Below are 144,179 nucleotides of genomic sequence, written 5' to 3' on the forward strand. Positions count from 1 at the left end.
TATACACCGAATAATTTTGACACGTATACATGCAAAATAATTTTTATCTTTTGACACTTTGTAAAATTTATTTATTCTAACTTGGACAAACAATTGGTGAGTTTAATTTAATTATGTAGACAATACCCACATTATATTTAATATTTAAAAAATTTTTAAATTTAAGTTTTATATTATGTTTATAGCGTCTGTATATTGCGGCTGAAGAAGTCTTGTAAAAGTACGAAACGTTCCGCTTCTAATAAATGTTACATTTTATATTTTGTCTTTTTTATTTTATTTTATTCTAACTTCGTGCTCAAAAAAAGCCTAATAAAAATTAAATCTTATATTTTTAACTATTGAGCTTGTCAATTAATTTTTGTTATAAAATCTGTTAACATAATTTTGCAACAAGTTAGTTGCAGAAATTAAGCAGGATTTGTATAGAATTATCATAAGATGGGCGGCAGAAACCGAGCAGGATCTGTGCAACGTAGTTTGATGTCGGATTGCGGCAGAAATCAAGCAAGATTTGCGCAGACACAATCTGATGGCAAATTGACAACATGGATCTGCATTTTGTAGCTATTTAATAGTTCCTTCGCTATGCGATGTATTTTCTCGCAGTTAAATTTCTAGACATAGATGTAAAGTCTGCAAGTCGTGGCTATAAATAAAAGATCTAAAGTATATATTTTTCTTTTCTGATATCTGACAAGTCTAATATAAGAATATTAAACTAATTAAAATCAATAGGATTTATATCCTATAAATGAAAAATTATCCATTTATTTCCCATTTAAAGCGTAAAACAAGAGAGAATTTAATTCTTATAAATTATATCTTGAATTTTATAAATTATAAATTTAATTATTTTTAAAATTTATTTTATTAATTAAATTAAATTAAAACATTTCATTGCTATGTAAGATATAATTACAATATATAATATATGTTATACATTAAACTTCATATTTATGAAAAAAAATTATAATTAACGGATGATACATCTTATGTACATATTTACGGAAAAATATTCAATTCTATCATATATTCAAATAACAAGGAATTGGGTAGATCGTGCTCGATTTCTGTCGCCAATCTGTTATCAGATTGTGTTTGACAAATCCGCTCGGTTTCTGCCGCCAATTTGCTATATCAACTATATTGTGCAGATCTCGGTTTTTGCCGCTAATCTGCTGTCAAATTTTGCTTACTGTTTATGCTTGCAGAATGTCATCAATTGCGGAAACAGTGGACAGGAATCTGCTTCAAAATCATGATTAAATTTGCTGTCATACTGCCGACATTCTGCTAACATTTTGCTAACTGAGTAAATATATATATATATATATATATATATATATATATATATATACAGGGTGTTCGGCAACAGGTGGGCCAAAATGTAAGGAGTGATTCTACATGATAAAATAAGACGAAAATCAAGAATGACAAAATTGCGTTCGAGACTTTGTTTATTAATTATAAATATTTTACACTTTGCGTTAAGGACGCCTGACGCACGGCAATCTGCCGATATCTGGCGTGCGAAAGGTACATCGGTGGAGTCGCCGTCAAAATACACTGTGACGCATAAGTACACAGATACTTACATCGTAAAAATATTAATAATTTAAAATATTTATAATTAATAAACGAAGTCTCGGACGCAATTTTGTCATTCTTGATTTTCGTCTTATTTTATCATGTAGAACCACTCCTTACATTTTGGCCCACCTGTTGCCGAACACCCTGTATATATATATATATATATATATATATATATATAGGGTGTTCCGGAAAAACCTTCCGTCCTTAAAATGACAGATTCCTGACGCAATTCTGAGACGATTTTTCTTTTACCATTTTTTTTATTTGAAGTATAGTTTTTGAGTTATAAGCAAAAATAGTTAGCCAATCACGCGTCGAGTACAGAAAGCAGGCAGGAGCGGCGCGCCGTGGAGACTGCGCGATCACGAGAGCTATTGAGCTATTGATAATCGCTCCTGCCTCGTCTTCTGTACTCGACGCGTGATTGGCTAACTATTTTTGCTTATAATTCAAAAACTACGCTTCAAATAAAAAAATGGTAAAGAAAAAATCATCTCAGAGTTGTGTCAGGAATCTGTCATTTTAAGAACGGAAGGTTTTTCCGGAACACCCTGTATATATATATATATGCAGACGCAAAGACATCGCGTTACAGCCTATATATATTGGCGACGCAAAGATTTCCCGAGCGCTCGTGGCGGCCAGATCTCGAAGTAGTGTAAATGAGACAGATGTGAGACAGTGGAGCTTATTGTTAGTAAAAAAGCAATCAATTGCCAAATCTAATAAGCGCCCGTGTTTTACATTCTGAACATTAGTTTACTCTTTGCATTATTATTTTATTATTATTATGTATCATTGTACATTTTGGAAACATGTAATTTTTGATTTATTATTTGCATATATATATACACACATATATGCATAAGCATATATAAAATTTACAAAAAGTAGGTGCTTATTAGCCTTGCTACATTACTGCCTTCTGCTACGGAAAGCCAGAAAGCATTTTCAGGCCGCATCTCACGTATACCGGCACGGTAGAGGCACAGATTAATAGACAGATCGCCAAAGGCCTGTCTAAAGAGGAGACCATCATTTTTGCCCCTTACCGACACACTTTGCCCCTGGTTCGAGTTCAAGCTAATAAAATCCTTTAATTTTACCAAAAAACTTTGCCTCTAGTGCGAGTTCAGGCTAAAATCCTTTGATTATGACGTGTAAAATAAAAAGATTTTAGCCTGAACTCGCACCAAAGGCAAAGTTTTTTGGTAAAATCAAAGGATTTTATTAGCCTAGACTCGAACCAGGGGCAAAGTGTGCCGGTAAGGGGCAAAAACGACGGTTTCTTCTTTAGACAGGCCTTTGGCGATCTGTCTATTAATCTGTGGTAGAGGAACAAGGACAATACGTGACTATCGGTCCTTGTCTTTTTACGGTGCGTCCGCGTGAGCAATGCAATGGTGTATGTACGTGTACACATGGTGTCATGTGTGTACAGACATGCGCCACTACATAAAATCCGAGAATTGGTTTCGCAGCATTGGCAACACTGAAACCGGAGTTTCGCGTTGTCACCGCGTAAAGCCTCCAACATCAATTCGGAGTCTGGCCTCTTGCCGACTTTTAATATTATATATTTTTATATAATATTATATTATTATAATAAATTTTGTATGTCTGTGTTTTAAAAGGATGTGCAATAATAATATACAAATATGTTTTAAAAAGTATTTTATTCAGACCTTACAAACATTATTCCAACAGGTTGGTAAAAGAGCAAGTTAAGATAACTTAAGTAAAAAATAAGTGTTCTTTGTTTTTCCTTTTTATTAATATAAAAAAATTGTAATTATTTTACTGAAAGGAAATTACACAAAATTGATAAAACAATAAATTTGAAACATTATAATATCTGCACAGTTAAATTTCTGCTGTTCATCTCAAAGAGTTTACATTTTACATAAACTTATCTAATTGGGAGACGAAGATTAATTAAATTAGCTGCAATTATCAAAGTGTCGTCAAAATAGTGAGCCAGTGGCCAAAGTACTGGACCTTTTAATAATTCATATTCTCATAGCCTCTGAATAACTCTCTCCACATGAACTGTGGCTCTGACAATGTCTGCTATGTCCGATTAGTATCCAATTTGCTGCTTTTGATGCAGAAAAATAGTCTTAATCGTCGATTTCGCTGAAATAAAGAAAGTAAAAAAGTGTAAGTTAAGAAATCAGTACAGTATGAATATAGTACAAAATTGCAGACATTCACTTGCAAACATTCTGCTTCAATTCGAAATCCTTTATCAACTATAACACCATCATAAAAATCTAGTTTTTTAAGCACTCCTGTTCTATTAACAATAAATTTATCAGAGGCACGACCTCCAAATGTATAGCTGATCTTAATGATAAATCCAGATGGAGTTATCCCAACGTCAAATTTAACAGTGTGATTCTTCTTATACAGAGGATAAGTAAGTACTCTGCACTTGAGGCATTTGCATTTTTCTATTACTGTTTCAGTACAATCCAATATTATTCGAGTGCATTTGTATTTTTTGAAGGATAGTGACAAATTTTTCCTGATTATTTCTTGGTCAGGCCACGGTATCATTACCTTAAAAACTCTTGTTAACATAGGTATCATGTTCTTGAAATAATTAGAAAATAATAATAAAATATATATAATAATTATTATATTATACGTAATAATATATACATATATATAGAGGCTGTGCGATGTCTTTGCGTCTGTTATTATGAAAATTAATTTTTTGCAATGCCTGTTGCGAAAGTTCAATTTTCGATTGCTGTTTAGCGTGCGGAAAATGGCTTATTTTTCAACAATTCAATGTATTTACCTTACCGCACTAGTACGGAAAAAATCTACTTTCTTAATAGTTATTGGTTGATAGTTTTTGTTTTACGATTTCTGGATTGACATAACAAACTTGAACGTAACAAAATTCACGTGAGATAAAACGTCAATTTGTTATAACCTTCATTTATTCAAGAAGGATCAAATGGATAAAAGAAACGAGTGTTCAAGACCGTCCACGCCGTAGACGTAGCCGTATAATTAGAACTTATAGAAGCAGCTGAATCTGCCACGAAGATTTTATTACCAAAAAAATCAAGAGATAAGTACATGAGTAAAAACATCTCAAATCGAACTTTCGCGATAGGCATTACAAAAAATATTGTATGTAACATGTGCGGAGGACAACGAATACATCGCGCGTAAAGCGGGGAGCACACATTTTTCCATAAGGCATAATGCATAAGCATAAGAAATTGAATTGGTCCATGAACGTGCATAACGCATATGCATAAGAAATTCAATCAATCGAATTTCTTATGATTATGCGTTATGCGTTATGGAAAAGTGTGTGCTCCCCGCTTAAAGTTGCCGCATTCGTCTTAGCTTATGATGCATTCACACTCGTACTCCTGTAGTTACAGCACTCGCCTTCGGCTCGTGTTGCAAATTACATTTGTATTCGTGTGAATGCATCACAAGCCTTCGGCTCATGCGGCAACTTCACGCGCGATGTAATTCGTTATTTTCCGTACTTGTCACATAAGATATTATTTTCGTTAATTAGGAATAGTATCCTTAGTTTGGATCTCTAATTCCTGTATTCCCTTTTAACCCCCTTTTGCTAAGCAACAAAGCTATATATAGGCGAGAAAAATATCGGTCCGAACTGCTTAAATTCTATTATATAATTATTAAGTATTTTTATGTATTATGACTCTAAAGCAAATTTTCATCTAAGATGCAGTTATAGATAATATTTCTATTATTTATATGTATTTATATGTATAAAGATAAGATGTCAAAATTTCATCTAGATTATCATCTAATTTTATTTAGAGAACAGCAAACACTGATTACAACTGTTAATATCAAAGTGTATATTTCGAAAAATTTTATTTTGATTGTCAGGACACAAGATTTCAGCGTTACGCGTCGTTTATATAAAAGCAATGCAATTTGTAGAATGTAACATTAACATCTCAATGCTTTTTGCACGCCTAGCAATTGCGTAATTTTGGAATGTCTTTTTCGCTGCGCGCTTATACTCGCGCGGATTGGTTGATCTTTTTTAATTAATTTCTCGTTAATTATTGCGAAAATTGCAAAACAGAAGAGAACTTTCTCACTCGGTTTAACCTTCTCTAATACCTGTATATGAGAAATTTGGCGATTATTATCGGATCCTGTAAATATATCTATAACTATATATTGTGATTAAAAAAGTATGCAATTTGTAATGTACAATTATATACTGTTTTTAATAATTATATTATTTTATATTAACTGATTTTTATCTTATTATTATATGTAAAAAATTATTAAGGAAAAATTACCGAAAATATAAAACTATCGAGAAATAGTAACACATTATTTAAAATGGGACACCTTGTATGTACATATACATTACAAATATAAATTACCATAAGAATAATTAATAATATACATTACCACATATATATACAGTTAAAAAATAGAAAACACTTTTTAAAAATTACTTATTGCTACTTCCAGATCGCTTAAACTGCAAAAAATCATTGTGGACTAAAAATTAAAAAAATTATTTTAAAGCTTGCAATTTTTCAATTTTAACGCAGAATCAGTGATTTAAAAATAGTTTTATCTTTTCCTTCTGTGCTTTATAAAAAACATTTATAAAATGACATTATTGTTTTGTTCCTTATTATTATATAATTTTGACATTTTTCTTTGGACTTTTAGAAAATCGAGGTTTTTTCAATAATAATAAGATCTCAAAATTTTAAAAATGTTTTCTAAAATAAAATTATGTTAACACAAAACGTCCCCTTCCAAATTCTACAACTTTTGTATTTTTTAATGGAAGCCTTTTAGTTTTCGAGAAATTTCAATCCGAAAATTAAAATAGGACATCCTGTATATATAAAATTTATTTTACCTTAATATGTTAATTTGAACATATAATTTTTTTCTGTTATGATTTAAATCAACACTGTACAATAAAATGTGTAAAAGCATATTATATTACGTCTGTGCGCAAATTGTGTTCAATACGAATAACAATAATAATAACTTGTAGTATTTGTAATTACTTTATTGTTATAATTACTTATGCTATTAGAAGTTTGTATATGTCGTAGGCCAATGGTTATTTTTAGCAAATAGCTTTTGACTAATCAAATGCTATGTCTGCCATGTCAAATGGTTTTCGTCTCTTTTCAAATGCTACTTTCCTAGTCAAATGTTATTTTCCTAAGTCAAATATTATTTGACTGAACCGCTGTTAGGCAAATGGTATTTAACATATACTTTTCCACGCGAAGCGAGGTTTCCGCATGAGTTTGAAACTTTCCACGCGAAGCGAGGTTCAGCCCAAACCTATATGTGTCTAGTTTTTTTATAGTGGAGCCCTCCGCAAGAGAGCCCACTGTGTCCACGCATACACTTTTCCACACGAAGGCAAGGTTCCACATGGGTTTACAACATTTAATGGGATTGTAACATTGTATATTATATTGTTTTATCTATTTTCAGTACGCAAAAGGGCTGCTAAACTCAAAGTGTCCCATTCGGAACAATTTCCAAATTTATTTCCATTTTCCTAAAAAACATTCAGGTAAATACTATTTGCCTAGGAAAATAGCATTTGGACACAAATAAATGGGCGAAAGCCATTTGACATGGCAGATAGTATTAGACTAGTCAAAAACTATTTGCTGAAAATAACCATTGGCCTACGATCCGACATATATGTATATATATATATATATATATATATATATATGTATATATATTGTACATATATATATACAACAATTTTTAATATATTATTAATGCGTATTTTGTATCCAATCGAATTTGCTATAAATTAAAAGGATTATTTGATTTATTATTGCTTATTGATACTTTAACGCTTAATTGTCAGGACACAAGATTTGAAGATACTTTTGTTGTAAAAATAAAAAAACTATATATATATATATATATTGTATATTGTATCTTTTATGTTGTATTAAAGAAACTTTATTTTATTGCATTTAATATACATAAAAATATTCCAAAACTAACTTATACCACTGTCTTTAATTTACCTACTAAAAAACTATCACGCGTGTAGCTAAGAATAAATCCATATTGATGAATCGATAAATTCCTTATTTCTGATCTATAATTTACGAATGCAGTATAGACACGCATTAAACAACGATTCTACTTGCATCATATACCAAAAAATGAATGTAGCCATATAGTTCTAGCAGCTAAAATAGGTAGAAAAACACTATTATAAATATGAAAACAGATATGAAGTGTCGTACAAAAACAAGCGAGAATGACCGCTCTCAAGCTTCTCTCTATTGCAATGTTTTCAGAAACGTTTTCTCGTGCATGCGCAGTATAGTAACGATATGAAATCCAGCGATTGTGAATATATACAAAGTGACTCATATAAAATATTACAAACAAATAACTCTGAAAATATTTATATCGTTCAATCAAAAATTTGTTTATAAGAAAATTTTTCATAAAAGGCTCTTTCTATAATAATTACATAAACATCGCACCTATCCCCTTTTCAAGGAGAGCAAGGAACAACTTAATAATTTCAATTGAATTCCTTTTATATATATAAATGTACATTGGATTTTACGAAAAAAAAAAAAATAAATTTTATCTGAAATATTTCTTTGAAAAATATTTTTCTATTAAAAATTAAAACATTTAACTTTTAAAGTAAAGTGCATTCAAATTAATAATATTAAGAAAAAATAATAAATTGTACAAAGTAATACAAAATAAAAGATTTAAATTTTAATTTTCTATATAACTTTCAATTCTAATTTTTTTATAATAAAATATAATTTTTTTATTTTTCTGAAATAAATTTTATTTTATATTAAATATTAAGCTTTATAATAATTTTTTTTTATTGCTCGTTTCACATGGCCTCGCAATATTTAATAAATTATCATTGTGTTTGTTTACATACGAGCTTGAGCATTGCTATTAATTAGGTGATTTTGTATTATTTATTTATTGTGATTAAATATTATATTTTATTTTATTTTTCCTGAAAATAAATTTAATTTTTTTCATTTTCTTAAAAATTAATTTAATTTTACATTTTTTAGAAATAGTTTTAATTTCAAAAAATTTTTCAAAAACAAATTAAAAAATGTTATATTAATTTTTTCATTAAATAAAAAAATGTAATTAAGTAAAAAACAAAAATTATAAAGTTTTTCATTTAATTTATGATTTTATCATTAATTTGAATGTACTCTATATTATAAAGTTTAAATGCTTATAAGTTTTAATAGAAGCATTTTTTAAACAAATGTTTTACATAAAATGTTTACTTTCTCCATAGAATTTAAATATGTAACATTTTATATGGAGTTTTATTTGAAATTATGAAATTATCCCTCGTCTCCCTTGAAAGTGCTTTATATTATGTAGTTAAAAAGGCCCCTCAAAGACTTAAAACTTTCTCATGAACAACTTTTTGATTGGACAAATATTTTTAGAGTTATTAACTTTAACCCTAACACTCTTTTACCCTACACATACACACGAATGGACACGAAAGTCTCGAACTCCAGAGTAGATATATAGGTTAAGTATATTATAATAATTTTTTTCTTTGAGCTTTTCTCTCTTTTTTATATTAATATTTTATAAAAATTAATATTCTATAACTATATCTGCCTGCGTGTACATACATCGAGCAATATATTAAAAATTTGATTTGTTTTTACAAACAAACAATTAAAATTAAGTAATTCGTTTTATATAAAAATAATATATTTAATGCCAGAAATTTTCTTTAGCGAATACGTATATCGTTTTTTATTAATTTGCAAAACATTTCAGATTGATTATCAGAATATCTGATACGAATATCAGGTCTAAACAGAGCACCCTTTCTCTCACAAATTTAATACTTCATTAGATGTTCAACGCGCATGCGCGGAAAAGCGTCTTTGAGAAGAACACTCTGAATTTGCCCGTAACTCCTGTCGACATTTAATCGGAGTTCGGTCGAAGCGACCCTCGGATCGAGTCCTAATATTACAGACACGAGCTCCCAAAGGCCTACGATACACCGCGATATCTTTGTAGTGTCCGTAAGCTAGTAAATTACTAGAAATACATTCAATGGCATGCAGTATTTCTAGTAATTTACTAGTTCGCGTGTGATCTAATGAGAAAAATCACACGGAGACGATATTCGGAGTGAAGGCTGCTTATAATGAAGTTTGCCGTGTTTTCGATCAGTCTGGTACGGTTTGGTGTAATACGTGAAGTGCGCTGAATGACGAACGGTGAACGTGAATGAATACAGCTTAGAGCAGCGACGACCAGTTCAGCGATAACACGGTGCGGATATGGTCGTGTTGGCCGTATTGTATTTAGGTAATACGATTACGTATTTGTAGCACATATTTTCGTTTAGATAGGCAACGCATGACTTAGGCGCGAAGTTAGTCGAGAAGCCTTCTTTCTGTCAAGTGATTATATAGTATATTTTTCTACTTATCCCTTTCGCTTGTTTTCGCCCAAGCAGATAAAATATGATTTTTGCAAACGAGAGAGAAGAGTTTTTTTATATTTCTTTCTTTACATCAAATACTATCACATTACTATAGTATGATTCTATGAATTTTATTCTATATTCTTATTCCATTTAAAGCACTAATTCTTAGATGTATCGATCGGCTTCATCTCTCTCTCTCTCTCTCTCTCTCTCTCTCTCTCTCTCTCTCTCTCTCTCTCTCTCTCTCTCTCTCTCTCTCTCTCTCTCTTTCTCTCTCTCTCTCTCTCTCACTCATTCTGTTCTTCATACCAAACGTATATGCATGAGCTTACGTCAACTATTTGCAATTTCTATTATTTCTTCTTTAAGTATGACATATATTTAAAATTAATGTGAAACAGAAATAAAAAGATTTACATAAGGTAAAATGCATTACTCCAATTTAAATTGTGTGTTTCGTCTTAAAATTATTTTATATATTTTTCTTATAAAAAGTCATAATTATATTGGAACAAATGCTATTTTTTAACAAATTACTATTGGAACAAATTACTATTTATTAAAAAATTATTATTAACTATAAATTATTAACTAGAATTTTTTCCCATTTTATATAGTTAAGATGATAAAGATAGAAAGATATGCGGAATTACATTGAAAATAAGACAAGATTTATTGGAACAATTATTTATTGTATACTTCAGATTATGCAAGGATGACAATTTTATAAAAGGAAGGAATTTTATCGAAGGAAGAGAGATAATCTTATAATTATAAAAAATTTAAAAATTATGATAATTGACTACATTTTTTATCTTGCTTTTGTCTAATTATATTGGTTTGTTATTGTTACTAATTCAAATTCTATTAACACGTTTTTAACTGTATTGTAACTAATTTATTAGAAAAAAGTAGATTATAATATAAACATGTGTATATTTACACTTAAAAGTGCATTATATTGTACGTATTATAAAGCATAAAAATATATAAATATTATATATAAATATACCATTAAAAAATCTTCAAAGAAGAGAAATACGCGCCAACTATGTAAAAAATTTGACATTGTATGCAAATATGTCTTTGTAAAAATGTTTTAAGTTTGAAAATAAAATTAAAAAATAAATTTAGAGATGTACAGTTCAAAAATAAATAAAATCAAAGCTACTCAGTATATATAAATATATAAATATATAAATATATATAAATATATATATGAATATATAAACAGATAAATAAATAAAACAGAAAAATATATAGTTAAATATAATATAAATATATACTCATGCTCCCCCCCCCCCCTCACCCCAGAAATGATATCGAACCAACGTCGATTCGTCATTGAATCAACGTCGATTGAACGAATTGATATCAAATCGATTCGACGTCCATTTGTTCAATCATTTCTGATTGAGTGACAAAAAAATGGGCCACTAAATTTTAGCACAATTTTTTGACATCTTTGTATTGCGATAACTCAGTAAAAAAATCATCGTTAAGATAAACCAAAACTTAAATTAAAGTTTGAACATTTCTCTTAATAATATGAAAAACTAAAATTAAATTATAAAAAATGTTATACAAAATGCGAACGTTAAAGGTAAGTCGTTAAAAAATTGATAAACATAAAACAATGTCTTTTTAAAATTTTTTTAAATTTTAGCTAAGAAAAATTGGTTCCCCGGTACAAAAAAATATGAGTTTTTAAACTTATTAATTTCCTAACAAATCCATGTTTTAGAAAATTTTTCGATGATTTTTTAAAAAATAAAATTATACCGTTTTGAAAAAAGTTGCAAAATTTTTTCTTGTGAAATCTGTAATTTAAAAAGAAATTATCGTGAAAAACTTTTTGAAAAAGGAAATTAAAATGTACACTTTAAATCTCGAAACTTTTGTGCCGATAACAAACATAAATTTGCCGATAATAAATATTTGTTTAGACAAAATGTAAAGTTTAAATACATAATTCTACAAAGAAACGTATCATACATATTCTTTTCTTCAATTTCTTTTTCAAAACAATAATATTTTAAAGAATTATAAGAGTTATATATATCTTTACTTTAATAGATCCTAGAAGAGGTTTGGGGTTAAATCCCCTTTCCCTTCAAAATTAAAAGAAATAATATTGTAATCCAATTTGCAAAAATATTTTTTCTAGAAAATCAATAAATTTCGTAGAAACCATCCCCTATTATCGATTTGCTAGTGTGTGTGTGTGTATACACACATACATACTAATAATGTGTTTGCGTGCGCGCGCGTGGTATGGAAAAAAAAAATAAAAAAAGATAAAAGAAAAGAATTAAAAAAAAGGAAAGGTAGTAAGAAAGGGGGGGGGGTGAGAGGGAGGAATACGCAATAAAATATTGTATTATTAAATTTTTAAATAATTAATATTTAGAAATTTAATTAAAATCAGTTCATTAGATTGATGCGAATAAGATTTATTTCTAAAAATGTTGATATGTTGAAAATGTTATTATATACAATTAAAAGTGCAATTATATATGTCGCAGACAAATGGTCACTTTAAGCAAATAGCTAGTCAATTGCCGTATCAGTTGCTTTTGATCACACACAAACACACACACAGGTTGGGAGGGGAGGGCTTTGACACTCTCTCCCCCTCTCTCAACCATTCCGTCCATTTCTCTCTCTCTCTCTCTCTCTCTCTCTCTCTCTCGGTTTTAGAATACATATTTTCAAGTTTGTTGATTTCCTCGCGAAATTTTTGTTAATAATTTAAAATAAAGCAAAATTTTTCTCATTAATTACATAGAATATTATTTACATCTAAAATAAAAATTTTTTCACAATATAATCGAATCGAATAGATAGGTTATACATTTTATTCAGATACGTCACACCACTCTATTTATCAATTTAATTTTAATCAGTTATCAGAAATCGATATCTTTATTTAAAATAGGACAGACACGTGTACATGCGTATGTAAATAAAGTGGCATATATAAATATATTCAGAGCATATTAAAATCAATGAATAGAAAAAGTAGAATATGATTATTCCATTTATTCGCAATTTTATAACGCTGAAATCATGAACAAAATGCAAAATCATGAACATCATGAACAAATGCTCTAAAATATAAATTAATTTTTCTCTTTTTGCGTTTACGATTTTATTTTTCTTGGTAGTCAATTTTAACGTTGCTATGATTAGAGTCACATTTGTAATGGAATTTGGTTCTTTAAAATAATACTTTAATCCATTAAATAAAAATTGTAATTAGTTCTGTTAAACTTAATAATTGTAAACAAAGAAGGGCAATAAGAGCTATTAAACATAATACAGTTGTCAGATGATATTAATAAAATTTATTTAAACAAAATAATAAATACATAAGAAATAAACATTTATGCGAACGTTTCGGCTGACATTTCAAGCCTTCTTCAGCGCAATACAAATATTTGAATTATAAATTGAATTGTAATATTAAACATTAAAGACGGTAATTAACAATGTCAAGATAATACAGTCAGTTGTTAATTACCGTCTTTAATGTTTAATATTACAATTTAATTTATAATTAAAATATTTGTATTGCGCTGAAGAAGGCTTGAAATGTCAGCCGAAACGTTCGCATAAATGTTTATTTCTTATGTATTTATTATTTTGTTTAAATAAATTTTATTAATATCATCTGACAACTGTATTATGTTTAATAGCTCTTATAGCCCTTCTTTGTTTACAATTATTTAATCCATTAGTTTTCTTTAAACCCCATTAATTGGAATAATAATTATATAATAATTATATAATTAATACTCTTCATCCAATATAACACTAAAACAAATTTCATTATTGTACATATGTTTGTAGCAGGCGGAACGATAAGTTTATTCGCAAATTGCTGCATTAACAAATATACTCAAATGGCGAAATTATAGAAATAAGTACTTATTTTCCGAAAATAGTCGCCTCTATAAATCATTTGGTAATTAGTGTTATTTGAAACCTTTACCACACCTTTTTCCTTCCAATCTGACCTATATAGAATCTAAAAGGTAGGCGCGGTATCCCTTTATTTTGGACTATAAATAATCTCTATAATAACGAAGAAAACGATACAATTGAAAGATTAATCCGATACAACTTGCGGATCGTTTTGCGTCACGAAGCTTCTTTTTTCTTATTTGTAAAACATGTTTGTAAAAAAGCAGAAATTAATTTTGTTATAAACAAGCAAAGTATCATTTAGCGATAAAAATATATACTTCAGCATGATTCGGTTCTTCTCCTTTAGAATGAAAATTTTTTCCTGACTTTGGGAACAAAGTGCTCATAAGATTCTTATTTTTTCTAAAAAGAAAAGTGAAAGAAAAGATTAAGTCGCTCTCTCAACGTTTACGTTAATGCGCGGAATACGTACTGTATCGCGATCTCATTGCCAAATATGGCTAGCCGCGGTATTCTTAGCACTGCTCGAGCGCGAACGATACTCGACGGAGCTACCCGACAAGTGCATACTTCTTTTGTCATCTTTGTCTTCGTTTTTCTTTTTTCTTCATTTTTTTCTTATTTTTTTTATTATATTAAAAAAACTTGTGTCCTGACTTAACATAATATGTGATATCTAAAATGGAAGCTAAAATTTCGAAAAAATTAATTATCGCTTTAATAGTCATTAACCTAATTAAAAAGTGCAAAAACGGGCTCCAAAATGACGGAAAACATGAATGGGACGATCCTCAGTTTGATAAAAAATAATATTTAAAAAACATGTTTTCTGACTTAACATAATGATATCTAAAATGGGGCCTAAAATTTGGAAAAAATTATCGTTTTAATGATTGAACCTAAGTTTTTATTTTTTCAATTTCTACTTGTGTCATTATTATCGTCATTATCTTTATTATCGTTGTCATTGTCATTCTTTCGATTTTTATAGTGTCAAAAAATTTATAATAGAGAAAATTATTTTATGAAAAAATATATATACATACACTGAGAAAAATAAAATTACATGTACTCGTATATATTAGCATTATAAATCATATATAATATATAATGTAAATAGCGAAGCACATGTAAATTTAAAAACTAACAAAGTATAAAGTTACAATTAAATTTATAACAAAACATATTTTACATTTTATGTCAAAGATTGTTAACTTCAATTTTTAATAATTTAAAAAGAGAAAAATGCTTAAAGTGTCTTGGAAAGTTCTCGAGATAAACTACAAGAATATATGTAATGAATAATAGTAGGTTCCATTTAAGAAATTGAAGTTGACCTTCACGTGACCTTCAAATGATTAATAAGGTCAAATCAATGACACTACTATTTATGTTCCCCTCAAAGTCAAAAACCTTTTGTTTAAAACATTTTTTTGTATTTCTCATAATTTTCAAAATGTTTACCTAGGGCGATTAAAATGAATCATCCTATATAATATATATGTGAATATATTAATATAATTTAAATCGATATTTTAAACAATAAACATTTAGTAATGTTTATGTAAAACTCTATAAATCTTTTAGAATTTATAATGTAACATTATTAGAAAAATCTTGCAGAAGAAAGTGAAATGATGCATGAACTTAGTAATTTAATAATTTACCCTCAAGCCTAACCTTTACCCTTTAGTCTAAGAATCAGAATTATATTTATTTAAACTATCAAGACTTACAATAAATTTATAATAAAATTATAAGAAAATATATATTATAATAATAAAATCAAATTAAAAGTTTATTAATTAGGCTCATGTAAATTCAAAAATTAATAAGAAGATATAGGCCTAATCGAGCAAGGAAGTTTTGAATGTTGTGAATAATGTTTATTTTAATATATTATCATAATTATTTATATATATAAAAAATTATTATTATAAAAATAAAATAATTATTATAATAATAAAATAATAAATATACTAATAATAATAAATTATAAAAATCATTATTTATCCTTTTGTAAAAAAGGCATGTAAAGTCGATTTTTGCATGTATTGTTGCCGCTTTTCCGCGTTGCTGATTGGCTGTCTCGATTCGCATTGTGTGTTATATTCATATCAAACAACTGTCATTGCGAAGGTTAATAGTTTAACAGTTGTTCAAAATAATATCAAATCAAAGTACATAAAATCAATGGCGCGCGCGAAGCACGCGCTTGTCTTGTCTAGTCCTTTTGTAAAAAAGGTATGCAAAGTCGATTCTTGCATGTATTGTTGCCGCTTTTCCGCATTGCTGATTAGTTATCTCGATTCGCATAATGTGTTATATTCATATCATTGCGAAGGTTAATAGTTTGACAGTTGTTCTAAATAATATTAAATCAAAGCATATAAAATTAATGATGCGCGCGAAGTGTTGTCTAGTATTATAAAAAAATAGACGTTTCTCTCTCTCGACTATACTTACAGTCTTCTTCAATACAATAATATATCAACGTAAAGTTCTTATCGCAAGAAATGGTTATGACGAGCATATAAAAGCATACAAGCATATAAGAAATTTTTTTAATCCAAAAAAGATGGAATAAGAAATGCTATGACAAAATATGAGTTTGATAATCGATTGTAAAATGAAAAATTAAGATGAGTTATATATATTATAATATCCTTAAAATTAAGATGTCATAAATAAAAATAAAATGATAATAAAATAAAATTATAATAAAATAATATTACAAAATTATAATAAAAAAAAGTGAGGGCCCTTAAAATAATTTATAAATTTTTTTAATAACATTAAATTGACACATACGTATGCATGTAGAGAAAATAATAATTATATTATTTTTTTACTGAAAAAATAAAAGTAATCTTTTTGTAATAGTCATTGCTTATTAAAGCTTATTAAAGCAATGACTATTACAAAATAACGCACGTGGAATTTTTGTACTATAACAATTGACGATTTTTCTGTTTTTTTTTGTCTCGCGCGATATAATTATGGCTATTACTATAACAACCACTACTTAAGCAAGAAAACATATATTACAGCTGCTGGTTTATTGTCGTGATATCAGCCCTTTAGTGACAATTAGACCATAATTAATTGATCATAAAGAGCAGCCAACAACGTTATTAAGGTTAGTAACAGTAGTGGACTTGTAACATAAAACAGTTAATATGCAAATTTTCTATAAATATAATTCTTGCTTCATTGCGTACGGAAAATTATGAAAAGAACAGTTTGTATAGAAAACGCTTTTGAAAGCGCGAAAATGTGAAAAATAAAAAATGTCTTTATGCTTGAAATGGCTAAATTTTTTACTTTTTATTCCAAGCAGCAAACTGACGTCATTCAATGTTAAAATGACGTAAGCTTGCTACCTACGATATTTCTATCCTAAAGAAAAAATTACTTGCTCAATTTTGTGAGAATTGGTAGTATATAGTTTTTTAATTTAAAATTAAAAAAAATTAAAACAGTCACGAACAAAGATGTGCGTTATTTAAAAATATAGATGCATTTCAAATGGAAATACAAAATATAAAATCTTTATTTGCATTTTGCATTTCACATACATTTTTTTTAAACTATTGTACATATTATTTCTATTTAAATGATTTTTATTATCCATTTTCTATACTTTAAATGAGGGTTACCCTATACTTTAAATACATTTTTTTTGTAAACTAAAAATTAATCGAGATGATATGTACAATAATATATACATGCAATGCAATGATACCACCATATTTTCATTCTGTATTAGTTCTAATTTTAAAATCTTCAAGAAGGAAAATAGGGGACATTCCCTCTTTGAAAAACTTGTTTTTCTGAAGCACGTTCAACTTCTAAAGATCATTATATGTAAGCAAAATGTCATTTTAAAAGAATAAATGAATATCTGTAAACAATATAAAAAAATAGTATATTAGCTAACAAGTGCGGGGGATTGTAAATCGGCCGAGAGTGCGGAAGTTTGGCGCAAGAGGCGAAGCCGAGTATGACAATCCGCACGATCGGCCGATTTATGACCCGCACATGTTGGCTACGATATTTTGTGTGACCGATGCGTGGAAAGGGACCCCTTCCAAAAATCCCATTATGTGAGTAAAGAGCGACTTTTTGCGCGCCGGTTGCACAAAAATATTTTTATAATCTTATAATCCTATAATCCTATATATATATATATATATATACAGGGTTTGTCCGGAAAGTAATGCGTCGCATTTTTTTGTGACGCGACTATACATCGCAGAGCGATGGGACCGGTTGGGGAGGAAGGGGGGTACCCTTAGCTTTCCAACGGTAGGTCGCTCAATTGTTTCCATGCGCTTGGAGGGTTAGGACGGCTTATTCTGTGAACCTCTGCTTAGTGGTCGCGTCGAACTTGTGATGGAGAGAACGATAGAGCAACGCTATGCGATAAAGTTTTGCGTGAAGCTGGACAAGACGCCGCTGGAAACTTTTGAAATGCTCAAGAAAGTTTTCGGGGACGATTGCCTTTCCAAATCGCAGTCAAACAGATGGCACAAGATGTTTAGAGAAGGTCGGAAGGAGGTCGCCGACGAGGCCCGCGCAGGACGCCCGTCAACATCGCGAACGGACGACAATGTGACTCGTGTGCGCCAATTATTGAATTCAGACCGTCGAATGAATGTTCGCTTAATGTCGGAATTATTGAACTTGCCGAAAACGATTGTTCACGAGATTGTATCGGAAGACTTGGCCATGCGGAAGATTTGCGCAAAACTTGTGCCCAGAGTGTTGACCGATGCGCAAAAGCAACACCGAGTGGAAGTTTGTGAAGAACTCAAGCAACTCTGTGCAGATAATCCCAATTTCCGGCGGACTTTTTTTTATTTCCTCGGCTGAAAAGGGAGCTCAAAGGACAACAGCTCGAGTCGGTTGACAACGTACAAGCTACTTCGACGGCCTCCCTGAACAGCATCCCAGTCAAGGAGTTCCAGAAATCTTATGACGCATGGAAATCGCGTTGGCAAAAATGTATTGACGCAGAAGGGTCATACTTCGAACAATTTTAAGTTGTTTTACCTATGCGATCAATAAATTCTTTTTTAAAAAAATGCGACGCATTACTTTCCGGACAAACCCTGTATATATATATAAATTATTCATGTAATTCAATTTTTGTAATTCAAAGTTATATATATATATTAAAAGAAATAAAAAATTTAAAACACGATATACACCTCCTCCTTCTCGACCATAGAGCTAAACGCGATGTTATTGCGAAATTAAGTAAGAAAATTAAGGAATCTGGAAATTTGTATCCTATAGTTGGGATCTCAAAAATTTCCCTTGTTCCTTTTTTAAGGATCGACAGGAGGCTTGGTGGAGACGCCTGTCGGCCGGCCGGGAATTACAGATTCTTAATTTTCAGATTTTAGCCAAAATACTAAATAAATCTCATTAAATTTAGGATATTCTTAATCAGTAAGCTCATATGTAGTTCTCTAAAGAGCTATTTTATAAAAAAAGGTAAAAATAAAAATATTTAATAAACTTGGGGAAACGGACAGCAAGGAACGGGTAAGGTTGGGTTAGCTGCGAGTTCTTATTTAATTTATTATAAATTTTTAAGAGCAAAAATGTAAAATTCGGCTCTTTGGTGGACTGCTTTATTATATAAAGAATATATTAAAAAAAAATTTATGAAGTTATGTCACTTATTTTATGAAATATCTGGACGATAAGATTCTCATTAGATTCATAAGGAGCAAGAGAAATTTCTGTGGTAACATAAGGTTTGTTCGCGTCGCATGCTCCAACTTGCTCCTTTTTATTTCAATGCGCTCGTATTGGTCCAATTCGAGGAGCGCACCAATACGAGCGCATTGGAGTAAGAAGGAGCATGTTGGGGCATGCGACGCGAACAAACCTATACTGACTGCTTGACAAGGAGAGAGTATCATTCTGTCTTTGTCTCTCTTGCATCTGAAAACTCGAGTTCAAGTCTATCTGGTATAATAATTTTTTTTATAATATATTAGAATATATAAAAATTATTTTAAAAAAATATATTTTTAAAGACGATTTGTAAGAATTTTTTAATATTAAAAATATTTCAATAATTTCACACACATTGTATATAAATGCAAAAGAATTTCGTAAATAAATTAATCAAATATTTTCTATATTTTAAGAACTTTAGTTTTGTCTTTACAAAAAATATATTTTTAATAATTTTTATATATTCCAATAAAAAAAATGTTGATACCGATATATTGGAACCCGAGTTTTCACGGAGAGAGACTGAACACCTTTGCACTCACTATTATATATTTTTCTTTCATACTTATTTATGTAGCAGATATTATTAATATCAATATAATTGAAAAGTAATTAAGTAATAAATATTGTAAGCCAACTAAACGAGCAAAATTACATAAGATAAAAAGATTTATTAATAATTAAATTCTCATTCTATTAGAAAAACAATATACAACGTAAACGTTTCGACTGCTTTACAGTCTTCTTCAATACATAAAATTCAAATATTAAAATACAAAGTTAATGATTCTTCGCTGATGAACAATGAATGAGTAAGACGATTGGTCTGAGATTCCAAGTTTTCTCATTTTTTTCAAATCATCCGACTTGTCATAAATTAAGAACAATTTATAGCTTGGTAGATAGAGCTATATTGCTATCACATCCTCAATTTCACAAAAAAAATATAGAGAAAGCTATTAATATTTTGCTATCCAATGATTATCCTCTTGACTTAATTTTTATAGAAATAAAACGCAGATTGAAACATCTTTCAACGAAGAAATTTAGCAAGTCTAATACCAACAATATAATAGATACCAATACCACAAATACAAACATTAAATATTTTCAAAAATAAATATTTTTATCGGCTCTCAATATAAATAATATAAGTATGCTGTCTTCTAAGCTGGGCAATAGAGCCAAGGAAACGAAACGAAAAATTAATTAAACGGAACTGTATCTCAATTTGAGATCCCAAAGTTCCACATATAAATTAATTTCGAAACTTACATATGGAGAAATAAGCGAGAAAAATATAGGTCCGAAAAGTCGCTGAAGCGGGAATCGAACCCGCGTCTTTCACTTTCCGGGCGACTGCTCTTACCAACTAAGCTATTCAGACCCTTTCGATCCTATATTTTTCATTTGCCTTTTTAGTAGATGTTAGTAAATACCGCCATGATTAGCCCAAGGCGTGAATAAACTCAGAAATAAATATTTTTATCGGCTCTCAATATAAATAATATAAGTATGCTGTCTTCTAAGCTGGGCAATAGAGCCAAGGAAACGAAACGAAAAATTAATTAAACGGAACTGTATCTCAATTTGAGATCCCAAAGTTCCACATATAAATTAATTTCGAAACTTACATATGGAGAAATAAGCGAGAAAAATATAGGTCCGAAAAGTCGCTGAAGCGGGAATCGAACCCGCGTCTTTCACTTTCCGGGCGACTGCTCTTACCAACTAAGCTATTCAGACCCTTTCGATCCTATATTTTTCATTTGCCTTTTTAGTAGATGTTAGTAAATACCGCCGTGATTAGCCCAAGGCGTGAATAAACTCAGAAATAAATATTTTTATCGGCTCTCAATATAAATAATATAAGTATGCTGTCTTCTAAGCTGGGCAATAGAGCCAAGGAAACGAAACGAAAAATTAATTAAACGGAACTGTATCTCAATTTGAGATCCCAAAGTTCCACATATAAATTAATTTCGAAACTTACATATGGAGAAATAAGCGAGAAAAATATAGGTCCGAAAAGTCGCTGAAGCGGGAATCGAACCCGCGTCTTTCACTTTCCGGGCGACTGCTCTTACCAACTAAGCTATTCAGACCCTTTCGATCCTATATTTTTCATTTGCCTTTTTAGTAGATGTTAGTAAATACCGCCGTGATTAGCCCAAGGCGTGAATAAACTCAGAAATAAATATTTTTATCGGCTCTCAATATAAATAATATAAGTATGCTGTCTTCTAAGCTGGGCAATAGAGCCAAGGAAACGAAACGAAAAATTAATTAAACGAAACTGTATCTCAATTTGAGATCCCAAAGTTCCACATATAAATTAATTTCGAAACTTACATATGGAGAAATAAGCGAGAAAAATATAGGTCCGAAAAGTCGCTGAAGCGGGAATCGAACCCGCGTCTTTCACTTTCCGGGCGACTGCTCTTACCAACTAAGCTATTCAGATTAATTTTTCGTTTCGTTTCCTTGGCTCTATTGCCCAGCTTAGAAGACAGCATACTTATATTATTTATATTGAGAGCCGATAAAAATATTTATTTCTGAGTTTATTCACGCCTTGGGCTAATCACGGCGGTATTTACTAACATCTACTAAAAAGGCAAATGAAAAATATAGGATCGAAAGGGTCTGAATAGCTTAGTTGGTAAGAGCAGTCGCCCGGAAAGTGAAAGACGCGGGTTCGATTCCCGCTTCAGCGACTTTTCGGACCTATATTTTTCTCGCTTATTTCTCCATATGTAAGTTTCGAAATTAATTTATATGTGGAACTTTGGGATCTCAAATTGAGATACAGTTCCGTTTAATTAATTTTTCGTTTCGTTTCCTTGGCTCTATTGCCCAGCTTAGAAGACAGCATACTTATATTATTTATATTGAGAGCCGATAAAAATATTTATTTCTGAGTTTATTCACGCCTTGGGCTAATCACGGCGGTATTTACTAACATCTACTAAAAAGGCAAATGAAAAATATAGGATCGAAAGGGTCTGAATAGCTTAGTTGGTAAGAGCAGTCGCCCGGAAAGTGAAAGACGCGGGTTCGATTCCCGCTTCAGCGACTTTTCGGACCTATATTTTTCTCGCTTATTTCTCCATATGTAAGTTTCGAAATTAATTTATATGTGGAACTTTGGGATCTCAAATTGAGATACAGTTCCGTTTAATTAATTTTTCGTTTCGTTTCCTTGGCTCTATTGCCCAGCTTAGAAGACAGCATACTTATATTATTAAATATTTTGTCATACTATGTATAGAATCAATTTCTGATAAAGTCGCTTCAGCAATAAAAAGACCTGACATATTGGTGGGATATTGTTGCATTAAAAAATTGAATAACTTCATAAGGGTTCAAAAGGGCAGAAACGATTGTCCCAAGAATTCTAATGTTATTTATAGATTGAATTGCAATGATTGTGACGCCACATATGTCGGACAGACAAAAAGACAGTTAGGAACGAGACTTAAAGAACATAAAAATAATATTAAATTAGACTCTGCTAAGCATTCGGTTGTCACGGAACACATTCTAAATGAACAGCATACATTTGACTGGGATAACACTAAGATTATGAAAAGAATTACCATAAAAGGCTAATATCTGAAATGATCCATATTAAAGAACAGAAAAATGGAATTAATTTAACTAAAGACACTGAATTGCTAGACAGTAGTTATTTTGACATACTTAAAAAATTAGCTGAATTATAGTTTAGAAAAACATTGGTAATAAATATATACATCACGCTCTCTACCTTGACATTTGTTATTTAGACTTCGCAACACACACTTGAAATTTCGAGAAAAAGAACTTGTTAAAACGATAATGTAAGTTGAAAGATTTTTCAATTTTCTCTGATATTAATTAATTCGCGTAAAATCTCCACAGCATGATTAAATGTTGCAAAACTTGGAATCTCAGACCAATCGTCTTACTCATCCATTGTTCATCAGCGAAGAATCGTTAACTTTGTATTTTAATATTTGAGTTTTATGTATTGAAGAAGATTGTAGTGCAGTCGAAACGTTTATGTTGTATATTGTTTCTCTAATGGAATGAGAATTTAATTATTAATAAATCTTTATATCTTATGTAATTTTGCTCGTTTAGTTGGCCTACAATATTTATTTCTTTTAATTTCGTTAATTTATACGAGCCTTTCATCAATTAATTTTAATTAAGTAATATATATTTATTAATCTATAAATTTACGATATGTCCCAGCAAACACCGATATATATGGTAATTGTTACATTGCTACAATAAAACGGAATATAACAGGTAATATAACGTGTACGTTACATGTAACATCCATGTTAGTTGTAATTTTCCACTCATAGATGTAACATTTTAATATAACATATATTACGTTGTAGTTATATTGTAATTATATACCAAATAGCACATTGATGTATTGATAAGTCAGTGCTATCTTGGGATATAATGACAATATAACTACAATGTAATATATGTAATATTAAAAATGTTACATCTATGAGTGGGAAATTACAACTAACATATGGTATACGTTACATGTAACATGCTTGAGTATATAACATTTATATATTATGTTTGCTGGGGTTTTACATAATAGACTAAAATTGATAATCATTTTCTCCTTATTGTCTCTCTATCGCGCTGACGATATGTAAAATCAATGAAAAAATATAACGTAAAAAAAGCAATCAATTACCAATCCTAATAAGCGCCCGTGTCTTACATTCTGAACATTAGTTTACTCTTCGAATTATTATTTTATTATTATTATTATTACTGCACAATTTGGAAATATATATGTAATTTTTGATATTATTTGCATATATATACGCACATATGTGTATAAGCATATATAAAATTTACAAAAAGTAGGTGCTTATTAGCCTTGCTACATTACTGCTTTCTGCTACGGAAGGCTAGAAAGTATTTTCAGGCCGCATCTCGCGTATACCGATACGGTAGAGGAACAAAGACAACACGTGATTATCGTTCCTTGTCTCTCTACGGTGCGTCTGCGTGAGCAATGCAATGGTGTATGGTGTATGTACGTGTACAAACATGCACCGCTACATAAAACCCGAGAATTGGTTTCTCGGCGTTGGCAACACTGAAATCGGAGTTTTGCGTTGTCACCGCGCGAGGTCTCCAACATCAATTCGGAGTCTGGCCGGACGACCTGTCGACCCTTAATTTCGCAATAACATCGCGTTTGGTTCTATGGCCGAGAAGGAGGAGGTGTATATCGTGTTTTATATTAAAAGAGCCGATCTAATATTCTTATCATTGTAAAAATTTTAACACAAAGAATAATAGTAAGAAATATAAATAATAAAAAATAAAGAATTTAAATAGAAAAATAAATATAAAAATATAAACATTTAAACAAAAATATTTTTATTGTAAACAATTATTTTAAAAATGTTTATTGCTAAAAATGCTATTTCGTATTTTAAATGGGATCTAAAATTAATCTTAAAAAATTAGTATTTTGCATTTTTAAATGAAATAGTTTCAATTATCTTGCATTATCTATTTCAAAGGATTTATTAATTATTCATTTTGCGTATTTCTCATAACGAGAAACTATATAATATAATATAATAATTTGGTTAGGTTAGGTTATATAAAATTTATGTATCTATATATAGGGCGTCTATAAAGTCTGTCCTCAATCTCTATATTTCGGAAACTGCTCAAAATTATGAAAAATCACAGAATACAACAAATTCTCATTACTATTTGAAAAATAACTAAAAAAATATTCGAGGTACGAAAATGTTTGTTTTTTTAAGTATTTTCCATAAAAAATTCAGATTTGACCTTATATATAAGATTTTTTTTGAAGAAATTTTTAAGGTTCTTTTGGAAAAAAAATTCAAACAACTTGTTAAATTCACGTCTTACTAAAAAAAACTATATATGTTAATACTTAAAAATATTTATTTGAAACTAAATAATTAACAATGTTAAAATAATAGTTTAAAAATGTTAAAAATTTGAAATAATAACGCAGGCCTGCAAGATCTAGTCTTTTGAGAGGCAATAGTGCGCTGAATCAGTATCCGTCCGCAAAATCTGCCTAGCACGTCAGGATTTCAAAATGTTTTATTCTAACAATAAAAGTGTTAAAATAGTCACTTTTTGTCATTTTAAGGCTAGAGAAACTATAAATCCCGTATCTGTTCGTCAATTTGGTCAATGGATTCGAATGTATGAGAAAATTCACAGAAATGCATATAGTCTCCAGCACAGTTAACTGTACTCTACAACTCCACAACTCGATTATTTCAAATATTTAATTTTATACATGTATAATTGTCAAATCAAGTCAATTTTGTCAATAACTTTTTATTTTAAAAATTTCACCCTCTCCATCTCTTAAGGATGTATCTGAGGTACAATCGTTGACAAAAATGCTCTAAATCTGGAATACTTGCATATTTACACTTTACGTGTAAATCCAGTAATAACTAATATAAATGAGTAGCTAACATAATATATTTACTGTTAAAACATTATTTTTCACTTTGTCAACAGTTTTTTAACTTTATTTGCAATTTTTCAATCTTCCGTAATAAAACTTTTGGCAGTGAAAATGCCCTGAATTCAACTTTATAAAATAAATTTCTTGTTAATTTAACAACATTATTCATTAATGTAAAATAAAAAACTAATTAGAATATAGTTAAAAAAGAAATATATACTATTTAAACAATAACTATAATTATTATTTATTATTAATATTATGTTTGACACTTTACGTGTTTAACGCGACAACGTCATAACACGTTTGGCTTGTAAGTTGGTAGTAATTAACAATGCACTTTGTAGAGTACAGAGAAAATGTCAAAAAAAAGTATAGATTGATTTGAGGTTACACGCTGTCGAGATGTCAAAAGTCATGAAGACTTATCGATGGAAAGGTAAAATTGTGAGTGAAAGTACATATTGGAAGAGAGTTGCACAACACAAATGTGGACAATTAAGAAAAAAAGTTAAGAAAGGAGAAGAAGAAAAATTGAGTCCTTGACAATAAAGAAAATGTGAGTGAGAAATCAGAGCAAGAGCCAGATTTTATGACATGACTTTTTTACTCTCCCGTACCGTATAGAATTTAAAGACTAAGTTCACTTGACACGTTCAACTGATTGCGACGTTGCCGCACTTTCACGTTCAATAATTTAATCATTATAAAAATAATAAAATTTCACAGATAATAATTAATTTTTCTGAAACCGTGTTGTGAAAACTAGTCAACTTTTGCAAAAAATTTTGATAATTCAAGATTTATATGTATAAAAAAAATTAAATTACTGGTACTATTTTTTCAATATTTTTTTACCAATTATATTCGAGGAAATCGCATTTTTTCGTAAAAATACGTACAAAATTGACAATAATTAACATAATAATTATTTCTTTACTCATATCTTTTTATCTATTTACTATTTTATTTATTACATTCGAGAAAATCGCACTTCTTCGAAAGAACAGCTGTAAAATCAGTCTAAATTAAAATAATAATTACTCTTTAATGGTTTAGTGAATCCAATTAAATTTTTTTTAAATACATTAGAAATAATAAAAAAAGAGTTTCTCAAAGTTTCATCTACTTATTTGTACTATTTTTAGATAGCTTAGATACATCCTTAAAGCGCGATTCCTTTTTGTAAAAAAGGCATCCAAAGTCAATTCTCGCATGTATTGTTGCCGCTTTTCCGTGTTGCTTGGTTGTCTCGATTGGCGTTGTGTGTTATATTTGTAGCATTGAACGGCTGTCAACGCAAAGGTTAATAGTTTGACAGTTGTTCAAAATAATATTAAATTAAAGCACACAAAATCAATGGCGCGCGCGAAGCGCACGCTTGTGTTATCTAGTTTCGTAAATTTGCATAATTCGTTTTGATTAACAAGGGGACTGCACGGCCTTCCCCTCACCGATTTTAACGAAAATTTTTTTTATGATTAGTACTTAATTAGAAACAAATTCGGTTAAAGCGAGAGAATGCGCTTCTCAAGCGTTCGTCTAAAAAAAATGTTAAAGATTTGCCAGCATGTCTTAAGCCGTTACTATTTTTTTGTGTAATTTATTTCTTTTTGTTTCTAGGAATATTTGTTAACATTAATAAATAAATATAAAGTTTTTTTTTAAATTATTGGCATTTAATTTTTAACATGTTCCATATATTTAAAGAAAATTCGAATGGTTTCTGTCAAAAATATAATGTAAAGAAATATTTAATATTATACGAGAAATATATTACTATTAATTGAACACATAAATAAATTTACAATAATAATTTTTAATAATAATTATTAATTATTTACAATAATAATTTACAATAATAATTTACAATAATAATTTTTTAGACGAACGCTTGAGAAGCGCATTCTCTCGCTTTAACAGAATTTGTTTCTAATTAAGTACTACACATAAAAAAATTTTCGTTAAAATCGGTGAGGGAAAGGCCGTGCACTCCCCTTGTAAGAAACTGTTATACATTCACGTTGTTAAATATAAAATCAAACATCCTGTAGATAAATAGCTAGATTGTTTTGCCTTTCACAGACTTTTATATTATATACTTGATTGCTAACATAATAATTTCTTATATAATAATATATAAAATCAGGGCAGCTATTTACAATTGATTAAAATAGCATAACAGGTGCCACAAAATTCAATATGTATCATTCAACTGTCATTCAAAATAATAAATATTATAATAAATATATTATAATAAATAATAAATATTTGTATAATTAATTTGACTCGAAAATTAGAAGATTATTTATATTATATATATAAAATAAATAAAATACTTATATATATTTTAAAACAAATCTGAAGACAAATTGAAGACAAATTATCGATTTATGACACACAATATATATTAATTCAACCTACATATCGAGTGATTTATTTTAATCTTAACAGGTAAATATCTGGAAATCACAGAGGTTTAGATCATTTTTCAAGATTATTTGAAAGTCAATCTAGTTCTTTTTAATGGAATCACTCAATTTTTATATAAATTAAATCTTCGTAATATTCGACTTAAAAAGTTATAAGAATAACCAAAAAATGAATATTTTACAAAATATTTTATACTTAATATACTTATACTTTAACAATTTTACATATGAAATGCTATAAAGTATCTCGTAAAATATTCATTTTTCGATTATCTTATCTTAATACTTTTATACATAAAATAATGAAAGGAATCAATCAGTGTAAAGAAAATACATAGTTGTTTATAAGAAAAAAAATATATATTAATAAGAATATTTGTCAGTCAGCTCTCCTATTTTTTAAAAAACTCCATCTTCATCTCGACTAAGAGCCGAACGCGATGTTATTGCGACAAATTAATATTTAGAAATTTTTGGAAACTGAGGAATTTGAATCCTATGGTTGGGATCTCAGAAATTCCCCTTGTTCCTTCTCTTAACATCCCCTGTAAGAAAAAGACGAGAAAAAGTGAGTTTTTAAAAAAAAATATATATTTTTTGTACTAAAATTAAAATTATATTTCTATATATTACCTTTAAATTTATTTTATTTTCTCTCTAAATCTATTTTTTTTTAGATTTTCCTTGATTTTATTCCTTTATACTTACAATTTTCTTTATCCCATTGATTTTTTCTCCCTTCTTTCCCAATGTGCCTTTTATTTCTACGATATTCAATTTCTTGCTAAGTAATCAACTTTCTTCTGAAATATCCTTCACATTATCTTTTTCTATTCACGTTAAAATTTACGAAGTTCTTCATGTCTATATCTGAACTTTTCGAATCTAAAATTTTTGAAACTTGTAAAATATATTTGTCGATCTTTGATTGTTTTTAAAATAACAAGCGCATACATATATGCACAAAAATAGTCAAAAATATTTTTTTACTATTATCAGTTTAAGTTATACTTTTACTCAGTGCACATGTGTTAAATGATGACTGAATTGTTATTTATGTATGGTCATTTATTAGTGTTCACGTCTAATTTATTGAAATTAATTATCACATATATAACATCATCTATATATATATATAATTTGTAATTTTGTACATCAAATATCAGGTTTCTATTATTTTAATTTTATTGTATAATATTATAACTTCGAACGTATTGTCATAGTTATTTTTGTTATGTAATAATATCATATTGCCTTTGTTATGTAGCCTGAAGAGGACCCAATTCGGGGTCGAAACGTCACTGAATAAATAAAGTAATTTTCCATTATTAGCCAGTTTGGTCGTTTTAAAGAAAATATCAACCTTGATAATTATACAATCTACACTCCATTCCTCTCAGCCATAAAGCCACACGCGATGTTATTGCGATAATTAAGAAAGAAAATTTGGAAACTAAGGAATTTGTATCCTATGGTTGGGATCTCAGAAATTCTTCTTGTTCCTCTCTTAACTTTCCCTGTAAAGAAATAGGCGAGAAAAATATTGGTCCAAAAGTCGGCTGACTTTCTGAAGGGGAATTTATGAGATCCCAACCATAGCATACAAATTCTTTAGTTTCCAAATTTTCTTTCTTAATTATCGCAATAACAACGCGTGTGGCTCTATGGCTGAGAGGAATGGAGTGTAGATCGTGTTTTTAAAAATTAAGGAGCCGACTTAATATTCTTATTATTTACTTGATAATTATATAATATATCAATTATAAAGGTTCATATATAATCATGTCAAATTATATATATGAAACACATATATATTTATATATGTATATGAGGAAATACTTATTTATTATATATGTATATAAATTTATTTAATTATACAGGGTGTCCCAGAACTGGCGGAAAAGTTTTTAATGGCAGATTCCTGGTATCATTCAGAGACGATTTTTCCTCAGCGAAAATGTCGAGACACCAATAATTTTCAAATTATAAGCAATTGAAAATAAAGGCTGTTTTAGAAACTAAGCCTTGTGGAAATAAAATATTAATAGAATTACATTCTTCAGTTAATTTTAGATAGAGTTTACTTTAATAGAATTTTAATATAAGGCATAGTTATAAAGATACATAATAACAAAAATTAAGAAATGCTAAAAAATAATAGCTCCCCCTCGACATTTTCACTAAGGAAAAATCGTCTCCAAATGATACTAGGAATCTGCCATTAAAAATTTTTCCGCCAGTTCTGGGACACTCTGTATATAAAAAGTACTTTCATCTAATTATATATGAACATATATTTCATATATATGAAATAATTATATATGAACATATATTTCATATATAATTTTGCGATTATATGTATAATTTTTTATATTTCTATATAATTTTAGATTGTTATATATAAAACATTTTTTACCGAGTCCTCACGTCAAAATAAAGATAAATTAAGTTTGTATAGTCAAAAATTAATGTTTTTTTCCTAAGGAACTTCCGATGAGAAGCGTGCTTCTAATTTTTACGGCTATTCTTGCACATATACTATACTCCCTGTTTTTTTTAAGTTTTTTTTTCTTTAATTATTTGTTTATTTATTTTTATTTTTTTATTTATTTATTTTATTTTTTTAAATAAAAACGTAATTTTATAATTTACAGCTTCTGGACCCTGTTAAAAAGGTATGCATTAAGCACGATAAGATAGAAACTTACTAATATATCTTATATTATTTACCCGTCTTTGAAATAAAGTTCATTACAATTTTGAGAATGTTCATATCCTCCTGTTGTAGCCAATTTCATATACACCATGGACCATATGTCCCAATTTTTCTAAAATTTATGTATAGTTCTTGTCTAAGATCATCATATTTATTACATTGAAACAGTAGGTGATTGATGTCCTCCTGATAATAACCGCATTCACACTTAGATGAATTTATGTACCCGACTCTATTCAAAGATTCATTCAAATTATAGTGATTTGCCCTAATTCTATTTATGGTTGTTACGATTTTTTTATGCGCGTTTATACCCGCGAACCATGGTTTCCTGGAATCTATGTTGTAAAACTTATTATAATAGTTATTATAATAGTATAGTATAGGTTTTTATTTATCGGTTATTATAATAGTGTCTACCCTTAAATTCAAACTGATATTTTATTTCTTGATTCGTTCTTTGATCCATGTCTCTTCTAAAATATCCTCTGAGGTCCGTGATAGGTATTTCAAGTTGGTCTGTGTGTGGACTGACGCTTGCCTCTTTTGCTAGACCATCCGCAATTTCGTTATACCGTATATTCCTTTATGTGCTGAAATTCATGCTAATACTACTTTTCTCCCCTTTCTCATCAGTCACATCTGAGACACGATAAAAGTAACAAGCAATACAAACTGAGACCATTACCATACACAAAGCACAATATAAGTTTTTTTTTAATCTTTTTTTAAAAAAACAATTTTAACATCGTTTTAACATTGTTTAATTATTCTTACATAAGTTTAACCGAAAATCATAATCTAATAGAAAGAGAATATACTGATCACCATGGAATTCGATTTGATGGACAAAAAATATTTTCTCGCCTTCAAACGAAGAATTAGTTATACAAAAATCTACTAAAAACAAATGTTCCATAATTATATAAATATAATGAGTTCAAATTTGTAAAATCTCAAGTTAATGTTTTATTAATAAATTTAATTATTTGTTGACATCTAATATTGCTCGTAAGTTGGCTTTTATTTTATTTTATTTTAAGATTATTATCAATATTGCTGTAACGTTACACGAGCCTAATACTTTATATTTTTTTATATATTTCTCTCTTTTCTTGTAGCCATGTTATTGAGTTTATCTACAAATTGTCTGATCTCCGTGACATAAAGGTTAGTATAGGCGCTGATTACATTTTTTAAATTACATATAATGCTAAGCGAGTCCATAAGAATCATAATGTCCTCCGAGCATGCCTCCTCGTACATGCAATTCAATGACTTAGTTATGGCGCAAGCTTCCACTGTAAAGATAGACGTTAAGGTGTTAAGACCAAACATATAACCAATCTCTTGATTTTCAATGAAAAAAGCGCATCCGCTAGAAACGCCGTCCTTGGATTTAGATCCGTCTATGTAGATTATAACTGCGTCTCCCGATAACTCGTGTTTGTTTGTTAATGCCTTTAAGAATTCATCGCAACTACTATATTTGTTGAAATTGTTACTGAACGAGTCGACGTTAATAGCCCCTGTGAGGGACCAATAATTCGCCTCAAAAATTTTATACTACCTAGGCGGTCGTGGAGCTCCAAGTGGAGTCCCCCCCCCCCCCCCGCCCACACAACTTCTCCACGCATCCGAGATAATATAACTCGTTTTCTTAGGTGTCTCATTCTAAAAATGTCTTCCTGAATTACCATCTCCGCAACGGCTTCTCTTAGTTCGACGTTTTCATACACAATGATTTTAGTAATTGCATTTCTGGCCAAAAAACTTGCTCTGTCTCTGATAGATATCTATATATAGAGTCAATTTAGATTCTACCAACAGGATGTTTGTCGGTGTAGAGTTTTTATACCCTAGGCTGTTCTAATGCCTGCATACTGCGATCTTTTTAATTTGGTCCTGTTATTTCTAGATAACAGGGTTTAAATATAGGATCCGTAGTCTATCACGGATCTAACCAGACTCTTATACAATAATAAAGCGGTACCAACTTCCATAATCCGCGACACCCCGTTAATTGCAACATTGAGTTAACCTTAATTACCTTATCCTTGATTGCGTTGCACTGTTTGTCGAAATTGAGCTGCATGTCCAAGATAATGCCCAGAAATCTCACATGTGGTTCAGCCTTACAAACCGCCCTTCTCAAGCGAACTTTGAAGTTTCTGTCTAGAGTATTGATTTTGTAACTTTTTCTAAAGTAAAAACGTGAAAAGTGAAAAATTTCTATCAATTACACATTGATTTTAAAATAAAATCGATGTGCGGAAATTTTTCACTTTTCACGTTTTCACTTTAGAAAAAGTTACAGAATCGATACCCAGGTGTCCTGTCTTGTTAAAATCAATCACTACTGATTTAGTAGGTTGGAGGTCCAATCCAAGAGCAAAAAATCCCCGACTCAATCCAACTAAAGCTTTTTCTAATAGTCGTACCCTGGCCTCCTTGTTCTTGACGTCACTATATATAACCAAGTCATCAGCAAATTAAAGCTGCCCGACCTCCTCTGGAAGGGACTCGGAAAGCCCATTAATGTAGAGATCGTATAGTAATGGGCTCATTATTGCTCCCTGCGGTAGTCCTTTACCTGAAAGTCGAGCTATTTCAGTTTGAATCTACGATGAATTTAGATTTTCTGCTGTACATCCATTTTTCAATGAATTGCACTATTCTATAAGGACATTCCTCGGCTATGGACTATTAATCAAGACTGAATACAGTACGTTATCGTACAAAGGCAACATCCAAGAAGGTAGCAGTCGTGTATTTATTTTTAAAGAAATTGTTTCTAATAATAGAGGTAAGTTTTATAAGATTATCTCCGCACGATCGTCCACGTCTGAAATCATTCTGATTAGAGTCCAGTTTTTTTTATTTTCAGACCACCAGTACAAGCGTTCCGTTACAACTCGTTCCATTATTTTACCAAAGCAAGAGGACAAAAATATTAGCCTTACTTTATCTTTGTTTTTTTTATCTATGAATATTACCTGATATTCTTCCCACACTTCAGGCATAGGCCCGCCACAAAAGATACCGTTGAAGATTCGCGTGATGATTGGTAGTAAGAGGAAGCAATCGAATTATTCTATATTCAATGCCATCCATTTCAGGAGATGAATCTTCTCTTACGCAGTCCATTACTCGTTTTATTTCTTCGGATGTTATGCGTTTGTTTAGATAATTATAGACGTTGTCATAATTTGGTTTGACTAATATTCTAGGTTCCATTTTCCATGGTGGAGATATATTATTAATGGTATTCATAATTACTTGAGTTCGATCATTGTTTTGCCATTTATTCCAATGTATTCTACAGGAGGATCGTTTTAAAACCTTAATTTTTTTCCATACATAGTTAATGTTAGTGTATCTATTTATGGAAGCAATAAACTGTATAAAATGCTCTTTTTTAATATTATTTATTGTTTTTGTAGCTTGCGCTCTGGCCTTTTTGTATGATATAAAATCCTCCATGGAGCCTGTTTGCATAAAGATGTTTAGCTGAGAAGACCTGTTTCGCACTGCACATTCACTATTCCATCATTCTACAGGATTTTTACTTTTATTTTGTCTTCTATAAAGACCGCCTGAACGCGGATTACTAATATACGGGAAATTATATGTGTAGGTGTCCATGGACTTCCCCGAGGCTTGCCATACTGCCCTTCTCATGTCTTGGGTTAGGTCTTTATAAAGCAGTCTTCCAGGTCATTGTTTATTTCTTTGTAGTTAATACGTCCCATCGCTCCTTCATTATTTAAACGTACTCCTTTCAGACTATTTTCCTTGTTGATATGCTATTGGTTTTTTTTATATCCTAAAATAGTAGTCTTCAAAGGAAAAACTTATTGGAAAGTGGTCTGATCCCTATAACTTCGTATTTTGTTCATAATGTATTAAGCTAACTACGAGGGTGGTCCGATAAGTACTTAGCCTCACCGCCCGATGGTGCCAGTATCGCAAGAGAGATTTACTATCGTGTAGTACAATACATTCTCGTAGACGGCTACTGTCAAAATTTCAGCCGAATCGGACTCGTAGTTTTGTTTTGACCGCGTGTGGAAGCAGGCGTGTCCGCGGATTTTAGAAAAATGGAAAAAGAGCAATATCGGTCGGTGATTCGATTCTTGTTTTTGGAAGGGAAATCACGCAGCGAAATCAAAGAGCGCTTGGATGCTCTGTACGGTGACTCTTCTCCTTTGATGGCGACCGTCAAAAATTGGTTTAACGAGTTTCAACGTGGTCGCACGTCGGTTTTTGATAAGGCACGCCCAGGTACCCCGAAAATGGCTACCACGGAGGATAACGTGACAAAAATTCACGATCTCGTATTGGCAGACCGCCGATTGAAGGTGCGCGAGATAGCTGAAACAGTAGGCATCTCAAAAGACCGCGTGGGTCATATCCTGCATGAAATTTTGGGCATGAGAAAGCTGTCGGCGCGATGAGTGCCGCGTTTGCTCACTCCGGACAACAAGCGCAACCGCCGTCGCCACGGCCAAATTGGTCGAATTACACTACGAACTGCTGCCCCATCCACCGTATTCTCCAGATTTGGCCCCGTGCGACTTTTTTTTGTTTCCAAACTTGAAAAAGTCACTCGCCGGGCAGAAATTTGAGTCGAATGAGGATTTGAGTCATCGCCGCCACGGAGGCCTACTTTGCAGACCTCGAGAAAACGTATTTTTTAGATGGGTTAAAGAAGTTGGAGCATCGCTGGGTCAAGTGTATCGAACTAAAAGGAGACTATGTTGAGAAATAAATCGCCACTTTTCCAAAATTTTCGTTTTTCTTTTGTAGGCTAAGTACTTATCGGATCGCCCTCGTATATCTGGAATAGTCCAAATTAAATCAAGATTCGATGAGTCTCCTTCCATGATAGCGTATCATCGTTGATCAGATAGAAGTCAAGTTCCATACAAATCTTCGCCAAGTTTTCTCCATTCCTATCTGTGCTCTTGCAATTCCAACACGTATTGTGTGCGTTGAAATCTCCAAGAACAATGGTTTTATTTGGAGGAAATTGTTGAAAGAACTCTCTCCAATTCTCTCTCTTTTCTGATCCCCGGCCTTCTATATAGTACTGCAATTGTGTATTTTCCTCGTTGACTGTCTACTTTAATTCCCACACATTCCGCGCAAGACAATCGATACTTGGGACTTATGATCTTATGTTTGATGTTATTCCTGACAAGAATCATCACTCCACCAGATCTTTCTCCTCTCAATGTCGTGCCATCTTATCTGTATATAACGAAACTTGGAAGTCGACACCTGTCTTGGGTTTTTAATTTAGTCTCTGTTATGCATACGATATCATAATCACTAATATTTGGACTAATTTTCCATTTTTTGTTTCTAATACCTCTAGCATTCCAAATGATTTTCTTTATGTATTCTGAATTCCAAGGAAGGGATATTCCTGAGGGCTGAGTATTCCTTTATGTCCCTGTTTATAAGGTATTCTAGGCAGGAATATGAGTCCGCTCTGTGGTTTCCATCACAATGTGTGCATCTCACTTCCTCCGCAGGGCATCTCTCGATGTTGTGTGAAGTTTCTCCGCACTGAACACAACGAGGCTTGCTTCTGCATAAGGCTTTAATATGCCCGAATCTATAACAAGAATAGCATAGTTGTACTATCAAGATATATGGGGTAATTTAATATTTGACGTAGAATAGGTTTGCTTGTTTCGAGATTTTTTGTTCTTCAAATGTGATGGCGACGGTGAAAGTAGGAGTGTATTCTATTTGTGTTGATATGGGAGGATACTTTGCAGGATACTGTTTGTGGTTTTCAAAATTGCGACATCTATCTCATCTTCATACATCGAAAGATACGACGGACGAGTTATTTTGCGATATTGCTGCTGCTGGCGGTTGCAAGTTTTTTGGGGAAAACAGTGTTGCTGCGGTCGCTGGTACTTGGCTTTAGCGTCTTCGACATCGTGCTATAACCGGACGATTTGACGGATGAATCTGACTGCTTTTGTCTTGATATATTTGTTTGAGAAGGGCTGGTAATTCTGCGGTTAAGTCTTTTGACTGCGAAGACTTTAAGGGGGTTGATTATATTTTCCAGAATTTCTTTCTCGGAAAGCTCAAGGAAAATGCTTCTTATAATATCCTTACGTGAAGTATGAAAAAGTGATATGAATGAGATAAGATCTTCTTTTTGAGACACTGTTGGTCTACTATTCGATTTGCCGTTCCTCGGTCATTAAAGTAGGCCAAAACTTCGGACTAGCCTACTGCTTTAATCTCTAAGATGTCTGCATTAGTGTATTTTAAAACTCTACTCACCGAGATGCAATGAAGAATTTGGGTTTGAGATACGTTGAATGTGAATCTCATATGGACCATGGTTACCTTTTGTGTATCTGTTCTTTAAAATTGATTCTGAAATAGAAATAACACAGAACCGGAAATAGAGGAAGATTGCGATAGTGTCCGAGCCTCTTGTCTTCCTTCTTGGGGAAGTTTCCAGACCGTGATCCTGGGAGACTGGAGAGACGGGACGTTTGAGATTCCTGCTGTCTTTATGTTGGGGGTTATTAGTGATAGGGACCCCTGCTTCTTGTTGAAGCGAGTCGAAAGCTGAAGAAATGATAGGCCCAGATAGGCTCATGTTGTCGAAGGAGTTAGTGGTAAAGATGTTAGGACCTCCTTCTTCTTCAACTATGTCCATGTCATTGGGTTTCTTAATATCAATCATGAATATATTTGTGAAATATACTCACTGTTCTTAAATGTTCGTTCTCGCCTGTTCTTCGTGGGTTGAACAGGAAATGGGTGAATGGGTATGTGGGAATGTATCCGCGCGAGGCGACGAGGAAGACAAAGAAAGAGATGATGTGCGCGGCAAGCCGCACGAACAGAAAAGCTCGTCCTGAGATGTTCGGGTAGTTGGCCGCCTCTATTTCCTTGTCCAGATAAAGCACTCAATGCGAGAATTGTTTTCCAGTATTAAAACTGAATAAATAGTCCATAAATAGGCTGATTTTGCTATCACGCGGAAGCACTCGATAAAACGCGACTATCACGCAGTACGTTCAAGATAGCGGTCCAAATTTCGAATCAGATTCTATCTAAATTTTGTATAGACCTAGCTGATTCAATTCAGTCTTTATTATTATTAATTCTACATTCTTTACTTATAACAAAGTGTTCCTCTCTAACTTGATTGTCAGTTTCCATGTCATCTATGCTATCGTTGGACATATAATTATTTTGTCCTGAATCTACTTTAGTATTATTATTTTCCCGATTCAGCGACTTTCGGATCTATATTTTTCTCTTGCATTTATTTATTTTCGTAAGGGGATTAGGGGTTTTTGAAATTAAATCTCAAGTAAGAGATGATTTCAAATTAAAATTTCAAGTAAGAGATTATTTCAATTTTCAAGTCTTGGTTAGTACATCGAGAATAATACGTTGCCTTGTGCACGGTTTATTTTCAACATCCGCGTTTGGCTCTTTACGCCTTCTTGTGATTTAGGATTTATATTTATTATTATTTTTTTTGATACATTATTATTTTTTCTTTTGGTAATTTTATCTACTTTATTATTTTTTTTAAATGTTTTGTCATAGAAGGACTGTCCATGTAAATCTACGTTACTTTTATCTATTACTTTTGAACAAGGTCCGTAGATAAACAACGGGAGGGGAAGGAAGGTCCTAGCATGAACCGCCATTTTGGGGCCACGAAGTTATGTGTGTTGTATGTCGGTATGTGTCGTACGAGGTGTTAGTGAAAAAAACTGTAGTTGAACAGCTGTCCGGTGGCTGGATTGGCGGCGCCATTTTGGGGCCCAAATGCTTAAATATGAGTGCGATAACCTTACTTCCCCTCCCGTCATTTTTCTACGGACCTTGCTTTTGGATAATTATATTGGATGTTTTCTTAAAATAATAAGAAGTTTTTTGTTATCCCCTATATTAATAACATTTCTGAAACAGTAGCATCGACAATTAAGAAATCAGATTTTAGAGTGGGTTACCGTTGTCTTAATAATCTTAACAAATTCATTAGAGTTCACAAGGACAAAAACGTGTATAATAATAATAATAATGTCGTCTACAAAATTAATTGTAAAGACTGTGAAGTTTCGTATGTTGGGCAAACCAAAAGAAAATTACGTACTAGACTAAAGAAGCATATAAATAACATAAAATTTGATTCTTCCAAGCATTCGGTGGTCTCTGAACATATTGTAAATAAAAAACATACTTTTGATTGGAATAACGTTAAAATACTTGATATTGAATCGAACTACAATAAAAGACTTATCTCGGAGATGATACACATAAAGGAACAAAAGCATGGTATAAATAATAATACAGACACCGAATTGCTAAACAACGCTTATTTTGACATTCTAGAAGAAATAGCGAATTTTTAGACTTATTAAAATGTTTATGTTTTGTGACTTGACACCTATTTATTCAACTTTTTAAATGTCTAGACATCAGTCAAGTACTAAGTTCAACAACAATTAGAGGCATTGTCATCTCAATTTATTCGGAACAATTGTAAGCAACAAGTGACTAATTTTTAATTTTTACATATAAGTGGATTTCTATTTTATAATATAAAATTTCTTTTTAAATTCAGTTTATATTAACAAATATTAAATAACTTGGAGGAGATGGACACGATCATTGCCAAACTGATAGCCTTTCGCCGACCAACGATGAGTGATTGGTTTGGACGAATGTTTAAGTGCCACTCCGAGTTTTTAATAATTAAAAAATTTATTGATTAGCCGGATCAATTATTTTAATTCGATTTTTGCTTCTAATTGGGACTTTTCGCGTTGAACTATTTGTAATTATTTCAATTTATTGTTAACGTATTTCGCTTTTTAATTTTGACATAATTATCTAATTTATTTTGACTATTGTATTGCGAATTTTTATTAGAATATTTTTTATTTTTTATTATTTTTTATTATTTTTTTATTGCGCACTAAGGAAGACTAAGTATAGTTCGAAACGTTTGTAATTAAGAATATTAGAGTTTATATTGTAATTAGTTTTTTTAAATTAAAATTTTTCCAAGTTTAAAATAATTTTTTATTGCTCGTTTCACATGGCCTCGTAATATTTAGTAAGTTATAATTATGGATGTTTTCCATTTATGACGATTTGTGTCTACTTGAGTTAGCTCAAGTCAGCAGCGCCAATACGATAAATGGAAAGCATTTGCTGCGCAGAAGTTGATGCGCATAGGTCTGCCCTATGTAAGAAAATGACATGTCGGAAAGACGACTATAGACAGTTATGTCGTTTAAGATTGAAATTAATATATATTTAATTAAACTATTTTTCAACTTAAAAATTATCGAAAATTATGTTTCTATATTATATAAAACGTTTATTTGCAGATTTTGCAACTTCTGTATCATAATATGAAGCAGTTTAAAAATAAATAATAAATATCAAATTAATAGAATATAATATTTATCAAATAAGTTGCAAATCTTGCCAAATTGTAACATTATAGAAACATATTTCAATATATAATATTAATATTAATAATTAATATTAATAATTTAATTAATGTTAGTATATTAATATTAATAATTTTTGGAATTAATATATATATATATATATATATATATATATATTAAATATTATATATAGCGTTTTTTTGAATAAAACAAATAAAATAAATATGATAATATTTAAATATTAAAAAGAAAGTGAATTAATGTAAGAAATTCAGCTATAAAAAAATTAACTTATAATTGCAGTCAACCAAGTTCTTAGCCAAAATAAATCTTTTTACTTTTCTCTATTGTATGTACAATCTAATATACAAAAATAAAAAATCTTAGATTATTTTATATTAATAAACTAATAAACTAATTAAGATTTAACATTATATTTAATATTTTATTGAATATATTTTACTTACGTGTAAAGATATATAATTTTCTACGATAATCTCATCTCTCTTATTAGTACTAAATATAACAGAACCTATAGGTGTACGATCAAATAAATAGATAAATTTATTTTTCGACGTTGGTAAAACTATAAATGTCACACAACCTAACCTAATCTAACTCTCTACAAAAGCAGAGTTAGCAAAAGTTGACATTGCCGTAGAGTTAGCAGAGGAATTGAATATTTTTTAATTATTTTATATTATATAATTAGGGAATCGTTTGGCGAAGTTTAGAAAAACTATTTTAACATTTAGGAAATAATAGTTTTTTGTTAATAACAAAATTTTATCAACCGTCAAGTTAGCAGATAGTAATAATATTTAACATTAATTATAAATGAAATCGATTAGAAATAATTTGAGAATAACATATTCATTGTTATTTTTATGTGGCAAAAGTCCCTTTTTTAATTCAAATAAATTTGTATAATAACAAAATTTTATCGAGCGTCAAGTTAATAGATAGTAACATTTACTATTAATTATGAATAGAATCGATTAGAAATTATTTAGGAATAATATATTTATTGTTATTTTTATTTGAGAAACGACCCTTTCTTTAATTTAAATAAAGTAGATTATAAAAAATGCATTATACGTTATGCATAAAGCATAAGGAATTCAACCAATGAAAACCTTTCATTTCTATTCTAAGAATAAAATAAAAGACATATATATATTTCAATCATTTTACAGTTGTTGATTGATTATAAAGGGAATAGGTTAGTTTTCGGACAATTTTACAAGTGTGCCAAAGGCTTAGAGCATATATACCTGGAGAGGGAATTGCTTTGTCTGTCGTGCTAAAAATCTATGTCTAAATTTGGTGCAAGAGAGAAAGATAGCTTTTAACCTTTATCCGCAATGCGCAAACGTAGATGACGTCACGGTGACGTCACGCTCACCGCGCCGTTTGAAACTGGAAATGTAATTGGTGCTTTCGCTAATTCGCGTTTGCGCATTGCGAACGGAGGTAACAATCTACCCTTCTCTTTCCTTAAAAACGTGGTTCTCTCTCGCACCCAACTTGGACACAGTTTTGCGCTCCTATTCCCCTTCCATATCTATATGTTCTAAGGCCAAAGGATTTTGTAGTGTTGATTTATTGAAATATCGTTTTATCTAAGGCCGAATTCACACCTTGACAGAAAAGCAAAAACAGACAAATAGAAGCCAATCAGAACTCGCGCTGGTTAGTAAGTTTACTACCTAGTAAGCTTACTATCAGCGCGATTCTGATTGGCTTCTGCTTTTCTGTCAAGGTGTGAATTCAGTCTAAAAATATCTTAAATGTTTGCTTATAATTATTTAATAATAATGTTAATAATATAATTATTTATAATGATAATTAAATATATATATAATAATTATTTAATAATAATGTTAATATAAAACATTGTTTTACTATAACTTCACAACTATTTTTATTTTTTACTATAAGTATATATAAACTTTTGTCTTTATTTTGATATGAGAAATGTGTCCTAGAAGTTTGTTTAAGTATTTTGTAAACAAAACCTGCATATTGCAATAAATATATCAATTTCAAATATACATATAATTCTGATTTTAATTTTCAAGAGAAATTTTCTTCTTGTTAATAGATTTTTATTTATATTTTTTTCAGATTACTCATCCGCCAACTACAATTCGAATTTAGGCATCGTTCAATCATGTTATTGACTGTCAAACTATATTAATAATTTTTAAATAATAATATTAATAATTACATACGGTGACAAGAAAAAAAAGAAGACACTCTTCAAAGCAAAGTTGGGAAAAGAAGTGAAACAAAGAAGTGATGACGCATTATATGAAAGAAAATTATAGAATAACTTGGCAATTAAAGAAAACGGGAAGTTTAGGCCAACCGGCCTGAGATATGCCAGTAATAGCAGTGACACCTCAACAATCAGTAAGGACATCTTCGTTGCTGTTAGCTGATACAGCAGAACAGTGTCGATCATCATCATTGTCGTGGGGTTGCCGGGTCTACGCGACCCGACGCGATCTCTTTATACCAGCGATTGTCGACCCACGTCCGAGCAGAACGGTGCACTGTCCAGATTTAAATGCCTGTTTAGTGAACGAGTCGCGCTCGAAACACGATCGAGTGGACTGTCAAACAATCCACTTTGGTTACGCGATCCCAATTAATATCGTGTCGGTTCACGAGAGTCCTGAATTAGTCGAATTGGTATTAGACCAGTCTGCCGAATTTAGTATTCAGGCAATAAATTTTCTATTCGATCATCATCCGCAATTGCGTAAACAACAGCGTTCCCATGAAATGGCTGCCACAGCCAAGCATGATCTTCGTCGAAAATTCCCTGCGGATACGACCCCTTCTGGTGAAGAGGATATCGCCGCTATCGCTAAACAGATCAGTGATCATGCAGAAGCGATTTACCAGACGTGGAAGAGTCGTGGGTTAGCGCCTACGGAGATCTTAACTTGTCACAGTAACGAGATCGCTGTTGATAAGTTTGGTAGCGCATTAACACCTTGCAAATTATCAACTATTGAGAATAATGTTAGCGGTAAAACGTTGTCAGCGCCATTACTTGAACGTTCTTCCTCGACCACGGAAGATATATTAACTCAAACGCCAAATTTGGACAATGGAAACCTCGAAAAACTAGTCAATAATTTTGTAGTAGAGGATAAAGCTAGGATAGCCGCTTCCAAGCAGAAATCGTCGTCGAAGTCATTACCGTCTTCCATACAATTCGCATTACAAAAGTTCGAGAAAAATTCTGTGCAACAACAACAGACGACAGCAACTTCCACGAAAAATAATATAACTGATAACTCGAAGAAATTAACAAACGTCTTGTTATCTTCACCGTTTTTGAATAAACCATCGCAAATAGTAAAACCTCAAATTTTTACAAAAACTCTCGGCTCTCATCACTGCGAAGTTTTTCTAGAGACAATTGAAACTACTTTCCCAGTCGATCTGACATCTTCCAAAAAAGCGACACAGCAGAAGAGGCCCGCCAGTATATTAATTGCCTCATCGCCCACTAGTTCTTCATTAAATACTGATTCGATACACTCGAAAAGTTCGGGTTTGACAACATGGCCATTAAAAAATAAGTTAAATGATGCCAGAAGAATCGTAGATATATCAACCAAACCATCCCAACTAAAGGAAAATATTGAGAAAATATTACCAGCGAAAGAGGAGAAAAGACCAATCGTGATAGAAACAGATTCGCGATGTACGTACTTCGATGAAGTTGCACGGGAAGAGGAAAGGTTAATAAACGCTTTAAAAACAGGCGCCGTCATTACTGAAGAATCAGAAAGGACGATGATGTCTAAACGCACAAAGCCGGCTATTACGCGGGAAAAACCAAAAATTGAACCTATTAAACAAATTATTATCGGAAGCCATCATGGAGCTGGTTCAGCAGTACCCAATTCAGCAGCGTCTAGCTTGACAACATCTAGTTCAACAGCTACTGCGGCCAATATCGACAATGTTGCTGCTGTTGTCACCACTAGTCATATCCCATTAATCAACGAGTCAAAATCGCTTAACAAAGATGATTTGTCCGCTATGTCAGTGGTAGACTATGCTAAGATTAGATATAAGGCAGCTCAACAGAATTCGCCTACTCAACAACGGCTCGAAGAACAGCGAGCCTCCAGCCATCCATCTCATTCCACTACGGAACAATTGGTTTCTAACACAAGAACAAAATTCGAGATAGAGATGCGAAAAGATAAAGATGTTAAAGATGCTGAAAAGGATGTAGTGGCATCCAGATGGGGGCCGAGGATTTCTCCAACGCGATCTCGCCTAGAACAGACTGTACCTCATCCAGAATTGACTAATCAGCAAAAGCAACACATAAGAGCGGCCGCAGCAACTGGCGGAACAGGCAACAATCCCGTCAGACCGTTCCTTACCAGAGGTTCTGTAGCAGAACGTGTACTTATTTTTGAAAAATGTCCGAGTGAGCTACTATTGGACAAGCGTGGTCCACGACAACCAGCCATTAATACATGGAGAAGTGGTCATGAGGTGCAAAACAAAGCTCAGGTAAATCATATATTTCATATACATATATGTATAATAATTTATATAAGACGTCCCGAAAGTTACAAATTATTAGCAAGAAAGTTCTCTATAAAATTAATTAAAAAAATATTTCCCATTTTTCATTCTATAAACAATAGTTTTTGAGGTAAAAAAATGTAAAACTAGCCAATTACAGATTACGATTAAACAGACACTTGTCAGTGAGTTGCGCATCGCACACTTTACGTGCTTCGGGCATTTGTTTAATCGTAATCGATTGATCAGTTTTAAATATTTTTATTTCAAAAACTACTGTGGAATAAAAAATGACAAATATTTTTTGTTTTTTCAAGAACTTTCTTGCTATTTGTATTTGTAAATTTCAGGACGCACTTTATATATAATATATTCAGGTTGTATAAAAAATTCTGGAACAGTGAAATATCTTGAAAAATATAAATTTTATAAAAAAATATTTTAAACAAAAGTTATAGACAAGACGTGAAAAACAATACATATAATTTTTTAATATTTTTATTTATTAAAAATTGACTAATACAGTATAAAACTTTCAAGTATACATATATAAAACGTAATACGAAATTAATTATATGGTTTTGAGAAAAATTATTTTAAATACGTAATATAGAACAAAGATTTAAAAATAAAAATTAATTTTTTGTAAAATATGTATACATATTGTTTTTTTAACATGAAATTTACTTATCGATATTTAGCAGTGTAAAGGCTTCTCATGCAAACATGTAAGTGTTATGTAAATCGAATAAGAGCAGTCCTATAAAAACTGATGATGTAATTCACTACATGAGAGATGTGTTAATCATCTCTCTTTGAAATTTTCTTATGATGCGACGTAATCAGTATATTTTTTGATCAAATAAGTTCAAACAAGTTACAATAAATTCGCGAAATACAAAATTGCAATTTTTAACATGATAAACTTCATTCATTGACGTAATAATGCATTTTTTATAGATAAATGTATATTTCTTTCTTAAATAAAATGATTTTTTAAAAATTTCTCAAATATCTTTTTTCTAGATTTATACGAAAGAGAAAACTCAACAAAAGAGTTTGCCGCCACATACAACTTTGCAAAGACAGGTGAAAGCTAATAAGACCGTTTATATACCGAGGTTCGTATACAAATATGTATTCCAGAAAATATTGACAAGATCTATTCTTGCCAATATTTTGTGCACAAGCTAATCAGATTATAAATAGTATAAATATCCATTTAAGGCTTCTGGCTCGCCGACCATGTTGGAATTGTGACGTCAGAGGCAAGAAAACACACGCTGAAAATTCTTAGATGCCATTTAAAAATAAAAACATATTTCGATGAAACACAGCACTTCAGATAGCTTTGCACTTTTAAAATACTTCGAAAACTATTCTTTTCCCTTCATAATCATTCAACAGCTGTAAAATGACTGAGGCTCAGTCCGTCTGGTTTTTGCACATGTGCAGTCATTCCGCATGACAAAGTCTGATATCATGATCATTTTACAGTTGTTGATTGATTGTCAAAGGAAAAAGAATAGTTTTCGAGATATTTTAAAAGTATGCTAAGGCAATCTCAAAAAATGTTTTATCAAAATCTTTTCATTTGAAAATGACATAATAATCCTAAATGCCATCCTGTTTGATCGATAAAACATTATTTTTATGCACCCTTTTCTTTTTATTGGTTCAATAGAATAATAAATGCTTTTCCACGATTAAAGTACATATAGAAACAAAGCGCGAACTTACCGATTTTATATTAAAAACAAAAAATTTTTAATTTCTTAATTAAAAAAAATTTTTTTGTAATTTTTTTAAACATAAAATCGGTAACGATAAAATATTAAATTTCGTTTGCCAGGAATGAAATACTAAGGTAGTAGATATTAAACTGACTACACTGGCTGTCTATTAGATTTGTTAAACTATATTTATTGACGTTTCGACCATACGGGCTGTGGTCCTTTTCAAAATTACAATAGAATCATTTTGAAAAGGACCACAGCCCGTATAGTCGAAACGTCAATAAATATAGTTTAACAAATCTAATAGACAGCCAGTGTAGTCAGTTTAATATCTACTACCTTAATAAAATCGGTAAGTTCGCACTTTGTTTCTATATGTACTTTAATCGTGGAAAAGCATTTATTACTCTATTCAATCAATAAAAAGAGAAGAGTACACAAAAATGAAGTTTTATCGATAAAACAGGACGGCGTTTAGGATCCCCTTAAGAATATTCAGCGTGTGCTTTCTCGCCTCTAACGTCACAATTTAACATGGCCGTGGCGAGGATCCAGTAGAGTATCCTCTAGTAAGAGTTAAAACAATCCGCCATTAATAGCCAAATGATATCGTATACATACATTATATACTAATATCATTACATCACTACCGCATGTCTCGAATAACTTTGTCTTTTTCTTTTGTTTATTTTTGTCTCTTTCTTACTCACTCCTTGGCTGTAACTGACGAAACCAATCAGGAATCGACCCCCTGTTGTCTTAACTCTTACTCGAGGAACTCTAGGATCCAGGAGCTTTAATAGTGTAATTTTAAAATAGCACTATCTTTTTGTTTTAGATTTTACTTTCCAGGAGGAAAACCTGTTCCTCTTTCGCAATTGGAAACGATCGTCTCAAAAATTATTACAGCCTTTCAAAATTTACCGAATTGTTGCGCTTCTCGTGCGCAATTTCATACCATTACAAAGGTCAGAATTTATGCATCTTTTTTAATTAAAATAATTTAATTTCTCTTAGAATAAATAGAATAAATAGAAATAATTTAATAGTTCTCTTTAATATATGTACATATACATTAACAATAAGAATTTTATTTCCTTTTGTGTTTTATATATACATATATAAATATATATATATATATATATATATATATATATATATACACAGGGTAGGCCATTTTAATCTTTCCACTAAAATTTCTCAAAATCCAAAAATTTAAGACAAAAATGTTTCAGATAAAAGTTGTATGGTTTCAAGGGGGACATGAGATGGTGTCATTGATTTGACCTTGAATAGCCATTTGAAGGTTACGTGAAGGTCAACTTCAATTTCTTAAATGGAACACTATATTTTTTCTTGCATACTTTTGTAGCTGACTTCGAGATCTTTCCAAAACACTACAATAAAATATTTTTTCATGAAGTATTTTTCGAGTTATTAAGGCTGCAAATTTGCAGTATTTTGACATAAAATACAAAATATCTTGGGAAATATTCATTTTTCGATTATCATACCTTAATACTTTTATGCACAGAATAATGAGATAAATCAGTTGATGTAAAGAAAACACATAGTTACCTTTAAAAAAAATATGAAAATTGCAATAAGCAGTTAGATAATTTTTCTTTAAGACAACTATGTGTTTTCTTTACACCAATTGATTCGTCTCATTATTCTGTGCATAAAAGTATTGGTATGATAATCGAAAAATGAGTATTTCCCAAGATATTTTGTATTTTATGTCAAAATACTGCAAATTTGCAGCCTTAATAACTCGAAAAATACTTCATGAAAAAATATTTTATTGTAGTGTTTTGGAAAGATCTCGAAGTCAGCTACAAAAGTATGCAAGAAAAAATATAGTGTTCCATTTAAGAAATTGAAGTTGACCTTTACGTAACCTTCAAATGGCTATTCAAGGTCAAATCAATGACACCATCTCATGTCCCCCTTGAAACCATACAACTTTTATCTGAAACATTTTTGTCTTAAATTTTTGGATTTTGAGAAATTTTAGTGGAAAGATTAAAATGGCCTACCCTGTATATATATATAGAACGTCCAATAATAATTGTCGCATTTGTGTTTAGATAGAGTGGATTAAACTGAGTAGAAATGTACTCTATTATTTTGTGATTTTCGCAATAATTAATTAAAAATTAATTTAAAAATATTAGCCAATCCAGATATTATAAAAATCAAAAACTATATATATAAAACAATATATATTTTGTTTACATTATATACATATAATACACTTAATAAAATACACTCCTTTACCATAAGGAAATTTGATTTGTCAACTTAAATAAAAAAATATTTCATTACAAAAAAATAAATATTCCATATAATTAAATTTTTACAATAAATCAAAAAACAACATATGCATTATTATACTCCCAGAAAGCAAAGTCTGCCAATATCAGATACCAAGTGTTTGATATCAAATGTTGTCATAAAAAAGGTTTCAGATTTGTTGCAGAAGTAATTATTCCTGATATAATCAACAAAACTGGAGCAGAACTATGCTCACAGAATCTGACAGCAGATTGACGACAGAATCTAACATGACTTTAGGTCAGATTGTCAGCAGAAACCGCGAACAGGATCTGTGCGCACACAATTTGATTTCAAGATTTTTATCAGTTTCTGTCGTCAATCTGCTGTCAGATTCTGTAAGCAGGTTCTGCTAGTAAATCGTAAACAAATTGCGGAAATAACAGATGCTGACCTGTTAGCAACTTTTGTAGAAATTTGTCGCCAATCTGCTAACAATTTGCACGCATTTTGCTTTCCGGGCTGATATATTAAAAAATAAGATATTACGAAAATGATACATTTCTGGATATGCCAAGTTCAATTTTATTTTTGAAACTCATTTTATGCGATTAAAAATTGCATATCTTTCTTTTAAACTATATCACCATAATTTATTTAGAATTGACTAGAAATTGATTGTATAATCAACTACAAAATTAGATGATTTAAAGATAATAATTTTTTAACTATTTTTTAAAGAGATAATTTTTTAACTATTTTAATAATTTTTTATTTATTTTTATTTATTTCTACAATTATAAAGAATTTTTGTATATATTTGATATGTGATTTAAATTTTTTAATATTTTAAAATATAAGCTTTTTCTATAAATATAGGCATTTTTAATTTTATAACATATTTTTGTAGATATTTTATTATTTTTTATAAATAAAAATTGTTATATTATACGTATCTTTATTTAGTAGACAAATTCATAGGTGAGAAATATTTTTAACATTAAAAATCTATTAACAAATTTAATCAATTGAAGTCGCCAGTGATAATTAAAAAATAACTATAAATTTAACATATATAAGATAGGCAATAAGAGCCAAATCGCGGATGACAGTGCGTTATTCTAAACGAAACTAAATTTTTTCGTTAGAATTAAATACCTGTGCACAAGGCACCAAATTTTTACTTGGACACGGCCAAGATATAAAATTGGAATAATCTCTACAAGAGATTTTTAATTCCATGTATCCCCTATTCCCCCTAAAGAAATAAAGTGCGAGAGAAAAATATAGATCCGAAAGTCGCAGAATCGGGAATCGAACCCGAGACCTTTCGCTTGCCGGGCGACTGCTCTTCCAACTGAGCTATTCAGATCCTTTCGATTCTATACTTTTCTCTGTTATATATATTAATGTTGGTAAATAAACGCCTTTAAGCCAGCGTGTATAAATTAAGAGTTTAACTAGGCTCTGTAATATATAAATATAAATTTAACATATATAAGATAGGCAATAAGAGCCAAATCGCGGATGACAGTGCGTTATTCTAAACGAAACTAAATTTTTTCGTTAGAATTAAATACCTGTGCACAAGGCACCAAATTTTTACTTGGACACGGCCAAGATATAAAATTGGAATAATCTCTACAAGAGATTTTTAATTCCATGTATCTCCTATTCCCCCTAAAGAAATAAAGTGCGAGAGAAAAATATAGATCCGAAAGTCGCAGAATCGGGAATCGAACCCGAGACCTTTCGCTTGCCGGGCGACTGCTCTTCCAACTGAGCTATTCAGATCCTTTCGATTCTATACTTTTCTCTGTTATATATATTAATGTTGGTAAATAAACGCCTTTAAGCCAGCGTGTATAAATTAAGAGTTTAACTAGGCTCTGTAATATATAAATATAAATTTAACATATATAAGATAGGCAATAAGAGCCAAATCGCGGATGACAGTGCGTTATTCTAAACGAAACTAAATTTTTTCGTTAGAATTAAATACCTGTGCACAAGGCACCAAATTTTTACTTGGACACGGCCAAGATATAAAATTGGAATAATCTCTACAAGAGATTTTTAATTCCATGTATCCCCTATTCCCCCTAAAGAAATAAAGTGCGAGAGAAAAATATAGATCCGAAAGTCGCAGAATCGGGAATCGAACCCGAGACCTTTCGCTTGCCGTGCGACTGCTCTTCCAACTGAGCTATTCAGATCCTTTCGATTCTATACTTTTCTCTGTTATATATATTAATGTTGGTAAATAAACGCCTTTAAGCCAGCGTGTATAAATTAAGAGTTTAACTAGGCTCTGTAATATATAAATATAAATTTAACATATATAAGATAGGCAATAAGAGCCAAATCGCGGATGACAGTGCGTTATTCTAAACGAAACTAAATTTTTTCGTTAGAATTAAATACCTGTGCACAAGGCACCAAATTTTTACTTGGACACGGCCAAGATATAAAATTGGAATAATCTCTACAAGAGATTTTTAATTCCATGTATCCCCTATTCCCCCTAAAGAAATAAAGTGCGAGAGAAAAATATAGATCCGAAAGTCGCAGAATCGGGAATCGAACCCGAGACCTTTCGCTTGCCGGGCGACTGCTCTTCCAACTGAGCTATTCAGATCCTTTCGATTCTATACTTTTCTCTGTTATATATATTAATGTTGGTAAATAAACGCCTTTAAGCCAACGTGTATAAATTAAGAGTTTAACTAGGCTCTGTAATATATAAATATAAATTTAACATATATAAGATAGGCAATAAGAGCCAAATCGCGGATGACAGTGCGTTATTCTAAACGAAACTAAATTTTTTCGTTAGAATTAAATACCTGTGCACAAGGCACCAAATTTTTACTTGGACACGGCCAAGATATAAAATTGGAATAATCTCTACAAGAGATTTTTAATTCCATGTATCCCCTATTCCCCCTAAAGAAATAAAGTGCGAGAGAAAAATATAGATCCGAAAGTCGCAGAATCGGGAATCGAACCCGAGACCTTTCGCTTGCCGGGCGACTGCTCTTCCAACTGAGCTATTCAGATCCTTTCGATTCTATACTTTTCTCTGTTATATATATTAATGTTGGTAAATAAACGCCTTTAAGCCAGCGTGTATAAATTAAGAGTTTAACTAGGCTCTGTAATATATAAATATAAATTTAACATATATAAGATAGGCAATAAGAGCCAAATCGCGGATGACAGTGCGTTATTCTAAACGAAACTAAATTTTTTCGTTAGAATTAAATACCTGTGCACAAGGCACCAAATTTTTACTTGGACACGGCCAAGATATAAAATTGGAATAATCTCTACAAGAGATTTTTAATTCCATGTATCCCCTATTCCCCCTAAAGAAATAAAGTGCGAGAGAAAAATATAGATCCGAAAGTCGCAGAATCGGGAATCGAACCCGAGACCTTTCGCTTGCCGGGCGACTGCTCTTCCAACTGAGCTATTCAGATCCTTTCGATTCTATACTTTTCTCTGTTATATATATTAATGTTGGTAAATAAACGCCTTTAAGCCAGCGTGTATAAATTAAGAGTTTAACTAGGCTCTGTAATATATAAATATAAATTTAACATATATAAGATAGGCAATAAGAGCCAAATCGCGGATGACAGTGCGTTATTCTAAACGAAACTAAATTTTTTCGTTAGAATTAAATACCTGTGCACAAGGCACCAAATTTTTACTTGGACACGGCCAAGATATAAAATTGGAATAATCTCTACAAGAGATTTTTAATTCCATGTATCCCCTATTCCCCCTAAAGAAATAAAGTGCGAGAGAAAAATATAGATCCGAAAGTCGCAGAATCGGGAATCGAACCCGAGACCTTTCGCTTGCCGGGCGACTGCTCTTCCAACTGAGCTATTCAGATCCTTTCGATTCTATACTTTTCTCTGTTATATATATTAATGTTGGTAAATAAACGCCTTTAAGCCAGCGTGTATAAATTAAGAGTTTAACTAGGCTCTGTAATATATAAATATAAATTTAACATATATAAGATATTTTCTCTCGCACTTTATTTCTTTAGGGGGAATAGGGGATACATGGAATTAAAAATCTCTTGTAGAGATTATTCCAATTTTATATCTTGGCCGTGTCCAAGTAAAAATTTGGTGCCTTGTGCACAGGTATTTAATTCTAACGAAAAAATTTAGTTTCGTTTAGAATAACGCACTGTCATCCGCGATTTGGCTCTTATTGCCTATCTTATATATGTTAAATTTATATTTATATATTACAGAGCCTAGTTAAACTCTTAATTTATACACGCTGGCTTAAAGGCGTTTATTTACCAACATTAATATATATAACAGAGAAAAGTATAGAATCGAAAGGATCTGAATAGCTCAGTTGGAAGAGCAGTCGCCCGGCAAGCGAAAGGTCTCGGGTTCGATTCCCGATTCTGCGACTTTCGGATCTATATTTTTCTCTCGCACTTTATTTCTTTAGGGGGAATAGGGGATACATGGAATTAAAAATCTCTTGTAGACATTATTCCAATTTTATATCTTGGCCGTGTCCAAGTAAAAATTTGGTGCCTTGTGCACAGGTATTTAATTCTAACGAAAAAATTTAGTTTCGTTTAGAATAACGCACTGTCATCCGCGATTTGGCTCTTATTGCCTATCTTATATATGTTAAATTTATATTTATATATTACAGAGCCTAGTTAAACTCTTAATTTATACACGCTGGCTTAAAGGCGTTTATTTACCAACATTAATATATATAACAGAGAAAAGTATAGAATCGAAAGGATCTGAATAGCTCAGTTGGAAGAGCAGTCGCCCGGCAAGCGAAAGGTCTCGGGTTCGATTCCCGATTCTGCGACTTTCGGATCTATATTTTTCTCTCGCACTTTATTTCTTTAGGGGGAATAGGGGATACATGGAATTAAAAATCTCTTGTAGAGATTATTCCAATTTTATATCTTGGCCGTGTCCAAGTAAAAATTTGGTGCCTTGTGCACAGGTATTTAATTCTAACGAAAAAATTTAGTTTCGTTTAGAATAACGCACTGTCATCCGCGATTTGGCTCTTATTGCCTATCTTATATATGTTAAATTTATATTTATATATTACAGAGCCTAGTTAAACTCTTAATTTATACACGTTGGCTTAAAGGCGTTTATTTACCAACATTAATATATATAACAGAGAAAAGTATAGAATCGAAAGGATCTGAATAGCTCAGTTGGAAGAGCAGTCGCCCGGCAAGCGAAAGGTCTCGGGTTCGATTCCCGATTCTGCGACTTTCGGATCTATATTTTTCTCTCGCACTTTATTTCTTTAGGGGGAATAGGGGATACATGGAATTAAAAATCTCTTGTAGAGATTATTCCAATTTTATATCTTGGCCGTGTCCAAGTAAAAATTTGGTGCCTTGTGCACAGGTATTTAATTCTAACGAAAAAATTTAGTTTCGTTTAGAATAACGCACTGTCATCCGCGATTTGGCTCTTATTGCCTATCTTATATATGTTAAATTTATATTTATATATTACAGAGCCTAGTTAAACTCTTAATTTATACACGCTGGCTTAAAGGCGTTTATTTACCAACATTAATATATATAACAGAGAAAAGTATAGAATCGAAAGGATCTGAATAGCTCAGTTGGAAGAGCAGTCGCCCGGCAAGCGAAAGGTCTCGGGTTCGATTCCCGATTCTGCGACTTTCGGATCTATATTTTTCTCTCGCACTTTATTTCTTTAGGGGGAATAGGGGATACATGGAATTAAAAATCTCTTGTAGAGATTATTCCAATTTTATATCTTGGCCGTGTCCAAGTAAAAATTTGGTGCCTTGTGCACAGGTATTTAATTCTAACGAAAAAATTTAGTTTCGTTTAGAATAACGCACTGTCATCCGCGATTTGGCTCTTATTGCCTATCTTATATATGTTAAATTTATATTTATATATTACAGAGCCTAGTTAAACTCTTAATTTAAAAAATAACTATTAATTTATTTAATACGACCCAACTAGCACATTACAAAAATAAGAAATCACACGTTTCGACCAACAATTACTGACCTTTATCAAGTGTATCTAGTTATTGAAGTAAATTTACATATTAAATATAAACTATTATCCACGAGTACACCTTCCGATCTTAGCAAAGAAGACTACGTGAACATAATGAATCTTCTTCGCTAAGATCGGAAGGTGTACTTGCGGATAATAGTTTATATTATGTAAATTTACTTCAATAACTAGATACACTCGATAAGGGTCAGTAATTGTTGGCCGAAACGTTGTGTGATTTCTTATTTTTGTAATGTGCCAGTTGGGTCGTACTGAATAAATTAATAGTTATTTATTAAAAATCTATGTTCAATATTTTCATATATATTTTTCGTCTTATACATATGTATATACAATGCGAATATTAATAAAATTATAAATATATTAATTAATATTTAACCATCTTTAGTGACAAACTAAAATACAATAATTGATATTAACAAATAATCGGATAAATAAGAATAATTAATTTACCTTTAGAAGAGCAGTGATATCAGTTAAAAAACAACGATCTATGTCAACATATTAAACGGAATTAAAGTCACTCGGTGAAAACAATTGTATTTCGAGGCATCGACAAACCTAGAAGAGAGGGGAGTCAAAAGGGAGAGGAAAAGGAAAAAGAAAAAAGATAGAAGGAAAGCGGGTAATTACTGAGTCTAATTAGTAAAAAGCATGTTAATAATTGCCGAGCTAAAATGTGTGAAAACTACTTCACGTTTATTGGGGAAACTTTTGGACAATTTGCTTGTCGTTTAATAAAAGAGTTTATGAAATTTTCGACTTTACATATCAAATTAACGACGAGAATTAGATTCCTAAAGAAATGCTTAACACAAGATATTATTCCACCACATTTAATGTATTTGTTTAAAACGATGTCCTATTTTGTAAAAATCAGAAGGCCAAACTATATCGACATAACTATAATACGCAAAACGGATTATAAACGTTGAAATACGTGACGCTTATAAAGACTCACGATACATTATAAACAATATTTAGAAAACATACAAGACATTACACTCTGTGTTTCAGACTTATATTTTAAATCGATTCTTCCAATTACAGGAGAGATTTTACAATCGTCGTTTCGATAGCGAAATTAATAGGATTGAGAGGACATTAAGAAACCCAGTGAGAAATCACTAGTTAAAAAGACGTTGATTCGACGTCGTTTTAACTAGTGATTTCTCACTGGGAAGTGATTGATATTTAAAATTAAAACTTCACATATGAGTATAAAACCCATTGATTTTACGTGTAAACCCTATGCATTTGTCGGATCTAAATATAGCAAATAAGGGGAATAACAATGTTAAAGATTGGACATGCTTTCATGATTTGCCATCAAATAACAATGAGATACGAGTCAATGTATCACCGACTTCTTTTGAATTTCAGAAACCTTTAGATATTATTAAAGATAAATGATTTCTCAACTTTACTAATAAGGAGATTCCTGAAAAATTTATACTCTTACTACAATTAGGTGATCGTTTTGGCCCATTCTTAATAAAGATAAAGAAAAAATTGCGATTGAATTTATTAAATCGGTTGAGGAAAACGCTGCAAAAATTGATGTAAACACGCATAAATATTAGAAACCGAGTTATTCCTGTAATCGATGAGTTCCTGAAAAACAATACAAAACTAACCTACGAGAGAGATGTGGTAAATTGGAAAATTTAACTAATATCTTTACGAAAAAACATCCAGAGATTATTTTTACGCGAGAGGACAAAGGACATGTCACTGTTGCGCTACAAAAAACAGATTATGTTACCAAAATAAAAGGTTTACTTAATGACACTAGTACATACGAACAATTAAAAAAAATCCGACAAATTCTCTGATAAATTGTTTAAAGTTTCTCCTAACCTCTTGGAAGCAAGGGGGTTATCGACGATAACACATATAGATATTTAAATTGTAGCGAAGATAATTTACTTCGAACTTATGGTCTGCCGAAAGTGCATAAACCTGATGTGTGTGAAGTTAGCCCAGCACTTTTCGAATTTTGAATTTTTTTTGATTGTGCTGCATTGTGCTCCGTTCGTGCTGTATTGTGCCGCAAACGGCAACTCTCTAACATAAAGCACATTCAAGAAAAAATAAAAATAAAATTTTTTTGCTAGCCCAGCACTTTTTGAATTTTGAATTTTTTTTTATTGTGCTGCATTGTGCTCCGTTTGTGCTGTATTGTGCCGCAAACGGCAACTCTCTAACTCGAAGCATATTCAAGAAAAACAAAAATAAAATTTTTTTGCTAGCCCAGCACTTTTTGAATTTTGAATTGTTCTTGATTGTGCTGTATTGAGCTTCGTTTGTGCTGTATTGTGCTGCAAACGGCAACCCTCTAACTCAAAGCATATTCAAAAAAAAAAAAATTTTTTTTTGCTAGCTCCGCACTTTTCGAATTTTGAATTTTTCTTGATTGTGCTGCATTGTGCTACGTTTGTGCTAACTTGTGGCGCAAATGCAAGATCGATAACACCAACAATAAAAAAACTTGTGCCATATTGTGTCGTTGGAAAAATTTCAATATCTCATTTTATTTCGATAAAACAAATTCACAAAGATAGATTAAAAAAATATTACAAAGATTAAAAAAACATAAATCACACTGCAATGCAAATATAGAATTTCTGCAAGTTGTGCTGAGTTGTGCCACTCAAAATCTACAAGACACATGCATAAAAAGCAGGGATTAGCCTGAAGGGATAAAAAAATTAATAAAAAAGGGATGAGAATGAATAAAAAGACATTTCATACATCTAATTTTAATATGTATAAATATATGTGATAAATATATTTAATATGACACACACACACACACACACACACACACACACACCGCTTTTTGCGTTACCCCGAACCAACGACGTGGACGTAGCGGTATTCTGGTTCCATTTTGTTTTGTTTTATTTTTGTTTTTAATTTTTTTTGTTTTTTTAATTTTATTAATTTTTTATATATTTTTTGTGTTTTATATTTTTGATGTTATATTTTATATTTTTAATATCTTAGATGTACATATATATTATATTTGAAAATAAAACTAGACAAAATTGTGAAATTTTTCCAACGACACAATATGGCACAAATTAAGAGTTTAAACAAGGCTCTGTAGTATCAATATAAATTTAACATATAAGACAGGCAATAAGAGCCAAATCGCGGATGACAGTGCGTTATCCTAGACGAAACTAAATTTTATCGTTAGAATTATAAATACCCGTGCACAAGGCACCAAATTTTACTTGGACACGGTCAAGATATAAAATTGGAATAATCTCTACAAGAGATTTAATTCCATACATCCCCTGTTTCCCCCTAAGGAAATAAATGCGAGAGAAAAATATAGATCCGAAAATATGACACAAGTTTTTTTATTGTTGGTGTTATCGATCTTGCATTTGCGCCACAAGTTAGCACAAACGTAGCACAATGCAGCACAATCAAGAAAAATTCGAAAAGTGCGGGGCTAGCAAAAAAAAATTTTTTTTTTCTTGAATATACTTTGAGTTAGAGGGTTGCCGTTTGCAGCACAATACAGCACAAACGGAGCTCAATGCAGCACAATCAAGAAAAATTCAAAATTTGAAAAGTGCTGGACTAGCAAAAAAAATTTTTTTTTCGTTTTTCTTGATATGCTTCGAGTTAGAGAGTTGCCGTTTGCGGCACAATACAGCACAAACGTAGCACAATGCAGCACAATCAAGAAAAGTTCAAAATTCGAAAAGTGCGGGGCTAGCAAAAAAATTTTATTTTTGTTTTTCTTGAATATGCTTCGAGTTAGAGAGTTGCCGTTTGCGGCACAATACAGCACAAACGGAGCACAATGCAGCACAATCAAGAAAAATTCAAAATTTGAAAAGTGCTGGGCTAGCAAAAAAATTTTATTTTTGTTTTTTCTTGAATGTGCTTTATGTTAGAGAGTTGCCGTTTGCGGCACAATACAGCACAAACGGAGCACAATGCAGCCCAATCAAGAAAAATTCAACATTCGAAAAGTGCTGGGCTACCTTCACACACATATAAACCTGACTGTCTAGAATCATTATTTCCTCCATAAATAGCCCATTCTATAATTTAGTCAACTTTCTTCACGAGTTAATATATAATAATATTCCAAAACCTAATTCTTATGTTACCAATAGTTTTGAGTTAGTGAATAAATTGAATTGCATAAGATTGGAACCAAACTATAAATTGGTTTCACTTGATGTGATCTCTTTATTCACTAATATTACCAACAGACTTGGCCATTTCTAGTTTAACAAAAAGATGTGGGAGTATATAAGGTAAAAGACAACACCTGCATCACTCAAGAATCCTTTAACACACAAAAAGCATCATAATTAGTTTAGTAGATAAAGTTATCAAACTATCCCATTCTCGCTTTTATTAAGAAAAAGTCATACACATTTTATTGAATAACTGCTTTCCTTTAGATTTTATTTTTCAGGCAATTAAGGATAGACTTTTTTATTTATTCTATTTATCTGACAATAATAATGAGTTATCTGGTAATAATAATAAAGATTCACAAAAACCTTATTTCGTGTTTCCTCATGCTCACTCAGTGAAAAATAAATTTAATTTAATAACAAAAAGTTTCGGATATAGAGCTGCATTTTCGAAGGCCAATAATCTCAATAACATCATTAAAACACGAAGACAGGTTGAAACATACTAATACGTGTGATGTTGTTTATAGAATTTCTTGCGGAAATTGTAATGCTACTTATGTAGGCCAAATTAAGAGGAAACTTAAAACTAGAATCAAAGAACATCGGTCTGATATTCTTAGAAATGCAGCTCCTTCTGTAATATCTGCACACCGCATGAATAATCATAAATTTAATTGGGACGGTGTACAAATGTTGGATATTAAACACCGTTACAAAAAAAGACTGATTTCTGAGATGCTACACATTAAAGGACAAAAGAATAACTTAAATAAACAGAGTGACACTGAACTTTTCCCTGACGCCTACTCCTCAATTATCAATTCTTTATCCATCTTTTAATTTTACTCGCTTTTCTTCTCTCTTTTTTCTTTTTCCTTTCTCTCTCCCTTTTGATTCCCCTCTCTTCTAATTTTGTCGGTGCCTCGAAACACAATTGTTTTCACCGAGTGACTTTAATTCCGTTTAATATGTTGATAGATAGATGTTTTTTGACTGATATCACTGCTGTTCTAAAGGTAAATTAATTATTCATTTTTATCCGATTATTTGTTAATATTAATTATTATATTTTAGTTTGTCACTGAAGATGGTTAAATAATAACCGAATCGTTTGATAACTGATTGCTGTTATTGCTTTATTACAACTTAACACCAAGATCGTGTATGTGCTCTTTGCCTATTTGTTACTCTTTAATGATTATTTACTGAGCCTAACTAGTAAAAAGCGTATTAAATAATATACTAATTAATAAATATATTAATTTATGTATTTTCAAGAAAAATATCTATTTTAATGTACAAGGTGTCCCACTTTGAAAGTATTAAATTTTAATATCTAAAAAACTAAGTATATAAAAAATTGAATGATAATAATAGTAAGTATACTCTACACTTGACAAATTGTATGATTTACAAATCAAGACAAAAATCTTATTCAAAGAATTTTGGAACTTATTTGAATCCTTCGAATATTATTTTAGTAACCCTTAAATACTCGTCTACATAGCCAGTAAGCAATACAGAGTAAAGAGTAAAGACCTTCACACACGAATCTACTTAACACGTAATACGTAAACCGTAAGGAAATTCTCCAATCAGTGTCGATTATTTCCTTTTACAAGAGGGAAATAATATTCTGCTTAAGGCCTTCACACACGAATCTACTTAACACGTAATACGTAAAGGTGCGATCCCATGATACAGAAATCGACGTGCGGAACAGAGAATGCGTGAATTGAACAGCCAATCAGCGTTCTTCCGCATTATTCTATCCCGCATGTTTTTCTGTGCCCTGTGCACGGTGCGTGAAAGATATGAAAATGACGCGTTCCGGGAAATAAATACATAATTTAAAAACACGATCTACACTCCATTCCTCTCAGCCATAGAGCCACACGCGATGTTATTGCGATAATTAAGAAAGAAAATTTTGGAAACTAAGGAATTTGTATCCTATGGTTGGGATCTCAGAAATTCCCCTTGTTCCTCTCTTAACTTCCCCTGTAAAGAAATAGGCGAGAAAAATATTGGTCCGAAAGTCGGCTGAATCGGGAATCGAACCCGAGACCTTCCGCTTGCCGGGCGACTACTCTTCCAACTAAGCTATTCAGACACTTACGAATCAATATTTCTCTCAATATTTTTACCCTCAAAGCGTCGTAATTAGGCCCAGACGCGATGAAACAAATAATAAGAATATTAAGTCGGCTCCTTAATTTTTTAAAAACACGATCTACACTCCTCTCAGCCATAGAGCCACTTTCCCGATTCAGCCGATTTTCGGACCAATATTTTTCTCACCTATTTCTTTACAGGGGAAGTTAAGAGAGGAACAAGGGGAATTTCTGAGATCTCAACCATAGGATACAAATTCCTTAGTTTCCAAAATTTTCTTTCTTAATTGTCGCAATAACATAGCGTGTGACTCTATGGCTGAGAGGAATGGAGTGTAGATCGTGTTTTTAAAAAATTAAGGAGCCGACTTAATATTTTTATATAATTTAAAAAATTAGTATTTCATCGAAACAGTAATATTTGTTAATTTTATTTAAGTATAATATTTAAAATGTTGAAATAAATATTATTGCGACAGTATTAAATAAATTTAATTTAAAATTATATTATTACAAAAATTGTTTTTGAATCCTATGACGCATTTTTGGTAAATTTTTCGTATCATGTGCACAGAGCACATCAAATTATACGTCATTATTATTGATGTGTCTAGAGTTTTGAAGCAAAGATTAAAAATGGTTATAAATTATTAATGTTGCAAGAAGCTATTAAAACAAAGAAGTTGCAAGAAGTTCTAAATTTCCGTATAATGGAAGAAAGGAAAAAAATTTTTCAGACAAAACACGTCTGAACCCGTCAAAGGACACTTTCAATTCTAACTTTATAGGTTAGCTAGAGTAACGCAACGCATATACGCAAACGCATACGGAAAAGGTACAAAAAATGCGAAAGAGTGCTGATTGGCTGTTCAATTCACGCATTCTCCGTTCCGCACGTCGATTTCCGTATCATGGGATCCTACCCTAAACCGTAAGGAAATTCTCCAATCAAAGTTGACTATTTCCCTTTACAAGAGGGGCTATTCCCAGTTTACGTATTACGTGTTAAGTAGATTCGTGTGTGAAGGCCTTAAGTAGTACAAAATGGGATTTGTTCATTTTGTACTGCTTACTGCTTATTTTTTACCACAGTATAAAAATATACAGTAGGGACACACAGCGTCGGCACCTTTGATCTTTTTCAGCCGACTTTTCAGCGTCCGCCATGTTTCTGGTGGACAGTACCGTGCCAATAATTTTAAGAACCTGCATCATTTGTATATTTTAATTTTTATGAATATTAAATTTTGGTATAATATAGATAGAAATAAATATATAAAAAAATTTTTTAAGTTTAAATAAAAACTATTATGTGCATCTAAAATGTAAAAATTACAGATTTTAAAATTTTAATAAATTATATTAAATAATAAAAAAAATTGTTATCGCAAAATGTGATTGGAGGTTAAATATACAGATAAAAAATAATATAAAAAAAATAGATATAAATATAAATTTATAATAAAAGAAAAAAATAAAATACGAAAAAAAATAAAACAATAATAAAATAAATAAATTAGATAGTAATCAAATACACTTGTTTAAGGTAGAAATGAGTAAAGTTTATATTGTGTAAACAAAATGTTTATTAGTCTATAATGTCTTTTTACATTATATATATATCATTATACAGAGTGTCCGGTAATTGTCGCCTCAATCGTCGTGTGCAGGTAAAGTAAGTTAAACCGAATAGGAAAGTCCTCTACCGTTTTGCAATTTACGTAATAATTATTGAATTATTAAATAAGAAAGATCGGCCAATCCACGCGAATAGAAGCGCGCGACGAGACGTTTTACTGTAACATGATACACGAAGATTTTTCGAACACGATTCGTAGACAGTCATCATTCGCTCCTCCTTCCGCTTTGCGGCGCGCCGTGTATCGTATTACAGTAGGACGTCTCTTCTCGTCGCGCGCTTCTATTCGCGTGGATTGGCCGATCTTTTTTATTTAATAATTCAATAATTATTGCGAAAATCGCAAAACGGTAGAGGACTTTCCTATTCGGTTTAACTCACTTTACCTGCACACGATGGTTGAGGCGACAATTACCGGACACCCTGTATATATCTTTTAAAACAATTTTAAACAAAAAAATATCTCTTTATATTCTTTATAAAATAAATCATTTTAAACAAAACGCTTATTTTAAATATTTTCTTTCTAAAAACGCTTATCTTATTTTTTTCATAAAATAAATTTTTTTTAATAATAAAATATGACATTTATGAACAATTCTCTGCGGTGAACGGGATTGGTCCGCCAAAAAAATGGCTGCTTAAGATGCGCAGACAAATCTGCACGACTGACTCGAGAACAAAGTCGTACCGATTTTCGGTACTTTATACAACAAAATGTAACGAGTCCATACGCTCGGTATCGCGAGAAATCTTTGTTGACACACGGGTCCCGGCCGCGTCCGCGCTTACCGAGAGGTCGAGGGGGTGGCCTTACAAATTTTCGCTGCCGCCATAGGATGTGGGTCGCTGATCCTTGATCCTTTCGGGACACCGGCACGCCAAACAGTAAATCCGATTTGGGCCGGCGGAACGTCAGTGATTGTGCCGGGGGAGGGAGAGACAGTGCGCGCCATCCCGGCCCGGTTGCCACGTTTCGCGGCGGCGTTGCGCCCCGCGCCAGGCCCGTAATCGATCCTCACATCGATTTTCCCTTGCCGTGGTTGGTCGCGGATTTCCTGCCGCCAATTTTAAACCTTCGCCCTCGGGGGTCGCGATGTCGCAGCTCCGTTCGCTACCTCGCGCGGCCGCCGGATGATGTTCGGTGCTGTCTCGCCCTGCCAGGGAGACCGCCCTGGGGTGATCAGTCCCGGACGATCTACTGGTCTTTTCGGCCGGCGACCGCGGGCCTCGTAAGGATAGTCATCCTCGTGGAGGGATGTTGGCGCCTTTCCGTCCCTTATCCGGACTGCTTGTTTTTGACTCCCCGGGGCTGTAAAGATTGTTTCAGAAGTATCCCATCCTTGTGCGACTCGGTAACGTGTATAATCTTAATCTTTACCGGGCCGGGCGCTCCGCCTCCATTCTTCCCCCACCGGGGTCGTCCCTTCTTAATTCGTCGGGGTCCTCTTCTCCCTAAAACAATTAAATTCTCCTGGCCCACCACCTCGATTCTCGTTACCGAGTAGGGCGAGCCGGCGAAAAGTTCGCCGCTCGCCCGCAATATACGTAATGTTTGGGAGCGCTCTCCGACTCTTCCCAGCCGGGCGCATCCGTTCTTGTGACGGGCTCAAAAGGCCACGTCACAATATATATTATATATATATATATATATATATATATATATATATATATATATACTCGGTTTTTGTTTCGGTCCTGTAGATCATAATTGGGTAAAGATAGATTCTGGTTTTACACTTAAGGTACTTAAGTGCTTGTTCATTCAGACAACTTACTTCAAGTTATGATATTATGGCTGTCCTATTTATCTGCTGTTGAACCTCATTTTGAAAATCCCATAATTTAATATTTTTACGCCCAAATAGTCGAAGAATATCACTTATTCAATCGAAATATTATCGATTGCTAATTTGCAACGCAGGAGTTTTTTTAATATAATTATATATACATGATTTTTGCTGTGGAGATTAACATATGTTATATTTTCTCTGCAAATTTGAAAATGTGGAGACGTCATTGCGTGTTTTTTGATTCGGCTAATAGTATTGCGTTTGCATGGCAGAGAATATTTAGGTAGTGGGTGTTGAAGTCTGTATTCAAAGCTCTATGTTTTAGTGGCGTTTACTATCTTGTCCATAATAATGTTAAAAAGCAGTGGACTAATAAGTCTTTTTTTAATTAATCCCTGTACTTGTTTTTATCATTTTTGTTCATTAACCCTTATTTTTTAGCGCTGTTTATATTTAGATTTTTTATATTATAATTTGAATGTTGTTACGCTTTTTACGTTTAATTACGAATTACTTGTTCTGTTTGTTCGATTTGTCGCAAGATGAAGATACATAACATCTACATATAATAGAATTTTAACGGAAGATTTGTTGTTCTTTATTTATTGGAGTTGAATGATATCTTTATCATGAATACTCCCATACAGCACCGATAGATTGCAAAAACATTACAATCTTTCACCGCAATATTGCAATATTGCAAATTCACTGCAAAATGTTGCTACATCATTGCTGTTGAATTGCAGCAATGTTAAAATGTCCGCTTTTTGGAAGATTGCAACAAAATATTACAACAATATTGCAATATGTTATGAGTTTGCAATAATGCATTGTTATTGCAACCATAAACTAATGTTGCATATGCAGGTATATAAATGTAAATAAATCATTAATGAAAATACGTTGTAGTTAAAATTTATATATATTACAATATATAAATTATAGAATTTGGATTACATGCAATATTTCCGAAATATTAATGTCATGTTGCTACAAGTGTGCTGGAATTTTGTGCACTTATATCTCTGCAATGTCTTTATAATGTTGCATTGCAACTTGCAACATTGCAACGTTGCTGCAATATAATTGCAATTTCATTAAGAGTTTCATCACTGAATTTAAGAGGATAATACATCTGTAATTCGAGGATTGCTTTCTGTTTTTTTTTTAATTTCATGTTCTATTAGCATTAAATTTTTGTTAACACTCGTTATTTATTCGGATTCTTCTGTTCATCTGATTTCTTCCTAACGTATACCTCGGGTGTCTCTGCTGTTTAGCTATTTCTGAAGCTCAGATAAGCTTTCTTCTTCTCTTGAGTGATCTTCTTAAGCTCTAGAGTAAACCCAAGTTTATTATTTGGTTTTGCGTTTAAGTTAACTGATCTCCATCGCATCTTCAGCAGCTTTATGAATCTTATTTTTAATTTTGTTTCAACTATACTATCAACGTCGATGATGAAAGTCAAGGTCCGTAGATTGACGAGAGGGTAAGTAAGGTCTTCGCATTCATATTTCAGCATATAGCGCTGCCAATCCAGCCATCGGACAGCTATTCAACTAGATTTTCTTTTACTAATTACTTCGTACGACACACACCGACACACAATACACATAACTTCGTGGTCCCAAAATGGCGGTTCATGCGAACCTTCTTTCCCCTCCCGTCAATTTACGGATCTTGATAAAGGCTGCTAATCAGATTAATTACAATGTGCTACTGTAGGCAGATTGTGCGAATGCTTGGTTAAGCCAGTAATTGAATGAAATTAAATATTTTGACAACAAAGTTCCATTTTCGTTGGGATTCCGGTTATTCTCAATTTATCAAAAATCAAGCTTTTTTATGTGAGAACAATCTTCAATTAACCTTAATCCTGAAGAGGATCAAAGAGTATAAGGACATTTCGGCGCTTATGTAAGAAAATCTCCGGGAAACGCATCAACATTTCATCCGAATGATCAAGGATCAGGTTGTGATCGGATTTATGTTTACCGAGATTAGACTTTATCTAGAATGGCGTATAGCTCTTTTGGTAGTTTATTAATAACTTATGAATTTGTTCATGGTGTATGGCATTTGATGTAGTCTATTACTGACTTGTGCAATTATTCATGAAGGTATATACAATACTTGTATTGCCTTTTATGCTTGAAGAAGGTTATTATCGGTTCGTTGAGAGCACATAGGTCGACATCATCTCTCCTCGAGAATTTAATATTTCTTTGTTGAATGTCTATTTTATTATACTAGAGAACACAAGCGCGCGCGTCATTATCCGATTTTCTTCTTCTTCTTCCTTCCTTTATGGCAATGAAACGCACAGTTTTATGTTCGTGGTTTCAGGCTGCCAGATTATCTTCTAAGTTAGTATTGAGCTTTATTTGTTTGTTTTGAGCTTATGTAAGTGTAATGTGTGTAAGAGTGTCGGTGTAAATGTAAGTGTATCGGTCAAAATGGTCGTACAAAGAAAAAAATTTTTTCAAACGAAACACGTCCGAACACGTCAATGAACGCCAATGAACTCTATTATCCGATTTTATGTAGAGTATATGTGTGTGTGCGTGTGCGTGCGTGCATGTGCGTGTGCGTGCGTGCATGCGCGTATGCGTGTGTGTGCGTGTGTGTGTGTGTTAACTTTTTAATGTTTGTAATTTTATTTTATTTTATTTTGACAACTGTCAAACTGTTAACCTTCTCAACAACTGCTCGATACTATGAATATAACGCATAACAACCGCGAATTGAGACAGCCAATCAGCATCACGTAAAAGCGATAATATCAATAACAGCGCCTTTTTTAGAAAGGGATTCATCCGTCTATTATTTCATTACTTATTCTATATTCTATTATTTAACGATCTATAACCTATTTTGGCATTTACGTCAGATAACGATGGGGGAATGCGTTACAAAGTTGTAAGATGCGACTAATATTGCGATCCGGTATGTTGGTTCTCTTAGCGCCACAAAACGCTACAGCAAACCTTATGACATCACAAATTACGTCATATTCACTACCAAGACGCTTCAAGTGCCTCTTCTTACAAGATGGATTAGCTGTAACATAACAGAAATAGGACAATAGTACTACAACTTTCGTGTTTGATGTTAGAAGAGTTATAATACTATTAATAATGGAATTGCAACTGCACGATGAAAAAACTGATGACATATATATTTACATTAAATGTAACTGAAGAAGAATATATACTCGTGCTATAACAGGTGTATATTTCATAAGTATTATGTGTATTTACACTGAATACATATACAACCTGGTCCATTTGTGTAGTAACTGTAGCACTCATAGCGTTCATGAACCGTTTCTCTGATAATACTTGGAGCGTACAGGTCATAGCATTTCGTAGCGCTTTCCGGACCACACTATGAATCGACGCTTACAAATTATATGTACTTATAGTATTGTATTGATAATGGTCAATTTCGAATATTTATATATCACAAAAATTATTGTATTTTCTTAACAATCGTTATATTTGAAAGAATAATTATAAATATATAATATTTTATTTAATAAAACAAAAATGACTATATATATAGATTAATTTCAAAAGACTATACTTATAAAAAAATTGTAATTATTATACAGACTCATAATATTAAACGTCTCATAAAATATACATTATATAAAAATATGTTTTAGACGAAAGTTTCATGGTATCAAGGGGGACATATAGTACTATAATAATTTATTCATCAAACAAATCGAACAAGCAGAACAAGTAATTCGTAATTAAACGTAAAAAGCGTAACAACACATTCGAATTATAAAAAATCTAAATATAAACAACGCTAAAAAAATAAGGGTTAATTAATTACAAGGCTCGTAATTAAATCTACAATTATCCTCTATGTCTTCTATAATCAATGGTTAATAAAAAATTTGACCTTATAAAAAGGCGAGTTTTGATCTAATTAATAAAAAATAGACTATGTCACCAGAGAGTTTGATTGGAATCAAAGTCGGGTCAGAGTCGAGTTATAGTGAGCACTCTTACGGTGGAAACGAGTTAAATCCTACTTTAAAATTTTATTAAGTAGGATTATTAATGGTTCCACCGTGAAAAAACTTACCTCAACCTGACTCTGACTCAATTCAAAGCTACTGAAAATAATAAAGAATAAACATGTAATTATAGTTTTAAAATATAGTATCTCTAAATCTCTACATACTCTCTATTTATTAAGAGTTTAACAAGGCTCTGTAATATAAATATAAATTTAACGTATAAGACAGGCAATAAGAGCCAAATCGCGGATGACAGTGCGTTATCCTAACGAACTAAACTATTTTTTCGTTAGAATTAAATACCAGTGCACAAGGCACCAAATTTTACTTGGACACGGCCAAGATTTTTAAAATATGAAATAATCTCATATTTGAGATTTAATTTCAATACCCCTTTAACCCCCCTACGGAAAATAAATGAATGCAAGAGAAAAATATAGATCCGAAAGTCGCTGAATCGGGAATCGAACCCGAGACCTTTCGCTTGCCGGGCGACTGCTCTTCCAACTGAGCTATTCAGATCCCTTCGATTCTGTATTTTTCTCTGTTATATATATTAAATGTTGGTAAACAAAAAAAAATAGTTTAGTTCGTTAGGATAACGCACTGTCATCCGCGATTTGGCTCTTATTGCCTGTCTTATACGTTAAATTTATCTCTCTATTTATGTCTCTGATTCCCAGACAACACAGAATATTTATAAAATATTTATAGAATATTTATAATAATTATTTTAATATTTTATAAATATTTATATTTTAATAGATCATAAATATCAGAAAATATTTACGATAAATATTATGGTAAATATAAATATATTTATTAAATCATTATGATACAGATTTTTTAAAATTTATATTTTCTTTAATAAATACTTAGTAAGAAATCATGAGTTAAAAAGACATAATCAACAATTTTTTAATCAAAACGATCGGTTGATATAGTCTAATCTAAAATTTGGTCGATTAGATGTTTTTGTGTTTTTCAAGCTTTATTAGCCATTTATAAAAAGTTAAAAATGTGTAAAAAATGTTTATAAGTAACTTATTAGACATTTATTTTAAAATAGAATATAAAATTATAATATACACTAAATATATATTTAGGCAACAGAGTAGTTTAACAAATAAATTTGCGTACACATCGATATATACGTAAATTTATTTGTTAAAAGACATTCTGTTGCAGAATGTAGCTCCAAAATTAAAATAATTTTATGACATATTTAATTTTATTAATTTCCGTTCTTGCCAATCTATTATTTCGTTTCACGACAAATATCAAATACAAGAAAGATACGTCACATAGCGATAAATGAAAGAACTAACAATTTAGTTAAAAAATAATTACAAAATAATTACTATAAATATTTATCTTTACATACCATAAATATTATATGAAATATTTAATCTATGTTTTAATAATATGTTAAATAACAATTTTTATAAAACATATTCAAAATATTTACATAATATTTGAAAAAAATATGTATATATATATATATACCATATATATATATATACATATATATATATATATATATATATATATATATATTTATGTATTTGTATCATAAATATTGTGTGCTGTTTGCGTTCCAATGTTCATTTTTTTAAACATATATTTTATTAAAAGTTGATATTTTATTAGAAGTTAAACGAAATTTTTGTTAATTAATGAACCGTTCTTTTACATTTTGTATTCGCAATTAAGAAAGTTAAGATAAACATATATGTATACATGTATACAGTTAATATATAGTGCTGGCAAAAAGTTCGGAAAAACGGTTAAAAATCCTGAAAAATATTGATTTATTGGAAAAATGTTTCAAATAAAAGTTGTAGGGCTTAAAAAATCTATTAGCTGATAGTATTCATTTAACCTTAGGATGATCTTAAAAGACTTCTCGTCAATTAAAAATCTTAAATAGAAACCCCAAATTTTTATTACATATTATACTTTTGTAGCTTATCCCGAGCTTTCCAAAACACTATAATAAAAAATTTTTTTATTAAGTATTTTTTGAGTTATAAAGATTTAAAGTTAAAAATTATTTGACAAAATGTAAAATAATATACACCTCCATCTCGGTCAATAGAGCCAAACGCAATGTTATTGCGAAAATTAAGAAACTTAGGAATTCGTATCTTATGGTTGATATCTCAAAATTTTCCTGGTTCCTCTGTTAAGCCCGGCTGTAAAGAAATAGGCGAGAAAAATATTCGTCCGAAAGTTGGCTGAATAAGGAATCGAACCCGAGACCTTTCGCTTGTCGAGCGACTGCTTTTTCTGGTCTCGGGTTCGATTTCTGATTCAGCCGACACACACAGGCGAGTTATTACCAAATCGTGGCCAAAACCTATTTTTTTTCATTTTAAGATTAATTTCTGACACACATTATTATAAAATGACTGTACAAAAGTGAAAATTGATTTTTTCCATAAAATATTAATTAATTAACTTGTGAAAAAAATAATTTTTAAATATTATTTTTAAAAATAATCCTTTAAAAATTATTGTAATTTTGTTTTGTTATTATTTTATTTATCAAGTTTTTTAACATTTTTGATAACAATTAAAATATATAATACAATTTAAGACATTTAAATAAACATTTATACAATTTAAACAATTATACAATTTAAAACATTTAAAAACACATATACAATTTAAACATTAATACTTATTAATTTTAATAATTTTAGAAAACATGTAATTAATCTTATTCACTATCTTCATCAACTATTTCAGATACTCCGATATAAAACATTTCAAAAAATTGTAACACATCCTGAGGGTACTTTTTATTATTTTTTTTGCCCTAATTTTCTCATACTACTTATGTATGGATCTGATGTTACTAACAAGTTATGAAAAATATTTTGTTCTAGAAGTTCATAGTTTGTTCTAGAAAACTTTCTTGAATAACTTTCTCTGAATTTCTTTACATCTTTATTGTGTGATTCTTGAGCTTCTTCTGCTAATTGGAAGAATTGCGCAGTTAATTATTTTTGCACAATAAAATAATATTTTGTGTACTGTAGTCGGCATATTATACCACAGATACACAATTGAACGAATCGTTTTGCAGTCTCGTAGCAATAAATTTGGAAAAGATCTATTTTTATCTGATACGTACTTGAAATTGTTAATAACATAACGCAGAAATGCTCTATTATTTCTTCATCCAGCTGAGTTATTTGTGTTGAAATAACTGAATCCTCAAAAAATCTTCGAGCGGTATTACCATCATTGGTATTACCATATCCCGGTTTTGGTTTATCGACCAATAAGCTTATTTGATGTTTAAAAAATTCTTATATTTGTTTTTTATTTTCTACTAATTTTTTTTATCTTTATTTCCACGAACTTGCCGTTTACAAATACTTAATTGATATGATAAATAAAGTAAGCATTCAAAGAAATGTATCCAGGCATGTAACGGTGATATTCCGAAACGTAATTTATATTTGTCTTTAATTTTTCAGCTAATGCAAAGATCAATTTTGTTAAAATCTTTGCAAGTTAGTCCACATAAATAACATCTTTGTGTTTCGAAGAATTTTCAGCAACTGCGTTGCATACCTTACCATCAATCATGGTAAATAATAATGTGTATTGAATCAATACGTTAACGTTTCTAATCTTAACTGTTGTTGGATACAAGCATGCTATTTCATTCTTGATGCATTTTACTTTCTCTACTATAATATGTGCTGTTTCATATACAAATTTAATTCAAAAAAGCAAAATCTAATAGACGAAGGTCTAGAATTCTATCATAAAATAATTTTATTTTCTTTAAATTTCGGATCACCTTGTATAAGCTGAATAGGAACAAGAGAAGTAACAAATCTATTTGCATTAGAATCATTAGGATTTGTAAACTTTTGTTTGTATTCGCTCATACCAGAACTGTTTGATCGCACAGCCCCATTTTGTAATTAAATAAAGATTATTCCATTGATCAGGAGTCAAAGTGTTGAAAACTTCTTCTTGAACTTTACATAACCAGATAACTGTGTAGTCTAATAAATTTTGTAAAGGAACTTCTGTAATTAACTCGTTCATAACTAGATTCTCTGGATAACATCTTTTTCTGGCTGCAGTAATGGTTTCGTAAATAGGGTAAATATTACTATTATGCTCTTTGGCTGCACTCCTGATTACATTATATTGGTATTTAGTTAGTCTTGCTTCTATTACGATCAATAACGCTTGATCAGGCGAATATGGTGTAATTAATTGATATGATTTTATATATGCATCTTTATACTTTGTAGCTCAAGTTGGAGATGAAAATACAACATCTTTTATTACAATAGCAGCATCTGATTTATAATCGCTTCTAAGTTTCATTTAAGCGTAACTCAACTCTTCGGAACTAAAATTTGATCGCAAATCTTCGGTTTTTCTGCTTTTCGATCTTCTTGATTAAAATCAATTGAAGACCTTCCATCTCGATTATTTAATTTAATTAGCAAATTTATTTTAATTTTTAACCATGATTGATTTTTATTGCAAAATTGGTTGTAATTTCTAGATGATTCTTCCCATTTAGATTGAAATTTTATAACAAACTGATTTAAAGCTTCTTTTGATTTTATTGATAAATTACTTCCAGTAGCTTTCTTTACTTTTTCGTAAAGATGGTTACACAAGTCTTTATAGCCCAGTGATGAAAAGTTTCGTTGACGTAAAAAATCAACCAACTCATTTCTAGAGAATGTAGCATAAGTTGATTTTGAATTTCCAATTACGGATTGTGCATTAAACTAGAAAAAAATAAAAATATTTGCAAAAATTTTTATTTAGTCAGGTCCTATTTAATATAATAAATAATTATATTATTATGTTAAATAATTTGTATTTATACACGTACCAACATAAATGCTTAAATTTAATATCCCTCGACTAAGTTAGATATATGTATATGTATCTTCCACTGATTATTTTTTTAATTGTTAATGTGCTACAAATGTTTTAGGCGGGAATACAGAATTCTTTTCTTTTATAAGTAAAAAGTTATTTGTTTTACAAGATTTCGCTGTAATTCTTTTTTTATTGAAGCTCAACTATTTAACTATTGTTTATTTGCAACACGCGAACAACTGTCGCGCTGCAATCGTTCTAGTATAAATATGCTAGAACGATTGCAGCGCTACAGTTGCTCGTGCTTCTATAACGTACTGAGATTGCGAGTTGATGCATTATAACCATGTTTAATGGGCTCCCATTAAAAGTGTCGCAGATTGTCGCAGTTAATTATAACAGAAACTGCTTAAGTTAAACTTAAGCTTTAATTATAAAAAAATCATAGCAAAATCTGGCGAAACAAATAATTTTTTATTTACAAAAAAAAAGAATTCTGTATTTCCACCTAAAAACATTTGGAGGATATTAATAATTAAAAATCAATTTAGACATAATATTCAAATACATTAATTAGATTTTTATTGATAAATTCACATTTTAATTAAATATAAAAATTAATTTAATTTTTAATTTTTTCAAACATGAATTCGTCAGATTCAGAATGTTTTTTCATATAAATTGCAGATTAATTTTTTTAATAACGCTAAATGAGTTTGGTTATCAATATATTATTCCATAAACAGATTTTAAAAGTATTACATTTTTTTTTAGTTTTGATCATAATTTTGTAAAAATTCGCCTGTGTGCGACTTTTGAATCAATATTTTTTCGCCTATTTCTTTACAGAGGAGGGGAGGTTAAAAGAGGAACAAAGGAAATTTTGGGATTTCAACCATAAGATACGAATTCCGAAGTTTCTTAATTTTCGCAATAAAATCGCGTTTAGCTCTATTGGCCGAGATGGAAAAAAGTTATATGTAATTTGAAAGAACGATTGAGCACCACATAGCGCATCCGCGGGATGCGTACCACTGAGTCTCTCGACTCCTAAAGTCGAGCACGCAGGCGCGTAAAAGATGCGTAATCTGACGATGCGTAAGCGTATTGGAGTAAACCCGGAGAAGAATATGCGCGGAAGCCGAAAATGATGCGTGTCGAACGATAAATGGTCGATAATGCGTGACCACATTGATCTCGGATCGATCATTGGCTAGAATCAGATAATTACGCACTGAGCAAGACGAAAAGGCTGGTGCCGGTAGATGAAAAGGGGAACTCGTGCTTCGATCTTAGAGGTGCGAGGAAGATATCGACTCTCTAGAAATAAAAAGTTACAGTCTGTGTTAAATCGGGATTATCTTTTATTCCTATCTTCGCTATCCCTTCCGTGAGTTCCCGGGAATTCCTATCCTGACATCTTTCCCGTGATAATTAATTCCTTACAGAAGTGTATATTATGTATTTATTTCAAAGAGCCGATATTAGCTTAATATTCTTAAAATGTAAAATATTTTATAAAATATTCAGCTTTCGGTAATCATACCTTACTATTTTTCTACACGGAATTAGACAAATTAGTTGTAAAGAAAACACATAGTTGCTTTCAAAAAAATATGTTGCTAATTACATACTTCTATTTAAAACAACTATGTATTTTGTTTACACTAATTGATTCGTCTCATTATTCAGTGCATAAAAATATTAAAGTATAATTACCGAAAACTAAATATTTTCTAAGATATTTTACATTTTATGTTAAAAAATTGTTAACTTAAAATCTTTATAAGTTGAAAAGTACGTAAGAGAAAAATATTTTATTACAGTGTTTTGGAAAGCTCTCGAGCTAAGCTACAAGAATATGTAATAAAAATTGGGGGTTTCCATTTTAGATTTTTATGTTGACGAGAATTGTGTTTTTCATGATCATCCCAAGGTCAAATAAATGCTGTCAAGTCATAGATTTTTTAAGCCGTACAACTTTTATTTGAAATATTTTTCTAATAAATCAATACTTTTCAAGATTTTTAACCATTTCCGAACTTTTTGCCAGCACTATATATAAAATTAATACATATGACAAAGTTTATATTTATATGTATATATTATATCTATATACGTATATTTTCAATAAAAGTATTGTTCCAATAATATAATAGTTTTATTATATTAGAGTATTTTAGAGTTTTGGAAATAATCGACCAAACTAGCAAGTAATAATCGTTTTTATTAAGTTTCACAACGTTTCGACCATATAGTTGTGGTCCTTCTCAAGTGAGAAATAAATTAATTAAAAGATATAAAACTATGAAGTCACCAGATGATAATTAAAAAATGGTAATAATTAAGTCGACAAACTCTGCCAAATAAGTAATTTTAATGAATATTCACAACGTTTCGGCCGTGGGTTTCGGCCCTTATCAAGTGCTAAATCACAACTTTTTTAAAAAACAAAAATTCGATCTTAGAATATGACATAATATAATAACATGATAGTATGAAACAAAATAACTATGTGTAATATAGTTATTTCGTTTCATACTATCATGTTATTATATTATGTCATATTCTAAGATCGAATTTTTGTTTTTTAAAAAAGTTGTGATTTAGCACTTGATAAGGGCCGAAACCCACGGCCGAAACGTTGAGAATATTCAATAAAATTACTTATTTGCCAGAGTTGGTCGATTGAATTATTACCATTTTTTAAATTAATTAAAATTTAGCTCATCATACAGCAATGCACAATATTAATTTTAATTAAGAAATATACAAGTCAAAAATTAAAAGTAAAATTGAAATTGTGAGACAGCCACAACATATATCCCAACCAAGGATCGTCAGATTCTAACTTTTAATTTTTGACTTTTCGAACCACCCGCTCCAATATAAAATTAATAATATCATTAATTTAATTGATCAGGCTTTGTTGCTATCTGATCAACGATTTCACGATTCTAATCTTAAAATTGTCGAAGAGGTTTTATTAAATAATTGTTATTTTCTTGACTTAATTAAATATCACATTAATAAACGGTTAAAAGGAATCACCTATGGTAACATAGATAGAACTAGGGAGATACAGCATAGATACAAGGAGGAGAGTTTTGTTTTGATTTCATTTGTTAATAAAGTTAGTAACAACATACGTCTTATTTTGAAAAAATTGGGTCTCCAAGTACTCTTCACTATACCGAAAAAACTGAATTGCATTATCGGAACTGGAAAAGATAAACTAAATTATGATAAACACACAGAATTGGTTTATCAAATTAACTGTAGAGATTGTGATGCGTCTTATATCGGACAAACGAAACGCCATTTACATGTTAGAATAAGGAAGCACAAACGAAATATTAATGGTTTTCAAGATAACTATTCTGTTATCACGGATCATCGTCTTGTGGAATACCATGATTTTTACTGGAAGAATCCTGTTATTTTGCATAAAGAAAAACAATTGCGTAAGAGAGAGGTGGCGGAAATGTTTTATATTAAGAAAACGAAAAATACGATTAATTTACAAAAAGACACAAAGCGCTTAAATTCTGTATATGATAGCTTGCTTGTATTGTAAGTTGTTTCTCTTGCGTTTGTTTGTTATTGTTTTTTCGCTTGACTTTTTGTCTTTTTGTCTTTTGCCTTTTTATTGATATGTCATTATAAACCGAACATCGTTTGAATATAGACGCTTCACAGAATAATGTGAGACGTGAGCGATTACCATCAATTCGCCTGCGTTGATGTAAGTTTGAATTTATGATTTTATAATTAAGTTTTGTTTGTTTTCCTTTAATCCAATTTAACAATGTATTTTTCAGTTTACTTGAAAAGGATCACAAGCAGTGATCGAAACGTTGTAATTTTTTCACGTAATAAAATAAGCCAGTTTTGGTCAATAAATTAACTGTTCATAATTAAAATTAATATTATGCATTGCTGTATGATGAGCTAAATTTTACTAATTTATTTCTCACTTGAGAAGGACCACAACCATATGGTCGAAACGTCGTGAAACTTAATAAAAACGATTATTACATGCTAGTTTGGTCGATTATTTCCAAAACTCCTATTTAAATACTAGTGACTGTCATTAATAATTGGGAATTTATTAGAGTATTTTGATTTGAATACATTTGTTGCTTGTAAATTAAAAGAAATTTGTTTTTATTAAAAATTTCCCCCTTTTTTATTCTAATTCTCCCCTTCTCCTTTATAATAAAAAAAGAGTATAAGCTCTGTTTAATTAACAAAAGAAATAAAAACAAATACAGGGATTAATTAAAGAGAACCTTATTAGTCCGCTGCTCTTTAACATCATTATGGACAAAGTAGTAAATGCCACTAAAACATAGAGCTTTGGATATAGATTCCAACACCTACTACCTAAGTATTCTCTGCTATGCAAACGCAATACTTACTATTAGCCGAATAAAAAAACACGCAATGACACTTCCACATTTTCAAACTTGCAGAAAAAATATAACAAATCTCCACAACAAAAATGATGTATATATGATTATCCCAGATAACCAGTGTGAACACAGATTGTTTTCATGTCGCTAACAATAAAGATGTTAGCATCTTACTACGCATCTATGTTGTTCATTGTGCTGATGTATGCTAATATTCGATGTTGGAAATTAAAAATTTGCACGTTTTAAACATTATGCTGACATTAGAATTAAATAGATGTTGACAATTAATGCTGACATAGATAGCAACATATTTATATCTGTTAGCAAATTGAAAATATTATAAGCGCAAAATATTTCTGCAAGATGTATAGCGTATAAGTCGATAAAACAGCGGTAACTATATCGGTTCAGCAAAAGATTTGAGTGTATTTTAAGAAGAATTCACGGAAATCGATAGGAGCGCTGTGATAAGGATGACAAGCAAAATTTTGAAAAAGAGAGCGTATAAGAGAAAAGTAACGAATGTATCGAGAGAGAGTCGAGTAGAGACTAGCAGAGGTGAAAGATCGAAGGACTGATCGGAAGCCTAGTAACGTGGTTAATTAGATAGTTGTGAGAGAGTGATTCAGCATTTTTATAATTATACTTTACACGAGTTTAGTTTATATTATTTTTCTTTGCTTTTCGTATTGTTTAAATAAATCTTTCATGTTATATAAAAAAAAACTAAATTTTAGTTAATTACCTCTTTTACCACTCCTAGCTTACAATATTATATGCTAACTTCTTGTTAACAGTATGCTTATTTGATATGTTTCTTTTTTAGCTGAGCATTTGACATACGACAAAATGTTAACGTTATGCTAGCTACTCAAATATTTATTGATTCATATTCCTAGCAAAGAACCAACATTGATTGCTAGCATCTTATTTTTATACGTTGCTTGGAGCATACTTGGTTATCTGAGATAGTATTGTATAAGGAAACTCCTGCGTTGCAAATTAACAATCGATAATATTTCAATCGAATAAGTGATATTCTTCAACTATTTGGGCGTAAAAATATTAAGTTATGGGATTCTCAAAAATGAGGTTCAGCAGCAGATAAATATGACAGTCACAATATCATAACCTGAAGTAGGTCGTCTGAAAGAATAAGCACTTAAATACATTAAGTGCAAAACCAGAATCTATCAAATTTGCCCAATTATGATCTACAGGATGGAAACAAGAGCCGAGAATATATATATATAAGGGTTTATCGGTTCAACGTTTACTGCGTAGCCCAAAGATATATTCGCGCAAAAGCATGTCAAAATACATTCGCACCCGTCCAAAGACGACAAAGAACTTAGCGCACTAAATCATCTACTTGACATTTCTCTTTTATTGATGTGTTTTTCCGATTGCGTTTGCTTTGACGCTTTCAGAGCTATAAGCATCTTTTGTCTTCGTTTGATATTCGAGGTGCAACGTTATAACACTGAAAGCGTCCAAAGCGAACACAGCCTCTGTCTATCCATATATACAGGGTGATTCAAAACAATCGTTTGTCCTTAAAATGTCGTATTCCTGACTCAATTCTAAGACGATTTTTCCTTTGCCAAAATTTTATCCGAAGCTTAGTTTTTGAAATATAAAAAGAAATAGTTAGCGAATTACAGCACGAGTACGGGCGGTAATCAGGAGCGGCGCACCACATTATCCGACGCGGGCGATTACGTGGGCGCTCGAAGCGATCAGCTGTTTGTTACATGCGGCGTTTTGTGTGTGTGTGTGTGCGTGTGTGTGTACGCGTATACACACACACACACTCTCTCTCTCTCTCTCTCACACTGATTCTTACCTTGTAGAGATGTTTGATGTCCTTTGACGAATAATTGTTGCCTGACTGGATACAATCCGATATTGACACATTGTGACACACTGCATAATGAAATCATTTTTTTGTAATAAATTCTATTGACACTTTGACTCACGCACTTGATTAAAAATTATTGTAATAAATAACTGATTACAAATTACAACACATAATCACAATCTGAGAGAATTTTCTCTTAGAATTTGCCCTGAAAATTGTGGTAATCGTAGGATAATATTGTATGGAAAAAATTTTATTAGAATTCCTCTAATTAATATTTATCACATTCAAAATAATAATATCTATCACAATAAAATATGAAACATGTTTTATTAATTTTACTAAACCGTAAAGTAAAATTAATGAAATATATTTTATATTTTATTGTGATAAATATTATTATTTTGAATGTGATAATTATTAATCAGAGAAATTCTAATAAAATTCTTTCCATACCATATTCTCTTACAATTACCATAACTTTTAGGGTAAATTCTAAGAGAAAATTCTCTCAGTGTTTTGATTAATTATTAAAAATTACTTGTAAAAACGCGCGGCGCGCACAGCACACGTTACTCAATGCGGACGGCAATAGTTTACACGGCAAGGACACGACAATCATAATCACAATCTAAGAGAATTTTCTCTTAGAATTTACCTAGAAAATTATGGTAATCGTAGGACATTATGATGTGGAAAGAATTTTGTTAGAATTTCTCTACTATTTATCATATTAAAAATAATAATATGTATCACAAGAAAATATAAAATATGTTTGATTAATTTTACTATACAGTTTAGTAAAATTAATCACACATATTTCATATTTTATTGTGATAGATATTATTTTGAATGTGATAAATATTAATTAGAGGAATTCTAATAAAATTTTTTCCATACAATATTATCCTACGATCACCACAATTTTCAGGGCAAATTCTAAGAGAAAATTCTCTCAGATTGTGATTATGTGTTGTAATTTGTAATCAGTTATTTATTACAATAATTTTTAATCAAGTGCGTGAGTCAAAGTGTCAATAGAATTTATTACAAAAAAATGATTTCATTATGCAGTGTGTCACAGTGTGTCAATATCGGATTGTATCCAGTCAGGCAACAATTATTCGTCAAAGGACATCAAACATCTCTACAAGGTAAGAATCAGTGAGAGAGAGAGAGAGAGTGTGTGTGTGTGTATACGCGTACACACACACGCACACACACACACACAAAACGCCGCATGTAACAAACAGCTGATCGCTTCGAGCGCCCACGTAATCGCCCGCGTCGGATAATGTGGTGCGCCGCTCCTGATTACCGCCCGTACTCGTGCTGTAATTCGCTAACTATTTCTTTTTATATTTCAAAAACTAAGCTTCGGATAAAATTTTGGCAAAGGAAAAATCGTCTTAGAATTGAGTCAGGAATACGACATTTTAAGGACAAACGGTTGTTTTGAATCACCCTGTATATATATATATATTTAATATTAAAGTCGAGCGAATAAGAGCGAGTAAGAGAGATAAAGTCAAGCGAATAAAAGAGAAAATTTTATTAAAGATATCGCTAAATGGTATAAGACTTTTTTGTTTGTCTCGATGCGTTCTATCACACGAACGTTATTAAGGGTATTCCGGGACACCCTATATATATATATATATCACCTCGTATATAAGAAATCTTATTATATGATATCCAAAAGACATTTTAAAGATATCTTAAAGATATTTATGCACCAATTTTGGATTTGGTATTGTTTGAGTTACGTTCAATTTCTCTTATATAAATGTATGTATTTGTGCAAACTATGGAAATGGAAAAGAATGTTTGGCATCCCATTTGAAGTATCAAAAAAGTGATCTTTATATTTTGATAAAAAAGAAAGATATGCAAATAATGACTAATTGTAATTGTTTCGACACAATAATGTAATAAAATTATATCCAGTTTAAGATCACGTTGTATCGTCATGTTTAGTAATATTCGCTTCTAAAATTTAGTAAAGTCACGAACGGTAAATTCGAACGTCAAGCAAATATTGTCTGTAAATGTTATCGAGTTAAATTTTATGGATACTGTTCTCCGCGTTCTTATTTGCGCACCTTTTTGTTGTTTTCGCGCCGACTTCGCGTTCGTAATACAAAGGAGTCATGTGTCCTCTACATTTCTTTGTACACTCTCTCTTTATCTGTACATGAGATATTATAAATCTATCAAAACTGTTTGTCAACCCCCTCTTCATACTTGTTTGTCAAAATTCACGGCTTGCCGTCTGCGGACGGGCCAGTCGTCTCTCAGCGTTCGTAAAGAATAAATCGATATCCACGACAAGTTCTCCTCTAATTACTTTCCTAACAATCTCGAGATTTCGACGTCGCCAGTGCCGGATCACGCGTATATCTCAATCAGTAATATATGCAAATAATGGCATATAGTAATATGTTCCCCTTGATGCCATGCAATTTGCAACTAAAACATTTTTTATAAGATCCATATTTTACGAGAATTTGTTTTTAATATTATAAAAATGGTTCATCTTGTGTATATGTGATTTATTGTACATATATTTTTGTTAATTAACTTGTAAAATTCCCATCATTTATAAAAATAATATATATAGTGATAATAGAAATAATCTTATATATCTATTTTGTATATACACATATGTTTATTTTGTATATTCCGCAGCAATATAATTTTTAAATGGTAAAAATCAAAAAATACTTATATATATTTTAATTGATATTTATATATATTTTATTATTGATTTCAATGATTTTAAAGTATGTGATTAAGGTCATGGTCCTGAGCAACATTAAAAAAATTTTAGCTGTCGCTAATTTATTATAAAATTATTAACAAACCAAATTATAATTATAGCCGAGTACTTTGGATACGAAACGAAGTCTAAAAATGAATTTACGCATAGCATAAATAAATTTTAGATTTTCAACGAAAAAACAATAATTGGAAAGTGGATATTCTCGATATTTTTTATCTTTGAAACCGAATTTGAATATCCTTAAGGGGATCTTAAACGCCCTTGAGAAATCTCTTGTTTTTTTTCTGTTTTAATGACAAAATGTGAGGTTAGATAAACTATAAATCTATTTATTGGCTATATGGATTGTTTTTTACCTGAAATTAGATCAGACCATATTTGGCATTGGATAAAGGAATATAAGTGAATGTTTGGGAGGGCCCCGTTAGTCTACAAATCAATTGCCAACACCATGAAAATGAAATAGTCGCCAATTTTCACTATAATATTCAGCTCTATTAACTTAGCCGGTCAATTTCGATTAAAAAAATTTTTTTTTTAATCGTTTGTTGGTGATTGTTGACCCAATTGCAACGTTGTTGGTCTATATATATTTTTTTAATTAAAAAAAAAATTAGCATTAAGTTAGCCGAAAAAATTTCATTTTTAATTTAAAAACGGTCTAATCGATGCGTAATTCTTTGTTGATGATTGTTGGTCGAATTTTATCGTTTGTTCGTTTATTATTAGTCTTAAAAACGAAAAATTATCACATTGAGGCCGCATCTACAAAAATCGAATATTATAAGTTTGCTGAGATTTATTGCTTACGATTTAAGGCTTATTTCTATAAATGTAAGGCTAACAGGCTATGAATACGGGCCTTAACATCGGCAGGAAATTGAAAATTTTCTTCTCTAATAGTAAGTTGAAATGATAAATTGCAAAATGTGAGATATTATTAGACAAAGAATAAACTTGTATTTATATCTTTTTGTAATCTTGAAGATTTTAGATCTGTATTATATATCATCAATTCAATGCGCTAGTCAAAATATAAATTCAGCATGAATATAATTATAAAAAAATATTTTGACAAATTTATACATAATAATTATATACTTGTAAGGATCCTTGAAGTTTTTAGATCTGTATTATATATCATCAATTCAATGCGCTAGTCAAAATATAAATTCAGCATGAATATAATTATAAAAAAATATTTTGACTATACATAATTATATACTTGATAAGGATGACTAGCATTGAATTGATGATAATATAATACAGATCTAAAAACTTCAAGGATCCTTACAAGTATATAATTATTATGTATAAATTTGTCAAAATATTTTTTTATAATTATATTCATGCTGAATTTATATTTTGACTAGCGCATTGAATTGATGATATATAATACAGATCTAAAAACTTCAAGATTACAAAAAGATATAAATACAAGTTTATTCTTTGTCTAATAATATCTCACATTTTGCAATTTATCATTTCAACTTACTATTAGAGAAGAAAATTTTTAATTTCCTGTCGATGTTGAGGCCCGTATTCATAGCCTGTTAGCCTTACATTTATAGAAATAAGCCTTAAATCGTAAGCAATAAATCAGCAAACTTATAATATTCGATTTTTGTAGATGCGGCTTCAATGTAATAATTTTTCGTTTTTAAGACTAATAATAAACCAACAAACGATAAAATTAGACCAACAATCATCAACAAACGATTACGCATCGCTTAGACCGTTTTTTAATTAAAAATGAGATTTTTCCAGCTAATTTAATGCTAATTTTTTTTTTTTAATTAAAAAAAATATATAAATCAACAAACGTTGCAATTGGGCCAACAATCACCAACAAACGATAAAAAAAAATTTTAAAAGTCGAAGTTGACTGGGTAAGTTAATGGAGCTATAATATTCATAATCAGCGCATTAAAATACGTAAGAATACTGAGTTTCAAAAAGAGTATTTTTCGGAACTTTATCGGGGTCTTCCGTTCCTTATTTTGTTATTTGTGCGTAATAGAACTTGTAGACAATCGATCTGTAGGCAATAATTTTTGTGTATAATATGATTTGTGCGTAAAACTGTTATGTGTGCGAACGTACGTCCGTCTTCATTTTTCATTTGTATGCAATAGCATTAGTAGGCAATTGATCTGTTGGCAATACTTTTTGTAATTAAACGAGATGTTGACAAATGGGATGTCGACAAGTGATGTTGGCAATTGATTTGTAGGCTAACGGGATCTCCCCAACATTGTTCTGTTTTATCGATAAAACAGGTTATCGATCAAGCGATTATTTTTTTTAGATAAGTTATTCTTTTTAGCAGTTTGTACATACAAAATAAGATCAGCACGAACTTAGAATTGAATGAAGAAATATGTTTGGATATTAATTTGGAAGCCTAGTAAAAGAGAATAGTTTGTCTAACATTTTCGTGCGTATGCGTATATGCACATTGGTTACTCCAAATGATATATCAAATATCATGATTAATTACATATCAATGATATATCGAATATTGTTTATTGATATAAAAAATAATTAGAAAAAATGTGATATTTTTCTACTTTGTATCTAAAACATAGGAGTAGTATAAAAACCTCCATTTTACTTGAAAAATCGAAAATTTATACAGAATTATGCGAAACTATAAGGAATTTTATACGGAATTTTGATACTTTGTTTCACATTCAGAGTACTGTGAGCGCAGCGGATCTGGCTTTCTACGAAAAATCAAAAACCTACCTAAAGTTGTATTATTTTGAGACCCCATTTCATGTCCGAAGCACCGAAATGTGGAATGTCTTCTGATGCTTATAACTTTAAAATTAAAGGTGAGCGCGACATTTAATATTTGGTGAGGGACAGTCACCTTGACCTTTTCTCTACAACATACTTCAAGATTATTGAAATCGGCAAAGCTGTTTCTAAAATAATCAATTTTATCATTTTACAATTCTGTTTCTCTATTACATAGGCTTGTGACTTACCCTTATACTGGAAAGTGCCACTTTTCTTGGCAGCTGATGGTGACCAGAAAGGAAATATCGAGATGAATGCATTTTTGGAATTTTGGAAAGAGTAAGATATGATAAAACGCAATCTAATATTGTTTATTAAAAATTTTTAATTAAATTTAAATTTGTCTCAACTCAATTATAAACATCTTTCGACTTTTGATAATTATTGACAAATATAGATTCAACAACAATGAATCTTTGACCTACAATATATTGTCACGATCTTGTAAGTTATCTCCAAAAGATTTTAGCATAATGGTTGATATAGCCTGATTTTTTGGTCAAAATAATATTTTTGACCAATAATACATTCATTTACCATAAACACTGCTCTTTCAAATGTGATAATACAACACAAACGACAAATAAAATTTATTCAAATTTTTTTTTCATAAAAAAAATAGAAACTTGAGCATCTGAGTATGATCGTTTTAACCGTTTAAAAGCATTATTAATATTTATATTTCTAGGCGTTATTTGATGAAATTACAGACAACAAAATGTTTCAACAAAAGTTCTTTGATCTGAAGGGGGAACAAAAGATAGCGCTATTGACTTTTTTCTGAAGGATACTCTTTAAGGTCATTTGAAGATCATTTATTTTTTAACTAGAACCCTTATAATTTTTTTATGTAAATCGATTCCTCGTAATTTTCAACATAAAAAATTGTAAGAGTAAGATGGCCAAAAAATGAATAGTATACGAAATATTTTATATTTAAATTTAACACTAATTTTACATAAACTATAAAAAAATCTCATAAAATGCATTTTTCGACAATATTACGTCAATACTATTATGCATAAAACAATATATGAAAAAAATCAATTAATGTAAATAACACACATATAGTTGTTTGTAAAAAAAAAGATGCAATTTGCAACTAACACACACACACACACACACACACACACACACAATTACACATGTAAGATATGTTACATTACAATTATACCCCATATAATTATCCCAGACAGAATATTTATAAAATATTTATAGAATATTTATAATAATTATTTTAATATTTTATAAATGTTTTTGTAGTCTTAGATTCAATAGATCATAAATATTTATCATAAATATCAGAAAATATTTATAATAAATATTATGGTAAATATTATATATACATATATATATATATATATATATATATATGTATATATATATATAATATTTACCATAATATTTATTGTAAATATTTTTAAAAAATCGTTGATTGCCTTTTTAATTTATAATTTTTTACTAAGTATTATTTATATTTTCTTAATAAATAATACTTAGTAAAAAATTATAAATTAAAAAGGCAATCAACGATTTTTTAATCAAAACGATCAGTTGATATAGTCTAATCTAAAATTTGATCGATTAGATGTTTTTATATTTTTCAAACTCTATTAGCCATTTATAAAAAGTTAAAAATGTATAAAAATGTTTATAAGTAACTTATTAGACATTTATTTCAAAATAGAATATAAAATTATAATATACACTAAATATACTTAAGCAACAGAGTATAATTTAACAAATAAATTTACGTACACGTCGATATATATAGGATGGGGGGATAAGGGGAAGGGAACTGATTGTCTCAAACCATAAAACACAGTTCCCAATTAATATTCTGACAATCTGTCAGGTTTAAAAAATCCGCGAAAAAATATTTAATTTTCATGTGTTTGGCTCTATGGTCCATTTAGTTGTGTTATATTGATATTTCGGAGAGCCGACTACAACGTGCGTTAAGATTTATGATAAATATTTATGATCTATTGAATCTAAAACTCCAAAAACATTTATAAAATATTTATGATAAATATTTATAAAATATTAAAATAATTATTATAAATATTGTATAAATATTTTATAAATTATCTGTGCTGTCTGGAATGTGTGTATAGTATGGATAATAATACTCATATATAAATATTGAATTTGTCATTACTCTATATTTAAATCTTGTTTATGTATTTTTAATAAATATTAATCAATGACTAAAATCTTTTGGACTTTATTCAGAACAGTATTTATCAAGAAATTAAAATTATTGAGATTAGATCTTTGTATTAATATTTACCAATTTTTTGCATTATTATATAGAGTAAAAAAGAAAGTAAAAAGAAAAATTTAATAATGATATATTATATATCATGTCAATTTTTATTATATATGTGATATTTGACTTTGCAGAAATATATGTTCTTAATGTAAAATAGTGATTTCATCAATACTATAATTTTATTATAGTATAGTTTTATATAAAAATTTATATAAAACTATATACTATATAAAAATACTATATAAAAAATCTATTTATCGACTTCTAAATCATTTATTTATATTATTATATTAAAAAATGAGATAAAGCAATAAAAATGACAAATAACAGATTTTGAATTTAACATATTTTTATCGTCTACAAAATAATCTAGAATATAATGTTTGGCTTAACAATGTAATGTTAAGCTAAATTTTCTGTATTAACAAATAATTATATATTAATATTTTTTATTAACCAATAATGTTGCATATAAAATAATATTGTACAATTTTGGTATTACTTGTTGCAGACTAACAGTTACTCATCACGATGCAGCTAGTAAATTTATCAGAATTGTCACCCGAAAATTTCGAAACTATATACTTCCGGAAGATTTAATCCCTCTCGTACAAGATGTAGTAGAAACGCATCCAGGATTAACGTTTTTAAAAGAAGCTACAGAATTCCATTCTCGTTATGTACATACGGTTCGTACCAAATAGCTTATACCTATTTTTTTATATAAAAATTTTTGAATTAAAATTACAATCAGCAAATTACAATCAGCTTAATAATTATTATCGTATACATCATAGCATATAAGAAATATTCTATCATTATAATTCGCACAACTTATGTTTCATATTTATCTAAAAATATTCTTCCCTTCCTCTCTCTCTTTCCCTTCATCTCCATCTCATTATTTGGTGAAATGTTTGACCTTGAGATGACCTTGAAAAGTCCGGTCAAGGTCAACATGAAAATCTTATATGAAACCCCCTAGTTTTTATTACATATTCTTGTAGCTGATGTCGAGACATTTCTAAAACACTATAATAAATATTTTTTCATTAAGCACTTTTCAAGGTCAAACAGATATCATCACCAAATAGTTTTTTTAAGCTCTATTCTTTTTGTTTAAAACATTTTTTTATTAAATCAATATTTTCTGAGATATTTTGCCATTCCGGAACTTTTGTCCCTCTTTGTATATAGATTACATATTTAAATTTAAATATAATTTAAAATTTTTAATTTTATTCAATTTTCCGACAATACCCAAGTAGCAAAATGACATCATAATGACCAATTTTTGTTACAAAAAGACCAATGAGACGTCCCAGTTAGGTCCTATGAGATCCGAAAATGACGTCGAAATGTCACATTCATGAAACGTCATTTTCTGACGACTTATTGATGTCATTTTCTGACGACTTATTGATGTAATTTTCTGACGACTTATTGACGTCATTTTGATGTCTTATTGACGGCATATATATAACGAATATAAGACTTTAATTGATGAAATTTTTACAATTAATATACGTACATATAGTATCAGTTATAACCCACAGTAAGAAATCTCATTCAACAAATATAAATATATATTCGATAATATAAAAATTTAAAGTATATTCGACAACAGAAGAATGCCTTAATAAATAAATTTACGCACATTTATGTAAATTTATTTGTTAAAAAATCATTCTTCTGTTGCCGAGTACACTTTATATTAGAATAATTAGAAGAATATACTTATGATACTTTACTCTTAACAGTCTCTTTTTGCTAGCTTTATATAATTCTCTGACTAAAACTTACATGCGAGATAAAGAACATGTGCGTCGCATAGCGATAAATTAAGGAACTAAATTAAGACATCTTCAAGACGTCATTAAAATGTCTTCAAAATAACGTCTTTATTTGGTCTAAAAAATGACATTTTATAAACGTCCATTATTAATTTTTGACATCATAGACCAAAAATGACTAAAAATAGACGTCATAATGACGTCTTCTGACGTCACTTATTTGCTACTTGGATAATGTAGTCGTAATTATTACAGAAATCTTTTGCGTTCTCGTATAAGTTATGAATATAATAATAAGATCAATTGATAACAGATACTTATATATATTTGTAGGTGATTGCTAGAATATTTTATTGCGTAAATCGTAGTTGGAGTGGCAAGATTTCACTTGCCGAATTAAGGAGAAGCAATTTGTTATCAGTTATTGCTGTGCTCGAGCACGAGGAAGATATTAATCAAGTTACAGCTTACTTCAGTTATGAACATTTTTATGTGATATATTGCAAATTCTGGGAATTGGATCGCGATCACGATCTGTTCATAGATAAAATGGATTTAACGAGGCATAATGATCATGGTGAGAGGACATGTCTTCGCGATTGAATATAATTGTATATAATACGCAATGTATACAGGATGTAATTAAACAAAGGTATACGAAACACATCATCTGGTGCAAAACGACAAACTAAAAGAAAAAGTCCTAAGTCATTTTTTAATCTGAGTTTTATTTTTAACGCTATAAATTGTTAAAGTTTGCCAATTAGGCCACGCCTACTAAGGCGGCGCCTACGCTGTTTTCTGTTGTAGTCACGCGCTAATTGACAAACTATATAGCAATGTATAAATAAAATTGTTTTGTTTTTATATAAAATTGTCTTGTTTTTATATGTTATATTTCCAAATTTCGAATTTTGGAATAATATATTGAAAAGTATAAATTGAGTAAGGTATTATAATAAAATGCCAAAAATATAACGTTTCAAATGTTAGATATGATTCACTCGACTACGCTCGTCAAAACTAAAGCTCAGATTAAAAAATAGCTCAGGACTTTTTGATTTAGTTTGTTGTCCTGCACCAGATGATGTGTTTTGTATACTTTTGTTTAGTTACACCTTGTATATCTTTTATTTGAATTGAAATTTCATCAATCTGATTTATTTTCAGCATTGTCAACTCGAATGATCGAAAGAATATTTAGTGGTGCCGTGACGAGGGGCAGTAGAATAAAGAGCAGTGACAATGCGCAACAATTAGAAGACAAGATGAGTTACACAGAATTTGTATGGTTTCTTCTTAGCGAGGAAGATAAAAATCATCCAACTGCCATTGAATATTGGTTTAGGTAATTATTCCACGTTAGTCACATGTACAAGATAATAGATTTTTAAACTGAAGCAGAAAATTTTTGATATTGTATCATAATAGGAAATGAGAATTAAAAGCAAAAACGCGGTAAAACGATGCGTAAATTATTTTTTTATGTCAAATATTTGGTAATCATGCACATATTAAGAAATTCACTCTCAATATATATTCTTAAAATATCTGCAAGAAATAAAATTAATTTGCGCACCGTTTACTGCGTTGGGCTCCTGATAGAATTTAATTATGCCTTATTATTAGTCCTTTTTAATATTTGTTATAATTTTTCGTTGATAGATGCATGGATCTTGATGGCGATGGTTATTTATCGATGTACGAATTAGAATACTTTTACGAAGAACAGTTACGTCGAATGGAAGCGATTGGTCTGGAAACATTGCCTTTTGAAGATTGCCTTTGTCAGGTAATATTAATATGAATCTGTCTATAAAATTGTCTTGTCTTTTTATATGTTATATTTTCAAATTTCGAATTAGTATTGAAAAGTACGAATTGAGTAAGGTATTATAATGAAATGCCACAAATATAACGTTTCAGATGTTAGATATGATTCACCCGACTACGCCAGGCAAGATATCATTGAATGACTTGAAAAACTGTAAAATGACGTCCATCTTCTTTGATACATTCTTTAATCTGGAAAAATATCTGGATCACGAACAAAGAGATCCTTTTGCTTCGACGAGAGATCATGATACTGATGGTCATGAGGTGCCTATTTATATCTTATTATTTTTCTAAATATTTATTCAGATATGTTTCTTAAGACTTCTGAGTCTTCCGGTCATATTCGAATTTTGTGACATCAGAGGCAAAAAAATTTCGGAATATTTTAAAAGTGTGCTAAAGCTATCTGAAGCTAAAGTGCGATGTTTAATCGAAATATATCTTTTTATCAAAAATGACACGCAAGAATTTTCGCGTGTATTTTCTCGCCTCTGACGTCACAAAGCATATAACTTACAACAAGTAGTCTTAAATTCAAATTCTTAAATTCCAGTCAGATATTGTATTAGTCATATATATCATATATCTACTGTTTTGTCATTTTTTGGAAATAAAACTTTTTTTATATATAAAATCAATTCTCGCAATATTTGCGTAAGAAAGTATAAGAATAGAATAGTTAAAAATTAAATGATTTACGAGAGATATTTTATATTATTTTGTAAAATTATTGCATAAAAATATATTATAAGAGATAAAATTATTGAAGAATGAATATTTGAATGATGTATTTTATTATACATATATTATTCCATTTATTATATTATTCGAATTCTCTCTAAAAATATAAAATTTGATTACTAGATTTAACTCAGATTTTTAAATACAAACTTGATAAACTTTCTGGTTAGTCTACTTATTGCTGTACATGTCAAAAATATGTTTTTTTTACTTTTTGCTTTAGCTCTCGGATTGGGATCGTTTCGCAGCAGAAGAATATGAATTATTAGTCGCAGAAGAAAGTGGCAATGAACAGCAGGAACAAATGTAAGTGTTATTTGCATTCCAAAATACAAAATACTATCATAAATCTGCAACTAACAATTAAGTTTTAAATCGCGCGGATTTACACTTCACATTTGATATATATTGTACATATCCCTATCGAACTGCCCTCCCCCCTCTCCCCATACTAATTTATTTTTATTTATTTTTGAAAGGTGAGGAGCTAATTCGACAGGGATATTATACTCAATAAAATATAATTGTATATGTACAATCGTATACGATTATGTATAATATTAACTTATCTTATATTGTTTTAAATTTATAAATACACAATACATTATATATTATTTATTTTTCCAACATCAATTTTATCTATTATAATATAAAGTGGATATTTGAGATATATTTCATATCGACAACAGTATATATTTTTTTATATAATCATAATTAACATTTATAATCAATGTGGCATTTCTTGCAGGCTGTGTGATGATGAAATGTAACCATCATCTACAGCTCAGTAAGTAAAAAAGAGCATGATGCAACCATGCATGCACGTAAATAAAGTAAAGCAAAATAATGCATTAATAAATTTATAAGCTTATTTTCTTTGCAATACATAAATTACATTTAGTTTATAACTAATTTATAGTACATCGTGTCCGACTTACAAGTATACATATCTTCTTTTTTGCAAATTTTACTTTTTTTATAAAGATAATATTTGAATATATATAGAGGGTGTCCCATTATAATGTTCCACCCCAAATAAGATTTTTATTTTTGATTGTAGAAAAAAATGTTTCAAACATAAGTTGTATGGTTTCGAGGAGGACATAAGATGGTGCCATTAGTTTGACCTTGAATAGTTGCTTGAGGGTCATGTGAAGGTCACCTTTAATTTCTTAAATGGAACCACCTACTTTTCATTACATATTCTTGTAGCTGACATCGAGAGCTTTACAAAACACTATAATGAAACATTTTTATCTCAAGTACTTTTCGAGTTATAAGATAAGATCTTCTCACCTCAAGGTGACTTTTACGTGACCTTCAAGCAACTATTCAAGGTTAAACTAATAACACCACCTTGTGACCTCCTCGAAACCATACAATTTTTGTCTGAAACATTTTTTTTCTACAATCAAAAATAAAAAACTTATTTGGAGTGGGACATTAAAATGGGACACCCTATATAAAGTTTTTTATTGATTTAATATTTGAGTTTTTTATAAAATTATTACAATGGCTTCATAATAAAAATCATTCTTTATGAGCATACACATTTTTTTGTGATTAAATACCTAAATCATTTTCTAAAAATAAATATATATATATATATATATATATATATATATATATGTATATATGTATATATTTTTAACATTTGGCAATTTTGTTTGCTCGTAGGTCACACAATATTGTTTCATGGGAGTTATTGCCAAATGTGGAAACTTTAGTGTATGATTCGGTGGATATGATCAAGAATGCAAATTCGTTAATGAATATGTCAGATGTTTGTGTACAACAGTCAAGGCATGAGGATAGCAACGATAGCGACGATTACGCAGACAGCGACAATTAATTTTTCGATAAATTTATTCAATAATATATATATAGTTAGAGAAAAAAGAGAATAAAAAGAAGTAACAGAAAGTATTATGACATTATCAAAATATAATCTGTTAACTGATTTTAAAGACTGCACGTGTTATGTATCTATATAAAGTTGCTATAATGTTGCGACACGACGTGCCGGATATTTTTTTTCACATTATTTATATTACAGGATTAGATTTTTAATCAATAATCTTTTTAAAGAAAAGTGCCCATGTAATATTGATCACATATATGACCTTTTACTCAAAAGTGATATTTCTTCTATATACATATAATGTAGACAGTTGTTTAGTAGATTATCAAATTATACATTTATGTACATGTACATTACTCAGCGTCAAATATATTTTAACATATCAAATTATGTACATTTGGGGTATATATTAGGGTATATATTATATATTGAAATATATACCATATTATATATTTATAGATATTTATGCATCTTATTACCATAGTTATAGAATTCAAAGCTATATAGTCTTTTATTAATTTATTATAATAAGTTGTTGTTTATTTTTTAATTTTGTATTTAATATATTTACAATTTTTAATATTTGACACTTTATTTTTTATTTTAATATTTTATTTTTATCAAATTTTTATATATAAATGCCAAACTATCAGATACACACAGTTCTGAGCTATGATGCAGGCATACTGGACATATATGATGCATATGCCTCAAATATGCTCCCAATGTGCGTAATTTTATGTATCAAATACAAAATATATATGCTTGCATATAGTACAAACGTAGATTATATAAATCGAAATATTGCAATATATCATATTTTTTCTTGAGTTAATTATACATATATACCCAGCTAACCATTTCTGTGGAGGCAAATGTAGGCAACAAATTTTGTTTGTTAAATGGCCACAGATGAAAAACATTTTGTCATTGCAAACACTGTAAGCATAAATTCAGTAAATATTTCTCAACATCAATTCGCAGACTATATTAACAAAGTGGCAATAAATAACAAGCAGATCTGTCGAAATCGTTGATAAAAGATTGATGCCAGAAACGCAGTAGATCCTGCAGATCTAACGTTAAATTGATACCAAAAAGCACACAGATGTGCCAAAAGTAGTTTAAAAGATTATATACGTTTTTTTTAAATATGATTTGATTAACAAAATATACATTTATTCATTATAATACATTATTTTTACTTTTTCAATTATTATAAATTATTAAATATTTTTTATTTGCTTTTTTCTTTTTTTGTTTAACTTAATTATTTTTCTTCAATTTGCTGAGAATTTGGCGCAAATTTGTTTTCAGTTTGTCGTTGATAAATCTGTTCTCAATTGCGTCGCAATCTGTCAACGCACTGTTAAACGTGACACATGTTAGATCTGACAGATTTGCTCTGGCGTTATACCCAACTTGATGTTAGGATATGCTTTCAACTTTTGATTGCAATCAGAGCGCACTTGAGGACACAGTAGGGCCTGGATTTGCAGCTGTATTTGGCAGAAAATTGTTTTCCGATTATTAACAATCCGCAAGCAAATGCATGGTTAGCTGGGTATACACACACACACACACACACACACACACACACATGCATACATACATATACACACATATATGTATATGTATATATATATATATATATATATATATATATATATAAATAATCCTTGTATGTGTTATTTCTTTTATATGTTTTCAGAGAAATAAATCCATATATAGATTATAATAGATCACCCTATATGCGCGTGTGCGCGGATGTGTGTGTATGTATATGTATGTAATGTGTGGATGCGAAAATCGAGAATCAATAAGAGACACGGTATAGTATCACGCGCCTAGTTGGGCGAAGCCGTGACCCCTTAGAAGCGAGGCACCGTGTAAAATAAGATTAAAGCATGAAAGTTCATAAAAAATTAAAATACATATAATAAAAGTAATAAAAAAGTATGTTATTTTTCATTTCAAGAAATAATTTTTGAGATATAAAAAGAGTTTAAAACTAACTAATCACAAGCACGCTCGTATATAGAGTTTGTAATTGATTATAGTTTTTAACTCTTTATCTTTAAGTTATATTTTATCTCAAGCTTTAAATTATATGTATTTCTTTATTAACGCGAGCTTTAAATTATTTTATTTCAAAAAAATTATTGAAATAAAAAGTAAATACTTTTAATGCTTAATTTTTATGTACTTTTATACTTTAATCTTATATCCTCAAATTTTAGGACACCTTATACGTATATATAAGGTATTTTAAAATTCACCGATAAAAATATTATAGCAAAAAAATTCTCGAAAAAAATTGAATAAAAATATTTGTTTTTTATCCCAAATAATACTATAAGTGTGTTTAAGAATTTAACCATTCACATAGAATACATGCTTAGATATAATTACTTAATTATTAGTTTACCGCCAAAGAATAGATGAGTCACCTATAGTTTTTTTCACCATATTTCTCTATTTTGTTTTTATTTTTGCAAAGGTTATCTCTGTTTTTTACCGAAATGTCACAAACTCACCGAATGTCCTTCATAATTACAAATTTTTTGGTCAATTTGAGAATATTTTTTCTGCGAAAATACCTAAATATTAATAATTTCCGAGTTATAAAAACAATTGAAGAAGGGGCTTTCCACAAACTTTTTACAAGCTCAAAATAACAATTTTCAATTAATAATGTGAGATGAAATTTATTTAAAAATTTTAAAAAAGTAAAACTCTTTTCTCGACCGTACTAACAAATATTATTTATTAAATCACAAGGTTTCGACTCTTTGAATCCTTATCAAGTGATCTAGATATACATAGAGAAGAAATACAGTACAGAGATTAATACAATAAAAAAAAATTACTTTACTTAACAATATTACAAAATAATAAGAAGAAGCGAAACATACTTGTGAAAATAAAAATAAAATTATAATTTTAAGATGTCAAGAACGAATATAGTGTCGGTTTGACAACACGTCAAGATTCTTAGACGAGTTATGAGAGACTAAACGACCTTTATTATTTTGTCGTAGATATTACTTAAATTGTCGGTATCCTTTTGTAAGTTAATAGCGTTATCATTTTTCTTAATAAAAAACATTTCAGCGATTTCTCTTTTTCTTACGTGTTTTTCACTGTGTAAAATAACCGGCGAAGTCCAGTCAAAATCGTGATCAAATTCAATTTTATGTTTGCTGATAACTGATAAATTACTCGAATGCATTTTGATGTTGCTGAAATGTTGCTTTACACGTGTACATAGATGTCTCTTTGTTTGTCCGATGTATGACATGTTGCAATCATTACAATTAATTTCGTAAACTACTTCAGTCTTTTTATCTGTAGGCAGTCTATCCTTGCCTTTTTAGGAATATTATGAACAACATATTAAATCCGATATTTTTAAAAATTCGATCGATATTGTCTAAGCTATTAACATAAGATAGTGAAATGAAAGGAGATTTATCAACAATATTTCGCTCATTACTCGATTCATTCATCTTTCTGTGTTTTAAAAAATTAATTCTTTTATTAACCCAACGATCAATTACATGTTTAGGAAAACAGTTATTAAATAAAATCTGTTTCACAATATTAATATTCTCGTCGTGAAACTGGTCATTAGATAAGAGAATCGCGTGATCTATAAGATTAAAAATTGTGTTCATTTTATATTTAAAAAGGTGATTGGAAAAGAAATTCATATATCTGTTCGAACACGTGTTCTTCCTGTACCAATTTGTTACAAGCTTTCTATTTGACCGAGAGATCGTTGTATTCAAAAAATTAATACATCCGTCTGATTCCGTCTCATATGTAAAGGTTAAACGGTGGTGATAATTATTAAAGATATTAATTATTTCGTGGATTTTGGTCTTTAGAATAATAGCGAAAATATCGTCAATATATCTATAATAAGTCGGAACATTAAAACTAAGTTGACTTAAACAATGTGTTTCGAGATCATTCATCACCATGTCTGCCAAGATGGGTGAGAGAGGAGATCCCATGGGACTATCAAAGATTTGTTCGTAATATTGTTCATTAAAGCTAAAACTAGAATCTAGAATAAATTCGACGGCATATAAGAACTGAGCAAGACTGAAATCCGTATTTTGAGAAATGTCACTCCATCGTTTCTCAATAGCGCGTAAAGCCAATTCTTTTGGAATATTAATGTATAGAGCGGTCACATCTAAAGAAATCAAAGTATTATTGTCGTCAATAATTTTATCTTTTAAATTTGCGGAAAACGTCCAGCTATCCTTAACGTAAGATTTCGGAACAAATTAGAACTATGTAAAATATTATGAATATATTTAGCAACATTATATACTAGACTACCTAATGAAGATACAATGATGCGTAAAGAAAATTTTTTTTTGTGAACCTTTAGCAGACCATAACAACGTGGTAAATTACCATTAGTGATATTTAATGACTTATACGTGGAGTCGTCAATCAAACCGTTATCTCGCCAAGATTTTATTAAGGCGTTAGTCTTTATAGTTAGTTTTTTGATAGGATTTTTCTTTAGTTTTTTGTAAGTAGATTCATCATTCAATAACGATTCCATTTTTTCCAAATAATCATTTTTACTCATTACTACGGTGATCTGACCCTTATCAGCTTTGGTGACAAAAATATCTTCATTATCATGTAGAAATTTTTTACAGAGCGAAAAACCTTGTAAGATGTGTCTGTCAGAAGAAGAAATGTGTTTATTTTCACATAAAAACTTTTTGAGAGAATCAGCTACTGATATTCTGGTGGTTTCTAGTAAATCACTCGGAATGTTCTTGTGATTAATCTCTAGGTTCTTTATGTTATCCAGGACGATATTAATTCGATCTTTACTATTTGCGTGATCTATCGGCTAACCAAATTTGTCACCCAAGCTTAAAAAATCAGATACTTTATCCGGAATAGTTTTACCACTAATGTTCACTAACCACTTAGATTTGTCAATGTTTTTGAACAAGTCCGAAAATGCGTTTTGTTTAGTGCACAATTTGTCAAATTTACTAATAGACTTATTTTTATTAGAGAGTTTAAATTTGAAAAGTCTCCTTTCATTTAATTTAAAAAACTCTTGAACAAGATCATGTGGCAGACATGTAAAGAGTTTCTTAACTATCACTTTAGTGTTGCGGCGTAAGTATTTTAAGTTGAAATTAGCGTCTTTTATTTCCAATTTTAGTAATTTATAACGATATTTATTAGTAATCTTCTTCATTTCGCGTTTTGTACTACTGCTTTTAAATAGTATGTTCGTTTTAAGATTAATAATATGAGAAGGAAGAACATCTTGCCTTCTACATCGTAACAGAAAAATTAGTTGTTGGTTCACAGCAATAATCTTTTTCTCGTTGTTAATCCAAGTTTTCAAAGGTGTTGTGTGATAAGTACCGAACCTTCTCGAGATCATGCAAAAAAATCCTTCCACTTGTGTGGGCTCCATATCCAGATCCAGGAGCGTAAAAAAATAAAAACGTAGATATTTGAGAATCGCCAGACAGAATTTAAAAAAGTAAAACTCTTCTCTCGACCGTACTGGCAAATATTATTTATTAAATCACAACGTTTCGACCCTTCTTTGAGTCCTTATCAAGTGATCTAGATATACATAGAGAAGAAATACAGTACAGAGATTAATACAATAAAAAAATTTTAATTTAAAGTTTATTTTAATTTAATTTAAGATTAAAAATGACAAAAATGTGACAGTCAATATGATAATACATAAAAATAAAACTTGCAAAAAATGAGAACTTAATTCTGAAATAAAAAATCGTCTTGAAAAAATTGGGGGGGGAGGAGGGGGATTTTGATATTGGGTCGATTAAAAAAGACACATCCACCTATATATTATATATTATGATTTCGAGATCTCTGCATATATATAATATATATATATATATACAGGGTGTTTCCCCAGGATTCAGTCAGAAATATAACTTTGATTCAAAGTTGATTCCACGTCGATATGGTTAACAACTAGTTGAGTCGATATTTAGTCAGAAATTTAACGTCAATTCAATGTTGATTCGACACGTTTCACCGGTTGATGCGATGAGCGCTTGCTTGAGTCCAATAATTGAATAAGGTTTTTGATTTTTGTGCAATATCGACTTATGATTTTTGAATGTTTTATATAGTGTGAGATTATCTAAGTAATTTTTTTATTATATTAGTAATTAATAAAATACTATATATAAATTTGCAAAGGGGAAAAATTATACGTAATAAAATTAAAAATTTTTGATAATTAATATTAGAAAAATATTAAGAATATACAGGGTGAGTTTTTTATCTTGAGACATTGAAATATCTCAAGAAATATGTCCTGGATGAACAAATTGTCTGAACAAAAATTTTGTATTTTTGAAGGGGAAAACTGATCCCGTAAAAATTAACCCCCCCCCCCTCCTACCTCAATCCCCGTGGGTGGGAAAGGGAGGACTTTGAAATTTCAAATTTCAAATATTTTTTTCAAATTTCAAACAAGTGTTTCGAATACAACTTGCGTATTTTTGTATGGAGAATCTGAATATGCCATAAAAAATCGGGGGACCTATTTGAAATTTCAGTCCCTCTTTCCCCACCCGCGGGGATTGAGGTGGGGGAGTTAATTTTTACGGGATCAGTTTTCCCCTTCAAAAATACAAAATTTTTGTTGGGACAATTTGTTCATCCAGGACGTATTTCTTGAGATATTTCGATGTCTCAAGATAAAAAACTCACTGTATTATTGAGAAATAAATATATTAAATATTATATACATATATATAATGTATATAAATATATATATATATATATAATTTATATATAAATATATATAATTATATAAAATTATATGTATATATATATGTGTGTGTATATATATATATATATATATATATATATATATATATATTCTCATATTCGATTATAATATATAACAATATATAAAATATATATATATATATATATATATAATATATATATATATATATATATATATTTTATATATAAATATATATAATTATATAAAATTATATGTATATATATATATGTGTGTGTATATATATATATATATATATATAATCTCACACACACACACACACACATATTCGATTATAATATATGACAATATATAACATCATATATATAAGATTATATATAACTATATATAATAGAAAATTTGTCCGTATATAAATTCCTTTATTTACTGTTATGCAACACGCAATACGCGCTTATTTATCTCGTATATGTTCGAACATGAGAATTATATAAAGTTAGCCAAGTGATTATTATACATATATTAATAATATAATTGCATGGTCTGTTTTTTATAGTTGAACTAGTTGCACTAGAGTTTATCTTTTTCTTCTTCCAATTTTTTAAAGATTGATTATGACATATATTATAGTATTGAAAAAAAATTTTCATCTATTCAACTATTGACGAGAAAAACAATAGAAAATTATTAAAAACTAATTCTCATCCGATCACTGAAGTTAAGCAATGCTTGATCATGGTTAATATTTAGATGGGTGCCGCTGGAAGCATTAGTTTATTTTGTATAATAATATATAATCATATAGAGGGTGTCTCATTTTAATGTCCTACCCCAAATAAATTTTTTATTTTTGATTGTAAAAAAAAATGTTTCAAACAAAAGTTGTATGCGGTTTCGAGGAGGACATAAGGTGGTGCCATTAATTTGATCTTGAATAGTTGCTTGAGGGCCATGTGAAGGTAACCTTCTTACATGGAACCACCTACTTTTCATTACATATGCTTGTTGCAGACATCGAAAGCTCTCCAAAACACTATAATAAAACATTTTTATCTCAAGTACTTTTTGAGTTATAAGACAAGATCTCCTCACCTCAAGGTGACCTTTACATGACCTTCAAGCAACTATTTAAGGTCAAACTAATGGCATCACTTTATGTCCTCGAAACCATACAATTTTTGTCCAAAACATTTTTTTCTACGCTCAAAAATAAAAAACTTATTTGGGGTGGGACAAAATGGGACACCCTGTATATTTATATATGGACAAATTTGATATATAATTTTGTATAATTAGATATAACCAATTTGTCTAATTATGTATTTTTTTTGCCCAGCCAGAAATGATAGTTAAATCGACGTCGAATTGATATCAAATCGATATCGATTCGATATCTTTTCGACCGATCATTTCTAACTGGGCGGGAAATTGGTTGATTCAACGTTAAAATTATGTCAAAATGATAGTCGAAAATTCGTCAAAATTTTGTACCATTTCGATGTCGATTTAATCAAAATTTCAACTTTATTTCAATTGGTTTTTGACGTTAATTCGACATCACACAACTATACATTTCTGACTGGGGAGGATAGGTACACATAGTGCAGAAGGTTGTAGTATGGACCATTATTTGAGTAAAAAAGTTCATATTAACATGTGTTCAATTTTCAATAGGTGTGGAGTTACAGCCGTTTGAATGTTAAGTATCAACGAAATCTGCTATAAATTAACAAGAGTATAAAAATGACTTATTTCTGCAAAAAACTTACAATAAATAATGACAGCCACATGAAGAACTTACTGATAAAATTCGTGATTCACAATCAGTCGAATAATTCACAGCAGTTCAAAGATTTTCAAAAATACCACCACTGACTTCAAAGCACTTTTCAGCTCTGTGCAACAGAATGTGTAGCTCGTCTGAGGTCGTCTTCACGTTTTTTTATACAAAAACAAATGTCCTGAATGCGAGCAATCAATTCTTCTCTTGTGTTAATTTGTTCTGTGCGTAACTGTACGTGGTTACTTCAAACGTCAAACAGCTGTAACTTCACGATTGATTTTATTTTAAAATCAATACGTGATTAGTGGAAATTTTTTTACTTTTCACGTTTTTACTTTAGAAAAAGTTATAAAATCGATACCCAGATGATATTTAAAGAATATCCAGAAGACATTCGAACATCGATAATAAATCATTATTAAATTTTATATATAAATTATTTATATATTCATTTATTTTATATATTTATTTATTTTATATATATTTTATAATTAATACTATATTGAATAAAACAATTATTTTTAATGATTTTATTTTAATATTTTTTGGAAGATAATAAACAAAATCAATTTATAAAATATGTATAATAAATTCTTTAACTTTTTTGCGTATAACGATAATATTTATCCTTTGTATAAATATATTCGTTATAAGATCATTAAATTCTATTATTTTGTTTGAAATGTAATATTCCTTACCTGTAATCGTCTACTCTATACTTTCTTATTAATTATATATTTTTTCTTAATTTTTTGTAAAGAAAGTTCTTATTACTATAAATCATCTCTATAATCATCGAATCCAGGATCTGTCGATTTTTAGACTATCGCTTTCACATAAAGTTATTTATATTTTTTATTTAATTGTATATACATATAAAAGGAAAACAGAGAAAATAAAGATTTTAAAAGAGAGTATAGGAATATATATATAAAAAAGTATTTTTCCAACAAATTTTCTAGTATCTACATAAATGGTTAAAATTATATATGGATATTGTAGAGGAACATGTGTGTTATCAATGAATATACATACATGCATGTAAATTTTTGAATGATCTAAAAAAATTCAAATTTCTTAAGATAATCGGAAACTTTTATTATATATATATATACATGCACATCAATATATTTTATATTCTCTTTAATATTTGTTGTATGCGTAATTATTAAAAACATTTCCAAAAATATTTAATTATATTATAAAAAATAATATAATTTAACAATTTTATTTCTAATAAAAAATAATCATATTCTAAATATGCATTTAGTTTATTTATTTTAAATATCCAAATCATTTCTAAAATATTGATTTTATAATATATAATAAAGAATGTAGCAAGTTGTTTTTTATAATTATATTTGTGATGTTAGAGAACAAACTTATCACTATTTTTATATTGTAGTATTTTTCATATTTTCAGGAATCGCACATTTAACTGATGTCTCATTTTATGTTTGATAAACTTCTATGGAAAAAATCCAATAAAAAATCCAGAGAATGTGATGATCAAGAAATAAAACCTTTATTTTTATATAACGATAAAATTAATGAAGTCGCCAGTGATGAGTAAAACCATACAAATTTATTGAAATTTCAACCTAACTGGCCAGTACAATTTAATTAGAAACACTACGTTTTATTTTTATTTTTGTCCATTTTTAAGTATAAGATATGTATGGATTTATTTCATTTATTTTGGTATACATATATGTATGTGTATGTTTTATACATGGACGTAGGAAGTATCTGGACGCAGCTTTTGTCAGAGAAGTTGAAGCCTAAGGGGTGAAGAGAATGAAGACCAATTACACACGGATTCAACAACCAAGATGGCAGCTGGTAAAGGCTAATGTCACGGTTCATGGTTATTTTCATGTTATTTTTTACGTTTTTTCGTAATAACACGGCATATTGCGCAACGACACAATAAACTATAATTACACCGATTCACACACTAAACTATTTTAGATGCGTTGTCACGAAAAAAAATATTAAAATAACGTCGCGTTTCATAAAATTAGAAGAATCAACATATATTTATGTGTACAACCAAGATGGCTGCCACAGATTCCCTCTTCAACCCTCAGGCTTCAAACCCCTCGTCTAAAAGTAGTATTTTATGCTCCGTCCAGATATTTTCTACGTCCATGGTTTTATATGTGTAATAAACAAGCATTGTTTTACAGAAATCATATTACGTGTATAAACATAATATATTTTGTAGTTATATCAAATAATGTATTAAAAAATTTGGTATAAATCTTTTGGCATTAAAATTTAAAAAATGGGACCCAATAAAAAAATAATCATAAATATCCAATGACTTTAATAATATTACTTGATTTGTATTTATTTAGGATTTATTAGATTCCAATAAATAAATGTACTTTGTTATGCCAATTAATTTCAACATTAAAAACTTCGTTCAAAAAAAATAATTTGGAATAAAAATTATATACGTTTCTCAATTAATTTTTCTCTCATTAAATAAAAAATTTATTTTTTGGATGGAATTATTTCCATTAAAATCCTGATATAAAATATGAAACAAATATATTGCATGCATTTTATTTATCGCAAATTATAAAATTTATGAAAATATCAAATAAATTGAAATAAATAAATAATCAATATTCCAATAAGTAGTATTTTTAGCCATTTTGTTGCAATTTGACGTCAAAATGACTATTTTAATATCTAGAATGTATATATGTATTGTTATAAATGTATACACACACACACACACACACACACACACACCACACATGTGTGTGCGAATATCATACAATTTCTAATAAGTAAGTGCCGTTGTAAACTTTGTGATATATATTTATTTAGAAATGTCCTATATGTAATTTAAAAAAATTCTCAATATTGAAATTATATTAATTGCACTATTTACATTCAATTTTTTGATAAAATTAAATAAATATGGATGAACTTATATAAACATGAATTGTAAAACTACAACTTTAATAGCAATGCAATGCAGTAGTGTTAAGTATTTAAAAAATGAAGTAGTCGTGTATTTGTCATGACTGAAAGAAATGTTTATATTTACAAACACGAATATATTTAATTAACATAATAGAGTATTTAAAGCATAGTATATTTAATTAATAGTACAGTTAAATTATTTTATATGTATTATTAATATATGTAATTGCAATTGAAAGATAAAATTTAAAATTACTTTTGTTTTAATTATATATATATATATATATATATATATATATATATATGTATTATTATGTACAATTCTATATGTATATATTCTTCTAATATGTTTCTAACTTATTGATTTATATATAAAACGTTAACGCAAGCAGAGAACATTTAAATGAATTGCATTTTTATGAAATTGCTTATAAATGTAGATATACATATTTATTGCTATAGTAAAAGATTATACTACGTTGTAGTTGTCTGTGCACATTCACGATATTTAATTATATATTATATATATTATTAATTAATATTACAATATTACATGTTATAATTCAAATAACATGTTTAAAATACTAAAAAGATTAATTACTCATCACTTTAATGTTTTTAAATTAGTATTGATGATATTATGTCTATATGCTGAAGTATTTGTATTTACAACGTAATAGAAAAGCAATATAATGAAAATATGTTAATAATATATACTCTAGAATAATTTATATTTTAAAGTGTATTCTGTTAATTCGTTACTTATTCTTGTATTTAACGACTCCAAAACCTCTCTAGCTATGTGTAAATATGACAGACAGTTCCACAAAGATTTTAAACACCGCTAATTTATTTTATTAGATTTTTTAAATTAATGTTCCTTTATTGTTATCTTTTATTTATTATTACTTATTTTTATTTCTTATATACTGATTTTAGCCTTATTTTTGTAATCAAATTTCTCTATCGTTTTTTGCAAATATATGGCTAAAAGAAAAGCCAAAACGTAGATACGCGTTAATATTTAAATATCTTTTTCATTTTTTATTTAAGTTTTAAAAAAAATATATATATTATGTTATATATTTGTTAATAACGCATATATTACATTGCATTATTATTGCAGTATTGTATTGCAATATTGCTACAATATTGTATTGCAATATTAAAAGTGGACATTTTACCGTTGTTGCAATATTGCAGTAAATGTTGCAGCAACATTTTGCAAATTTCTACAATGTTGCAATCTTGCAAAGAAATGATTCTGTAAAATTGCTGCGCTATATGAGTATTTTCATATATTTTCTCTTTTATTGTTGTTTCAGTGTATACTAATGAGTGAACGTAAATTTTTTAGCACATTTTCAAAAACATCCGGTGTAAAAATTTGAAACATCAGATATTCTGTCTTTCAATTCATCGTTGTTTACAATGTTTCGTCTCATAGTTATTATACTAATCAAATATTCCAAATAAAAAAAAGTTTAGAATATTCATGTCAGAAGATCTCAATGGCCACATTATCAATGTGAATTACAATAATCGTCTCATTTATTAATTAATAATCTATTTTATTGTATTTAAAACATTACAAACAATGTAAACCAAAGTGAGCTAGAACCCGATGTTATGCTTCTTAATAGATAAAAGTAAATTTGCTCTGCTCCCTGCATTTCTGGGTTCTTGCCGCGACCATGTTAGATTGTGACGTCACACGCAAGAAAGTATACAAGCTAAAAATTCTTACATGCCATTTTTAAATAAAAATATATAAGGTCGCCACCTTGGATATGCTACAGTATAAAGACGTGCTTTCAAATGCTATCGTTGAACTTCAATAAATCAGCCTATTTGTGGGCTACCTCGTGGTTTTTTTCCAAACCCAGAAGCATTAATTATCGAGTGCTAGCATTGACGAAAAGAAAATTGGAGCAGCCATACGCGAAAACCTTCCCATCTCGACCGTTCTTCGGACCTGCCGGGCAGCGAGCGGCGGACCTTTGCTTCGGATGTTTGCTTCCTGCGCAAATTTTCCTCTTCCTTTTCGCCTTCTCATGCAAATACAATTTTCGAGGCGATGGCAACCAAAAAAGACCTTTTTGCAAATTGTTATTGTGGAAAGTGATTATAGGTAAATACACATATTGCCTTATAAATTTTATTTATATGTGTTTTTTTTAACAGGAGTAAGATACTTTTCCCTCAAATATTTCTTACTTGTGTCTAATAATTTTACTCAAGACATTATTTCATTTCTAGGTGCAATTTATGACAAGAGACCCAATGTATCTGTTGCGGATTTATCATTATATGCAGGACAATGGTTAAAGAATGCTCCATATGGAAAACAAGATGATGGAAGTTACGGAAGACGTGATAAAAAGTTTAAAGAAGCAGATGAGCACTTATCTTCATAAGCATTTATCCATATTTTATTTTGTTTGGCAAACATGCATTGATATTTTATTTATTCACATTTTATTCACAGTTTCAGCAGTTATGTTTACAGTTTACATGTTCAATATAGTTTATGTTTACCATTTTATGTTTACACATATATATTTATAATAAACAGCATAATAATAAACTTGAAATTTGTGAGAAGTTATTCATTAACTTTCTTTTATAATGTTTTTTTCTTTTTTAGTTTAATATACATATATATATATATATATATATATATATATATATATATTATGTTTGCATGTTTCTATCTTATTTCAGTATATTTCTTAAATCAGTCATTTTCTTTCTCATGATGCGCTTCATTTTAGAAAAGATAAAAAACAAAAAATATAAATATAGATGGGCTATGAGATGCGTACCTGGCGGGCGTACATGGATGTTAGGCGCGTTATACCGAAATTTAAAGTTTTTGATATTACTTCGATAAGAAAATATTTCTCAAATAGTTATTGTAAAATACAGTATCAAAAAAATAATTGCTGCTTATACACAAATATCGACGTCGAATTGACGTCAAATCGACTTGTCAATGACTGGTCGAAATTTAAGCCCATTTTTAAGTCAAATCGACTACAAATTTCGACCGTCGATCGACCAGTATCATCGACGTCGATTCGACAAATCATTTCTGGCTGGGAAAGCAATCTGCCACATATGTGGCGATCTCATATCATCTCATAAAAAAGTTATGTGTACATACATCTGACACACCCTCTTGCATTAATTGCAAGAGAAATAATTTGGAAGATACAGCCCATGCTGCTTCCTCTAACTCTTGTCCCATTTTTATAAAACAAAGATTCATTAAAAAAACAATGGCTTACTACAATATTTTTCATTCTGAAGCCACCTACCTAATTAATAATGGTAGATCGGCCGATCTTCAAAGTTGGACTCGCCTCCCCAGGAGCATCCCCCTTCCTACTCTTAGTGAATACCTTTCCACTTAATAAACTCTCTTTCTCCTCCTTCGTCTTCTCTCACAACAAATACGCGGACAAGGCCAGATAACTTATTCTTCATCTTCACCTCTCCCTCTGTCAACCTTCACTCATTCATCTTCTCATTCTCCACTATTAATCTCTCTCCCCTCTTATGGTTACCCCCCTTCATTATCTTCCTTTCCTCCTCTTCTTTCAACCCTTCCCCATCCCTCAACTTCCGCCTCCCGCCCCCCTCCATATTACTCCAAACAATATATTAACAACAACAAAAAAATAATAAGCCGAATAATAATAATTATATTGACAGGGATGACCCTAGAAAGAGAACTGTCAACAATGACAAGCACACTAACATTAACAGCTACTCTCGGTTCAATGTGATAACTCTCACTCTTTCTCTCCATTACCCCCACTAAACTCAACTAACGATATCACCAACTCCTCACTACCTTCTAGGGCTCCTGACTGCAACGCAATTAAACCTCATCAAGAATTCCTTGACAAATGGATCGATCAATGCAAATCTAAATTTTTATCTCTAAAAATGGTTCATCGAGATGTTCTAGCTGAGATGAGCCTCAACAACTCTCTTTGTGCTCCTAGACTTGCTCTTATACTTTGAAATGTCTCTCTCTAATATAAATGTTTTACAGTGAAACTGCCGATCTTTCCAAAGAAGAATCCCGGAACTCACTTTCCTACTAGATGAATTTAACATCGGCATCACTACTCTCTGCGAGACTAGACTAGATGAATTGATACGACCCAGTTTTTCTAATCATGAAGTATATGGTTAATCGAAACAGGTATGGCGGAGGGGTAGCCATTCTAATTAATAAGAACTTTAGATTCTCTTTCATTAAGAACCACCGTATTGAGCAAATTTGCAACAATAATAATATTTAATTTCTACTTCCCAAGGAGAACAAAAAGTCACGATAATGTCAAAATGACGTCAAAATGACGTCAAAATGAAGTCAAATGGCGAAAATCACAATGACGTCAAACAGGGGAAAAAAGTGACTATATTTTGACATTATTTTGACATTATTTTGACCTTCTGTTTTTTATATTCAGTGCATTGAATAAGGGAGAATTCACACCTAGGCAGAAAAGCAGAAAACAGGAAAGCATTAGCCAATCAAAACTCGGACTGGTAGTAAACATAATACAACAGAAAAATTCTTCGGTTACTACTTACTACTAGCGCGAGTTATAATATATTAGCTTATTAATGCTTTGCTGTTTTCTGCTTTCTGTCTAGGTGTGAATCTCCTTTAAAGCAGTTTCACAAATAGAAGATAAAGAAAGAACAATGTAGAAATAAGTTAAAATTACTTTTTATTGTAGTGTCTTTGTTAACTTAAAAATATTTTGCATCTAAACATCTAATATTATAAAAAGAAGTCTTTAACTTAAATAAAATTAAATATAGAAAAGCTCTTCTATAAATTAAAAGAAATATTACTTTTTTTTTAAATAACAAATATTATAACTTTACAAAATTAATATTATTATAGAAATATTATATATAATAATATACTATCCTTTTTAATTAAAGAATAAAAATTTTAAAGACATAACAAAGATAAATATATATATTTTATAGAACTAAAAAATAAAAATAATTTAACTTTATTTACCTTATTTAAACTAAGACAAAAAGTGACAAATAAAAAAAAGTAGAATTTATGTGTTAAAGTCGGAATACAATTAATCCCCATCAGAAGATCCAATTAGTCTGATCGCTGCATAGAAGTGTTAAACCATCGTTTTATATGGTCTTCAAATACGGAAACCTGCACCTTAGGAAACTTCTTGAAACACCTATAATTGAAAAAAAAAAACAATAAAGCAGGAGTAATTTAATATTCTAATTAGCAAACGATAATTTAACTTTAAATATATATTTCTAATATATTTGTTCATTAATTGAATATATATATATATATATATATATATATATTTAATAAATTTGAAAATAAATTTTAAAAAACAAGATGATATTCACTTTCTATTAGATTTTTCACTTTGGATTTTTGAAAACTGAGCTTGACTTCTCCAGAACCTTTCCAACTAATGAGTCGTGCTACGTTGTTCCTAAGTAGAGTCGACAAAATAGAATAAGTGTAAATAGAGGTTGTTTCTTCCTTTCCTTTTTGTAACAGGTAATTGAGCTATAACATAAAGCCAGTTTAAATATTTAATAAAGATATAAATATTTGAATTAACAGTGATTAAAATAAGGCACTATAAAAGAAGGTATTCTCACGTCCGCCATTTTCTTTCCAACTAGGAAGAAATTAACTAATCACAATTGAATTTAGAAAAATAATTTTGTGATTGGTTAATTTCCTCCTAGTTGGAAAAAAATGGCGGACGTGAGAATACCTTCTTTTATAGTGCCTTAGTTAAAATACTCACCATTTGACCATATAATACTTTATTATTTAATTGTTCATCAAAGTTTACAAAAGATTCCTCAGTTTCCAATGGCAAGGAGGGAAATCCTTCAGGCTAATCAAAAGCGTCATTATTGGGGAACAATTCGTTCAAAATTTGAGAAATCTTAATGTGCAGCCAATCTATCTTTGTTGACAATTCTTACATGTAATTCAGGATTAATTGATCTTGAGATTTACCTGTCAGAAAACCACATTAATCAAATGACAGTTTTTAGTCAAATCTATAATATCTATAATAAATATAATATTTAATTCATAAGAGATTAATTATAATCACAGAATGTGTGAGAGAAATAATCGAATATGATTATACATATAATTAATTTCTTATGATTTAAAAGTCTGAAAGTTTTTACATATACAATAATAATAATATTGTATATGTAGAAACTTCCAGACTTTTAAATCATAAGAAATTAATTATATGTATAATCATATTCGATTATTTCTCTCACACATTCTGTGATTATAATTAATCTCTTACGAATAATAAAAATTGTTTTCATTGGCAAGTGATAGTTTTTGGAACCGACTATTTTTACTCAAATTTATTAATTAATATAATGAGAGTTACTAATGTTATTGACAATGATGACTTTTTTATATTATTGACAAATTACTATAAAAGTTCGATTCTATAACAGGTATCATATAATAAACCTTAAACCTGATTTATGGCTGTCAATACCTAAAGCCGTAAATTGTAAAAAATAAACTAATCATACAGTTAAATGTCAGAAGACTAATCGAATATAATGGATTAAATTTAAGACTTACAGGATAAATTATTGTATATGTAGAATATAAAATTATTGTATATGTAGAAATAATCACTTGCCAATGAAAACAATTTTTATTCTTTCATTATAAAAATAAAGTAGAGAATATAACTTAATACTAGCTAGTTCTGGTGAAGACTGTGAACCTATCAATAATAAAATGTTCAATTCAGAATTAATTAATTATTTTTTATCATAATAATAAGGTAATCAATAAAAATACCTTCTAAAAACCTTTTTAATGATGTAGATCTGTTTCGAGAATTTTTTTTTATTTATTTGTCTCACACTATCGTAATCAGATTTTGTAAGTATATCTTGAGATTCTGGAGATTGCTCAAAAGTGGAAGCCTTTTTAGATAAATCAAAATTGTAAGAAAAATTTGGAGATCTCAAAGTTGATGACATTTCATTGTCAGACAAGTTTTTTTTATTAGTAGATTCTGAAAAATAAAAGTACAAGAGCATATAAGAATAGTCTACTACTATTAAATGCTGCAATAAAATTCCAGTAATTAGAAATACAAACCAGATTGTGTAGACTTTTCCTGCGATAATCGACGAACAAGAGTTGTATTTTTCTTTGATAATGTAGATGAAAGATTTGAATTAGTAAAATATTCATTCGTAGACTTAGCTGAATTCTTGGCTTTGCTACTCTCGAATAATTCCTTGAGCTTTAAAGACAGAATTGAACTAGGTTTTGGAATATTGTGTCTTTCCTTAAGTTTCTTCTTTTTTGATTCTTCAACTGACTCAGAATCTGATGAAAATGTTAGATGTTCAGGTGGCTTTCTCTTGCGTGGTTGATTGTAGTCTGTCTCAACATCTGTTGCAATAATTGTGTCCTCTTTAACAGCTTTATTTCTAGCTTTTCGGGCAACATTGAAAGTGGCTGTATGCAAAAACCACAAGACAAAGATTAAATTACGAAGATATAGTCTTGCACTGTAAAAAAAAAGATAAAAACTTACAATAACTATGATGAAATATAATGGGCAGCAGTTCCCATGTGGATGAATCATAATCCACCAGACTCATCACCATCTTCATACATTTCCCCTTCATAAAACGTGGCGGATAATAACAAAACTGTCTGTCCTCGCTAATCCACTTGGTTGGTACAACTTCTACGAGAATTTCTTCTTCATCACTTTCAGCTTGAGGCACAAACTCTATGACAAAATACTGTAAAAAAATAAATTTGAAGTTTACATCAAAAAAACAAATAAAGTAATGACATAAATGACCAATAAGATCTCACCAAAAATTTACTGAGGACCATTGTGAAGGAGAGGAATGCAAAGAAAACTATCTTCATCGGGTAAAATAACACATTTTTGAAAAAAATCCTGCAGTTTGTATATGGTTTTTACAGAATCTATATGTGACACTTTAAAAATTCCAATGAATGAGGAAGGAAATGGGTAGTCATAATAATCTACAATACTTTGCAAAGAAACTTATGCCCTGCTAATAATATATCGCCATTTGGTGAAGCTATAACTTCGGTTAAGATAAGTATGTTCCCATCTTTTGTTGAGAAACAGCAATTAGCTTTATTAGTCGAAAGAGTTATACCCTTTAAATATATTTGTACATAGCGATCATCAGGAATTTCTGGAACAATATTTCTATGCAATTGTTTTTTTAATGTAACTTTATTCAGATTTGATCTCTTTGACTCTGCAGCAAGTTGCCTTTTTGTCTCAAAATCCCTATTAACTAACTGCTGGAGAGGCTTATCAGTTGAACGCAAGTGATGTTTAATTACAGCCATAAAAGACTCGCATTTAAAAGCACTGAAATCCAATAACGTACCATTTTTCTGGCATTCAGTAGCCATGTGACAAAGACAATGTACATTGTATACCACATATGATTTATCAAAAATATCTGTGGAATGCCTGATAAACTCACGATATATATTATCAGCAATAAAAATCCAATAATTGCTTTTGACAAATTCAGGAGATGAGAGAATGTAAGATGCAGAATGAATTAATAAAAAGTTTTTGTAAGTGTTTTCATGAAGTCTGTATCGAAAAATGCGCACTCCATCATACAGAAGAAGACGTCTCCACTCAGTTGCTTTAAACTTGGCTTGATAATATAAAGATCTTGGTCTACGGTTGAATTCCATGGGAATCCAAGAAGCAATGTCAATTATATCAGAGCATAAGCTCAAACGTGTTAGTCTTGAAATTTTACCATATGTGATAGCTTGATATCCACAAAGATACAGAACCCATCTCTTAAAAGCCCCTTCAAATAACAGATGCATTGGATCTAAACGAAACTTTGAAACCATTCCACTGTTGTCACTTGCCATATTTTCTAGAGGCAATACTCCATTATGGTGACTAGGCTGATCTCTTCTTCGATAAGATTCATCCGTACGCAATGATGCATTGAGATTCAGAAAGGTAAGACAATTTCTAAAACGTGCACCTTTTACTGTGCACTTTTCACATGTATAGATACTGTTGTGGCTTGAAATACATTTTACATATTGTCGTGCTACAGCATCAAGTATGTAATTTCTAATTTTAAAGGAATAGCGGTTGCCATAGAAGTCATAACCATTTAGGGCTAATTCATCAACTTCATGAATAAAATCTGCTAAAAAAGCATCAAGATTGTCTGGCTTTCCAACACCACGCCACACACCTATAATAAATGGTGTAGCTTCTCCTATAAGACAACCCAGTATAGGCCAGAAGTTATCATCAGTGCTTTTAAATAATGCCAAACCATTAATGTTTACGTCAATAATAATTTCTTTATGTTTAAGCAAGTAATCATTGGTAACTCTTTGATTTAAATTAGCAATAATGCCTTTATACCACATTAAACCTCTACCATTACGTTGTAATTCAACTTTGCGTGGAGTTTGCAGTAAAGTTTTGTGAGATTTTGGTAAAAAACTATGGAGGGATCGTAATCCTACAAGAAGTTCATCAACTTTTCTATGTGCAACACCTCTCATTGCCCATTTCTTCAAAAATTTTAATAGATATTCATCAGAATTCTGTGTTAATTGAATATCATTCTGATCCTATGGAGATTAATTACAAATTCTTCATCTGAATCAACATCAGTCTCCACATTTTGCTCAAAACTAACATTGTCTTCATCTAGTTCTAGTTCATCATTATTATTGCAAAAGTTGTTTCGATTCTCTTCTACTTCTGAATGAATTGATGAATTATCACATGAATGTTGATTATGACCTTCTAGTTCAAATATTTCTAATGCATCATTAACTTGTGTCAAAGTTTGTCTTACTTCTTCGATCTTAAGACGCTTCCTGACCTCTTTCACAGATGAAGCATGCAGCTTGCGTTTCATATTTTGCTTTACGTACAATAAATAAATTTAAGAGAATATATTATATATACCTAAATGTGTATATGTGACAGCATAAAAGTCTGCAAATTTAATAAATAAGATAATATCGCAACAGTACTATATATAATATAAATATGACAGTACAACAAAACACAATATAAAAGTAAAAAAATTTAAAGTAAATAGAAATATTATCACAACATGACAATACAACAATACATATATACATATATAAAAAGAGAAAGATTATTCAAATGAACAGAAATATTTACTTCTCAGCTTTATTTTAACCTTTTTGTTGGATTTTTCTGATGTCAAACTATATGATCATTTTCTGCTATCTTTATAAAGAAAGTGCGTCAGCCGACACATATATATTATTCTAACGCAAGGAATTTTATTCTATCAACAATGTTAATATACACAAAAGTATGTAAAATCTAATAACAAATATTATTTTAAAAATCTTAAAAAATAATAAATTTGTACTACACAATTCTCTAATATTTTAACTATGAAACTTTAAAAATCAAGAGGTTAATATTAATTAGCAATTATAAATACCTTTAATGAATTCATTTCCTTCGTGTTTCCAGGCACAATTAAACCGCCAAATAATCACACCACTAATGAAAACAGACCATTCGTCCTCTTCTGGATTTGTTCACGCTTGCTTTGTGCGTAGTACACGTGCACACACGTTACAACACGCGTCAAAATAAATATGGCAACTGTATGGCGTCACTTTCGATTTCTAAAGTTTTTAGCGCCCTCCATATCCATGCAGGCCACAATGACGTCATTTTGACGTCACCGCAGAAAGGCTTGATATAAATTTGACATTTTAAAGTCAAAATGACATCATTTTGACACTATCGTGACTTTTTGTTCTCCTTGGGTTGGGAAGGTTTGGACAGAGAAAAATAGATTCATCTACGTCTGCTCTTTATACAGTCAGTTTCGTGGTAACAATTATGTTTACACTGCGCCTAATACCTGGCTGCAAATTCTTCAATTTTGCTCTAGCTTTAACCCTATTATCGTGTACAGAGACGTTAACGGAAAAAGTGCGCTTTGGTCCAACAACCTAATAGGTCCTGACGCTGAGGGTCGCAAGCTGGAGTTTGCAATTACTAATACGGACCTTCTTTGTCTTAACAACGGAGAGTACACTTGGTGCTCATCGGACTTAACGTCTACATCTAGCCTGGACATCACCTTGGCATCCCCATCCATCGCTTACTCTTGCTGCTGGAAAATTTTAGATGCTAATTACGGAAGTGATCACTTCCCCATCATCATCAGCATTAAAGGCTTCTCTACTGTCCTTCCTTTTCTACTGTCAAGATTGACTGGACAAGATTTCAAGATTCATGCACTAATCTTGCTAAAGAATTTTACATCGACATAAAAGACCTGAACCTTACATACGACAAGCTCATTGAATCCATTCATCGCGCTCTTCTGGAATCAGGAGCGATTAAACACAAAGCAAATAATTATTGTAAAAAGAACCCTTCTCCATGGTGGGACGAGGACTGCTATAACATCATACGCAACAAAGTCAGTTCTTTTAAAACATTCAAACAACACCCAACTGCTTCTAATCTTCAAAAATATCTTGAGTCCTGTAAATCTGCCTCCAAATCTTTTAAGAAGAAAAGAAAACAATCTTTTCAGCAGTTTTGCTCTTCGCTGAACGTGGACACTCCCATATCTAAAGTTTGGAAATACATTAGAGCCTTTTCCAACAAACCAGACTACAGTTTCTGAAGATTCTTTTCACGAAGCACTCAACAATCTGGCTTCTCTCCATCCACCCAAGGTGTCTCCACCAGGACATTGGAGTGCCTATCAGATATTTCTTTCAACGGAAAACACATTAGAACTGACTTTCTCTTGAAACCATTCTCTGCCATAGAGTATAACGAGGCTATCTCCTCCCTCAAATCTAAGTCAGTGCTTGGTCCTGACCTCATATCAAACCAAATCATTAAAAAATTTCCTTAAGAGCTACATTTCTTAATCTTAAAAATCTTCAACATTATGTTTAACAAGGGAAATTTTCCTAAACAATGGAACGAGTACTTCACCATCTTCATTCTGAAACCTGGAAGAAGAGATTCGCTTAGACCCATTTCTCTCTCCAATAACCTCCTCAAAATCTTCGAAAAACTCATGCTCAAAAGAATTGAATGGTGGGCTGAAAACCGTAAAGTCCTACAAACCTATCAATTTGGTTTTAGAAGAGGACTCTGCTGTGCCGACAACATAGCCACATTGGTTACGGATATCCGTCAGGCCAACAAGGATAGGAAACTCACAGGAGTGATATTTCTGGACCTCGTCGGAGCATTTGACAATGTTATTCCCGAAGTTCTGGTATATTGCTGGAAAAATACTGCCTCCCACCCAAAATCACTTCTTTCATCAAGGCCACTACCAAGAACCGTCACCTCATTGGGTATGCTGCGGGCATCGATTTACAACAACAAACGACTTTTCGAGGCCTTCTTCAGAGGTCCATCCTCAGCCCAATATTATTTAACTTACATATCCCTCTAATTCACTCTTGTCTTCCAGACTCTGTGAAAATTCTTCTCTACGCAGATGATATAGCTATCTATAGCGCCAACGAAAACCTTGACGCTATAACGGACCAACTCAATGTGGCTTTGAACAATATTTACCACTTCCTTGGACTTTTAGGACTCTCCATCTCTCCATCAAAGTCGTCCTTCTTAGTCTTCTCCAATATGAAGAATAGAAATCTACGAATACTAATCCGCAAGAGCCGACAGCTGCCGAAAATCTTGGACGAAAACATCCCACTCTCTTTTTCTGCAAGATTCCTGGGAGTTTATCTCGACTCCGAACTTAACTGGAAGTCGCATATCAACCAATTAAGGAGCAAAGTCATTCCTAGGATTAACATTATCAAAGCCATTTCGGGAATTAGATGGGGAGCCCACCCGGCTGTTCTTATAAATGTTTACAAAGGATTCATCAGACCACTATTGGATTGGGGTTGCCAAGTTTTTCACCCACTGGATGCTTCTCTCTACCTCAAGGTCTGCAGACTCCAGTACGCCGCTCTTAGAACTGTCACTGGAATGATGTGCACTATCCCTACAAACGCGCTCCTTGATATTAACGGCGAACAGCCTCTAAAAACGAGGTGGTTTTTTCTATCGGCTAAGTTCCTCGGTAAAATATTTGCACGAAAATCACACTCTCTCAACTCCTTTTTATCCTCTCTCTTACAACCCCCTGTAGTTGACTCCTCCGAATTGGGCTGTCTTGTTGATATTTTCTTCTCCAATTCAGACGTATTTAATTAAGTTGAACGATTCGATTTACCGAGCTATTTAGCTGCGGATAGACTCGACCTTTTATACGGACGGTTCCAAATCCATCACGGAAGACAGGGTTGGATTAGCCGTTTTCTCTCCGGAACTCAATCTAGAGTTCAAAAATAGAATTAATAATTTCTGTATTATTTTCGAGGCTGAGACACTGGCGATATCTAAAGCTCTCGAATTCATCGTTGACAGGAATATCAAGAACTCTGCCATCTTCTCTGATTCTCTTAGTGTTCTATCTTGCTTAAATAACCCCGTAATCTCCGGGAAAACACATCCCTAGATTATTCAAATTATCAACTCTATATCTTGGTCATTCCAAGGAGTTTAATATTAAGCTTATCTGGATACTTAGTTACTCCGGCATTCCAGGTAACAAACGTGCAGATTCCCTAGCTAAAGAGTCCTTGCATCTCGCTGATCAGCTTCAGCTCTCTAAGTGCCACCACTCCCAACATACTCTAAATTCAAAAAAGACGCCAAAAAAAGCTTCAGACATTCTTCGTTCTGAAAGTCTTTATAAAGGTGCCAGATATTTACACTGCATTGACTCTAGTCTGTCTCTCCCCTGGTACATTAAATTTAAAGAAAATCTTTCTCGCCCTATCATTACTCTCATCTCAAGACTAAGAACACAGCATACTGCCACTGATGGCCATTTGCACGAAAAAAATATTGTTGACTCACCCAAATGTGCTTGCGACCACCCTCTTCAGGATTTCAACCATACTTTCTTTCATTGTCCTAATTTCTATCAACTTTCAGATGAACTAATCTCATCCCTATTTCGCATCTCTCCTGAAGCACACCTTGACATTTCAAACCTTGCCTTCTCTAACAATCACAAAATCTACAAAACCCTGTTTTCCTTTGTCCAATAAGCTAACATTAATATATAACTAACTCTCATTTATAGACCTCTTAACAATTAATGGTGTATAGGCCTATTCCTCTGGAAGCCTTAGCAGCCATAATAGAGAAGAAGAAGAAAAAGAAAACCTCTCAAACCACTGCCTATTTTTTCATGACGACTCTAAAACAAAACCTGGAAAATACATGGGTTTTTTCCATCTACTCCCCTATGCTAAATCTCCAGTTCTTATACACACGCCTACACTTACACGGAGACTACTCAGTTCGGCGGGGCTACCGTTATCACACTCTACACGCTTGTGGCCGGCAAGAAGAGACCAAGTCTGGTTCGCTGAGGCCATTAAACATTGAAGAAGAAGGAGGAGGAGGTAATCGAGGCCTTATCCCTCTCTCTCTCTAAACAATGCATACAATTACATCATATATCTGATCAAGCAAAAACTCTGCGAAGCAAAAGTTAAGAGAACCTTCAAAATACCATCATCTGACTTCCCGCCCACACAGTCATTCTCGGGAACAAGAATCTACGATACACCCGATTTCACACACGGATCTATACTCCACTCTATGGGAGGAATATATCACAGACTTGAGCAAACTCCTCAAAACTCAAGGGCAACTTAAAGACACCCAGTACTTCCAGTCCTTCGTGAAATTAACCCAGAAGCCCTTCCACAAACTAAATTTTACTCGTGAGGAAATCTTCACTTACTGCAGGATAAAAAACAATCATATCACTCATTCAATCATAGTTTATTTAGGTGCAACCTCATTTCTAGCCTGCTATGTCTTTGCGGTGCGATACAAGCAGATGCTGACCACATCTTTTAGAACTGTTCCATTCTAAACGATCAAAGACAATCGCTCTAAGAAATCTCAATAAGCTGAAACTCTCCCTCTTATTAGATAGCGAATCTACTGGCAAAGCCTTCCTCTAGGGTTATCAAATCGCTCCTATCCTATCTCAAACAATCTAACATTCAGATCTAAAACCCTCCAAACTCTCTGATTGATCCTTACAACAGCTCCCTCTCAATTTCCCCCACACATACACCCAGACACCTTTTGATCAATACTTTGTCATCATACCTAAAAATCTCATCTAAGCTTAGGCCAAACTCAATCCAAGAAGGATAAAGAAGATCAGGAGAGGATCCACTCAGAAAGAGAAGACCTACTATAAGAATAATCATCCTTAACAGACCTTATGGCTGGCAAGATAAGACCATCACTGGTTAGCAGAAGCTATTAAACCTTGAGAAGAAAAAAAACATTTCTATATGATGACGAATTAATACCAGTATAAACATTCAGCCTTCTCTTCTGTTTCAATCCGTGATGACAATCTCTCATCTAGTAAGGATTTTTTCATTAATCTTATCTACAATTATAACTATATTTTATAATATATTCATTTAATAAAACGAAAAGATTCTGATATATATATATGTATAAATACAAAACTCAGGTAGGAAAACGAGCTAATAAGAACTAGATGCAGAAATTAGACAAACTTATTTAAAATTTTCTTTATTTAATGTGAACGTTCAGTCCTTTAGATCGATTAATAAAAATATTCATACGTTTTGATGATCCTCATCCTTATCTCTTCGATAAGTCTTCAATCCAGTTAAGACATGATGTCAATAATCTAAACAGTCAAGTATTGACAATGATTCGTGAAAGTTAGAGAAAATAATATAAAAATTTTAGAAAATAAAACAAAATTAAGAAAACAATAAAGCAAATCTATACGCCTGAATTTTTATCACCAAAGCTATGTGTCCATCTTTTTATTATGTATATACATTAAAATAAAAAATTAACAGAGTGAATAAGTATATAAATTGTTTTCCATTTACATCAAAACTCAGATAAATCTCATTTCTGTCTTTCCTTAACATGGATGTCGAAGAAAAATAGAAGTAAGATTTATTTGAGTTTTGATGCAAATGGAAAGCAACTATAATCTGTTAAACACGGCTGCCTCTCTTAGACTTGGTCACTTGCTACATTTTTACTTATCCTATTGTAGAAAAATGGCACATGCGCAAAGTTTCATTAATTATTTTGCACAATTAATATATAATATACCAAACAATCATACAAATATATATCAAACAATAAAATTCCAGATAAATACATAGATATGTATACTATACTAGATATGTATAATATACTAGATGTATACTAAACGAAAGACAATTAAAAGAAGCTCAAATGTATAATAAATTTTAAAGTAGCTTTATTTTTTATTGTAGCTTATTCTTTTTATCTGTAATAATTATTCTATTGTTTTTTTAAATAAATAATAAGGCTTTTTAATATATTTTTATAAAAAAAAACAAATTATTACAGATAGAAAAAATTATATTTAATAGAAAATAAATTCTAGTTCAAAATATTTATAGTATTTTTATATACTATATATACTACTTTAATCACTAAATTATTGATGATTATCTTAATTAATATACAAAAAAATAGAAAAAATAAAGGATATAAAAGTAATAAATAATTATTAGAGCTAATTATTCTTAATTATATTCCGACTTGGATTTAAAAGCTATATGTTATCTTCATCTTCATAAGTACTGATAGTATGAAAGTGTAAATAAGTAATATATGTAATATAGTATATTATTTATTTATATATATAAGTATAAATAAGTAATGACTAACAATAAGTACAAGAGGTGTTCAGCTTGTCAAAAATTCAAGTTCAAATAAAGAATTAATAGTCATACACTCAAACACATTAGCAATTTTTTAAAAATAGTTTTTATATATAGACAATAATATTGAATAATATTTTTTGTAAAGGCAATTAATTTAAGAATATTTCAAATATTAATATCATTTTATAGTTCCTATTAATTTATTAATTGTAAGATTATAGAACATATATTAAGAGCCCTCGCCGATCATGTTGGAATTGTGTCGTCAGAGGCGAGAAAGAACACGCTAAAATTTCTTGCGTGTCATTTTTAAATAAAAAATATTTCGATAAAACATTATTTCAGATGGCTTTAACACACTTAAAATAATTTGAAAACTATCTTTTCCATTATTTACTATCTATTTCATACATTTTTTCATTACTATAAGAATTTTTTAAAAATTATCTTTATAAACAAAATATATTTAATAATTTTTATATATTCAAGTATGACAAAAAAATGTTATCGAAGCTACGAATTTGAACTTGAGTTTCTAATGTGATTGAACATCTTATACCGAGTCATTACATACATATATATTATTCATAAATGCTTTCATATTATCAGTAATTATAAATCAGATGTTCTTACATGACACATTTATGTAATTGAAAGGAAATCAAGATAACATACTTGTCGGTCTACAAATCTGCGATTACTGAAAAATAAATGTTTCACCAAGAATTAACAATCGTATTCTACTTGTTTTTCTATCATGCTGACAATACATAAAGTATCGATGAAAAAAACAATAAATTGTCAAGTCTAATAAGCGCTCGTATTTTACATACTGTATATAGTTCACTCTATTAGCTATTATTCTACTATTATTATTTATTACCATACAATTTTGAAACCGCAGGTTTACTATTGTTGATTTATATAATAATTAAGGACAGTTTTAAAAGTGCACATTTGATATTAATATTTAGTTAGACAAATTAGATCAGAATGACGATTAAATAAGATAACATTATATGTAATTTCATGATAAGAAAAGAATAATTAAATTAATTGTAAAAAGTACATACACAAATTCATGTTTCGAGAATATTTGACATTTATGACACTATATGCAAGACTAACTAATAAATCGTTTATGTCTTTGCGTTCAAAAAATATAATTTTTGAGTTTTGATGACGAAAAACATGTCCCCTGCCTATAGTTTACATATAAATTAATATTTCTTCAAAATTGGAAAGCTCGTATAAATTAAACAAATTAATTAAAACATAAATTGATATTTAGGCCAACTAAACAAGCAATAAATCTTAAGATGTTATTTATTTATTTTAAACTTATAAACATTAAAAAACCGCAACGTTTCGATTGTACTACAGTCTTCTTCAATACAATAATAACATGGATAATGATCACAATATAAAATCATAAAATTAATATATAAAATAAAGAACAATTAAAAATAGGCAAATAAAAGTGGTAAAATCTCTATTCTTATCCAATGTGGGACAAAGAATTGTGACATAAATAATAGAATAAATATTATAAAAACGGCCGGGCAATAAAATATGTTAACACTACGCAATTAGTAACAATTGTCAAGTCGCAATTATAAAACATTTTAATTATAAAATAAAGAATATAAATAAAACAAATATTGTAAAACTTAACAAAAGTAATTATGAAAAAAGTCAATCACTAGAACCTAAGATTAACGCAATCAAAGATTAACGAAACAATTCATCGTTTGTAGGCAAAGAATATGTTAGTCAAAATTGTTTATCACGTCAACTATTTTTGATAAAACTTATATATGTTTCCAAGCTTTGGTGACTGGCCAGATAGATAACAATTATGAAAATGTCAAAAGAATAAAAAAGTTCGTCCGTAAAAGATGTTACTGATTAATCAGTCCTAATCCTGACTTTCAATCATACATATAACAATAATTTTTAATTGTTCTTTATTTTATATATTAATTTTATGATTTTATATTGTGATCATTATCCATGTTATTATTGTATTGAAGAAGACTGTAGTACAGTCGAAACGTTTGCGGTTTTTTAATGTTTATAAGTTTAAAATAAATAAGTAACATCTTAAGATTTATTGCTCATTTAGTTGGCCTAAATATCAATTTATGTTTTAATTAATATTTCTTTTCTATTTTTAACTTTCAAATATATTATCTTTTTAACTTCGTTTTTTCAAAGAAATTACGAACTTATAAAATTTCTAGTATAATGTTAAAAAATTATATTTATAGAAAAAAAATGGACGATTTTTTCCTTGAAAATATTTTCTTTGTTTTCATATCACAAATAAATGGATACTTTTTTTTAAATATTCTATCCTGTACACAGCAGTAGAAATTCTTTTCGCTATTATATTGTTTACAGTTTTATTTTATATAGAACGCCTATAATTTTATTTCATATCGAACGCTTATATTAATCTGTAATCAGATTACATTATAAAACATACATGCAATGCTATGTATTGTAATTTTTTATTATGCTGCCAGATTCCAGATATATGTGCGAATAAATGCGCGAATATATGCATACATCGTAAGTGAAAATAGTAAAAATTAATGTACATCATCACATACCTAAACTCTTGACTGTCTATAAAATCGGATATATTTATTATGCAGATAAAATGTGCGAATTAATCGTGAAGTTGCCTCTGATATCGATAAACAATTCAAGTATTATGCTTATATCTTTGCAAGAATTTGAAGCAAGAAGTATTAGAATATATTCTATAAAAGAGATTACATACTATTTGATATTATAGAGCAAGCGTTCTCATATTTTCATATACACACACACATACATGTATGTATGTACGTATTATCTAAATTTACAATATTTTTGTATCTCATCCTATATATATAAAATTGGAATCATAGATGCTGATTTATAGATTTATAGCCTTTACTTAAATTATATACATATATATATTTCAAATAAAAATTATAAATTTACAATCACGCATGCGCGGCGCGTGCGTCATCAATGATTTTATTCTAAGAGTGTTGCATAATTAACTTTGAAAACGCAATTGTATAGTAATTTATAAAAGCAATTTTGCAACTTAAAATTTTTTTAAATTAGGCTTATATAATTTTATGTAGTAATAAAATAATTTTGTGTGTAAAGATATGTAATCACAAAAATTATTGAGATGAGTTATTTATTGATTAATATTTATTTTCTACTAAATGCAAAGTGTATCAATATTTAGATACCAAATTTAAAACATGTGCTAACATTTAATCTATAGAACATATAGATTGCAAATACTTAATAGCTTTCTATTGTATTATTTAATATAAATTATTATATTAAATAAGAATATATCTAATAATTAACACAATCAACGATTTTTATGATAGTTTTGCTTGCTAAGTTTGATATAATTCGCACATATTCATTAGAATTGTTCTCGTAGATATTAGTGTTTGTTTAAGGCAAGGATATCTTACTTCGTTACTCTGTGTGTGATTTCTTTCTATAAATATTGATCATCGTACACGATGTATAAAATATCTCACCAAAAGCAAGATAGCACGTACGCAAGCATACTATAATGTATATAACTAGACGTTATGAAGAATAAATGAAGGACTAGGAATCTCAGTGGATCCTGATGTACTTTGGAACCACCTCTATCTGATCCTTTTGTACCAAGAAACGTTCCATGTTTATAAAAATGCTCCAAGAGCGCTTCTTTTTCTACCCATCTGTCATACAACCATTTGGATAATTGTTCTGGTTCGCGTGGAACCTACACAACAATTACATAGCATTATGTAAATACTGTTATGTGACAATGAACTGCGATTTCAGGTCAGTCATTACTTACCACTGAGCTAGGAAAAAGTCGATAGAATAATACCGTCTCGCACGGAGATCTCGAACCAGTTATAATAGTAGGTAAGTCAAGCGGCTTACCTTGAGGATACGCTATCGTTATATCAAGAATCCAACTAATTTCTGGCTTAGCTACTATCATATCTAAAAATAAAAAAAATATATATAGTTTTATTACATCGAATTTTACGAATAAAAATTATTACATATTATGAATAAATCAATTTAAGGATGTCTGTCAGAGATATAAAAATATTAATGCTATTCAGGCTGTACAACTTATACAGTGAGCAAAAGGTTCCATAATAGTCAAATATCTTGGAAAATAATGACTGTGGAAGAAAATGTTAAATACAAAAGAAAATTAAATGGTTTATTATGTGACTATGGGTTTGTTTTCTGTTCCTGCACTAATAAACTAGTGCACACTGATGCAATAAGTTAGAGTGAGACAAACTATACTTGTCTCATTATAACTTATTGCACCAGTGTGCACTAGTTCATTAGTGCAGGAACAGAAAACAAACCTTATATTGATATGACCTTCATGTGACCTTGAAGAACACAATAAAGATTAATTTTGAAATCTTAAATGGAAATCCCCATTTTTTTATTGTATATTCTTGAAGCTGATGTCAAGGCGTTGTCAAAACACTAGTTACAAACCCTCTTTACTTAAGATCTTCCTGAATTATAAACTTTCAAAATTTATGTATCACCAGCATTAGTATTACCCAAAGTGTATCGCGTGGTACAGTCCTTCAAGGTCATATGAAAGTCATATCAATATAACCACATAATAGACTATTTAATTTTCTAAACTTGTGTATTTAAAATTTTTTTCCATATTTTCTTCCATATATTCTTCCATATTTTTTCTATATATTTATTACAGTTTTTTTTTCATTAACAAATGGCATTTAAGAATTTCCAGCATGTACTTTCTCGCTTCTGACATCACAATCTAACATGGTCGCGAGGTCCAGGAGTCTTAAGTTCCTAATCAAATATGTCAAGACCGCCAGAAGAATTAAAAATAAAAAATAAAACAATCTCTTTTCAACCGTACTAGTAAATAATTTATTGATATTAATCACTACGTTTCGACCATAGTTTACATTAAACAGATTATACTAACTAGTTAGTTTAAATCTGTTCAATGTATTAGACGTGTGTTAAACTTGACACTATGCTCTCTCTTTTTGACATCTCAGGAATATAATTGTTCGCAATTCACTTGAAAAAGAACAAAAACTATGGTCAAAATGTAGTGATTAATATCAATAAATTATTTACCAGTATGGTTGAAAAGAGATTGTGTTTTATTTTTTAAGTTCCTAACTTTTAACTATTTCTCATTTCCAATGCGATTAAACTAATAATCGCAGTAATTTTTTAATAATTGCAAAACGAGCAATCATTTTGAAACTTTGCAGAAACATTTGTACATGTTTCAAAAACATTATATAACTAAATCGAATTTTTATTGGTTTTTTATTGTTTGTGAACCATTTTTATCTGTCTCTCTCGAACGTTTACATAAAATTCTATATTAAAATCACAAAATTCAATAATTAATAACTTTTAAACAAGTCAAATAGAAAAATTTGAAATATAATTCATCATGATTTGGGTTACATTACTAATTGTAAGAATGTCCAATTAAAAATTCGCGGCAATACCATCGATTTGTATATCTATCCAATACATCCTTACTAAAATAAATACAAAAGAATTTTTTAGAAAAAATGCAGATTTACTTGGTCGACTGTTTAATTGTTGATCCTGCACATCTCTACTCGATGCTGGTCCAAGAGTATCGAATATCGTCTGCATAGCACCTACCCTTGGCAAAGTTACATTCTCAAGAATAGGTAAATTATTTTTCTTGGCGTATTTTTGCGAAGTTTCTCGTCTCTTGCACAGAAAGCCTCCTTCCGGAAAGAGTACCATCCATTTTCTATCCCGCGGTATGTAGGAATCTTGAAGATGTTTCTCTAATTTTTTTAAACTTTCTTCCCTTCGTTTACGGCCCTGTAGTTATCTAATATATAATGGTTGAAAATAATAGAGAGAAAGAGAGAGAAAGATAGTGCATTCTTCTAAATTAAATGATAGAAAAGCAGTGTAACAAACGTATATTTTGATTGACCTTGAAATTAACTTTGATTTTAATTTGAAAAAAAATTTTGCATTAAAAGTCAGATTAAATCGTAAATTAGCAAGTTAGGATTTTGAAATTTAATAAGATTAAAGATATAACAAAAGATAATAATGTATATTTCTAAACATATTGAAAAGCAAAAAATTAGATATTTTTAAAAATATTGAAGACTTATTTATATTTCGAATCTTCAGAAATTTTAAAAAAGAAAATGTATTTGCAATTTAAAAAAGTCTTTTTGATATTAAATATTAAAATTATTATATCAATCCATGATTATAAATGAATTATACACTATATAAAGTGTATAATTTATTTATAATCATGGATTTATATTAATATTAAAATATTATATATAATGCTTTAATTATGTTTTGTTAATATTAAAAAACATTTAAAACTATTTTGAATTGTATTAGCGTTAAAAAAATAATGGTAATTTTTTTCTCCTAGTAAAATCAATAAATAGTAATCAGTTATATCTTTCAAAAACTTGAAAAAAAAAAAAATTAAATTGCTATAAAAAATAAATTTTGTTAACAATAATTATTGTGCATATTTTATAAATGCGAAGTGACTTATGAAAAAAATAATTAATTTTTATATTTTTAAGAAAAAGATTTTATTTCTCGTTTCTGATATAAAAATGATTGCAAAACAGAAATTTAAAAAGCAACTTCAATACTTACTGATACGATAAAGAAATCTTGATGTAGTATTGAAACTATTCCAAAATTAGTAAATTTGAACACTCTATCCATTATCCACATTAAATTGGGTAAAACATTTGGTTTGGCATTAAATGTTGTCATTAATATAGGAACATCACCAGTACTCTGGTGATTTGCTATAACTAATGTTTTTTCACTTATAATCTGCTGTATGTCATCGCCTTGTTCTATTACTGTTAAAAAAAAGATATTTATAATCATATCTTATATCTAGATTGTATTATTCGTATATTAATATAAAATTAATATAATAATTAATGTAATAAATTAAACGTAATATAAAATGAATATAATAAATTAATATAATATACATCTAGGCTGTATATTAATAAAATGCACTATATATTTGTACATTTTTAAGTATATTATTAATATACTCACTGTCGTAACCTGCAGACCAAGTCCACATGGATACCATCGCCAACAACCAGTGGAAAAATAGGCCCTCGATTCGCCAATACACTTGAGGTTGATATACTTTTACGGGAAACAATAACATCATCCATACTACGTATGTAGGTATACAATAAACATTGTTCAATATCACAAATGCCGTTCGAGCAACACACTTCAGTAAAGTCACTACGTTGCTAATTATTCTGCAAAGTACATTATTATATATGTATAAATTATATTATTATATAAAAATTATAGAGTATAAATATATATTATTTATAATATAGCTGTTATATATATTTAGGTATACTATTATATATATTTAGATATAAGGAATAAATGCATTGCATCAAGTTTGAGTTGATATATATTTTGATTTTATATATAATTTATATAATATATAAATATACAAAATATATATGTACTAGATATAATTATGTATTAAAAATAAAAATAAAATAATTTTTTTCCTATGTTATTTAATAATAACAAATCATTATTAACAGAATGTAATTACATATATCTAAAAGCATGCACAAAACATGATATATATTTTTATTTGTTAATTGCACGCATTTCCTATTATAATGAAATTTTTTACATTGAAACCTAATCATTCAAAAAAGAATCTGTGTACAATCCACTTATTCAATTACAGCATTAAAGAATCAAGCTGATTGTATAGTAATTTAAATTGTTTTATTTCAAACACAATAGCCAATAGCATTGTGTCGCTTCAAAGAAACTGACATAGACATTAACAAATTTAAAATTAAAAATTCTAAATATTAAAATTTATTATATATTGCAATTTATTATAACAAACTATTACATATTATTACAATAAAATTGTAACTGCAATTGTGTATAAAATAATTAATTAAATATTTATGGAAAATTGAAAATAATCAATAAGTTATACTTAAAAAAAAGTAATATTATACTTAAAAAAAAATTAATAGCTAAAGTAAAAATTTTAATTAATATAATCGAATATAGTTGAGATTATGGCAGTAATAAGAAAATATTTCATATAAAAATTAAAAGGTTTTAAGGGGGAAAATTCATAACCTTGAATTTTAATTAACAAGAAGACCTTTTTTCAAAATTATTTAAAGATAAATCTAGTTTTTTTTCTTTTTTTTTTTTAATGAAACCACTTTAATTCTTGTACATCAATTTCTCGCAATATTCAACACAAAAAGTTATGAAGATAGGATAATCGAAAAGTAATATTTTAAACTTAAATGTGACATAATTTTATATAAATTATGAAATATATATCTTATAAAATATTTATATCAATCAATATTTTTATGTGGAAAATAATGAGAGGAATCAATTAGAGTAAAAAAGGCAGTTATTTTAAAAACAAAATAAAGCTGCTAATTACATAAATTACATACATTTAAGGTCATTAAAAAATGAATATTTTACGAAATAATTTAGATAAAATGGTTATATATATGTGTGTGTGTGTGTTGTGTATATGTTTATCTCCCTTTTCTCCATTTGCTCACATAATATTTCACATGTTTTTTCTACATAATATTCCAGACAACAAAAGTAATTATTTTAAAGGCAAAACGATGTAAATTACATTATTTTGACGTCAAAATAATATCGTAATAATTACTGTGACTATCTGGGATTGAGGTTAGGATTACGTTTTCTATAAAATATACAAGTATATTCACACCGCGAAATTTACAACAGAATTTATAGTATGCATTATATATATTTATTTATTTAACGCAATTTGTGGGAAAATGCCACAAATATCGTAAAAAAAGATCGTGTAATTCAGATAAATATATATATATATATATATGTGTGTATGAGCGAACGTTACCTGACGAAAGTAGAGGAGACAGAGTCAGTCATTTTCGAAAGCCACCATCCGTTGTGAAAATTCGTGGAAATGTCATACACTTTTTTTTCACCATAGCCTTCCCTCATATGCGGCTTACATAATAAATTCGTTATCCCGAACGAGACACATGCAGTTTTTCGGATTCACAAATTGTTTACATATCAAGAACTACTGCAACGCCGACACAGGTATATGTATATATATACACACACACGCGCGCGCGCGCGCGTGTGTGTGTATACATATACATATATATATATATGATCGCAGTCAATCTTCCGTTTTTCTACTGTATAATCTTTTTTAGACGCTTCATTCGTCAATTACGAGTGCTAATAAAGTCGCGAAAATCGGTCAGTAATTATTATATCTATATTTCATATTTACCGCTGATCGAACTTTAAGTGATGTTCTCTCTTGCATCGAAGGAATATCGTGTTATTCATATCTCGGTTTTATTCTCGGTCCCTTTTCTGTATTGGATGAGTGTAATATGTCAAATCACTCCAGACACATATATAATTCGCTAGAAATGGCGGTTCGATTCGGCTCGATTCGACTCGATTCACGTTCGAGTCTCTCGACACGTGTCAGTTCGGTGATGGTTTTGATATCAATTCGTATTTTATTTTATATTCCGTACGCTGCGTCCATTCGCCTCGAACTGTTGCAATAACTGTTATTTACTAATATGTCACTTTATTTCTTGCGAAGATGTTAAAAAAAAGAAAGAAACGAGAGAAGATTCGATATTAAAGTTTGTACTCTAAATTCCTATTTCGTTGATTTCTAGAAACGTTTAAGGGTCGACAGGTCGGTCGGCCAAACTCCGAATTGATGTTGAAGACCTCGCGCGGTGACAACGCGAAACTCCGATTTCAGTGTTGCCAACGCCGAGAAACCAATTCTCGGGTTTTATGTAGTGGTGCATGTCTGTACACGTACATACATCATTGCATTGCTCACGCGGACGCACCGTAGAGAGACAAGGACCGATAATCTCCTTGTTCCTTTACCGTGCCGGTATACGCGGATGCTGCCTAAAAATGCTTTCTGGCCTTCCGTAGCAGAAGGCAGTAGCGTAGCAAGGCTAATAACTACTTTTTGTAAATCTTATATATGCTTATGCACCAGGGTTGGGAAGTAACGAGTTACTTGTAACGAAGTTACAGTTACAGTTACTTTTTTTCGGTAACTGTAACTTAACTTCGTTACTTTTCTCCATCTGTAACTGTAACTGTAACTTAGTTACATTTTTTTAGTAACTAGTAACTATTTTAACAGTTACTTTATTAGTTACTATTTTTGGAAACATCCGCTAAAAGTATCGTTTAAGTTTGGTAGCCGTTATATAGTTAAATTAAATTTTGTTAACAGTAGCATATGGATCTTCATATGATTTAATCTTTTACCTAAAATTTTCATTTTGTATACATAAAATAATATAACACATAATTAAAATCGACCAATCACAGTCAAATATTTAAAAAAATTCTTAAATGTAATAATTGATCGATTTGCTTCAAGAATTTTTTTAAATACTTGACTGTGATTGTGCATAAAATGTAATATCTCCTCCTTATATTTAAAATAATGTATAATTATTTTTTAAAAGTAACTGAAAAGTAACGACTCGTTACTTTTTGAGTAACTGTAACTGTAATGAGTTATTTTTTAAAATCAGTAACTTGTAACTGTAACTAGTTACTTTTTCAATAAAATAACTGTAACTGTAACTAATTATTTTTACAAAGTAACTTTCCCAACCCTGTTATGCACATATGTGCGTAAATATATATATATATATATATATATATATATATGTATATAAATATATTATATAAGGGATATGTTGATTATTCTTGATTTCTTTTTGATTATTGATGCTATTGTATAATTTGCTTCAAATACTTATAACGTGAAAGAACGTTGAGTAATGTATAATCAATGCAAGGATGTTCAGTATATCATCCAGTAAATATTAGAGTTCAATATCAATTTTTTTATAATATATATATATTTATATATATATATATATATATATATATATATATATATATATATATTGGAATATAGAAAAATGATAAAAAAATATATTTCGGCGATTTAAAAATTTTTTAATATATTGAAAATATTTTTACTACATACACTATATATAAGTGTAAAATAATTTAGAAAATAAATTTAATAAAAATCTACATACCAGCTGTGTGCATGTGTGCAATTGATTTATTACTTGAAATTTATTTACGGAATTATTTTGCATTTATATATTTATAGTGTGTGTAGTTGTAAAATGATTAAAATATTTTCAATATCAAATTTTTAAGTTTATCGCCTATATAAAAAATATATTTCTATGATTTTCTATATTCCAATATATTATAAAAAAATTGATATTGATATATTTGAACTCAAGTTTTTTACGTGATTAAATATTCTTGCATTGAGCCATCATACGTTACTCGTAAGTTCTTTCACGTCATAAGTACTTATGTAGCAGAGAGAAAGAAATGAGAGTTATACAATGTAACATCAATAATCGGAAAAAATCAAGATAACGGTCGTCATATCTGTGTATATATATATATATATATATATATATATATATATATACATATATATATAAATATATATACATATATAAACTTATATATTATATATATATATATATATATATATATATATATATATACTTATATATTATATATATATATATAATATTTAATTTATTTATAAAATACATTTTTAATTCATATTCAACCTGAATGATATTTTCTATATGCTTATGCTATCCTCCGATCTATCCCTAACAAATTAGGAGGTGTAATTGCATTATTATCATCAATTATTATCTTATACTTTTTACCTCTAATTTCTATAAAATTTAATTCATTATCATTTTATCCTTTAAATCAATATTTATTTTGAATTTTCATTAATATTTATATTCTATTAACATGAGCAGGAGCTCAACCTATTGAAATACCTTTTATCATTATTAGACAAATTTTATCATTATGTTACTTTCTTTATTTTATCTTATTACCTTTCCTAATAAAAATTTGAGATTTAATTATTTTTAAATAAATATTTTAAAATTTATTATTATAAATAAATTTAAAATATTAAAAATAATTATATTTAATACTTAAATTTTTTATAAATTACTATTAAATTAAGTTAATGATCTTGAATTTAAGTTTATGTTTTGAAAACATATTAAAGAAATTTTAATTTTTTATTACCTTTTAAACATTTACTTTTTTTTACTAAATTATTATTAATAATATAAATTTAAATCCAAAAATTAATAAAATATAAACTAAAATTATTGGTAAAATAATTTTCCAACATAAATATATTAATTTATCATATCGTATTTGAGGAAGTATTCCATGTATAAAAATTACTATTCTACATAAAATATTAATTAAAATAAAAGTTAAAAATATTGAATATTTTAATAAATTCCTAAATATATAAATTCTAATTAATCTAAAAAAATAATTATTTCATATTCAGATAAAAAAATTAATGTAAACCCACCCCTAAAATATTCAATATTAAACTCTGAAACTAATTCTGACTCACCTTCGATAAAATCTATAAGACTTCGATTTAATTTAGCTAAAATCCTAATAAAAACTATAATAAACAAAGGATATAAAACTACTATATATTATAAATAAAATTGATAATTAATAAAATTAAAAAAAGAATATCTCTCTCTTATTAATATAATAACTAAAATAATTAAAATAAATCTTACTTCATATGATAATATTTGTGAAACTGATCGTATTGCCCCTATTATTGAATAAATCTAATTAGCTGATCATCCCATAAAAATTATAACATATCCTCTAATAGTTATAAAAACAATTATTAATAAAATAGAATAATTTAAAAAATAAATATTAGTAATGTAAGGAAATACTAATCATATTATTATTAAAACAAATCTAATTATAGGACATAAATAAAAAAAATTATAATTAGATTTATATACATAAAATAATTCTTTATTAAGTAATTTAATAGCATCACTAAAAGATTGAAATAATTCTATAAATCCCACCTTATTAGGTTCTTTACGAATTTGTACATATCTTAAAATTTTTCGTTCTAATAAAGTTAAAAAAGCTACTCCAACTAATATAATTAATAACAAAATTAACAATCTTAATATATTTAACGCACTATAAAAATATAATCTTAAATTTTGACAAATTATTACTTGTATAACTTTTTTCTATCATACATTATTTAAATTCTAAATTTAATACACTTAAATTCTGCCAAAGTAATTTTATTTATTTACATATATTTAATCAATTAAATTTATTCATTAAAAAAAATATAATTTAAAAAAAAGTCCTTTCGTACAAAATTTTCTTAATTTTATTATAGATAGAAACCGATCTGGCTTACACCGATCTGAACTCAAATTATGTAAAATTTTATTAGTCGAACAGACTAAAATATTAAACTTCTTTATTTAATTTTTATTTTAATTCAACATCGAGGTCGCAATCATTTTTATTAATATGATCTTCCTAAAAATATTACGCTGTTATCCCTAAGGTAATTAATTTTTATAATAATTATTATAAAAAAAAAATTTTTTCTTAATTTAATAATCAATCCTTTATAAAAATATCATTAATTAATGTTAAAATTATCTTTAAATTAAAGTTTATTTTATTTAATTATTCTCCCAATATAAAATATAATCATCAAATAAAATTTATTTCCTTAAATAAATTTAAAAATTATATTAAATTCAATAGGGTCTTTTCGTTCCATAATTTCTTTTAAGAATTTTAACTTAAAATTTAAATTTTAAATCTACAAATTGAAACAGCTTTAATTTCATCAATTCCTTCATTCCAGTTTTTATTTAAAAAACAATTGATTATGCTATCTTTGCACAGTCAATATACTGCGGCTATTTAAAAATCACTGAGCAGAAATAATTTTAAATTATTATCAAAAAACCATGTTTGTGTTAAACAAGTAAATTAAAATTTTAATTTAATAAAATAAATTTGCCTAATTCTTTAATTATATATACATATATATTTTAAATTTAAAAATTTCTATATAATTAATATAAATATACTTATACTATCATTATTTATTAAAATACTTAATTTATTTAAAATATGTTTTTATTAATTAAATCAAATTTTCAAATTATTATTATATTTAAATATAAATTTAACATATATAAGATAGGCAATAAGAGCCAAATCGCGGATGACAATGCGTTATTCTAAACAAAACTAAATTTTTTCGTTAGAATTAAATACCTGTGCACAAGGCACCAAATTTTACTTGGACACGGCCAAGATATAAAATTGGAATAATCTCTACAAGAGATTTTTAATTCCATGTATCCCCTATTCCCCCTAAAGAAATAAATGTGAGAGAAAAATATAGATCCGAAAGATCTCTTGTAGAGATTATTCCAATTTTATATCTTGGCCGTGTCCAAGTAAAATTTGGTGCCTTGTGCACAGGTATTTAATTCTAACGAAAAAATTTAGTTTTGTTTAGAATAACGCACTGTCATCCGCGATTTGGCTCTTATTGCCTATCTTATATATGTTAAATTTATATTTATATTACAGAGCCTAGTTAAACTCTTAATTTATACACGCTGGCTTAAAGGCGTTTATTTACCAACATTAATATATATAACAGAGAAAAGTATAGAATCGAAAGGATCTGAATAGCTCAGTTGGAAGAGCAGTCGCCCGGCAAGCGAAAGGTCTCGGGTTCGATTCCTGATTCTGCGACTTTCGGATCTATATTTTTCTCTCACATTTATTTCTTTAGGGGGAATAGGGGATACATGGAATTAAAAATCTCTTGTAGAGATTATTCCAATTTTATATCTTGGCCGTGTCCAAGTAAAATTTGGTGCCTTGTGCACAGGTATTTAATTCTAACGAAAAAATTTAGTTTCGTTTAGAATAACGCACTGTCATCCGCGATTTGGCTCTTATTGCCTATCTTATATATGTTAAATTTATAGTGTATATTACAGAGCCTAGGTAACTCTGTAGTGATATTTAAATGTTGAAGAAGCCAGGTCCATAATAACGTATTAAACTGTGTCAGAAAAAGGTGGAAATAAAAAAATCAGGGTTGGCGAGGGAAAGGATAGGCAGGCAAAGAGGGATGGAAGTAGATGTAGGAGGGAATCATCAAAATGGTGGGACATAAGTGTACTAAGTAATTGTCATGAGAATTTAATAGTAATTTTAAATTAGTTTATGATATAAATTAATGTATAGAAAAAAAATTAGATATCATAAAAGTTGCGAATTAAAATATCTTTTCCAAATGCATATTTAAACTAATTTTTCATTTTTTAATGGAAAGGGGGAAAAAGGGGGGAGGCGGGAAAGGGGGAAAAGGGGAAAAAAACAAAAAAGGGAAAACCCGGGGAAAAAAAGGGACAAGGAAGGGAAAAAACGGGGAGGGGGAAAGGGGGAGGGAAAAGGGGTTCCCGGGGGTGGGGGGCGAGGGGAAAGGGGGGGGGGGGGGGGGGGAAAAAAGGGAACAAGGCAAAAAACGAACGCGAGGGAAAAAGGGGGGGAAAGGAAAAGGGGGGGAAGGAAAAAAGGGGAAAACCCCCAAAGCAGGGGGAAAAAAGGGGGAGGGGAAAAGGGAAAAAGGGAAGGGGGGGGGGAAGGGGGGAAAAAGGAGAGGGAAAAGGGGAAACGGGCAAGGGGGGAAAGGAAAAGGGGGGGAAAAAACGAAAAGGGGGGGGGGGGGGAAAAAAAAGGGGCCAAAAAGGGGGGCGGGGGGGGGACGGGGGGGGGCAAAAGGGGGGAAAGGGAAAAAAGAAGGACGGGCAAAGGGGGGCAGAAGGGAAAAAAGGCAAAAAAGGGAAAAAAAGGGGAAAAAAAGGGGCCCCGGGAAACCCCGGGGGAAAAAGAAAGGGGAAAAAGGAGGGACAAAAAAAAGAGGGGGAAATAAAAACCGGGGAAATCGGAAAATTCGACATGTTTTGGGAAAATTAATTTAAAGATAAATTAAAAGAAAAATTAAAATCCGAAAAAGGGGCAAAACAATAGAGAAAAATATTTAATTAAGTTAATCCATTGGGGGGGTTTTCAAATTTTAACAACAAAGGGGTTCCCAAAAAAAATTTTCCCCCAAAGTTTGGGGGGGGTTTGGGGGGTTTACAAAAAGGGGGGGGGAAAATTTTATTTTGGAAAGAAGAGGGGGGGGAAGGCAGAGAAAGGCGGGGAAAGGAAGGGAAAAAAAGGGGAAAAGGGGGAAAAAAAAAAAGGGGGGGGGACCGAAAAAGGAGGAAGGGGGAGAAAGGAAAAATTTTAAAAAAAAAAAGGGGTAAATTTGGGGAGGGCTGGAAAGGATTTTTAAAAATTTATTTGCATTTTGGGTTTTAAGGCGCAAAGGGGTTTTGGACCTAAATTTATTAAAAAAAAAAAAACCGAGGATAAGGGTGAGGAAAAGGGAAAAGGGGGAAAGGGGAAAAAGCAAAAAAGGAGGGAAATTTTTGGGGGAAAGGGGGGGGGAAAAAGGGGGGGATGTCAAAGGGGGGTAAGTAAGGGTAGAAAAAAAAAAAAGGGGGGCCCCAAAACCATGACAAAGGGGGGAAAGGGGGCAATTCAGGGGGGGGAAGCAAGGGGAAAGGGGAAAAGGAAAAAGGGAAAAAGAAAAAAAAAAAGGGCAAAAAAAAAAATATGCTTTCCCCCAACCCATTCACAAATTACAATTAAAATTTTTTATTTTTTTTTTTATTTAAAAAACATTTTAAAAATAAGTAAAAATTTTTTTCAGAAAATTTTTTTTTCATAAATTTTTTATAAAAATAAAAATTTTTCTTTTTAATTTCAAATTCAATTTTTATTCTTCCCCCCCGGGGGGGTTTTTAAGGGCTTTTAAAGGGGGCGCCCCCAAACCCTTCCAAAAAACTTTTACAATCTTTACTTAATGACGGACCACCCGGACAAAAACAAAAATTTAATTTCACTTAACCACACTACAATTAGAGAGAGAAAGACCCGGGCCCTACCATCGCTCGTTGGTTTTTCCGGGGGCCCCCTATATTCTCCAAAAACCCAAACCCCAAAACCCCCAAACCCCAAAAACCCCCGGGGGGGAAAACCCCACCGGGGGGGGGGGAAAAACCCCGGGGGGGGGGAAACCCAACCACCTTCCCCTTTTTTCCCCCCCTTTTCAAAAAAATTTTTTTATTTTTCCCCCCCTTTTCCCTTTAAAAAATTTTCCCCCACATTTTCCTTTTTAAAACCCAAAAATTTTTTCTTCAAATTTCCCACAAAACCCCACATCTTTTTTTCCCTTTTCCCGGGATCTTCCCCCCTTTTCTCATTGTTCATTTAAAAACCAATACCCCTTTCCCCTCTTTTTTCCCCCCACCCCCTTTTTAAGGTTTTTCCCGGAAAAAACCCCCCAAATTTCCCCAAAAACCTCTATTTTTATTTGGGCTCTTTATCCCCAAAATTTTTCCCCCTTTTTGTTTTTTCCCGGGGGGCCCCACCCCCATAACCCACCCCCACCTTTTTCCCCAACCCCCATTCCTTTTTTCCCAAAATTTAAAAAACCCCCCCAAAACGTTCTTTCCGGCCCCCCTTTCTCCCCTTTTTTAAAGCCCAAAAAAAATTTTTCCCCGAAAAATTCCCCCCTTTCCCCCTTCCAAATTTCTCCCCCTACCCTACCCCCCCTTTCCTTCCGCCCTTTTCCAAAATTTTTTTTTCCCTTTTCCCCACTCCCCTCTTCCCCCTAACCCCGGGGGGCCCAAAAGGTTTACCCTAACGTAATAATCCCCCCTTTTTTTCATTCCCCCAACCCCCTCTCCATCCTTCCATCCCCATTTTTTCCGCCCATATTCAACACCTTTCCCCCAAATTTTTTCCTTTGCCAAAATTTTTTTCCCGTTTTCCTGAAAAATTTTTTTCCCATTCCCCACCCCTTTTATCACCGCTGGGGGTTTCCCCAAACTTGTTTTACCTGGCCTCCCCCCCCCTTCCTCTGTAGCTTATCCCCTTTAAAAAATTTTAAATTTTTTTTTTCCCCAATTTTTTTCCTTTATCTCCCTAAAAATTTTTAAACCCCCCCCCTTTTTTAAACCTTTTTTCCTTTTGGTTTTCCACTTTTCCCCTAACCTTTTTGTCCATTTTAACTCTCCTTTTTTAAAAATATGTTTTTACCCCCCCAAACCCCCCCCCAAAGGGCCCGGGAATTTTCGTAGGGGAAAAAAATGCACCTTTTCCCCATCCCTTTTTACCCCCCCCCCCCCAAAACCCCTTTTCTAAGAAAATTTTCTCTATATCCGCTATCGAAAAATGAATAAGGGCGGACCAGGGGGAACCCCGGGGCCCCCCCCCCTTTTCCCGCCCAAAAAAACCCCCCCCCCTCCCCCCGGGGGGCCCACCCCGGGGGGGGAACCCCTTTTTCCCCCACCCTACCCTTAAAACCCCTCCCTCACCCCCCCCCTTTTAGGGGCCCCCCATTAACACCTCCCAAAACCATTAAAAAGCCCCCCTTCAGGTCCAAAAAATGGGGGCCGGGGGACTCCCTTTTTTCCCCCTTTTATTTACCCCTTATTCACCAGATAATTAAAAAATAGATACTATAAACACCCCCTTTCCCCTTTTAAAACCTGTTAAATCCCCCGGAAAAATTTTTCCCCTTCCCCCCCTTTTTTTTTTTTTAAATTTTTATTTTAAAACCCCCAAAATCCCCTTTTAAGCGTTGGATCAATGTTACTCCTCAAATTTTAAAATTTATTCCCCGTTCCCTTTTTCAAAAAGTGGCACTTATCCTTTTTCCCCCCTTTTGGCCATCCCTTCTCTCCCCAAAAGGTTTTAAATTTTTCCCTAACCCCCCCTTCTACCCTTTCTCCCCATTTTTAAAAATTCACTTGGTTTCCCCCTCCCCCGCGGGGTTTTTCCCTTCTTCAGTTTTACCCCCTCCCCCTTTAATTCCCCCTGCTTATCTCCCCCTCCTATTCCCTCCAATTTTTTTTCTTTTCCTCATCCCTTTTTAATTTTTTCCCCATCCCTCCCCCAAAAATCCCCAATTTTAAAGTTTTTTCCCTTCCCCTTTCCCCCGCCCCTTTTTTCCTATTTTCCCCTTCTTTTCTTTTTCCTTTCCCTTTTTTAAAAATCTTCCATTAAACCCCCTCCCCTTTCCTTTTGCCTCTATCGCCCCTTGTTTCCCCCTTTTCCTCTCCCCCCCTTTTTTTTAAAATTTAAATTATATTCCCACTTAATTTTCTATATCAATTCAAAAACTCCTTTTTTCATCCATTCCTTTAAAATTTTTCCCCAACTTTTCCTTTTTTAAAATTCATTGGGACAAAACCCTTTCCTTTTTCCCCCAACCCTTTCTTTACTTCTTCAAATTTATTTCTTTTTCTTCCTATTTTCCTCTAGTCCTCTTAACCCTCTCATTACCACCTCTCCCCATTCTATTTCCTACTTATTTTTTCCTCCCTCTTTTCCATTCCCTTTTTTTATTACTTTTCCCTCCCCCTTTTCCATTTTCAGCTCCTCCTCTTCTTTCTAGCGTTACAATCAAGGGTGATGGTCCGATTCTATGTTATCTCCCACCTCCATTCTCTTTATCCTTTCTTTTACTCTATCCTCTCCCACCACGTTATCTATCACCGATTCCCCTTTCCTCTGTGTATGTGTACTCCCCCTCCTATCCAACTCTTATCCCTCCATTAAAGATTCCCCATCCTACCTTCCAACTCTTTTATCAACTTCTTCCTTCCTCATTAACTTTCTTGTCCTTCGATCTTCTTTTTCTTCCTCCTCCCATCCTATCACCCCCCCCCACCTTCTACAGCCTTGCGTTGAAATCTCCTCCCAAAATCGTCCAATTATTTTCTTCTTTCTCTTCCATCCATTCCTTCATTTCTCCAATTTCCTTTCCATGTCCCCGTGATGTATACGACTATTACCCTCCACTTCTCTCTTCCTACTTTATAAATCGCACATCATTATTCCCTCCGCCTTTTCTCACATTCAATGATATTTTATCTTCCCCTCTAATCCTTACCCCATGATCATTCCACCCCATCGGTCTTCCTTTCTTCTTTCTCCTCTTTGCTGCTTGTTCTCCCATTATATCTTTCGGTAAATCTTTTTAATGCCTCCAAACCCATTTCCTCTATAATGTTTCCATCATCAAACCACAAAACCAATCTTCTATTTCTTAAGAACTTTTATTTTATTTTCAGCCTGGCCAAATTCCAAAAAACCTATTTTCAATTCTATCTTACTTATCATCTTTTTACTTTACTCCTGTTCTTTTCCTTTTGCTCCGTCCATTTTCCTTACCATTTCTTCTCTTACTATGTTATCCACTCTCCTGTCTGCTTCTTCTCCTCCCTTCTTCTATCCCTTTTTCTCCATTCTGTTTCAATACCCTTTTTCCCCCTCTTTTCTCTATACCTTCTCTAATTTCTCCTTTCCAGTTTTAAGCCACAACCTTCCTCCTCTTCCCATCTCCACCATTAATCATTGATTGTTTTATCCTTCCATAGCTCGTCCATACATTGTTTTCCTTTCCTCCTTTCTATCTCCGCGATCTCCATTAGTCTCCATTTTATCTTTCTCTCTTTCCCATGTTAAATCATCTTCTATTCTCACCTTCTTTTCCTCTTAATATCCTCTTCCTCTCCATTACCTGTCTTTTTTGTTCTCTACTTTCTAGTTTCTACTACCACCATTTCACCTTCCTTTCCCTCCTTTCCTTTCAACCATCCTTATCCATTCTATTTCTGCTTTCGCTCCTATCTCTTTCATTAATTTCTCTACTCTTTCCTTTACACCTTCCTTCCCTTCCTCCATTCTTTTTATTACTATGTTATTTCTTCTCTCTTCTCTTTCCTTCCATTCTAATTTCTTTCCTATGTCCTTTCACTTTTCCTATTATTGTCTCCGTTTATCCCCTTACTCCCTCCTTCGCCCCCCCTCTCTTTCTCTTTCCTCCTTTCTTCCTCTTTCATCTACTCTTGCCTCCAAATCTATCACTCTCTTCTCCAGGCTCTCTATCTCTTTTCTCAGGTTCTCTTCTTTCTTCTCTCCATTCCCCCCTCCTTTTTCCAAATTTCTATCTTAACTTTCTCATTTCCTCGCCTA

General features: G+C 30.3%; 4 protein-coding genes and 1 pseudogene across 10 annotated transcripts; 3 read left to right on the forward strand and 2 right to left on the reverse strand.

The window, feature by feature from the left end:
• The first annotated feature begins 9,531 nt into the window (after nucleotides 1–9,531).
• On the forward strand, nucleotides 9,532–97,880 carry LOC114937659 (uncharacterized). Of its 5 annotated transcripts, none has more exons than XM_029311230.2 (13): nucleotides 9,532–9,972; nucleotides 35,059–35,137; nucleotides 43,013–45,436; nucleotides 46,478–46,572; nucleotides 48,026–48,155; nucleotides 86,217–86,320; nucleotides 88,828–89,005; nucleotides 90,443–90,686; nucleotides 91,280–91,457; nucleotides 91,775–91,901; nucleotides 92,036–92,209; nucleotides 92,910–92,992; nucleotides 94,364–97,880. In XM_029311230.2, exons 3-13 carry the CDS (start codon nucleotides 43,268–43,270, stop codon nucleotides 94,536–94,538), a joined length of 3,657 nt encoding a protein of 1,218 aa, XP_029167063.1. In that variant the 5' UTR covers nucleotides 9,532–9,972; nucleotides 35,059–35,137; nucleotides 43,013–43,267; the 3' UTR covers nucleotides 94,539–97,880. The 5 variants fall into 5 exon arrangements, with proteins under 5 accessions (XP_029167063.1, XP_029167064.1, XP_029167065.1 ...); XM_029311231.2 differs by lacking the exon at nucleotides 35,059–35,137 and having other exon boundaries at nucleotides 9,532–9,679; nucleotides 9,835–9,972; XM_029311232.2 differs by lacking the exon at nucleotides 35,059–35,137 and adding an exon at nucleotides 93,435–93,473 and having other exon boundaries at nucleotides 94,364–94,430.
• On the forward strand, nucleotides 35,522–35,878 carry LOC146720161 (protein GVQW3 pseudogene; annotated as a pseudogene).
• A 3,735-nt stretch (nucleotides 97,881–101,615) lies between the features above and the next one.
• Nucleotides 101,616–108,630, forward strand: LOC114937664 (uncharacterized). Its single transcript, XM_029311240.2, has 2 exons — nucleotides 101,616–108,191; nucleotides 108,320–108,630. The coding sequence occupies exons 1-2, from the start codon at nucleotides 107,879–107,881 to the stop codon at nucleotides 108,475–108,477; spliced, it is 471 nt and encodes a 156-aa protein (XP_029167073.1). The 5' UTR covers nucleotides 101,616–107,878; the 3' UTR covers nucleotides 108,478–108,630.
• Nucleotides 108,631–111,118: 2,488 nt separating this feature from the next.
• LOC114937666 (uncharacterized) lies at nucleotides 111,119–113,782 on the reverse strand. The gene is made up of 6 exons (XM_085489003.1): nucleotides 113,689–113,782; nucleotides 113,244–113,609; nucleotides 112,938–113,157; nucleotides 111,895–112,112; nucleotides 111,482–111,647; nucleotides 111,119–111,297 (listed from the first exon to the last, which is right to left on the reverse strand). Exons 1-4 carry the CDS (start codon nucleotides 113,780–113,782, stop codon nucleotides 112,109–112,111), a joined length of 684 nt encoding a protein of 227 aa, XP_085345129.1. The 3' UTR covers nucleotides 111,119–111,297; nucleotides 111,482–111,647; nucleotides 111,895–112,108.
• An 11,690-nt stretch (nucleotides 113,783–125,472) lies between these two features.
• Nucleotides 125,473–132,876, reverse strand: LOC114937663 (acyl-CoA:lysophosphatidylglycerol acyltransferase 1). 3 transcript variants are annotated; one of them, XM_029311237.2, is made up of 7 exons: nucleotides 132,412–132,478; nucleotides 132,004–132,195; nucleotides 130,137–130,354; nucleotides 129,714–129,928; nucleotides 128,621–128,894; nucleotides 126,853–127,004; nucleotides 125,473–126,774 (listed from the first exon to the last, which is right to left on the reverse strand). In XM_029311237.2, the coding sequence occupies exons 2-7, from the start codon at nucleotides 132,108–132,110 to the stop codon at nucleotides 126,538–126,540; spliced, it is 1,203 nt and encodes a 400-aa protein (XP_029167070.1). In that variant the 5' UTR covers nucleotides 132,111–132,195; nucleotides 132,412–132,478; the 3' UTR covers nucleotides 125,473–126,537. The 3 variants fall into 3 exon arrangements, with proteins under 3 accessions (XP_029167070.1, XP_029167071.1, XP_029167072.2); XM_029311238.2 differs by having other exon boundaries at nucleotides 132,004–132,192; nucleotides 132,412–132,477; XM_029311239.2 differs by lacking the exon at nucleotides 132,004–132,195 and having other exon boundaries at nucleotides 132,412–132,876.
• Between the last annotated feature and the right edge of the window lie 11,303 nt (nucleotides 132,877–144,179).

The sequence above is a fragment of the Nylanderia fulva genome, unplaced genomic scaffold, assembly GCF_048542155.1.
Source record: "Nylanderia fulva isolate GAGA-0341 unplaced genomic scaffold, ASM4854215v1 Scaffold76, whole genome shotgun sequence".
NCBI lineage: Eukaryota > Metazoa > Arthropoda > Insecta > Hymenoptera > Formicidae > Nylanderia > Nylanderia fulva.

What these genes read in the sequence shown, in the direction of transcription:
- LOC114937659 (XM_029311230.2), top strand. Translation starts at nt 43,268, where the DNA reads ATGCCAGTAATAGCAGTGACACCTCAACAATCAGTAAGGACATCTTCG. An exon ending in AACGAGGCATAATGATCATG is followed by an intron (nt 90,687 to 91,279) that starts GTGAGAGGACAT and finishes ATTTATTTTCAG; the next exon opens with CATTGTCAACTCGAATGATC. An exon ending in ATGATACTGATGGTCATGAG is followed by an intron (nt 92,210 to 92,909) that starts GTGCCTATTTAT and finishes TTTTTGCTTTAG; the next exon opens with CTCTCGGATTGGGATCGTTT.
- LOC114937664 (XM_029311240.2), top strand. Translation starts at nt 107,879, where the DNA reads ATGCTATCGTTGAACTTCAATAAATCAGCCTATTTGTGGGCTACCTCG. An exon ending in ATTGTGGAAAGTGATTATAG is followed by an intron (nt 108,192 to 108,319) that starts GTAAATACACAT and finishes TTTCATTTCTAG; the next exon opens with GTGCAATTTATGACAAGAGA.
- LOC114937666 (XM_085489003.1), bottom strand. Translation starts at nt 113,782, where the DNA reads ATGAAGGGGAAATGTATGAAGATGGTGATGAGTCTGGTGGATTATGAT. An exon ending in TATATTTCATCATAGTTATT is followed by an intron (nt 113,610 to 113,688) that starts GTAAGTTTTTAT and finishes TTTTGCATACAG; the next exon opens with CCACTTTCAATGTTGCCCGA. An exon ending in GGAAAAGTCTACACAATCTG is followed by an intron (nt 113,158 to 113,243) that starts GTTTGTATTTCT and finishes TTTATTTTTCAG; the next exon opens with AATCTACTAATAAAAAAAAC.
- LOC114937663 (XM_029311237.2), bottom strand. Translation starts at nt 132,110, where the DNA reads ATGAGGGAAGGCTATGGTGAAAAAAAAGTGTATGACATTTCCACGAAT. An exon ending in GTCTCCTCTACTTTCGTCAG is followed by an intron (nt 130,355 to 132,003) that starts GTAACGTTCGCT and finishes TGTACTTTGCAG; the next exon opens with AATAATTAGCAACGTAGTGA. An exon ending in GACTTTTTCCTAGCTCAGTG is followed by an intron (nt 126,775 to 126,852) that starts GTAAGTAATGAC and finishes ATTGTTGTGTAG; the next exon opens with GTTCCACGCGAACCAGAACA.